General features: G+C 36.3%; 1 protein-coding gene across 1 annotated transcript; it reads left to right on the plus strand.

Annotated features, from left to right (window-relative positions):
* The first annotated feature begins 32,298 nt into the window (after positions 1-32,298).
* RFX6 (regulatory factor X6) lies at positions 32,299-98,106 on the plus strand. Its single transcript, XM_043963154.1, has 19 exons — positions 32,299-32,518; positions 32,855-33,014; positions 39,203-39,326; positions 42,265-42,326; positions 56,538-56,615; positions 60,102-60,129; positions 67,480-67,587; positions 73,931-74,008; positions 74,104-74,217; positions 77,776-77,825; positions 80,660-80,819; positions 81,489-81,633; positions 84,824-84,933; positions 86,720-86,837; positions 88,495-88,617; positions 90,057-90,266; positions 92,691-93,203; positions 94,968-95,189; positions 97,931-98,106. The coding sequence occupies exons 1-19, from the start codon at positions 32,299-32,301 to the stop codon at positions 98,104-98,106; spliced, it is 2,799 nt and encodes a 932-aa protein (XP_043819089.1).
* Positions 98,107-144,179: the final 46,073 nt, after the last annotated feature.

Here is a 144,179-nt window from a genome sequence, read left to right on the forward strand (position 1 = left end):
TGTTATGTTAATTTATCAGAATCTGTTTATTCATAAAATATGTTGACTTTGTTTCCAGGTTATTACTAGATTGCTGATTTTTTAGACACACATTTATGACTTTGATGTTTAAGAAGCGCTATATGTTCATTTTAAATTTCATTCTTACACTTACTAACTGGAAAAATGAAATATCCCAGGTATTATTCTATCCATTTTACAAATGAGTAAACAGTCTCAGAGAGGTTATGACTTGCTGAACATTTTTGTTGTTGAATCATTTCAGTCAAGTTTGACTCTGTGACCTATTTTGGATCTTTTTTTTTTCTTTTTTTCCCCAAAGTTACTGGAGTGGTTTGCCATTTTCTTCTCTAGTCCATTTTTATAGATGAGGAAACTGAGGCAAACAGGGTTAAATCAGTGACTTGCTTAGGATCAAACAACTAGTAAATGTCTGAGGCTGGATTTGAACTCATGAAGATGAGTCTTGGTTCCAAGCCAGTGCTCTATCCATGGTGCTGCCTGCTAGTACTTAATAAATCTCTTTTTTATTGACTGACTGGTTGCCCAGGTCCATATAACGAGTATGTGTCAGAGGCAGCAGGATTTGAATTCAGATCTCCCTTGACTCAAACTCCAGAGCTCTTTCTCCAACACCACAAAAAGCCAAGCACAGGCATTTGCCTATTCTTACATCAAATACAGGAAAACCAAGTTCACTCTGGATAGCTCCAGTTCGTCATGCCAGCATAAAGATTTATTTGGAGAATGTCACACAGTTACCTGCTTATCCACCTGGTACTCTCTCCCCACTCACCTTTCCCACTGTGACAAACAAATAAACACCTTGGAGATGATGAATATAACTGACTCTTCATGCCCAATGTGTTTTTTGTTTATAGCCAACATACTCAATAGGAACACAGTTCATGTTATGAGATGTGACAATTGTGTTATAAGGTAAAATACTTTTTTACTTGTTCTACTTATACAGTTTCTAGATTCAGTCAGACAGGTAGGACAGGCAAATTCCAAATAAGTGATAAACAGTTAAGAAATCAGAAATAATTTCACAGGTTATGGTGCAGTTATCATTTGGGAACCTAAAAGGTATCTTTGGAATGGAGGACATATTTTATTAAACAAAATGTGAAATTTTAGGTTATATTTACTTCAAAGTGATCCTTTTAAAAAATATTCTACCCTTCCAGGGACATAATCAACCCTTCCACAGGATTCCAGGTAACCAAAAGATCTAATCTACCTCACACAAAAAGTAGCCAGCTCTGGATAGACATGAATGGTAGGTCATTGATGAGCTGGCTGTCTCTGCCTCTGTCTCTTTCCAGTAATCATTTAAATCTTTCCTTCAAAGACCTACTTGTGGGACAAGATAGCAGAGCTATTGAAAACTCAGTGAAAGGAAAACCTTTCCCTTTGGATGTAAAAGAGACAGTGTATCAAATTAGAAGATTAAAAGAGATGTGAAAATCTGCTATGATTACTTCATGGACTATTGGTTCTTAGCTACTTCAAATGACTGACAGCTTAAGTATTTATCTATTTGTGTCTATCATCTTGTTAAATGTTGTAGTGTAAGAAATGGGACTGGCTCATTTACGTGTTTATATGCATAAAAGAAAACTTAACAATGTACTTAGACTAAGTAAAGGAAAATAATATTCTTAAAACATCTTAGGAATTGATATTATTATTTATTAATAAATACAATAATACCAAAAGGGAAAGTTCAGTTAAAATAGATCTCTTTTAAATCAATCAAAAATATTATATTCTGCTGGAGTGAATAATAAAATACATGATTAATTCTAGTACAATGAGTTGGTCTGCCCCTCCAATTTCTCTTCCACATAGCTGCCAAAATGATATTCCTAAAAAATAAGGCTGACCATATTATTGAATTGCTCAGTAAGCTCCAGTAGTTCCTTATTTTCTCTAGGATAAACTATGAACTCTACTTTCAAATACTTCTACAACCTGGCTCCAAACTACCCTTCCAGGTTTATTACACATTAGTATCCTGCACTTACTCTATGCATCAGCAAAAATGCCTTTATAGAATTGTAGTTGGAAGGGACCTTAGAGGTCATATAGTCCACTTCCCTCAATGTGCAGATGAGGAAACTGAGGTAGAGATGAGTGAAGTGATTTATCCAAGATCTCACAGATATTAAGTGGCAGAGTAGAGATTTGAGTCCAGGTTTTCTGACTCCAGACCCAGTCCTCTTTCTACTATACCTTACTGCTTTAGAGATTCCTTAAGTACAACATTCCATTTTATTTCTCTGTACCTTTGTACCCTCCTCACTATTATTTTTTAAAACAAGTTTTAAAATTAATTTCTTCTATTTCTTACACCATCATAGTAATTCCAAATATCTTTACTCCCCTCTTCCTAGAGGGCCATTGCATTTAATAGAGTATTTTTTAGAAAGGAAAAAAAAGATCATCACAATTGATCAATACATTGAAAAAGTCTGAAAACATGTGCAATGCATAACACTTGTGGGTCTACCATCTCCACTAAGAGGTGGATTGGAGTGTCCACTTATATCTCTTCAATTGATCCCTGTTTGATTTTTATAATTTTGTTGCTTTTTTGGGTATATAGCTGTTCTTTTCATGTACACTATTTTAGTTACTGTGTATGAATGCCACACACACATATTATATATATATATATATATATATATATATATATATATATGTCTCTGCTTACTTCACTCTGGATCAGTTCACATAGATCTTTCCATGTTTATCTGTATATATCACACACATCATTTCTTATAATGCAGTAATATTCCATTGCATTCATGTACCACGATTTGTTTAGCCACCCCCCAGTTGATGGGTGTCTACCTTGTTTCCTCTTATTTATGGCTTTCTTCTTATCTATTAGCATAAGCCTAGTAATGGAGTCTCTAGTTCAAAGGGGATGGACATTTTAGTTACTTTATTTATATATTTTAAAATTGTTTTTCCAAAATGGTTATATCATTTTACAACTTCAACAATAGTGTACTAATGTACCTATCATTTCACAATCCTTCCAACATTGACTATTGACATTTTGGGTCATTTTCTAAATTTGCAGAGTGTGAGGTGAAACCTCAGGGCCCTTTTGGTTCACATTTCTTTTTATTTTGATGACAGCACCCTTTCATGTGGTTGCAAATAACTTGCTATCCTTTTAAGAACTCTTTGTCCATATTCTTTGACCTCTTATCTATTGGGGAATGGCTATTAGTTACATATGTGAGTGTATAAATGTGTGTATAAATGAATAATGTGTATATATGTGTATATGTATATGTGTGTGTTAACTTTAAGACAGTCAGAATATTTAAAAAGATATTCTGTTGCTCTTATTTCAACCATGTAACAATAATGATAACTAACATTAATAATAGATTTCCATTTGTTATTTCATTTGATCCTTCCAATAATCCTTTGAGTTAGGTGTTATTACTATCATCAGCTTGCAGAGTCAGAAACTGAAGCTGAGATAGGTCAAATGATTGGTCCAGGGTACTTGGCTAAGAAGTGTTTGCAGTCTAGTATGTTGTTTACAATGGTTCTAAAAATGTAACTGAGCACATCTTGGCCATACCTTGGAGACATTCGTTACAGAGATAGGAGTGTGTGAATGTAAAAGATTACTCAATTCACAACCCAGGAACATACACACAGACACACACACAGACACACACACACAGACACACACACACACAAATTACCAATCTTAACATTTTTCTTTCTCCCTCTCCTTTTTCCCATCAGTGTTATACTCATAATATTTAAAAAAATCACAAACAATTGTAATGTCTGCTTTCTTCCTTTCCTTGCTTTTTTAAATCAGTGTTACATTCATAGCTATTTACATCTTTGGGGAAAGATCTGTGGAAATTAGAGTATTTTGTTTGTTTCCAGTGGTGGGAAAGAAGAATAATTTATAAGAGTTGTATCCTCTCTCACAAACAAGATATAACTTTAGGATTGTGTGTGCTATTTCCCTAAATGCTTTTATTTTTAAAAATAGACTTTATGTGTCTTTGGTTTATATATATGGGGCAGCTAGGTGACACAGTGGATAAGGTGCCAGGCCTGGAATCAAGAAGACTCATCTTCCTGAGTTCAAATCTGGCCTCATACACTTACTTATGCTTTTTTATATTTTTGTTGATTGGCTGATGAATAGAATGAAATTTGGATAATTATGGTTCTCATCTTTACTCTGAGGTTTTAATTCACCTGGGTTGGCAGCTCACATTCACCAGTTAATCACTTATATCTCCTTTTTCTTTGAATGGAGATGGATATTAGGGCTTCTGGGATCTGAGACACCTTAGATGTTTCTATTAAACAAATGATCCATTCAAATGTAAGGGTATGGGCCACTGAGGCTGGCAATCTTGCTGATTCAAAGTGGCAAAGGCAAAGATAAAAGTGAGACCTATTTTAAAAATAAATAATAGTAAGCTAACAGAGACAATTTACTTACTCACGTCTAAGACTGCCTCTATGTCTTATTTTCCATTTGCATATTACCTTAGCATATGACCATCACAAGAACTTTGACATTAATAACTAGGGAACTCTGAACCCTAAAACTGTTTTGTGATTGTTTTCAAATGTACATTATCTGGTTATGGCTTAGCCTGTAAAGTTGAGAATTTAGTAAGCATATTAATTAATTACCATAAAATAGGATAAAGTCCTTCACTGAGCAGTTCTGAACCAGGAAAGATCTTAGAGCCAGGTGAAGGAGAAAATATGTCTCTCTGAGCAGTGACCTATTTTCTGAGAGGTAGAAATCCCTCAGCGCTCAGCCAAAGGAGCAAAACAAGAGGATCTTTTGCAATTTCCAAGCAAGGGCCTCTGCTATTTCTGAAAAACAAATAAACAAAAACTACAGGACTACCTTGAAGTGAAAAGGCCTGCCTCAGCCAAGGAATAGTCTGGCCCAGTGGCAGACCAACCAGGCCCAGGAGAAAAGTGGCCAGGTCCAATAGAGGAGCAGCCTGGACTTGTAGCAGCAGAGTAGCCTGTCCCTGTATTTAAGCAGTAGTGGAACATCCTAGTGTGTCAGCAGAGCAGTTCAGTTTATCAGAAGAATCATGAGTCTAACCCATATTGACATGCACATCAGTAAACTTTGTGGAAATACTGAGAAATGATATCAGGGTCTAGAGTTACAGTTATGACTTTCCCTAGTTTCATTTGAACCTCATTAATAATTATATCTGGCATTTATATAACTCTTTAAGATTTACAAAATACTTTATAGGTTATCTCTGTAGATCCTTACAAAAATCTTATGAAGCTGCTGCTATCATAATAACAATTTTACAGATGAGGAAAGTGAGGCTGAGAAAACTTAGATATTTTATGCAGGTTGATACTTATTAAGTGTCTGAGGAAGGAATAGAACTCATATCTTCATGACTTTAAGTCAAATACTCTATCCACTCTGTCACGTAGGTCCCTATTTTGTGGTACTCTATGTTTGTGACTCCTTTCCCCACAAACACTATATGCATTTGTGGGAAAGTTATTTCCAGGCTATATGTTAGAATGTTGGGTAATTATTGTTCTTGCTTTGCCTTTTGAGTAAATGCTTTTGTTAAGAGTTGAGTCAGTTGGATGATTTATTAACACAAAGCATATTGGTCGGGGCTCAGGAGCTAGTCTTTTTTTGTTGTTTAATTTTTTATTAAGTATTATATTTTTTCAATGAAAAAGATCTATTTTTCTTCCTTTCACTTCCCCCACTAGAAAAAAAGAAGAAAAACAAAACTCCTGTAGCAAATATGTATCATTAAGCATAACAAATTCCTGAATTGGCCATGTCTCTAAATTTTAGGAGCTAGTCTTAAGAGGAATTGATACCTACAAGGTTACCACTAGAAGTCTCAGAGTAGTTTCAATAGCCATCCCCTATGAGTGCCCAACCTGGTAGCATGGGATCATGTTGGGGAACTGAGAAGAGAGAGAGAGACAGACAGACAGAGAGACAGAGAGAGACAGAGATAGACAGAGAGAGGCAGAGACATAGAGACAGAGACAGAGACAGCCAGGGAGAGACAAATACACACCCACACACCCACACACCCACACACACACACACACGCAGATTACATGAGTAACTGAATCTTGTTAAATTTATATTATAAATCCGCTGTGTAGAGAATGTCTGTTTCAAATTCATATACTGCCAAACACATCATTAGTATTGTGGTGAACACTGGATTTGTTTTGTAAAGAGCTAGATCCAAATCATTCATCTTTTACTTAGCATTTGTGTGGCTTTGGATAAGTCATTTCACCACTCTGAGCCTGTTTACATCATCCAGAAAAAAAAGGGAGTTGGACTAGGTGACCTTTGAAGTACTTTCTAGGTATATTATCTAGGATCCTACCATTCTCTGAATTTAACTTTTCCTCATCTATACAATTAGGGAGTCTTTCAACTCTAAATTCTTATGATTTATAGCAGTCTGCAGTCATACTTTTCAATCTTTTGTCTGTCCTCTTTTGCCCTGTCTTCATCTCCACTCCTGTTTTTCCACATACACACACACCAGGGTAGTCTAAGAGAGAAAAAGAAATCTGAATGCCTCATTTTTAGATATCAGAATTTTGGGCAGTTTTTTAAAAAGCCAATAAAACATTATCCTTCACCTCTTCGGGTCTCTCTGATATTTCTTTCCCAGAATACCCCTTTCTTGCTAGGATATAGGGGAAATATACAAAATGTCAACTCTATTTTCTTTACGCTCTCTTCTATTAACTTTGTAAATAATATTTTAATGATGTGTGGCTGTAACATTTGATTTGAACTTTATGGGGTCCAAGGTTTATTCTTTGTTTACTTATCAGTAAAAATAAATAAATCTAGGGAACCATAAGGGATTAAATTTTTTTTTTCCATTAGCCTTCAAAGAGTGAATGAAGAGTAAAGAAAAAGAAACAAAAGGGGTGTGTATGTATGTTTCTACTCAACAGCTACTGAATCCAGCTTACTAGTTTCTTCCTACTACATTTCTCAATCTTATTACCATGGTTAGCAAAAATCGTCATCATTAATTGACTAGAGCTAGTAAGAAAATACACAAAAAGAATGAAGATGTTTTCTTGTGAGTATGATGTAAGAAAGAGAGATAAGGTTACCTGTTTCTTCTTTATCTTTCAGGGGGTAAGGATATTTAGAAGGATAGCAAATCATTAGCAAGTTAATGCTTCAGTAAACAGTAACAGAGTAACCACAGAGCAGAGCAGGACTAACAATTACACACTAATTTTGGCACAAGAAAAATCTCTGAATCACATAATTTGAGAGCTGGAATGTAGCTTCATGGCTAAGTGAAGGAATTCTCATTAGAACACATCTAATAAGTGACACTGCAAACTTTTCTTGAAGATCTCTTAGAAGGGGACACCCCAAAACTTTTTAAGGCAGCAAGCATCCTCTACTTTTAGACAGCCCTACAACTAAGTTTTTCCTGACATAAGGCCTAAATTGATCTCTTTTCAACTTCCAATCTTTGCTTCAGTTTTTGCCCTCTGGAGCCAAATAGACGAAGTCATATTAGTGCCCTTCAAGTACTTGAGCACACTCATCCTGGCCCACCCATGTTCTCAAAGTACAACTTGTTCAACCAATACTCATATATCATGAATTCAGGATCCTGGTGGTTTTCCTTTGGACTTTCTCCATCTTATCAATATTCACCTTATATTGTAGTATACAGGACTGAATATAATACTGTGGATGAGGTCAAACAAGGCAGAGTAGAGTGGTATAATCACAACTTCACTTATATATCATTGATCATATGAACTAGGAGAGGACAAGAATGGAATAAAATTAATAGCTAGCTTTTTTCTAGTATTTTAAGGTTTGCCCATATACTTTACCAATATTATCCCATACAATCCTCACAACAATGTGAAGTAGGTCCTATTTTTATCCCCATTTTATAGATGAGACTGAAGCTGAGAAAAGTTTAGTGACTTGCTCAGGGTCACATAAGTAGTAAGTGTCTGAGGAAAGATTTGAAGTGATGTCTTCTTGATTCCAGTTCCAACACTCCATTCATATTACCACCCAACTGTCTTGTTTTTGAAGAGGATTAATGATGTCACAATGTGATGGCTGATGTCTTGACTTGAATGTGAATTAGATTTAAGTGAGGGATATTTGTGCAAAGTCCATCACCCTCATTTTTTTGTTTTTTGTTTTTTTTGGTTTTGGGGTGAGGCAATTGGGGTTAAGTGACTTGCCCAGGGTCACACAGGTAGTAAGTGTTAAGTGTCTCAGGCTGGATTTGAACTCAGGTCCTCCTGACTCCAGGGCCAGTGCTCTATCCACTGTGCCACTTAGTTGCCCCTCATCAGCCTCATTCTTTTTGCTAGTCATTGAAGGCCAGTGGCAGGACAAAAAATCAGGATGACTGGTGATGGCCCAGGATGTGGTGGATGACCTTTGCATCTTCAGTGTCTGACCATGCTCTAAATGCTCCACAGCATCTGATTCAGCCCCTTCATGGCTGTTGGAACAAATCATTCTCTTCTCCTCATTCCACTGGGGCAAGTCTTCACATACTTAGGGTAGACACCCCCTTAACTCACTAATGGGTTACCCTCAACCTGCTTTAGTCTGTTTGCCCAGAAGGTATTACCAGGGTGTGGCCACTGTGCATGCTACAGCTTCTTGGAGCCACAGGTGAGAACTGGGTAACAGGTGGACACCAAATGTGAATGAGAAGCCCCGGAAAGGGCTCAACAAGCCCTCATACTAGGGGTGCTAGTTCTCCCTGAGCACCCCATATATGCCAACTGCCTTAATAGATAAACAAAACATTTATTAAGAGCTCAGTATTCGTCATGTATTGTGCTAACTGCCAGGAATCAGTTCCTACCCTCAAGAAGTTTATATTTTCATAAGGGAAGACAACACAAAAGAGAACTGTAAAAAATTGAAAATGGAGAGGGGGGCAGCTAGGTGGTGCAGTGGATAAAGCACGGGCCCTGGATTCAGGAGTACCTGAGTTCAAATCCTGCCTCAGACATTTGATACTTACTAGCTGTGTGACCCTGGGCAAGTCACTTAACCCTCATTGCCCCACAAAGCAAACAAACAAATAAACAAAAAAAAAACCCACTGAAAATGGGGCAAAAAGTGGAGAAGTGGAGAAAGTTAGGATTGGGGCTAAGAGAAGAGTGAATGTGGCTAGCTTAGGCACTGCCTCTAATGGAACTAATTAAGAAGTGAGGACAGAGATTTCATCTAGAATAAGAATGCTGTTAGAATAAACCCAGAGAAGTCCAGAAAGTCAGGAGGAGAGCCAAAAGAGGTGTAAGAATGAATTAAAGTCTCTGTTCAGTTGTTTTTCAGTCATGTCTGACTCTCAGTGACCCTGTTTAGGGTTTTCTTGACAAAAATTCCGGAATTTTTTGCCATTTCCTTCTCTACTTCATTTTACAGATGAGAAAAACTGAGGCAAATAAAGTTAAGTGACTTACCCATGGTCACACACCTAGTAAGGATCTGAGGCTGGATTTGAACTCAGGTCCTCCTGACTCTAGCTTGTGCTCTAAAGTCTCTGGGCAATTCTCTAAAAGTCATGTTAGCCTTCCTTCTCTCTGGCCACTACTCCTCCTTACTTCTCCCCTCCTCCACCCAAAGAAAAACAAATGAATATAAAACATTTTAAAAATAAGAAGCCATGAAGAATACCTGGCAGAAGATTAAATACAGAGTGTAAGATGAACTGAGAATCTCTGTAGATTGCTAGGTCCAACAGATTTTCCCATTTGTAGATTACATTGTGTTGGTTGTATCATATTGCAGTTTTTTTAAATGAGAATCCATAATCATGTTAAGGATCTTGTCACTCTTAATAATGCATTTAATTGACTGATGACTGCTATCTTCAATAGGGATTATTAGCACTTGAAAACAGTGCTTACTAAAGCCACCACAGTGATAATTATGTTTGATTTGCTCTTTCCCCCCCAAAGCTGGTTTTTAAAAACAGCCTTTTGGTGTACAGAAGCTCTTTTCCATCTCGGGGAACATTTATTGAGTGCCTATACATTCGGGGCAGAAGGCATCAATTAAATAAACAGTTTTGTTGAGAAGTAAAAGGAATGCATATTAACTCAGGCACTAACATATTGACCTTTGACAGACTGACTGGATGGACATTAGGTAATCATGACACATGAATGGCTCACAGTGTCTCCCACCTGATGTATATACTTATTCACTACATATTTTAACATCTAATTCCCACAAAAAAGCCCAAGTCTTGAATAATAGATGTTTTGTAATTCTAAGAAGGCATAATAATTTCCTAAAGTACTCCAATTTCCACAGATGGGCACATTCAAATGGTGACTACTGCCCTGAAGAGTATTTAGAAGAATGTGTCATAGAGTTTGCACTTTAGAAGAAGCAAGTCGTTGAAATAGTTTGAAATAGTTGAATTTTGCAACTGATCCCACAACCCACACTGCTGCCTGATTCCTAAAACAAAGCAAAATAAAACAAAACAAAACACCAAGAAGAAGAAGGAAGAGATGCAGTAACAATCATTTTCAGTCAGTTAGTCCTTACTATGTGGTGGGCATTGTGCTAAGCTGGGTATAAAGAAGGGCAAAAGATCTCCAGTCCCTTTCTCCAAGGAGCTCACATTCCAAGGAGGGAGGCAACATGTAAATAAGTATCTATATAGCAGGTATAGCTATATCCCAATTAGTGTAAATAATGAATCCCATGAATTGGTCATATTATTTGAATTCGAACTGCATATTTCTGCTGGGCTGTAGCCAATTACCACATTTTACACAGCTATAACCTCAAATAGTATAAATATGAATGCATGTGGCCACTTTACAGGATTTATTATTCACACTAATCAGGACCTAACAGTGTATAGAATAGACAGAAGTAATCTCAGAGGGAGGCATTAGCACCTGGGGGATTTAGGTGGAGTGGGAAAGGCCTACTGCTGAAGGAGGAATTTGAATATTAAAAGAATCCTGGAATTTCCAGTTGCCCAACCTAAGTCTAAGATAACCAGAACAAAAAAAAAAAAAGAAAATTACACATGAAGGGGAGTGTTGGGGAACTAGGCACTGGGGAGTAAGGAGTGTTCGAACTTCCCCTCCAGGACCTCTGTGTGTTTGTGTTCACACCCATTGTGAATGAAGGTACATATAGTCAGTGCTGGAGAAGATGGTGGCTGGAGTTTAGGTGATCTTTCCTACAGTGTCAATCGGTGGGGAGCCAGGTCTCAGTGAAAGCAAATCCAATTCTCTTTTCTTGCAGACAGTGTCTGTCTGTAAGCTTTTTTTTTTTTTTTGGTGAGGCAATTGGGGTTAAGTGACTTGAACAGGGTCACACAGTTAGTAAGTGTTAAGTGTCTGAGGTCAAATTTGAACTCAGGTCCTCCTGACTTCAGGACCAGTGCTCTATCCACTAAGTCACCTAGCTGCCCCTGTCTGTAAGCTCTTAAATGCTTATTGACTTGATTTAGAGACAAGTACATTGAGGCCCAGGGAGGTGAGGCAACTTGTCATGGTTATGAAACATCCAGTTTTCATATTTTTGTGGTTTAGTTGTTTTTCAGTTGTTTGACCCTTTGTGATCCCATTTGGGGTTTTCTTGGCAAAAATACTGGAGTGGTTTGCCATTTCCTTCTGTGGCCCATTTTACAGATGAGAAAACTGAGGCAAACAAGGTTAAGTGACTTTCCCAGGGTCACATAGCTAGTTAGTGTCCAGGCTGGATTTGAAACTCATTAAGATGAGTCTTCTTGGTTCTAAACCCACCGCTCCACCAATGCACTATCTTTTTATATTTGCATATACTCTAATGAAGCAAATGACAGGGAAAAAAGTTGAAATATATACTGAATTAGAAATCAGACATTTTGACAAGCTTTTTAGTAAGCATCACTTGTTTGTGTACCTTCAATCAAGCTACACACACTGATTAACTGCCTATTGTATGCAGGGTACAAGGCTATGTACAGGGGATATTAAGAGAAAAATCAAATATCTCCTGCCCTCAAGGAACTTAAATTTAATCTGGTAAACAGCGAGTATATAACTAAATGTATATAGAAAATATACAAAATAAAAACAAGATAATTTAACTAACAACCTTCGTCCACACAGGCTCATGTTTGTTCCATCTTAAAAAAACCCACAAACCTCATTTGATAATAAAATTTCCTTCAGCTATCAATCTAGATCTTTTCTTACTTTCAAAGTCTAACACCTAGCAAAAGTTCTCTATATTTCTTAGCCCTGACTCCCTCATTACACACTCTTTTCTCTGGTAGATAACTTCTATTTTCTGTGCAAAGTAGGAGGTAAGGTCTTTTGCAGAGAGGAAAAGGTTGAGCAGCATAGGGATTAGAAATCCCTGCAACATGACATATTTTAGTCCACAGATCAAGTGTTCACTCTTCTGGCCAGAATAGAACTGGTCTTCCTAAGAAAATAGACTGCGCAAATCAGGAAAATTTTTATTCAACATCACCATCTACTGGTGACTCAGTATGGCTAATATCAAGATACTGAAGGCAGCCAAAGTTCCTAGTTTGCAAGATGCATTTATGATATCATGAAATGGTGAAGTGGTTGGGTTCAACTTCCAAGGCAGAACTATTTCCAGCAGCTTCAATGAGCCAAAAACCAGTTAAGAGGATACATGAGGCATGATTTTATATCTTTGTAACCTCAGTTTTAGATTACTCCATGGGATCTTCAACTGTTCTCTTTCTTCATGACCTACTATCAAGTTAATTTTCCAAAAATGTTGATTCTTATCACACTAATTTCTGCTTGTTGTTCAGTTGTGCCTGACCCTCTGTGACCCCTATTTGGGGTTTTCTTGGCAAAGCTACTGTAGTGTTTTACCATTTCCTTCTCCAGTTCATTTTACAAATGAGGAAACTGAGACAATCAGGGTTAAGTGGCTTGTCCAGGATTACACAGCTGTTAAGTGTCTGAAACCAGATTTGAACTGAAGTCTTCCTGACTCCAGGCCAGGTGCTCTATCCACTATAACACTTATCTGCCCTTTTGTTTGGAAACCTTTAATTACCCCTGTCTTCCCGATTGATCAAGTTGAGACTCCTTGTGTTGGTATTCAAAGCCCCTTATTAACTAGTATCACCCTTCTACTTTGCTCTGCCCAGTCAGTCAATTAGTAATTTAGTCATGAACATTCATTAAGCACTTACTATGTACCAGTCCTTAAGTGCTGGGGATACAAAGAAAGATAAAAAGACAGTTTCTGCTCTCAAGAAGTTTGTATCTGAATGGGGGAAAAACTTGCAAAAAATTGTACAAATAGTGTGAATGGAAGATAATATCAGGAGAAAACACTAGTGGGGTTACACTATTCTAGAAATAGGCATTATGCTACAGTGGGAAGAGTACAAGCCTTGAAGAAAGAAGAGCTGGATTCAAATTTTGGCTCTGTCATTTATTAACTCTGATTTTTTTGGGGGGTGGGGGTGGGGCAATGAGGGTTAAATGACTTGCCCAGGGTCACACAGCTATTGTGTCAAGTGTCTGAGGTTGAATTTGAACTCAGATCCTCCTGAATCCAGGGCCAGTGCTTTTATCCACTGTGCCACCTTGCTGCCCCCTATTAACTCTAATCTTGAACAAACCAATTCATTTCTTCGAGACTCAATTTCCTTATTTGTAAAATTAGTCTATGTATTATGCCTCATGGTTGCATTAAGATTCCAATGAGTTAATGTATTTAACACATTTTGGAAACCTGAAAACTCTCTTTATAAATTTAATCTTCCTCTCCCCCCCCCCCCACATCTGTAAGAACTAGCATGGTCCTGGGGAAATGAAGGCTGCACCTAGAGGTAGGAAGACCGAGAATCAAACCCTATCCTTTGGCACTTACTAGCTTTGTGACCTTGGAGAAGTCTGGTATTTTTCCCCAAATTGTTTAAATTTTTTTTTTATTAGTTTTCAATATTTGAAAACTTTTCATCCAGTGCAGTTTGGAAATAATGAGCATTCTGTATGTATGTATTTACTCTATGGCACTTTTTTTTTTTTGCGGGGCAATGAGGGTTAAGTGACTTGCCCAAGGTCACACAGCTAGTAAGTGTCAAGTGTATGAGGCTGGATTTGAACTCAGGTCCTTCTGAATCCAAGGCCAGTGCTTTATCCACTGCACCACCTAGCTGTCCCATGGATGTATGTATTTACTAAAAACATTGCTAAAATTCTATGAATCAGTATTAGGTCTCAGTGGTGGGGGGCAGTAGTTCTGTTTTTAATGGTGTTCTGGTTCAGTTTATTTGCTAGATTGTCAAGAATATCTTATGTTCTGCATATTTATAACATGATTATTTATCATATCTTATTTCATAAAGCATAGTGAACTTCTAGTGTATAATTCTAGTCATGTGGGTATGTTCTTCTCTCTGATTTTTCTAGATTTTTCCAACTTGCAGTGATATATTGCACAATCTCTACCACTCCTTTGCATAATCTACATTGATCAATAAATTCAGGCTCCTTGAGGAAAATTTCTGTACCTTCTGATGGTATTGCCTTGATCCTGAATCGCTATCATATGTGCCTCATTTTCTATAAAAATTTACATAATTTAGCCATTTGCTTAATAATATTTGTTGACATATTGTTGGTAAAGTTCATGTGGATAAAATCAATTCATAAACTATTTTATTTCAATTATGGATCTTAACCAGTTTGTGGGTTTGTTCAGAAACAATCCACTTTTTAAAAAAAAAATCCACTTTCAATCACATTTGACAAACCCAGTGACATAGGTATGTTGTTATCTTTTGCTGTTACTTGGTGAAATCAGCTCTGTTTGTTTCAAATATATTTCTATAATTTTTTTGTGTGAGACAATTGGGGTTAAATGACTTGCCTAGGGTCACACAGCTAGTAATTGTTAAGTGTCTGATGCTGGATTTGTACTCAGGTCCTCCTGAATCCAGGGTCGGTGCTCTATCCACTGTGCCACCTAGCTGCCCCTTTATAATTTTTTAACCTGTATATCACATGCTCTGAAAATATCCATCAATATTCTTTCTCCTTTTTGAGAAGGAGGTGTTAACCCTTCTATAGCTGCTTTGGAATGATGAGTTCTCTGTTTTATTAACATTATATGGGGTTTTGTGTACATGCCTAGATCCATTGGCATCCATTTCATCTTTTTTGTGTGTGTGTGTGAGGCAATTGGGGTTAAGTGACTTGACCAGGGTCACACAGCTAGTAAGTGTCAAGTGTCTGAGGCTGGATTTGAACTCAGTTCCTCCTGACTCCAGGGCTGGTGTTCTATCCACTGTGCATCTATTTCATCTTGACCAAAGAATATGTTAAAACACTGATATTGCAAGGCTTTTCCTTGGAAAATGGTATGCTTCATGTGGCTTGACTGGAAAAGAGCAAGGAATTTGTAGGCATCACCTTTATCCATTTATTTGATCTTCAGATTCAAAATCAAAACCTTCACTCTTTCAGAGTTTTACACTTATCAAGTGATATTTTGCCATCACTGAAGAAAGTTTCCATAAGATGGAATAACTGTTTAATGTGTTTTTAACTAAAAACCATATAATGCCACCAATGTCATCCATGTAGCTCAACTGATGAATAGATATTTTATAATATTTTCCTTTTTGACTTGAAGGTCATATTAATTTCAATCCAGTTGTGATGACATTGGATTTATGCATAGAGCAATAACAGACTTAAACTTTTCCACTAGAAAATGTCTTGTTACGTAAACATTTTTCTTCATATTATTTTGGAAGCATGTTTCAAATAAAGAATAGTTTACCATGTAGAAATAAAATACTTTAGCTTTCTTGCTCTACTTGCATGTATTTTATATATATGCAATATATAACTTAGTTATGAGTGTGGAACAGAGTCAAAGGCTTTGCAATAACCAACAAAGGTGATATAAATATTAAAGCACTTTCGGTGGGCTTGTTTAATGACCATCAAACTGATAAGTTGCTCTTCACCCACCTGAAATATTATTTTTTTCTCCTCAGCTAAAATATTGTTTCCTTGTGTTTATAGATATTAGAAGATGGGAATACTTTGTACAATACATGCCAAATGCCTGACAAATTGTGACCAGTCAGTTTCTTCAGCTTTGGCACTGGACCCTGAGGACAAAGGGAGATAGATTTTTATACATTAAAAACAGTTAATCAAATAAGGTCAATTAATTAAAAGGAAACAATCAGAATACAAAATTAGGTAATATAATTCCTAATTGGAGGAATGATTAGGGGCTTTCCAAAGTTGGAGGGAAAAATGCAATTATCTGACATCAGAAAAAGAGGTTCCCATTTCCCCTTAAAGTCAGTGTACAATCAAAGGAACATAGAAACAATAACTGATTGATCAGTACAGGACCAGTTTTCACATAAGACATGTGGTTCTTTGGGATCTGCAGTTTCGAGAAACTCCTTGCATCAATCTTTGCTGGTTGGATTTCTGGTCACCATAATCTATGTCCTTAGTTAAGAGCATGTAGAGGTAATCCAGCTTCCCAGTCACACAGGGTTAGGTTTAAACAAGATAACAAGATGTAGTCAATGTGTTTCACTCAATTCCTTCCACCATTTTCTGCTCCAATCCCCTCAATTTCCCCCTTTTGATTCCTGGGGGTGTGGGCAACCACTCCCATGTATCACTTATGTATAAGCCAAATCTAGAAAGTTTTTTCATATATTCATGATGAGAATTACATAAATCAGGTTATAGGTCAAACTACTTAGAGGGCTCACAATGGACTAATTTTGAGAAGACAGATTTACACGTCACCAAGATAACCAAGAAAACTTAAACATAAACATAAATGCCATGAAATAAAAGGAAAAATCAATATAATAATGATCATCAATATTAGCTAACATTAAGTCTCCTGTATGCTAGTAATCCACTCCCAATGTCCATTTAATAATCATATTTTGTCTTGAGTGTCAAATGTCCCATGTAGTTGTCTGGTCCCTGGACATTCTGGAATAGGCCTCACCCTCAGGGCATTTGGCTGAATTGATATCATATGACTGGTAATAAGTTTTCCTTTGTGTTTTAAATACATGGTATCATGTATGTTATTATAGTATTTCTAAATTTTCATGTTATGATATTTGGAAAACCATTGTATCAAAAAATGCTGATAGAAAGATAACTTTAAAAAAATCTAAATGCTGTTAATCTACCACAAGACTCTACAATAATGGCCAATCTATTAATTATTAGTAGTAGGCTGCACTCTTCTCTATTTCAGTTCTTTTGGTCTGACTATAATAGGAAGGCAAAACTGTTTAATTGAAAACAACTTGGGCCTTTCCCTTCATGTAGTACTGATTCAGCTCCTGGCTGCCACTGTCCCACTGACCATGGTGCTGATATACTATAACTGTAAAGCAGCTTCTAAACAGGTCAGGCTATAATAGAAACATCTCTCTTTTTTTTTTTTTCTGCTTAAAAATTGGTTAAGCTCTGTTCTAAAACTTAGTTTCCAGCAAACTTAGGTAACTTCAAGGAAGTAGTTTTATATTTAATTGAGACTAAAAGCTTCTTGCTGGTAGATATTTTGCCATTTATAGATACAAAGGACTCAGCACCTACTACAGTGCCTTGTATATAATAGACAAATCAATTAAACAATATTTATTAAGTGCTACTATGTGCTAGACACTGTACTAAGTCCTAGATACAAAAAAGCAAAAGTTAGTCCCTGCCCTCTAGCAGCTCACTATCTTTGTAATTAATCTTTGAATTAGACTGTTGATAAAGGGATTTTTGTATAGGCATAAAGGAAATATTGTCAGGGTGTTTTTAGGAATGAAATCTCAAAATTCAAAAGAATAGATAAAGAGAAAATTTCTTTTGCACAGGTAAAAAGACAATGAAAGAGGCAGAGGCTGCTGACCTTGCTGTTGGTCATGAGGCTAGACTTTCATCTTCTTCAGGATATTCCATTATACCCACTGTTTTCAGAAGTTAATTTTTCTTTATTAACTCATTGTACTAGCTTTGACAAATTAAGTGAACTCATACAAAAAAGTGCTAGCTAATTGTAATTCTAATGTATGCCTATTGTTGGCATTATGAAATGACTTTATCTGCACACAGACCTGAAATTATCAACACCACCGGAAGAGGGTCATGATTCATTTCATTCTGATAATAATCCTCTATCTTGTAAAAATCCTTATTTTTAATCAAATCACTTCCTGTCTCCACTATGACCATTTCCATTTTTAATGGTCTTCTTAAGTCCTTCTATTCTAAATTTAAGTGAATACTGAAGGTCAATAGTTAATCCAGGGAGTATTTAATGGAATCTTGATAGAGGAAAATTTTCCATTAGATTAGTCTCCTTATATGACCAATTAGCAAGATATGGTGACCTTGATAATTTTCATAATGTCATCAAAGCTTGCACTTGTCATTTTATATCTCCCTTGAGTCTCTTGAAAATTAACTCATAGTTAGAAAGTTAATCAACTGCCTTTTTAATGTAATTCAATAGATATATGATAGTTTAGCTGGTAACAATGAAATGGAATTCACAAGTTTTCCTTTTTTATATAGGCACCCCCAATTCAGGTGATTTTCATGTCACTTTTTGTATTTAGACAATTTGTCTAATTTGCAAAGGAGATAGACATCTGAAAACGTGCATCAGTAGATTTTAAAGGTTTATGCAAATTATATAAACATGGATAATCTTTTGCTCTGTGTTAATGTGAATGTTAATAGTACCTATTCTTAAGCATTAATTTGGTATTACTTATGTTTCTAAAAGTTAATACATAGTAGTGCCTAGCTCATTGGCCTGCATAGAGTAAGTACACAATAAATATTTGTTGAATTACTATTAAGGGTTAAGTATTGTTTAAAAATTAATATTGTAGGGGCAGCTAGGTGTCGCAGTGGATAGAGCACCAGCCCTGGAGTCAGGAGTACCTGAGTTCAAATCCGGCCTCAGACACTTAACACTTACTAGCTGTGTGACCCTGGGCAAGTCACTTAACCCCAATTGCCTCACTAAAAAAAAATTAATATTGTTTAAAGAAGCCAAGTCACAAAGAAACATCTCATCAAACTGACAGGTTTTTAATACATTTTGACTAGTGAGCAGCTGAAAAGACCCAAGTTTCTAATACTACAATAATTTAATAAAAATCATCAATGAGATAGATAAGTGGTAGAATGAACAGAGTACCAAGTCTGTAGTCAGAAAGTCCTGTGTTCAGAATGAGTCTCAGGAAGTTACTAGCTGTGTGACCCTGGGCAAGTCACTTAACCACTATCTGCTTCAGTTTCCTCAGTGGTAAAATGGGAGAAATAAAAGCACCAAGCTCCAAGGATTGTTGTGAGGATCAAATGAAATATTTGTAAGGTGCTTAGCACAATGCCTTATAGTAGTAGTTAACAAATGTTTATTTCCTTCCTATAAGCTTTCTTAATTCTCATTATTTACAAAGAAATAATTTGTTATTGACACATTTTTCACTGATGTTTTGATTTTGTAGAAAGTAATAGCAGTCACCCCTTGATTTTTTTTCTCTCTCTTTTATCCCTTCATTAGACACCTTTAACATATTACTCTTTTTCAATGTAGAAACAAAAATGAACAGAGGCAGAGGCTGCTGACCTTGCTTCACACACTCACTTCTTTTATAAAAATATTATTAGTTCTCTAATTTCACAGGTAGAACATTTTAATAGATCATATAGTTTTCTGTTTAACATTTCAATGCCCTATCAATCTCCCTGGGTATTGCCATGACTATCAAAAATTAAAACCTTTCTATGACTTAGTAGATAGTTTTCAAGAGTTGTGGCTAAAAAAATTCATCACTTTGGGGCCAACCTGGCAATGATTCTGTCTTAGCTAAGCTAAGCTGGTCTTCATAAGTTATTGTTCAGTCATTTGAGTCATGTCCAACTTTTTGTGACTCCATTTTGGGGTTTTCTTGGCAAAACTACAGGAGTGGTTTGCAATTTTCTTCTCCTCATTTTACAGATGAGGAAACTGAGGCAAATAAGGTTAAGTGACTTGCATGGATTCATGCAGTTAGTGTTTGAGGCAGGTTTGATCTCATGAAGATGAATCTTCCTGATTCCAAGTCCAATGCTGTATCCACTGTGCTACGTATTCCTCATAAGAGGTGTCTCTCCCTGACCCCACACTTGAAGCCATTCCAGGTTGGTAATAGTTGGTAATAGCTTGTGTTTATAAAGCACTTTAATGGCATATAAATTACTTTGCATGTTATCTCATTTGATTCTCACAATATCCCTGTAGAGTAGTTACTACTATTTTTTCCAAGTTACACATGAGAAAAATTGAGGCAAAGAGAGGTAAGTGGCTTGCCTAGGAATACACATTCAGTTAGGATTTGCATTCAGGCTTTTTAACTCCAAGTTCAGCACTATCCCTTACATGACTAGGCTGCCTCTAGCTTCTTGCCAGGGCTTGTGCTCCACTGCCATGACCCTGTAGGTCACTTTCACAACACAGTAAAGCCCAGTAGTAGGACCTCAGTGGAAGTTTCTATTTCACAGGAACTTAATTTGATAATCCCCTTTTTGACCACCATTCTTATGGATGTAAACTTTAAGGAATCATGGTAATTTGGCCTCGTGAAATCCTAATACATAGTCATTTCAAACTCATTTTAAGATGACTAAAATTTTAATACTATATCTGCTCATTTTTGAGCTAAGCAGAATGGAGCACTTGACTCCATGAAAATGGATTTTGAATATGAAGAGATTGACCAACTGGGGGGATAAGAGGCATAGGGAGAGTGAAAACCTCTTTTATTTGTTTTCCCTATCATTTGATATGCTTAAGATTCTGCTTTAACAGAGCTAGGAAACTACTTAGCAGCTACTTGAAGTTATGTTTTATGTTGTACAACCAATTAGTAGTAACTGTGATCTTATCACTCCCTTTAGTAATCTTGTGTAGTCAAGGGTTTTACCCAGAGAAAACTGAGGGAACATACTTATTGACCCTTCCTTTCACCTGCTTGCTCCCAGAATCAAATGGGTATAGTATAGAGGCAAGCTATGATATGATGCCTTTTGATAACCTGGTCCCTTCCTACCTTTGCAATCTTCTTATATTTCACTCCCCTCACCATCTTCTATGATCCAGGTCTCCTTTGAGTTGCTCAAACAGGACACACATTCTCCTATTTCTGTGTCTTTGCGCTGTTTGTTCCCCATGCCTGGAACGCTCTACCTTTTCACTTTAAACAATCTTTTAATTTGTGGAACAAAGACAAGCAATTCCATAACATAGCATAATAAAAAAAGTTGATTGCATATGAAACTGCAAATCCATTATGCACAAATTATCATTCCTTTAAAATATAATCAAAGTATATAAATTTCTTTTTTCCCTTTTGCTTCTCTTTTCCCCTCACCATAGAGATGGCTATCATTAGACGCAAAAAGGTACACACACACACACACACACACAGAGGCATACATACATACATACATATAAATATATGTATACACATATGTATATAAATTTATTCTATACATACTTCTATTGATCAGTTCTTTCTTTAGATGCAGGTCGCATTTTCTTCATATGTCCTTTATAGTTAATTTGGGTATTTGTAATAGTTAAAATGACTTATTCGCTAAAAATAATTCTTAACATGATATTGTTGTTCCTGTGTACAATGTGTTCTCTTAGTTCTGCTCATTTTACTCTTCATTATTTCATGCAAGTCTTTCCGTGTTTTTTCTAAAAATCATTGAGCTCATCATTTCTTATGGCAAAGTAGTATTTCATCACAATTATATACCCCAGCTTGTTCAGCCATTCCCCAATTGAAGGGCATCACTGTAATTTCCACTTCTTTGCCACCACAAAGAAAGCTGCTATAAACATTTTAGAATATATAGGTTCTTTTCTGTTTTCCCTAATCACCTTTGGGAATAGATATAGTAGTGCTATTTCTGGGTTAAATGATACAGGCAGTTTAATAACTCTTTGGGCATAATTCCAGATTGCTCTCCAAAATGGTTGGATCAGTTCACAATTCCACCAACAATGAATTAATGTTTCAATTTTTCCACATTCCCTTCAACATGTGATGTTTAAAATCTAATGGCTATTTCTAAAAAAAATCTAGTGTGTGGTCACCTTAAATTAGAAGCTTTTAGCACCAATCTTTGAGGTATTAAGCATTTATTAAAGTATTTAGAAGTTAGCAAAAGAGAGAAGAGCATGTGTAGTTCAGAAGAAAAGAGCCTAGCTCCCTGCACCTGCTGCTGCTACCACGAGGTCTAACCATAAGGGAGATCCCCCATTCTCCTCAAGTGGAAGCTCCCTGAAGGCTGTCCAGGAAGAGTCCCCACACACTGCTCCAAGCTAATTGGCTGGTAACATTGATTGGCATGACTTACAGGCAGTTCTATGAATAGATGTAATGGTTCTATGAATAGATGTAACTTCTGGATGCTAGTCACATGCTTTCTCCTCAGGGGGCATTGCCCTTGTTCTCACAATGTCTTTCTCAGCAGGGGGTGGGACCCTGACTCTCACACTCATTTGTTGTCATTTTCCCCTTCTATCATTTTAGCCAATCTGAGAGGTGTAAAATGGTACCTCAAAGTTGCTTTAATTTGCAATTATCTAATCAATAATGATTTAGAGAATTGTTTCATACCCTCTCACTTTTATCTTTTAGTTTCCCTGGTTTTCTTCATGACTTAGATCAAATCCTACCTTCTTCAAATGACCTTTCTTGGTCCTATTAGCTGTTAATACTTTCCTGTTTTGGATTACCTTCCATTTACTATAGCTCATATATACTTGGTTATTTAGGTACTGTCTGCATCCCCTGCCCCATTATAATGTACACTTCCTGAGGGATGGAACTGTATATTTTTACATTTTTTGTAAATGCTTAGATAGCATAGTGTTCAGCATATAGTGAGTGCTTAGTAAGTAATTGTTGAATGCTTGCTTGCTTGATTTACTCAAAGGAGAGGATCACACACACCTGAATCTAATAATTGGAAGGGACCAGGGAGACCATCTAGTACTGCCTGTACTTCAACTTTCTTGATGAACTGTTTTCCAGACTGCCTTAAGAGAGCCAGTGATAGGGGTAGCTAGGTGTCGCAGTGGATAGAGCACCAGCCCTGGAGTCAGGAGTACCTGAGTTCAAATCTGGCCTCAGATACTTAACACTTACTAGTTGTGTAACCCTGGGCAAGTCGCTTAACCCCAATTGCCTCAACAACAAAAAAAAAAAAAGCCAGTGATGGAGAACTTCTTTTTCCTCTTCAGAAATCTACTTTCACTAATTCTAAATTAGTATTTTCTAACAAAGCTTAAAAAAATGAAGACAGAAACTTTTGTTTTTGTATCCTCAACACCTAATTCAGTATGTGACACAATAAATGTTTTATGGCTTTTTCACAAGATCTTGGACTTAAAGCTGATAGGGATAAGAGAGTTCAATTCCCTTATTTTATAGATCAGGAAATTGAGTCCTAGAGAAGTGAAGTGAAATGAAGTGACTCATCCAAGGTCACAGGTAGGAAATGGTAACCCAAAGATTTGAATATAGATTCTCTAACTTTTTTCCCAGCATACTTCATCTTTATATCTTGCTGCATTGTGATACTACTCTCAGAGTCATTTCCTTTTCCCCCAACCAGAAAGCACATTTTCCCTGTTCATATTATGGGAAAATTGGCATTGGCAATCTTTAATTAATTAATAAATGAATGAAAAAAAACATTTTTTTTTTTGGTTTTTGCTGGGCAATGGGGGTTAAGTGACTTGCCCAGGGTCACACAGCTAGTAAGTGTCAAATGCCTGAGGCCAGATTTGAACTCAGGTCCTCCTGAATCCAGGGCCGGTGCTTTATCCACTGTGCCACCTAGCTGCCCCTAAAAAAAAACATTTATTAAGCACTTATTATGTGTCAAACATTGTGCTAAGGGCTTGGAATAAACCCCCCCAAAGCTATAAGATGTCTACTTTCCAGCAGTTATCAGCAGTTTTAGTCTAATAAGGGAAGAATATACTCACACACACACACACACATACATATACACATAAACATATGTAGGAAGGCTATTTTGGTTGGAAATGCACAGGAATGCTGAGCAGAATTGATAGACAAATGCTTTGTAAAAACAAAGAAAATATTCATTTTAATTCAAGATCTGGAAGGATGGGAGTGAGGAGCATGGCAACATTAGGCAAGAAGCTGAGCAGGATATAAAATGAAATGTAATGGGACTGGTTAGCTACAGCATGCCACAGGAGATACCAGTTAAGGTAACATAGATCTAAGGATAATGAGTTCTAGAATCGAAAGAGTTCAATTCCTCAGGCATAATCTCTGGTATGGATGATTCAGTTGCAATGTGGCAGGAAAGAATTAATATACCTTAATTTGGGGGGAACATGTGTATGTGTACCTGAGCATGCACGTGCGCGCGCACACGCACGCACACACACACACACACACACACGAGTTTACTAAAATAATTTACCACAATTTCCTATAGCAACATCTTTAGTTTATGATTTATTACTATTGTTATTTACTATTTTTGGCAGGAATATGGACCCATGATTTTAACTGCATTGGGGAACTTCCTTCTCAAATTCAGGTTAGCAATTTGTTGGTAACTAATAGACTCAGAAAGTTTCTTGAGCCCTTGAGATATTAAAATGACTTGCTCATGGTTTCATAGCTTATATATGTCAGAGGGAGTACTTCAGCCTAGGTCTTCCTGATTCCAAGGTCAGGCCTCCATCCACCACTCCAGACTTCTCTAACATTCACGATTTCCAGAAGGTCACCTGATTCACAAAGACAGAGAATCATTGTATGATCTCCTCCTTTTAATAAATTGCTTAGTAAGGATGAGTGATTGGATTTAGGAGCCTTCAGGCAGAGAAGGAAAGATGGCAAATAAATGCATTGCGTACATACTTAGTCATGGAACCATAATCTAGGAATAGATATAGATATTGATCCATCCTACATAGCTTTACAAAACTTTTACATACTTAACAAAAAACAGTATGATTTAAACAAAACTAATGATCTTGTAAGCAGAGGAAAATAATATTAGCTTTGTAAAAAATGTATATTTACATACAGTATTAAAAATTATAGGGGCAGCTAGGTGGCACAGTGGATAAAGCACTGGCCTTGGATTCAGGAGGACTTGAGCTCAAATATGCCTCAAACATTTGACATTCACAAGCTGTGTGACCCTGGGCAAGTCACTGAGCCCTGCAAATATATACACCATGTCAAAAACAACCCATTGTGATTTTTCAATCATGGAATCATACATAGCATTGTGATTTCTGAAGATAAACATACCCCTCACCTCTTGTGGAGAGAGACATATATTTTCAGATATAAAATGTGAGAATTTGTTTAATTGGACCATGCATAAGGATTATCTTTTTTTTCCTTCCCCCATGCCCTTTTTGTTCAATTCAGGGGAGGGGTGGGGGAAGTAGTTTGGAAAGTTTATATAAATTTAAAAAGATTAAATATGCTTTTTTGTTGTTGGTTTTGTGTGTGTGTGTGTGTGTGTGTGTGTGAGGCAGTTAGGGTTAAGTGACTTACCCAGGGTCACACAGCTAGTAAGTGTCAAGTGTCTGAGGCCAGGTTTGAACTCAGGTCCTCCTGACTCCAGGGCAGGTGCTCTATCCACTGTGCCACCTAGCTACCACTAAATATGCCTTTTTTGCAATTATTTCCACTATTGCTCCTTGTTGTGGACTCTGGTGTCAAAAAAAGTCTATTTCCTGTTTCAAGTATTTTTCAAATACTTGAAGACACAGAGGCACATTTATTGATATATTAGATTAAAATATACAGTATCTGATTATCTGTGATAGAATATATACACATCTTGCTCTATATGAAAATAAGTTTTAAAACTAGAGAGTTGTGACTATAATATGAATTATTACTGCACACAATATTATACCAATTCAGGAGACTGTTTAGAGACTAAATAAATAATTGTGGTTTTTAAAAAATATGTTTTGCTTTGTTACTTGCAGTCATAATCTAGTGATGATCTTTTTTTCCCTTAGAAGTAGAGGATATTCTAAAGAAATCCTAACAAAGAGAAAAAGACCTATTTGTACAAAAATATTTATAGCAGCTCTTTTTGTGTTGGTTAACAATTGGAAATCAAAGGAATGCCCATCAGTTGGGGAATGGCTAGACAAGCTGTGGTATATGATGGTGATAGAATACTATTGTGTTATAAGAAATGACAAACAGGACAATTTCAGAAAGGCCTGAAAAGACATATAAACTGATGCATAGTGAAGTGAGCAGAACCAGGAGAATGTTGTGCACAATGACAGCAATATTTTTTTTTTTTAGTGAGGCAATTAGGGTTAAGTGACTTGCCCAGGGTCACCCAGCTAGTAAGTGTAAAGTGTCTGAGGCTGGATTTGAACTCAGGTCCTCCTGACTCCAGGGCTGGTGCTCTATCTACTGTGCCACCTAGCTGCCCCCTTGATTCTGTTTTAAATTCCAAATTAAAATTTCCTCTGCCAAATCAAAGTTTCACTTATCTAGCTGGAGTTGAGTAGTCTCTTTAAGACTTTGAAAATACATTCACACACATAGAAAAAGACAGAACCTATGCATTTATAGAATATGGGATTGTCAGAGGGCAATCATATTCTTCAATTGGGTTTACACAAGACAACTACACTGAATCAATAGTAAATTTTAATTCAACCAGATGAGCCAGATGAGTTCAGGGTGGTTTAGGCATATATTAGATTTTTTTTCACCAGTTATTTCTCAAAAAGCATAACATAACATTTAATTGAAAATTTTATTTATACTAAGGTTGCAACAATTCAGAGAATTCAGGGTCAGATCTAATGAGTCAGAATTTGGGCTCCCATTCACTCTGGGTACTATATAGATAGTATGTTTCTCCTTGTTCACCACCTCCCCCCTCCCCCCATCTCAAATGGGTTTGCTGAGAAATGGTTCAGTCACACAAAGACCCTATTTATTTATGGAAAATGACTGAGTACCTGCAACTCACCTCTGATCTCAATTGTTAAGAGAAATGCAATTAATTTCAAACTTACTTTTGATTAAAGCATTTCATGTTCTTAATGAACATATAATAATCTAGATTTAGGTAATGTAATTTATCCCTGTAACATAGTTGAAATGATTTCCATATATATCTTACATATTTATTATGACTAGACATGTTCATTCAGATTATTATGGCACTGTATGAAAAGGTAGTTCATATGTTATTTACTTTTCTGTGCTGCACGAGTCTGACCATTGTTCTTTATAATTACAAATAGATTTAATTTCACATTAAATATGAGGCACCAATAGACTGTTTTTTACTGGACTTGAATGGAAAAGTAGGTGGTTATTTACATGTGAAGGAAAACCAGTAATCAGTTGTTTAATAAATTCATTATATTAATGAAAAGAACAATATTATATTAATTAAAGGGGAAATTATAAATATGCTCTTCATTTCTCCATTTTTATAGATAACAGCATAATAAGAGCAATATTACATTTTTCACAAATCTTTTAATGTACCATCTGTGCACATATTCACATATCCAGTTGGGCAGTGTTGTACCTTATAAAACCAACATAAACAACATTTCTTCATTTCATGGGTTGAGAAGATAGAGTTGAGTCACAATCTGCCCCACTCATGGGAATACACAGATCAATGAGATCACACTTCTATCAAAGTATGAAAAAAAGGAAAATAAATTGCACTTTGAATATTGTTAATGCTTTTCTAATTAAAATAGCAGACTATTTCAGAGTTTAGAGTATCCTTGGATGTCATACTGTTTAGCCCATTCATTTTGCAAATAAGGAAATTAAAGTTAAAAGAGTCACTTTGGAAGAGTCAGATCTCAAATCCAGCCTTCTGACTTCAATTCCATAGCTATTATGTTATGTACTCTCAAAAGGGAAGTCCCAGAAATAAAGAAACTAGATAAATCCATTCAATAGTATTTGCACCAGGTGGTGGAATAAGTTACAAAAGAAAACATTCACTGTAAGGGCAGGAGTTTACGAGCTAGTTAAGAGACTGGATCCCTGAACTATATCTCAATAAAACACATTTCTTACATAGATACTTGAAGGTTGTTAGTTACTGTAGCTTAGTACTGAGAAGAGACTTGATTCTTTGTTGAAGGTTAAGCTCTAAGAACTCTATGCTTGGTAATAAATGCTTATTGACTTGCTGACTGCAGCTCTTCACTTTACCATATTTCTTGCCTCAAAAGTGATTTAAAGTTGTGTTTTTTAAAAATGTTGAGATTGTCCTTTTAGATCAAATCTAGTATATATATGTATATGTATGTATGTATACACATGTATATGTTTAGATCTGGAAGGGAACCTAGAAATCATCTGATCCAATTCTCTCATTTTATAGATGGCCAGGGTCACATGGATGCCAATAGGCAAAGCTGAGAATCCAAACTAAGTTATCTGATTCTAAATCCAGAAGTATTTCCACTTCCCATTTCCCCTATCCTAAAATGTACTAGAATATATTTTCATTATATGGTGGGTTAGATGAGGGTCTCTTAGACTGATTTTGTGTGTGTGTGTGTGTGTGTGTGTGTGTGTGTGTGTGTGTGTGTGAAAATCAAAGTAGTTACTTGGAATTTTATATAAAATATCTAATTGATTGCTTTGTATATAATTCCCAATGAAATTCTTGTTTTATTTTTATTTTTATTTATTGGCATCTTATAGACAAACTTAGTAAATTCTAATATAGAAACTCTTCAAAGAACTGTCTAGAAGAAGTCACATGGGAAATGGAAGAGATATCAGTATTGTCTCTGTAATACTGAACTTACTTTTTTTTTTCATGATCTCATAGTTAACTTCTAAAATACCATCCCTTGATTTGACATCACGTAAGCAAGACCTGACTTTGGCACATTGTTTATTCAGAGGATATACTTCTCTTTCTCAGAGATACCTGGTTTATTGGTTCATTTTAAAATTTTATTAGTTAATGATAGAGAATAAAATTTGTTACAATAATCACACTTTTCATCTCTTCAGATTTCTTCCATGAAGTAACTAGAATTTCAAATATGACCTGGTTGAATAGCTGAACTCATAGTTTAGGGCAAAATAATCTTAAAGGTTGGAATGATCTCAGTGTTTTTATTATAAATAATTTGGATAATTTCCCATATCTACCTCGAATTGTAAGACACCAGAAGAACCATTTAAAAGACATCTGGAGAACCTCCAATTACTTCAAAAAGAAAAAAAAATCCAATCAACCTGAATATTTGACTGTAGAGAGCCAATGAAAACAACAACCAAACAAAACCTTCTGAATTGCCTCAAATTTTCACTTTTCATCTGATGTTGATATAATAGATATAGTTGACATGTTGTATAGGTACAGTAATAAAAGGGATTTTCTTACTGTGCTTAACATGACCTAGTGAAAGGGCAGATAGGTCAAGAATCAGGAGATTAAATCTATCTAAATCTTATGTGACTTTGGATAATAATAATAACATTTATACAACATCTACTATGTGCCAGGCACTCTGCTAAGTGCTTTCCAAATATTATCTCTTTTGATCCTCACAATCCTGGGAGGCAGGTGCTATTGTTAGCCCCATTTTACAATAGGGGAAACTGAGGCAAACAGAGGTTAAGTGACATACCTGGTGTCACACAAATAATATCAAAGGCAGAATTTGAACTTAGATTTTGCTGACTTCAAGCCCAGAACTCTATCTACTGAGTGAACTAGCTACCTTTAAAAACTATGATTTGTACAAAATAAATCACTTTTTCCAGGTTTCAGTTTCCTCATTTGTAAAGGGAGGGTGTGTTGGAATAGATCATCTCTATAGTTTCTTCCAACTCCAAGTTTCTGTTTCCTTGAAAGAGGAATACATGTTTACAGACAGCAGTGCTAGAATTCACTAAATACAAAAGCATTGAGGGCTTTACGTGAATTTTTAGGAAACATACAGAGTTGCTAAAGCAACCAGGGGATGGTTTGGGGAGATACCAATTGCTAGGCAGAGATTTAGGGAGGCAATTTGAAGAAGAGAAGTGGTAGCTCTGTCCAGAGTCATATCTGGGAATTCTTTCACTTATGGCAAAAGCAGCTGTGGAGGATGGACAAGGTAAGTCACAAGATAGCTCGGTTGTGAGTGCAGTCCTGAAGAGATTCACTCTCCTGCAGAATTCCTAGTCCTTATCATTTTAAAGGTTGGGGTGGAAAGGTGGTCCCTAGGAGAGGAGTACCATGGCCACAAGGGGGAGGTGTATACATAGGGGCATTGTACTGTGGGTCAGCTAGGAACAGTCATTGGAGGAAGGAAAGTGCCCCTATGTATATGCCCCTTTTCCAGTGATGATTGGTCCTTCCAGCAGCTGTTGACATAGTTTGGGGCATCTATGCACACTGTCAGACAAACATGTTTTCCCAATAACTCTTTTTTTGGGGAGGGGTAGGGGGCAGTGAGGGTTAAGTGACTCACACAGCTAGTGTCAAGTGACTGAGGTCACATTTGAACTCAAGGCCTCCTGAATCCAAGGCCGGTGCTTTATCCACTGTGTCACCTAGCTTTCCCCCTCCCCCAATAACTTTTTAATCATGCAAATTGGACTAATCCTCCACGTATCTATGTATTGTGTATATATATATGTATATATATTTGTGTGTGTGTGTGTGTGTATGTGTATACTCATCCATAGAAACACACACAAGCACACTAAGCACACATTCATCTTTCAGGTTTTGTTTATAACATTTTCTCTTCCAAGACGGACCTTGATGTTCATTCTTAATCAGATATCACTCATAAATTTTTGGAGGAATGTTGTTTACGATCCCAACCTTACTTCTGTCACCTTTCTCCACTGTTTGTCCTCTATACACTCTATACACTTTGGTCCTGGGTATATGGCTGTGGTCAGGACAGGACTCTTCTCCAAGAGAAAAGTGAGATGGAATGTCACCCAGGACACCTGTCTAGCACTTCCATTATTTAAAGCTTGTTGAATCAAATTGAGTTGAATTAAACTGAATCGAATTAAAGGAAGAAGTCATTCAGTCCTTTCTCAAATGATTTCTTACCTCATTGCAAGAAGGAAAAACCCGTAGAAAAATAGAAGAGGACGTTGATATCATATACTCACAGGAAATTAGATCAGGAAAAGACTTTACAAATCATCTACTCCCTCCCCCCTCCCCCCCCATTAAGTCAAAGATTAGACAATGATCGCCCCAGGGCAGAATTAGACAGGGAACTTGGAGACCCGAGACACCCACCCCAGCCCACAATCAGAAATAATTGTCTTTCCAAGTTAATCATTAATGTCTCCTGGGGCAGGAGCAGGGTGGATCCCTGCGATGTGAGACTTCACTCAGGGTTTCCCCTGTTCGGTCTGGCTGGCCCCAGTGTGATTAACTCGTGTGTGTGTGTGTGTGTGTGTGTGTGTGTGTGTGTGTGTGTGTTGGGGGGGCAGAGTAAAAGGAGGAGAAGGAGGAAAGAAAGGAAGGAAAGGAAGAGGAGAGAACTGGAGGGAAAGGAGAATAAAAAGGAGCACGGAGAAACCGAAGGGCAGGAAGCGGTTGGACCAGATAAGTCTCCAAGGTTCCTTACAGCTCAAAAATTCTGTCATCTGAGGAAAAGGAAGAGGAGGGAAAAGAACATTAGGGGATGCGAATTTATTGTTCCGGCCTGGATTGGGACTTCTGCACCAACAAAAAGTGTGTACATGTTAGGTCAGGCATCCTTGCCCAGCCAGATAAAGGACTCCTGAAGTGATGTGTAGGTGTAACTTTCTCTTTCCAGCTCCTTGTCCCATCCCGGCTGCAGGGCGCAGACGCCCAGTAGTGGCAGGACTAATTTCTAACTAGTCAGCCCGTACCCCTTTCCCTGGAAGACTAAACTTGATTCATTTGGGACGTCCAGTCTTTAGACAAGCTTCTTTTTCCAGTTTTCCTGGCGGACTCCTTCAAACTGGGTCACCAGTATCAGACTCAGAAACCGCGCTACCCCACCCCGCACCCTATTCCTCCCTCCACCCAGATCCCCGCCCCCTTCCCTGCCCCCGCCCACGGACCCATCTCGTGGGGTCCCAGCTCTGTGGTTGTCTGCATGGGCTCCCGCTGCGCCTCTGGGGAGGAAGAACTATGCCCATGAAGAGGACAGCCAAGGTCTCAGAGCGGGAGGGCGCCTTCCTGCAGGGGCAGCCTTCCCCAAAAGTTTCTCCCGGGCTCCAAGAGGAGGGATGCTACGTAGAGCTGCTGGCCAAGGGCTTGCTCGCCTATCCGGAGGAAGGGCAGCCGGTAAACTCTCGAGGCATCGGGGAGGAAGTAGAGGAGCCGGGGCTGTCCGTGGGAATCAAAGCAGGTGAGCCCCTCAGACTTTCAGGGAATATCACTGGGGTCTCGGTAGTAGACAGTAGTCCTGATGGTGCAGAGGAACTCAGCACGAACATTGTACCTATTTGCATAACGCTGTAAATAGAGGATCAAGTGCATCCAGTTTATGTTTCTTGGTATCTGTGCATGCATACATCTATATACGACAGAAAGATGCTTTTAAACTAGTGAGAGGTGGAACTATAGTTCTTGTCTGAAAATGCTGGTCACGCCAGTTGGGGAAAATAGTCAGTTATAAAACAAATAATTGATGTCATGAAATACTTGTCTTGAATTTTCAAAATATGTTTTTCCTTGCAATCAGAAATGCATCTCAGCAATGATCACCTTTCTTCCTCATCCGAAGAGGATGCGGATACCCAAGACAATAAAGTGAAAGCACCTGAGCCACATCTGTCCCAGAAGAAAACCATCACCCAAATCATGAAAGATAAAAAGAAACAGACTCAGCTCACTCTGCAGTGGTAAGGAGATTATAGAGTACAGGTATACCTTTATGCATCTGTACTACTCAAAAGTCTCATGTCTTCCTTTCTTTTCTGTTATGTTTTCTCCTCAGGAACATTTTGAGAGCACAATTTAAGCAGAATAACTCTAGTTATCTTTAAAAAATCATCACAGATTTTTTTTTGTACAGAGCAGAAGTTGGCAATGAATGCAAAAGTGATTTTCAATATAAACATAAGAAAATTCACTTTTCCACTTTTGAATTCAAGAAAGAATTTTTTCTACTTAATTATGCAAAACATTGTAAAACCTCAAGGAATATAGATATTTATACACACCTATATACATATATAATTATTATAATTAACAAAACCCAGATTTTTCTTTTATCTTGTTTAATCCTGCAACATTTAATCGTTTTACATCTGAAATTACCAAAATATACAGTCTGCATTTATTTTTAAATAATATATGTCATGCTTTGTTTATACACATGACTCATTTAGGTAGCAGGGTTACATTAAGAGAGACTAATCTTATTCAATATTAATTGCATCCCTAGCAAGAAAAATTATAGAAGGCATATGGGATTGAAAGCGAAAGTATTGAAGATTGCATTGAGACTGAGTTAATATGCTGTGGATTTGGAGTCAAAGACCTGGGTTAAAATCCAGGCTCTGCCATTTACGGTCTGTGTAACATTGTAGAAAACAGTCAGGGTCTCTGAACCTTAGGTTCCTCATCTGTAAAAATTATGAGGCTGAACTAGATTATTTCTAAGGTCCTTTCTATCTTTAAATCTAGTATCCTGTTTTGAAGTTCTTCCTATTAATTCAATGGTGAAATGTGTTTAGGTTATCAGAGGAAACTGCTAAACATAGATTCATTTAACTGTAATAATCATACATTAAAAAATGAATGAGGCAACTTTAAAAATTGATCAATACCATGTGTTAGAGGACCATAGAAGTTCATGAAAGTAAGAGGAGAGTAATCTGAAAAGGTCATAGTATGAAATACTTTTATTCTTCTTTTGCATCAGTCTAATTAGAACTTCTTGAGCAAGCTGTCATCATGAATCCCTATTTCAAGCATAAGCTCAATAAACATTTACGGTAAACATGACTGAATGGTTTATTTAGAAAGGAAAAGAAGACTTTATTGCTTAAAGAAAACATTTAAAATAAATTGTAATTTAATTTTATCTTCACATTTTATAGAAAAATCCAAATTGTACATTAAAAAACCCTACATTTTACCCATACTGAAATTGTGTGACTCCATGACTCACATGTTCAACTTTATCAAAATAGAAAAGCTAATTAGAAAATAACCAAAAATACTAACCATCTTGAGTTAATCTAGAGGCAAGAAATGTATGATAGATACATCTTGATGACAATGTTTTAGGTATTAACATATCTATTGATTAGGTCTATATTAGCAAGTTCAAGTAGATATTTGAGCTAATTGTCTGGAAAATTAAGACCAAAGTTACATTCATTTGGGATATTATATTAAGACAGATGGAAAAAGTATTTGCTTTCTTATGAATTCTTTACTTCACATAGAGTGAAGAGGTCTAACTTTAGTTGTTTCATAACTATCTACTTGGGTTAAAGAGGAAATGCCATACCAAAGAATGAAAAAATAAAACCTTGCTATCCGCACATTTAAATTCTTATGAATATGGAAATTATGCTAACAGAACAATAAAAGAAACAAATGACAAGAGAAGAATTCAGCCAAAGAGCTCGGTGTTCCGCTTACACAGTGCCAGGCATTTTAAAGATATATCTGCTTAGTATAACGATCCTTGTTTAGCAAGGCAAAAAAGGTTCCTGTAGTTTAATACTCCACCCCTCCCCCATTTCTTATCATAAGATTCCAGATAAAAGACACATTTTACATCAAAAAGAATTAAAATTACTTTTATTTTTGAGAAATGTTCATAACTTGAAATAAATCATCAACTAATTATACTTTGGATTTTCACAAAACCAGGGTGAAAAGCACTGGTTTGTCATCTTGGCAAAAGAAATCTGGTTGATTGTCTGCCTTCATCACTTTCATCCAAATATTTTGCTGTTATGCAGAAAAACAATCTTTTTTTTTTTTAATCTTTCAACACAGGCACACATGGTTTTTTAAAAGAAGAAAGGGTATTGAATGTTGCAACTGACTTCTCATCAAAGCTAATAAAAAATTTAGATGTGAATTCTTGGGAGATCACACTCAATTTCATGTTGATTAATTCCACAATAGTCATACTTTTACAATTATGAGTATATGTATATGTGTGTATATATATGTATACACACACTCATATATATTAGTTTAGGGAGACAACATAGTATATGGGAAAGAGTGTTGGTTTTGTAGTGGAAAATCTGGGTTCAAATCCTTGCTCAGCCATCTACAAGCTTTGTGAACTTACGCTAGTCACTTAATATCTCCTCTCCTGAAGTGAACAGACTAAGTGATGATCTCTAAGGTCCCTTCCAGCTCTCAAACCATGATCCTATGACCACTCTAAGTTGCTAGCTTAAGTGATTTTTTTTCTGGCCCTCTCTATTGAGTTTTTAGCATAACTGAAAATAGACTTTTAGAGTTTTCCCAGAAGTTCTGTGATTTGCATTTACAATTCTTCTTCAGAGACAATCTAATCCAGTTCCCACATTTTTGTTGTTGCTTCAGTCATGTTAGTCATGTCTGACTCTTCATGGCCCCATTTGGAGTTTTCTTGCCAAAGGTACTGGAGTAGTTTACAATTTCTTTCTCCAGCTCATTTTGCAGATGAGGAAACTGAGGGAAACAGGATTAAGTAATTTGACCAGGGTCACATAACTAGTAAGTGTCTGAGGCCAGATTTTAACTCAGAAAGGAGTTTTCCAGACTCCAAGCCCAGTGCGCTATCCGCTGTATCATCCCTCATTTTACAAATGAGGAAACTGAGATCCAGGGAGGTTAAGTCATACAGCTAGGAAATTAGAGAGGTGAGATTGAAGTCTTGTCTTCTAAATTTAGAGCCGGTTCATTAACCATTGTGTGGCCCCTTGAGTCTGTATGTTCTTCATTTAACTGCTAATATTCAAATGTAGGTAACTCATCTTCAGTTATCAAAATGATCAATTATAGTGTTTACTATATAGGACTGAAGTTAATTTTTTTTTTACATTTGGAGTCCTCTAAAGGACATTTTATTGACCTAGAAAACAAACTATTTATAACAGAAATGTACAGCATTGCTTATAAAGATACATAAGAATTCATCAATATCCTTTCAGAGTAGAAAGTCATGACTATATTTTGATTTTGTTTGTAAATTAATTCATTATTTTCTATTCTGTTATCTTTGAAATATGAGATAACCTCTTCAATGACTTGAAAAGAAAAGTAAGAGATGCAAGTATTGGCCATCTGTAAGTCCAGAAAATCTTTAGAGTTGTTAGGCTCATAGCTAGACCTGGAAAGGGACCTTTAAGATCATGTCTTTCAACACCCTCATTTTACAGATAAGGAAATAGAGGTCCCCAAAGGTTAAGTGACCTGCCCAAGGTCACCCAGCTAGTAAATGGTAGAACCAGGATTTGATCCTTGGCTACAATGACTCTGGAAAATGCCTCTTCTTCAAAATAACTATCTTCAAATACATTCTTCAACTGTGAACAGAGATATAGATGATATTATGGCCTCAATGTAATGATACTTTTACTTCCTTGGAAGATACAAACTGGGCTACTTGCTGCACTTGTCTCATTTGTTTTTATGGCAGCTAGGTGGCACAATGGATATAGTGCTGGACCTGCAGTCAGAAAGATCTGAGTTCAAATTCTACTGCAAGTCACTTATCCTCTTTTTGCTTCAGTTTCCTCATCTAGGGAATAAAAACAGCATCTACTTTACAGAATTGTCTTGAGGAATCAAATGAGATAACATATGTAAAATACTTTGTAACCTTAAAATAATACATAAATGTCATCACCATCATCACCATCATCCTTTTGTGGCATATAAAACCTAAAATGAAAACCATTCTTTTAAAATAGTTTATTATTTTTATTTTTCAAGTCTGTCCCTCCTACTCTTTTCCTCAACTGAGCAAAATTAAAAAAAAAACAAAACCTAAAAAGCAGATTCTTTAAAGTAACACAATCTAGCAAAACTCCGCCCTGCCCCAAGCCATGTCTGAAAATGTAAATTCCTTTCTGCATTTTAAGTCTATCTCCCCTCTGTCAGAAGGACAGAAGCATGTTTCATCTTCAGTCTTCTGGAGTCCTGATTTGTCATTGTGCTAATCAACATTCTAATATATTTTAAAGTTGATTTTCTTTACTATGTTATCACTGATAAATTCTTCTAGTTCTCCTCCCCTCAGCATCAGTTCATAAAAGTCTTTCAAATTTCCTCAGAAACTATTCATTTCATCTTTCTTAAATTGCAATAGCATTTTCATTACAATCATATGCCACAATTTGGTAAACCATTAACTAGCAGGAGGATATATCTTAATTTTTCAATTTTTTGCTTACCATGATAAGAGCTGCTACAAATATTTTTGTATATATAGGAACTTTTCTATTAAAAAAATCCTTTGGAGCTATGTATGTAGTAGGGGTGTATCTGAGTTAAAGGGTATGCACAGCTTGATAACTCTCTGGGCATAGTTCAATTTGCTTTCCAGAATGACAGAACTAGGTGCTAATACCTAAAACAGGAAGAGCAAAAACAGAGAAAGAAAATTATAGACCAATCTCCCTGATGAATATTGATGCAAAAATTCTGAATAGAATATTAGCAAAGAGATTACAGCAATGTATCATCAGGATAATATACTATGACCAGGTGGGATTTATGCCAGGAATGCAGGGCTGGTTTAATATTAGGAAAACTATCAACATAAATGACCACATCAATAACAAAACTAAGCAAAATCATATGATTATCTCAATAGATGCTGAGAAAGCTTTTGACAAAATACAGCACCCATTCCTATGAAAAACACTAGAGACCACAGGAATAAATGGAGCTTTCCTTAAGATGATAAACAGCATCTACCTAAAACCATCAGCAATCATTATATATAATGGGCATAAGTTAGAAGTGTTCCCAGTAAGATCAGGGGTGAAACAAGGATGTCCATTATCACCACTATTGTTCAATATTGTACTAGAAATTTTAGTCTTAGCAATAAGAGAAGAAAAAGCAATTGAAAGGATCAAAATGGCTGGACTAATTCATAGCCTCACCACAAGAAAATAGTGTGCTTGTCTTCCTGAAAGACTTTCAACATTTGTCATTTTCCTCTTTTTGTCATTTTTTCCAATATGATAGATATGGAGCAGAACCTCAAAATTATTTTAATTTGAACTTATATTTCTCTAATTGTGAAGGATTTGGAACATTTTTCTCAGTAATTGTCGATAACTTGGATTTCTTCCACTGAAAACTTCTCATTCATATCCTTTGACCATATCCCTAGATAAGAAAACTGAAGCAGAAAGAGGGTAGTGACTTCAGAATTTGAACTCAGATCTTGACCACAGGTTCAGCACTCTAACCATTGTGGCACCTAGATGCCATAAAAACAAATGAATCCACTGCAAGCACCCTAGTTTATATCTCTCAAGGAAGTAAAAAGTATCATTATTTTTAGACCATAATAATCATCTATATATCTGATCAAGGTTGATGAATGTACTATGAACTTGAAGATGACTATTTTGAAGAAAGGCTTTCTCCAGAGTCATATTGACCAAGGTTCAAATCCTGTCTCTTCCACTCACTAGCTGTGTGGCCTTGAACAGGTCATTTAACTTTTTGAGATGTCTCTTTCCTCATTTGTAAAAAGAGGGGGTGGAATTGTTGAAAACAGAATTCTTCCAAGGTATCTCTAATCTTATATCTTTCTTCTAAGCAAAACTGGAAGTAGACCATAACCACATAATCTTATGATCCAGAGTATATAAAAAAGGAGCAAATAGAAAAAATGGTTAAAAGTAGTTTATTTTTTGGGGCAGCTAGATGGCGCAGTGGATAGAGCACTGGCCCTGGAGTCAGGAGTACCTGAGTTCAAATCCGGCCTTAGACACTTAACATTTACTAGCTGTGTGACCCTGGGCAAGTCACTTAACCCCAATTGCCTCACTAAAAAAACAGAAAAAAAAAAGTAGTTGATTTTTTTCAATATTACTATTCTTTACAGGCTTGAAGAAAATTACATTGTATGCGAAGGTGTGTGTTTACCACGGTGTATCCTTTATGCACACTATTTGGATTTCTGCAGGAAAGAGAAATTGGAGCCTGCCTGTGCAGCCACTTTTGGAAAGGTAAGATACACATTTTGTTCATACTTCTGTAAATCAAATGTCATATCATTTAATGAATTTAGTAGCACTCTGCCTATGAGAATCTTAAAACATCTTGTAAGCATACATGAGGCCTTCTGAGTAGATCTTCTGGAATAGCTGTGCACTGATACTTTACTTTTGGAGATTGGTTAACTTATATTACAGTATAAGGTAGGGGCAGCTAGGTGGTGCCGTGGATAAAGCACTGGTCCTGGATTCAGGAGGACCTGAGTTCAAATCTGGTTTCAGACACTTGACACTTACTAGCTGTGTGACCCTTGGCAAGTCACTTAACCCTCACTGCCTTACAAAAAAAAAGAAAGAAAGAAAAAGAGAAAAATGATAGTATAAGGCAGTAGAAGAAACTCAGGCTATAGAATCTAAAGATCTTTTTCAGATGTCTATGACAGATACGATCTCAGGGAAGTCACTTAAAGTAAGCTTCAGTTGCCTCGTCTATAACATGAGGAAGTTAGACTAAAATGGAATCTGAGATTACTTCTTAATTTAAATTTATGACATACTGAAATGTTGGTGAACTGTTTAAGGCAGCTAAAGAAGTCAGGAAGGACTTTCCCAAGTCCTTTCCCCTGTCCTCTAGTAAGTTTCTTTAAGTATGGTATATTGTTTCTCTTTATGGTTACCATATTTGCATATGTCCACAACTGCAAATCAAAGTGAAGAGTGGACATAGGAACCTAAATTACTCAAACACGAAATATTAACAACTGTCTTGTTCATCTGATTCAGTCGTATTTGACTCTTTGCGACCCCATTTGGTGTTTTCTTGGCAAAGATACTGGAATGGTTTGCCATTTCCCTCTCTGGGTCATTTTATAGAGCAAGAAACTGAGACAAACAGGGTTGTGACTTGCTCAGGGTCACATGGATTGTAAGTGTCTGGATTTGAATTTATGTCTTCCTGACTCCAGTTCCTACATGCTATTCACTGTATGATCTAACTGTCCAGATAAGTTATTACAATTATTTAGATATTTCAAATAATTTTAAATATTATGCTATCTGGATGGTCCCCTCATTTTTTCCTTTAATTTCTTATATATAGACTTACTCTAAAATCTCCTAAACTTTATATGGGATTTTGCTTGATGTTCCTCACATTTTTTTTTCTTTTTTTGGTGGGGCAATGAGGGTTAAGTGACTTGCCCAGGGTCATACAGCTAGTAAGTGTCAAGTGTTTGAGGTTGAATTTGAACTCAGGTCCTCCTGAATCCAAGGTGGTGCTTTATCCACTGTGCCATCTAGCTGCCCCTGATGTTCCTCCCATTTTAAAATAAGATGCTCTCTATGACATTTACAAATTTAGTTATAATGAGAAACACTAAACTATCAGAGTCCTGCTCTTTCATTTCCATTTCTAGAATCAGAAAACAATATAAAACTTCTGGGGAAAATTCATTTTTTAATTAGGTTTCCATTAATATTTTGTAGACTTGAAAATTTTTGACATCCTGAAGATTATGAAAATTTGGATCTCAAATTTTGTATCCCGCATAATCTGAAATCCAAATTCAAATCTGTAGAGGGCATTATTGTTCACACTATGTAAACTATGCACCTTTTTTGGGTGGGTGCATCTACAAAATACATCTGTTGAATATTTTTACTATAGCTAAAAGACACAGTTTCATGTAGTAGAAAGAACTATAAATTGGAAGACCTGGAGTTTAATCCTGGAATCAATAAATAACTAGCTGCTTAGTTTCCTTATCTCTGAAATGATGACTGAATTAGTTGATTTCTAAGGTTTCTTGTAGATATAGGACTCTCTCTTCTGGGGAAGGTAATTTTCTTTCTAAATTTTTAGCAGCAATGGAAAAAAAGTGCTAAAAAGAGAAAGATTTCTGTCTGATCATAAGATTTTTAATAGAAAAGGACCTTAGAAATGATCTAGTTCAACCCTCTCATTTTACAAAGGAGAAGAGTCCAAAGGAGTTGTGACTTGCCCAAAGTATACAAGTAGTCAATTGTAGGGATGTGAACACAAATCATTGGGATCCAAATGCAATGCCTGTTCTAATGTCTTTACAAGAAGCAATTACGGGAAACCAGGAAGGGAACAGCAAGGCTGGGAGTAGCAGTAGTTCATTGAAGTCTGGGGTTTGGGAAGAATCCATTCCAGCTGTACATGACTTCATGCACAGAATGATTCTTAAATAAAACACAAATCTTGCCAGGAGGATAAACAAAGCAAGGATTGTCTCTTTGGCATGAAATAAAGGCACAGAGACTACTGAGAACCTAAATGTTTTATTCTGTCTTTTAAATAGTGGCAGTGGCAGGGAATACATAAATCTATAAAGGTAAACCCCCCTACAGTAAAGATAAAGTAGTTATCTTTATTACCATTATGTACATGGTATTACTTTTTTCAAGACTAAATATTTACTCACTGTTCAACTTTCTTTTATTGAGGTTAATGCTAGAGTGTGGCCACCAAAGAAACCACATTCTCTCTCAAAATAGGCAATTAGGTAGTATTGTGGAAAAGTGCTAGAATTAGTCATGGAGACTTGAATTCGAATCCTACCTCCGATACTTACTAACTCTGTGATACTGGGCTTCTCAGCTTTGGTTTCCTCATCTTTAAAATGGAAATGGTAATACTACTTCTACTACTACTATCTACCTTACAGTGTTGTATGGATCAACTGAAATAATCTCAATCTCTCTCTCTCTCTCTCTCTCTCTCTCTCTCTCTCTCTCTCTTTCTCTCTTCCTGCCCCCGCCCCCCCCCCCCCCCCCCCCCCGTCTGGCTCTCTGGCTCTCTTTATTTCTTTCTCTTTTTTTCCCATCTATCCCTGCTCAATCATCTATATATTTGAAAACTTTAAAGTGCTATGTAAATACTAACCATTATTATTATTGCAATGAAAATAATCTATTTTCTTTTTAGACTATTCGTCAGAAATTTCCCCTACTTACCACACGGCGACTTGGGACCAGAGGCCATTCAAAGTAAGCCACATTGATGCATAAATTTTATATGTGTCAATGTATGTAGAAAAATATACGTACTAAATAATTCTCTTTTTTTGTAAAGGGCAAATCAGCCAGGTAGAACTGTGTGGTCTTTTGTTGACAAGGTCAGATTTTGGCTATTTCTAGAGATAGAGGAAAGGCAAAAACAGATTTTGGAGAAATATTTCATTAAAATAAAAATAATAATTTAAATGAATTTATGTCCTGTAAATTTCGCCTACTTTCCAAATTCCTTAAATATTTCTGTAGAATGTAAGAGTCTTAAAGATAAGAACCAGTTTTGATTTTTATCTTAGAATCCCTTCCCAGTACCTCACCCAGTGCCTTGCTTCTGGTAGGTGATAAAAAAATGATGGTTCAATTGAAACATCATTGGTATATAAACAGCTGACAAAAGTTCCAGTGGAAAAAAAAAAACTAGAGCTGTATTGAGCTTCCTTTTAAAATAGCACAGAAGAATTATTTGCCTTTTTGGACAATCTTAAGTCACTCATTGAAACTGTCTGGTAATGGCTTTCATTGTATGACACTACATCTGTCTTTCAAAAGATAGGTTCTTAGTCATAGAGTAAAGGTCTCAAAGAACAATCACAAAGATTTGCAGAACTGTTCCAGATGGGGATTGGCTTATAAAAAGTGTTCACTGTGCTCTCCATTTCAAAATTTTGTCTTTTTTATTCTGGGATTGGCGTTTTCTTTTTCATAGGATAAATTCATGTCCCTGTCTTTTCTCTTCAGGGGAAAAAATAAATCAATCTTATATCCTTCCTCCTGTTTTCTAAAAATGATCATAGAACTTTCTTGGCTATGTTATTTGGGAAGAGGAAGAAAACTACTAGACAGGAAGAAAATCTGGAGTTTCAAAAATTTTTTTAACCACTTGAGTCTCATTACAAATTTATTCCTGCATGACTGACTGCTATTGGGTTATGTTGGGATTAAAAAGAGAAGGTCTGCAGATTAGAAAGAAAGAAAAACTCAGAGAGATATTGTTCCTTGACTTTCACTATGGATAAGAGGATTGTGATCTGAGAGATTCATAGTTGCATTGAGCTTTCACAGGCAGGCACATATGCAAATCAATTAGTCCTCAGTGGAGCATTTAGGATTAAAGATAAATCATTAACTTGATCCATTGTGGCACAGTGAGCAGTTCACTGTTTAGATTGAAGTAGGCAACATGTCTTGATTTCAGGGAACCCAGCTCTCTAAGTACTAGAGCTTTACTTAAGAATAAAGCATCTGTGATAACCTGGATTCTTTCTGCCTTGATAGTAGAGTACATTTGGCATTTACTTTGATGATGTGAATCAGATAAATCTGACATTTTGACAATGTATGGAAAAACAGATTTGCCAGGATATGAATGACTTTGATATAGATATTAAGGTTGTTTTTTTAAAGTGATACCATGAACTTGGCTATAACTTTACTAAAACATTCTCAGTAAAATAAACATTCCCCTGAATGTCTTTAATATTAAAGCTATCTTGAACATAATTGATTTGAAAAAATAAAAACACTATTTTGATTTTCTAATTTTCTTATCAGCTATATTAGAAAAAGAGAAACCTTTTTATTATTGATATTATTGATTGATGTATTTCACCACATTAACACGGCAACATTTTAAAAGGGAAAAGCTCAAACCAAAGGTACCATCATTAGAGAGATGAGGGAAATAAATAATGAAAATATGTAAGGAAAGGGCATTTTAGAATTAGGTAGAGTGAAGAAATATAAAGATGATGGAAGATGGAAATGAAAAGAACTTTATGCAGATGTATACAGTAGATGCATATTTTTTTTTATCCACAAGGCAAAGCTTGAGTAATATCAGGCAACTTACCTCACTCTATGGTCTTCAGTTACCCACTTTTTTGTTGTTTTTGTTTTTTGTGGGGTAATGGGGGTTAAGTGACTTGCCCTGGGTCACATAGCTAGTAAGTGTCAAGTGTCTGAGGCCGGATTTGAACTCAGGTACTCCTGAATCCAGGGCCGGTGCTTTATCCACTGCGCCACCTAGCCGTCCCCAGTTACCCACTTTTTTTTGAGGCAAAGTTAAATGACTTGTCCAGGGTCACACAGTCAGTAACTGTCTGAGACTGTATTTGAACTCAGGTCCTCCTGACTCCAGAATTGGCACTGTATCCACTGAATCACCTAGCTGCCCCCAGTTACTCACTTCTAAAAAAGGAGAGGTTGCACTAGATCATTTCTCATTTTGCCTTGAAATTGCAAGTTTGATCCTATGTTTTTCAACTTTTGGAGCAGGACAAAAGGAGGCCAAGAACAAGAATATTGATAGGGAGGGAGGAAAAGGGACTACGCATTTATATACTGCTTACTACATGTCAAATACTTTACAAATAATGTCTCATTTAGTCTTTTCAACAATTCTGGAAGGTTGCTGCCTTTGTTACCCCCATTTTACCGTTGAGGAAATTGAGAAAAACAGAGGTTAAGTGACCTGTGCAGGGTCACACAGCTAGTAAGTGACTGAGGTCAGATTTGAATACTCAGGTCCTTCTGATGCCATCCCCAGGGCTCTATCACTGTGTCATGTAGAAAAGGTTATTTATATAAAGTATAAAATAGACAAGCAAAGGATGCAGGTCTCTGCAGTTGAGTTGTAAACAAGTAAGGAATGTTAAGGGAGAAAACTGATATTTGCCATCATTATTTTTTGAATGGTAACACCTACGAATTCAGGATACATATAATTGTTCCATTAACATTTTGCCAACTCACAAAGCCAAAGTAGATCATTTTCTGTTTATGAATGCAGAAATAGGCTGAGTTACGATTAAGAAAATAGAAAGTAAAGACAAGTGGAAGGAAATCTTGCAGGCCAAGCATTCACAGTTTCTTGTGATGAGAGAGAGAGCAGTAAGGAAAGACAAAATCCCGAGAGCTAACGGAACCCCTGTACTTCTTTTCTACTCAATCATTTAGATCAAACAAGTGGGTAAGCTACTCTGAGTTTAAGCTAATGCTATATTAAAACCAAGTCCGTGTGACAGCTGAACAATCAAGTGAAAAGGGAAAAATTCAATGAAAGCATTTACTTAGCCTAACATATTTAAAAAAGAGAAATAAACACATGAGTGCTTTGTTATTTTTATTAAATCTAGTGAAGGTTTTGGGTTTAGGTGTTTCCTTAAATTCAGGCAAACCAGTTTGTGTGTAGACAACAGCCTAACTCAACAAGTAGTATCACATTTAATACTTTATTGACATAATTTGTAAAGACTATTGCTGTAGCCCAAGAGAGAAAATTCATTTAGGATATAGCTTAACCACAAATGTGTGTGTGCACTGTTTGTACACACTAAAATGAAAGTGCAGTGATTAAGCTGGCAAATTTTAAAAAATGAAGTTAAAATATTGTTAATTAAAAGTCTAGGGAAAACATTGTAAATTATTCTTTTTTCTTTCTTTCCTTTTCTATTGTCTACAATTATTTTATTTTTTCCAACATTCATTTTATAAGATTTTGAATTCCAAATTTTTCTCCTCCCCTCCCTAAGACAGCAGGCAATCTGAGATAGGTTATAAATATACAATCATCTTAAACAAATTTCCACATTAGTCAAAAACATTAACCTTTATAACCTGTCAGAAGATACAAGGGAATATTTTCTTTTTGTTTTTGTTTTTTTTTTGCGGGGCAGTGGGGGTTAAGTGACTTGCCCAGGGTTACACAGCTAGTAAGTGTCAAGTGTCTGAGGCCGGATTTGAACTCAGGTACTCCTGAATCCAGGGCCGGTGCTTTATCCACTGCGCCACCTAGCCGCTCCTGGAATATTTTCTTTTAAAGGAGGTAATAGCAAGCAAGAAAGACAAAGGCGTAAATTAAATCTGAATAAATAAGAAAATATTATCATACAAGTTGAATTCACTATTGTTGATATTGTAAATTAATTTACAGCCTTTGTCTTTGAATGATAGCTGTATCTCTGCCATGTCCTCCTGCGGCCCCTCACCCAATCTGGGCATTTTGTTGTTTAGCCACTTTTCTGTTGTGTTTGAGTCTTTGTGACCTTTTTTGGGGGTTTTCTTTTTTGGAAGTGATACTGGAGCAGTTTGATATTTCATTCTGCAGCTCATTTAACAGATGAGGAACTGAGTTAAACAGATTTAAGTGACTTGCACAGGGTCACACAGCTTGTAAGTGTCTAAGGCCAAATTTGAACTCAGGAAGATGAGTCTTTCTGACTCTAGGCCCAGCATTCTATCTTTTGCACTACCTAGCTGCCCCATAGCCATGCTCTAGCTATACATAGTAAAAATATCATTCAAAAAATAATCAGGAAAACATATTGATATCCATGTGGAGACAACCGAACCAATCACATTTATATACTACCTTCAGGTTATTAATCAACAAGGATTTATTGTCTACTATAAGCTAGACGTTGTGCTTTACAATATATAAATGTAAAGATCAATTCATCCAACAAATCATTATTAAGTGCTTTCTACATGCAAGGTAATATACCAGCTGCTGGGGATGCAAAGGCAAATAAGGAATGACCCTTGCCCTCAGGGAGCTTGCATTCTATTGGGGAGGTATAGCAACTAAATATTAGGTAATTTGAAAAAAGAAAGAACATTAGCAGCAGGGGTGAGATGGATTAGGAAAGATATCATGGACACGATGGCCCCTGAATGGAGTCCTTTAAAAGAGGTAAAACTTTTGAGAATAGATGACAATAGAATATATTCCAGGTATAGAGGATGGCTTGTGTACAGAAATGGGAAATAGGATATTGAGTGTAGGAATGGAAATAATATGAAATAAGAGAGGAAATGTAATAAATAACCATATTGTAGAGGTCCAAGAAATTTATATTTTGCCTTTTTAGTTTGACACAAAAGTTCACTTAGTCACTCCATGTCACAGTAGGGCATCAGATTAAAAAATTAATGTAAAGACAATGATGGAAGTCAGCTTTAGTTTGTTATTGTCTCCCCCTGTTACATTTTAAACTCCTTGAGAGCAGGGACTGTCTTTTGCCTCTTTTTGTAACCCCGATTTTTAGCATAGTGCCTAGCATATAGTAGGTATTTAATAAATGTTTGTTTATTGATTGAATGATTGATTGTATGTGAAACTAATTAAGTAACTAATATAAATGGATTTATTTTGGTGTTCCCTTTTGGTTCTCATATTAGCTTCCATGGAAAAGTCACATACTTATTTTGTTCTGCATAGCATTTTATAATGATTATGATGGGCAAATTAATAATAGTAACCAATCAAAACCAGTAAAATATTTATTGAGCCACCTAATATGTGTTAGTCAGGAAGGATATAAGGAAGTCTAAAATGCATTCTGTGATACAAAGAGGCTTGCAATCTTATTATGTTTTAAAAAGTGTGAATTAATTCAATTCCAAAAACTCAGTAAAAAACGAGTTAAATTAGTGGAATGTAGTACAAAGCATGGCAGGGAAGAGTTCATTGCTTTTGATTTATTGATGATAATTTAATCTTCTAGTGAGACAACCTGACAAGTTTTCTAGTGAGTTAGCCTCAGAATCAGGAATATCTGAGTTTCAGTTCCACCTTTAACACATATTGATTGTATGACCCTGGCCAAATGACTTAGTCTCTCAATGCTTTAAGTCAAAGCTTCTTAAACTAAATGTGGGAGTCACAAAAAATTTGGTAACCATAAAAGGTTATGTATGCCTGTTTTATATACCTATATACCTGGGGTCATGTAAAAATTTCTCAGGTGAAAAGGGGTTGCTAGTGGAAAAAGTTTAAGAAGCCCTGCTTTAAGCAACCGTCTAAGGCTATAAAATGCAGAGAATGTGTTAATCTGAATCAGTATTTGAACAGAATCAGAATCTCATTTAACCGTCCTTAAACCAATGAAATTATGGTTCCAGGGCCTATCTGTTGTACATTGTCAGGTACATTTACTACTGGGCATGTGGTCAAATTCTCTCTGCTCAGGGGATCTTCATAGAGGATTGTATCTGACATAGATGTATTATAGCTACTTTGGCCAAATGTCAACTCATAATGTTTTTATCACCTTTTACACCAGGAATATATTTAGGGGTCTTGCATTAATAGCAACCCATATAGTAAAAGGGAATATAGAAATTAAACTCAGTAGAGGTGGAGTATAGAGCTCTCAACTGCAGCTAGATATCTCCATATGCTTCCAATTTCCCCAGTGAGGTGAAGCATTAGGGCATTTATGAATCACAAATTATTTTGGGGAAGAAAGTTTTTAATCTTGTTTTCTCTGGTTGTCCTCCATTCCTGGAATACTTTCCCTCCCCAACTCTACCTATTGGTTTCTCTGGCTTCCTTTAAGTCCCAACTAAAACCTCATCCTGTACAGGAAGCCTTTCCCAACTTCTCTTAATTCTAGTGCCTTCCCTCTTGTTAATTATTTCCTATTTATTCTGAACATAGCTTGTTTGTATATATGTTTGTTTGTTGTCTCCCCAAATAGATTGTGAGCTCCTTGAGGGTGAGGACTGTCTTTTGCCTCTTTTTGTATCCTCAGTGCTTAGCAGAGTGCCTGCCTGGTACATAGTAGATGCTTAATAAGTGTGTATTGACTGATTACATCATATATTTAGAGCTAGAAGGGACCTCAGAGTCATCTAGTTCACCCTAGTCATTTTACTGATGAAATTCAGAGAACTTAAGTATCCTCCTCCACCATACTATGCAACTCATATGGTGATAGTGACACAATAATGAGATCATTGAAAATGGTGGATTTTCCCCTGATTCTGTAAACTGAAAGTGTTATCTCTATTAAAATTTTCATAGATTGCTTTGGATCTATTCTTTATCATCCCCATTTCTCCAACTACACACAACCCACCCCCCACCTCCCACCCCCACCTTTATCTATTGTATCGCTACTATATTCCATCTCTTCTCAGAAGCAGAGTATAAATTCCTTGAGACCAAGAATTTTAATATTTTTGTCTTTGTATCTTATCACCTAGCAAAGTACCTCACACATATTAGTACTTTATAAGTATTTGTTGAATTGAATTAAATAGAATTGGCAAATACCCAACAAAACTGTAGGTGCAGCTCTATTCTTGCTTCCTTGCCTTGAAAATACTCTAGTCAGCAAATTTTGGACCCATTCTACAGATTATAGACAGACCATAGATATTGTTATATTTTAATTTTTTTTCACTTTGGTCAGGCATGATCTAACTTTCTGACACAATGGATAAATGCTATTATCTTATTTATTAGCAGTGATTTAGTGGGTTAATAAAACTGATATGGCAGCTGGCCTTATCATAACAAGTTATTGCAAGTCGCTCGAACAGTGTAATCTCATCATTTCCTTATCAGTTATCATTTGTATAATGCAAACAGAAATCTGGGCCACTAACTCTGTGTGAACATATGTTACAGGAAACCTATGTAATGATTAGAAAGGCACTTCCAAATTCAAGAGAAAATGAAAAAGAACTATCAGGCACCTAAAATATTTTCTTAATAAACAAGAGCAAAATCTGGGTTCAATAATTTATTTATCTTTCTCAAAAAATCCTTGTGTTTTAAAGCTTTAAAAAAATTCAGTCATTCACAATGTCTCATTCTTATCCTGCTTTACCTAAAGTATAGGAAAAAAGTATCCTGTCTTCACTTTTTATGATGAAATGGGGGCCCTTTTTGTTTAATGAGGTGTCAGCATAGTGGGAAAAAGCACTGGACTGGAGCCCATTCCTTGCTTTAGTCCAAATCTAGCCAAATCCTTTACCAATCTGGGCCTTGGTTTCCCCTCTCTAAAAAATGAAGGGGTTGAACTTGCTGTTTTCTGTTTCCCTTCCTGCTCCAACACTGTGAATATAAGACCAATGATTTAGACAATCTAAGCTAATCTAAGTCTTATTTATCCTATCTGAGGCAGACAACCTTTGCAAAATCCAGCTGCCTCTGATTAATTCCAGAACTTTAGAGGCATTTATCATCTCTCTTTTTAGAAATAAAATCTGGTAATACAGGATGAAAGCATTCTCAGACTTGGTAATCTTTACTCAGAAGAGTTGTATTTTTAATTGTACATGCAGGATATAACATGGGCCTAGAGTAATGAGCTAGAAAAGAAATTTATTGGTTTTCAGTAGGGAGGCAAGTTCTACTTCCGGTTTTGATAAGCACCAACTCATTACATGAAAATCAATTTGGCACCTTTATTAGCATGCAATAAATAATAATTGCTATGGAATCATCTTTCCACATTACTTGTGGCTCTCATAAGAAGAGAATGTTTTCTCGTGACTACTTCTGTACTTCAAAGACTGTGACATCTCGTTGACATTCAGACTCCCTCCAAATCTTGCAGATACCAACCCATCCATTCTTCTGGTCCAGTTTCTTCCACAGATCTTCCAAAGAAGATCAACACAATATCTTGAAGGCCAATTTACATTTTTACTACTTCCTAAAAAGAGTCTGAATAGAATAATCTAAGTTTATGTATAGATTGATGAAAAAACTTGCATTTCTGTTAACAGTCTCTAAACCTAAATGATAATATCTCAGTTGCACTTTATTCAAGGTGTCTGATTTGGGGTATGTTTCTGTGCAAAAGCACAGAACTCAAATTCGATCCACACAGATCAATTTTTAGTTTTCGTGATTGATAGATACAGTTGAAGTGATCCATACTCTGTATGGGTAATGTCACTCTTAAGAAGACAGTTTAATCTTCAAATGAAGCATGAGATCCTTGGAGAGTCCTTCTACTTTACAAGAGAGCTTGGGGTTTTTTTTGTTTGTTTTTTTAAGGAAAAGAATCAGGGTGCATTTTATTCAGATGATGATGTAGATGTGGAAGTCTCTAAGATTATCTTTAGCTGGACTCAGCCCCAACAACTGAATTCAATTGAATTCAATAAAAAACACTTTAAGTTCCTGGTCTTAAGTATGGGGCTAGACTCCTAGAGGGATACAGTGATAACTAAGATACAGTCCCTGCCCTCAGGGAGCCTTGCAATATTTAGTTGCATTGACAAGAAGAGAGACAACTGTATTTCAGTGGACTGAGAACCATCCCTTGAACCAATAAGATCAGTGTTCAGGCCATGTCTCTGCATGGCCCTGAGCAAGTTCCCTAACCTCCCAGTTTCCTAGTCAGCATTCTGATATGATATTACAGATAAATTGCCAATCTACATGAAGGAAAGGGACTTCCCACACCAATGGGATCATAGGTTTGGATTAAGACAAAAAGAAAGGTGTCTCCCATCAAGATAAAATTAGCTGCCAACATACTTTTTTTCAGCATCTCATGAAGCTTCTGGATTGAGAAAGTATATATTTTTTTTACTTTTAAATACACCTGTAAAATGAGTAAAGAGTTAACAATTTGAAAATATGATTTAATATCATATTTTCTCAGCAATAAAACCTTAATTGTGATTATTTGAGTTGACTGTGAGAAGTGCTGAAAATGTTTACTTTTAGAGGAATTCTCTCCCTGCCTTCTGTGGCAGAATGAAATAGAAAAGTAGACCAAAACAAAAATAGAATTCAGAATGTAATGTTCCAGACATGGTTTGTCAGGCCTCTCAAGGTGTTTGATTGACCATATTACCTTGTTACTTATAACTAAACTCGATTCTATAACTAAATAAGAATTACATTTGTATCATAGGAGGAATTTATAAGGGTCTCTTCATTTGCTTTTATTGTGAATAATTTATATAATATTGGAGTTAGTTGTTCTTCAAATGTTTGACAGAATTCACTTGACAGAATTCCATCTGGTCCTGGAGTTTTTTATTCAGAAGTTCAGTTATGTCTCATTGTGTTTATTCCTTCAATATTAGATTGTTTTAATGATCTATTTCTTGTTTTGTTAACATGGATATTTTATATTTTTATAAATGCTCATTTCATTTATGTTGTCAGTTTTATTCCTGTATAGTTGGGGAAATAGTTTCTAATAATATTTTCTATTTCTTCTTTATTTGTTGTGAATTCTTTTAATTTTGGATCCTGGTATTTTGAATTTCCTCTTTCAATTTTTTAATCAAATTAATGATTTGTCTATTTTAAGTTCCTAGTTTTATTAGTTCAGTGTTTTTGTTTTGAATTTTGTTAACTTTTAAAATTTTGGGGATTAAAAACATACTTAATTGGAATCTTAAAAAATTCCTTTTATGACAAAGATATGGTCTTGATCAACCAGGGAGAATCAAAACAGAAAAAGAAAACTATAGACCAATTTCCAAAATGAACATTGGTGCAAGCATTTTAATAAAATGTTAGCAAAGTGGATGAAACAACATAACATGGAGATTACACACTATGACCAGGTTGGAGTTATACTATGAATGCAATGTTGACTCAATATAAGGAAAACTATAAACTTAACCATATTAATAACAAATGAACAAAAGCATATATTAACAGCTGCAGAAAAAAAAAACCTAGGACAAAATACAACACCTATTTCTGTTAAAAACAAAACAAAACAATGCACTACAAAATGTAGGAATAAATCAAACTTTCCTTATCTTGATAAATTATTACGTATCTAAAGTCAATAGCTACCATTCTATGCAATAGAAACTTTTCCAGTAAATTAAAGGGTGAAACAAAGATGTCTTCTGTTCCCAGTTCTTGACATAATGTTAGAAATGTTTCACAAAGCAATAAGACAAGAAAAGGAAATTTGAATAACCATTGGTAAAGAAAAAATAAAATTACCACTTTTTTCCAGATGAAAGGAGGGTATACTTAAAGAATATTGGTCAATTAAAAATTACATGAAAATGAAGAACTTCAGCAAACTTATAGGATATAAAATAAATCAACACAAATATTAATATTTCTATATAATACCAATAAAATCCAGAAAGAAGAGATAGAAAGAGAGGTTCCAGTTAAAATAACTACAGAATGTATAAAATACTTGGAACTCTACTTTCCAAGACACATAAAAGAACCATATAAATATAATTACAAACAGTAGTTTACAGAAATAAAAATGGACCTAAATGATTGAAAAATAAAAACAAAGATTAGGGATAAGGGGTGAAAAACAAAGAGAGTACAAAACAATCACAAGCAAAGGAAAATATTCACTTGCTGGGAATAACTTAAAATTCATTTTCTTCAGGATATATCTATTAATGTCTCATGTATACATATACCAATATAGTACACTGAGGAATCTGCAAAGAACTTGAAGTTAGTTGGAATGTAAATTCTATTTTTATTTGCTATTTAGTCTATTTTTTTCCTGCTCAGATATAGCACTATGCTCCTGGTGCATGATTTTTAATTCACAAAAAGGAAAATTAATATATTTTCACTAATTAGTTTTTCTGATAATAATGGCTACTGGAAAAAAAAATCTCTGCAAAGCACTTTGTGACTGTCGAATGCTACATATGAGCAGGTTGTTATTGTTATAAAATCTGCCAATTTGTTTACATTCTCTAGCTTTTCTCTTATTCATATCTATTAATACAACTTCTTTCTGCAAGATTTTCATGATTTAATTATGCCAATTCCTTTCCTTAATATTTTCTGTTATCGATAAACAATTTGTCCAAAAGTTTGGAGTTTTCATAAGTTTGATGTCTCTCACATTTCTCAGTTTTCCTTCTCTATATCCTTGCCATTTTAAAACAAGCCTTCATTTTTTAAAAATAAAAGTCTTCTTTCTATAAACATGGAACAAGTCTGAGCCTCTCCTATTTTTCTATTTGCAGAAGTCATCTTTTCCAGTGGTTGTTTATATCAAGGTCAAGATAATGGAGGCAAAAATACTTTGGCTTTCTCTTGAATTTCACAATGTTTATTTTTAAAATTTAGCCATTTGTTGTATTAATCCTGTTTTTTTATTCCCCTCAGTTTTTCATAATTTCATAATCTGAAAACATTTTTACTAGGATGAATTTGAGTAGGAATTCAGCAAATTTAGTAAGGCAGTATGGTATAGTGAGAAAAGCATTAGGTTTGGGATTCAGATCACTTAACCCATAGTTTTGTCACTTAATAGTTTGTGTGTGACCTTGATCAAGTCACCTGATCCTTATAGACCTCAGTTTCCTTATTCTTAAATTAGACTAACTGAATTAAAAGGTTCCCCATGTAAAATTCTATAATTCAAAATAACTCTTTATGAGTAATACAAAATAATACAATGTTTACATTTTATTCTGATGTTTGAACACACCGCTCCTTTATGTACAAAAATAGGTGACCTACGAATCATTTTTTTTCCAGATTAGATATGAATTATTCTTTACAGAAAACTTTACGAGAGTATAGATAACGAATTTCCATATAGGAGATCACCTGGTATCTCATGAATTTTAGGATTAGCATTTTTATAACTTCTTGGTTCAAGGACATGCTTATCTGTACTTTGTGTGTATTAGGGAAAGTTTCCTAAACTTGTGATTTGGAATGAATTATAGGGATTTTATTGGTCCACAGTTGATCATCAATCATCCTGATTTCCCTTTTTTTCTTCTCCATCCTAATTTAATGGTTTGAATTGAACCAAATCTATGTTTCCTTGGTGAGTACTGAGCATGGACGTAAATGATGGCATTGTCTATTCTGATGTGGTCACCTTTATCAATGCTGTGAACAAAACCTATTCTAACTTTTCTGGTGGAAGGGATGAGCACTGTGATTTTGATGCATTTATTCAACTAGTAAAGGACTTTTGGAACTTGCAGGATGAAACATACTGTGCAAATGCAAGTCATTATAGTTATCATTTTCTGGAGAAGGAAATAACATTGATGTTATTAAAAGGTCATGGTGACACAGATTGCTGCTTTTATTGTTCATGTGTGAAATTTACATTAGGAATGGAAGAACTCATTTTCATAACTCTAGGAGTGATATAGAAGCTAAGAATTTTAAGCTTGGAAAAGAGTCACACATTTTGAGATTGTGGATGCCTATAATTTGGTATCTCTAGGCAGTTTGTTATAGGTCCCATACTTATTTGTATGTGTAGATGTCATTAGGTGTGGCCAAAAGTGAGAAGAGATTAATGAGGGCATGGCTATGATGATTCACCTATCCAGTCACTCATTATCTATCTGATGCTTTTGTTCCAAAAAGCATCACACTTTTTTGGATGGCCACTTCTCTAATTATCTGCTGTTGTTAATTTTCAACAGTTTACAGCACAGAAAGAAGTCTCTTTCACTGTTCTACAAAAAATTGAGTTAAGCTTTACAGCAAAATAAGCTTGTCCTTATTTCCTCATTTAAAACTAAGAGCTTTTATTGCCCAACCCAGTTGACATCTACCCTCCTGAAATGTCAGTGTTTTCCCAAATCATTTTTTCTTCCCTCCTATAGATACCATTTTTCTTTAATTTCATATATACTTTTTTGTGGGGCAATAGGGGTTAAGTGACTTGCCTAGGGTTACACAGCTAGTAAGTGTCAAGTGCCTGAGGTTGGATTTGAACTCAGGTCCTCCTTAATCCAGGGCCAGTGCTTTATCCACTGCACCACCTAGCTGCCCCAATTTCATATATTCTGGAATGAAGCAATTTGCAATTAGCCACATTGTGTACATTTACAATAAGTATTTATGTTATAAAACTTTTCATCCAGGAACCTAAGACTTCTCACTCTCTTCCCGCCTCCTTCTCTCTCTTCCTTCCCTCCCTCCATCCCCCTATCTCTCCTCTTCCCTATCTTTTCCTTCTTCCCACTCTCCCTCCTTCCTTCCTTCCTTCCTTCCTTCCTTCCTTCCTTCCTTCCTTCCTTCCTTCCTTCCTTCCTTCCTTCCTTCCTTCCTTCCTTCCTTCCTTCCTTCCTTCCTTCCTTCCTCCCTCTCTTCTTTCCTTCCTTTCCCCCCTCCCTTTGCTGTCAGGTGTGCAACAAAAGTGTGGATAGAAGTAGAATGTGCTCCACACTTAACCTCTGTGATCTTGGGAAAGCCACAATCTCCCTAGACCTCAATTCCCTCATCTGTAAGATGAGCGGATTGCTCTCTGATGTCTCTTTCAGCTCTAGACCTATGATTCCATATTCCTTTAAAGGAAGAATCTAGCACATTGAGATGCTAATTAATGAAATGATGACAGGAAAACCTGGAAATATGGTAAACATTTTTTGTATTGAGTTTCCTTCTCTTGGTCTTTTGCAAGTTGTTGCTGAACTCATTGTTACTTCTTTTCCCTTCCACACCAGGTATCACTATTATGGGATTGGTATCAAAGAGAGTAGTGCATATTACCACTCTGTCTACTCTGGCAAGGGTCTGACAAGGTATGTATGGTTCAGCGACACTTTCAGCTTGCTTTCATCTTTCTCCAAATGAGCAACGATACCTGCTGGATATGCTTCTTTATCCATCTATACTCACTGAATTTGTTTTCTTGTAAAACTCAGGCGAGATTTCCGATTTTATGTAGACCTTTGTGCTTGTCAAGTTCCCTCTCCTTGGCACTTAAAAAGATGAAAGTATTTAGAAACTAACTGGTTCTCAGAAAGATGAAAAAAAAAGGAGGAGGGGTAACAGGATTCAATTCAAATCAATGTTTGCTGGCTAGTCTGGTTCCTTTTATTTGGAAGATATCAGTGATAAATAAGAGGAGAAATTATATTTGCCTAAAGGATAGCTAAAGCTTTCCATAAGCTGGCTACAACTTTTCTTTCTAGTCTCATTGGCCATTACTCTCCCTCCTGGGCTCTATGAATCAGCCAAACCCATTGAGAGTAAAGATTGTTTTATTCTTCATCTTTGTACCCTAGCAACTAGCACAGTGTCTGGAACATAACAAATACTAATAATTTATAAAATTCTTTTTCATCTTGTTGTTTGAGAGAGGGTTCAGACTTGTGATCTCATTAGTGTGTGCAGCTCCCTTTGACCCATGTAGATCAACAACAATTTCCCAGCTTTGATACTTAGAGAAATGCTTGAGTTACTGAGAGGCAAATGGTCACACAGACAATATGTATGTAAACAAGGAACAACTTAAACTGAAGACTTCTTGACTCCAAGACTCCCCAGTCTGTTATGCTGTGTTGCCTCTCATTATCATATGTATGTGTTGGACATGTAGCCAGAACTTAGTGCTAGCTTATCACAGTTCTAGGGCTAAATAAATGTGTTTTGGGAATTCTAGGGGAGGGAAATAATCAAATGGACATTTTTATTTTGAAAAAAATTTTTTTTGGTTTTCATCATATCCTGAGCTGCCCAATTTTTTGGGGGGTGGGGCAATGAGGGTTAAGTGACTTGCCCAGGGTCGCACAACTAGTAAGTGTCACGTGTCTGTGGCCAGATTTGAATTCAGGTCCTTCTGAGTCCAGGGCCGGTGCTTTATCCACTGAGACACCTAGCTGCCCCCTGAATGAGTAAACTTGAATTTGTCTATAGCTCCTTAAGGTTTTCAAAGCACTTACCTTATAACAGCATGAGGTAAGCAGCAGCATGTTATAGTGAACAGAGAACCATTTTCAAAGCTAGGAAGACCTGGGTTTAAGTCCTATTTGGGAGAGTTGTGTGACCCTAGACAATCAACCTCTTAGTAACCTCCCTAGGCAATTCTGTCAAATTCTACAATTCAGAAATTGATACCCACTGGGATTGGTAAAGGGACTTTCCTCATCAGTAGTTCCATTGTTGTAGTTCCTGAGGTCCAGTCCCTATCTTTATTTTATAATAACCTTATGAGGAAAGTATAAGTATCCTCATTTTGTAGATAAGGAAACTGAGGCTGTGAGAAGTAGCCTGATTTGTCCAGTGTATATCGCATAGTTCATGAATGTGTAAGGTGATATCTGTATTTGGGATTGTGTTATACCACAACTTTCAAGGAGTGAGTTTGACTCTTTTTAGAAGAAAACCCTAAAAAAATCAAATCTCTTGTTCAATTCTTTTTCAGTTAACTAATTGATATATTAAAAAGAGTAGGGGGCAGCTAGGTGGCAGCATAAAGCACTGGCCCTGGATTCAGGAGGACCTGAGTTCAAATCCGGCCTCGGACACTTGACATTTACTAGCTGTGTGACCCTGGGCAAGTCACTTAACACTCATTGCCCCACTAAAAAAAAAAAAAAAGAAAGAAAGAAAGAAAAAAAAGAGTAAGACCTTATATTAGAAGCGGCTAAGTGAAAACATATAAATAATTTATGACTCCTAGGAGCTGCTTTAAAGTAAATGGTTTCATAGTGTCTAGTTACCACAGAGACAGGGATGGACACAATGGATGTAGCACAGTCTTGTGAAAAGGGTCTTAGACTAGAAATTATGAGAACTGGTCTCTGCTAGTGACTATAGTTGGTCATCACCCTTTGTGCTATTTTTGTCTCTATTTTTTAAATGGTGAAAATATATATCTTTCTTGGGGACATCATGAGGATCATTATAAGCTGCTGGAGAGTTGAGGTTGTTTCATTCTTTGTCTTTGGATCCCCAGATCTAACATGGTTCTTGGTACATAGTAGGTGCTTAATAAATGCTTACTGATTAGTTGAACAATAAAACACCTGTAATACATATATGAAAGCCCTTTTAGCTTAAGAGAGAGAAGGTGCAATGGTATTATTATTAACAATGCAAAAAATGATGAAAATGAAAGTAAGTAAGACTAGGCCATGAAAATGAACTTTTGATTTTGTTATTGCTTCTTGTGCCCATTTGTTCATTTTTAATGTTTTATGCACTATAAATAAATTGATAAACATTTATTAAACACTTACTATGTGTTAGACCCTGTGCAAACGCAATGAATAAAACACTCCCTGCCCTCTGGGAGGGTCCATTCTATCCACAGTCAATATATGTACTACAAGTATATACTACATTATACACACACACACACACACACATATGTATATATATATGTATATATATATTATGTAAATATAAGGTAATACAAGATAGCTAGGTGGTACAGTGGATATAGTGTTAGACCCAGCAGTTGTAAAGACCTGAGTTCAAATATAACCTCAATCAATTAATAGCTATGTGACCCTGGGCAAATCTCTGCCTCAGTTTCCATAACTATAAAATGAGAATAAATAAAAGCACCTGCCATACAGGGTTTTTGTGAAGATCACATGAGATAATAATATTTGTAAAATGCTTAGCACAGTGCCTGGTACATAATAGGTATTTAATAAATTCTTGTTCCTATCCTCCATTCCTAATTTTGTGGGAAGCATTAGCAGCTGGGGGAGGGGCAGAAAAGAAGCAGAGTTTGAGCTGAACTTTAATATGTAACATGTTAATATTTGTGTATTACCATTTGACAGATAGTCAAATTTGTTTGTTTCTAGAAACTACTTGGGCCTATGTGAAAAGTTTCAAATGGGATTTCTTTTTTTTTTTTCCAGGGCAATGAGGGTTTAGTGACTTGCCCAGGGTCACACAACTAGTGTCAAGTGTCTGAGTTTGGATTTGAACTCAGGTCCTCTTGAATCCAGGGCTGGTGCTTTATCTACTGTGCCACCTAGCTGCCCCCTAAGATGGGGTATATATACCTGAATCCTTATGCAACTTCTGTTAATTTCATCTCATTTTACTTTTCCCCAAGTTTCTCCTTGAGCTTTGAGTAAGTTAAGGAAAGAGCTTGGTATCCTTGGGGGAGATATTTAAAAAGCTACTTCTGCATGAGCATGTACATTTCCCCAGGTGTGATATGAAGTCACTCTTTTAATAGGCCCCGTGAATATTTCTTTTCCTAATGCTAGAACTGTAATGTTCTTCTGGAACTAATGGAAAATGTATTGATTTTTTTTAAGGTTTTCTGGAAGCAAACTGAAGAATGAGGTAAGCATTGTTTCTTTTTAAAGTATTTCATATATTTTCTGTAACAAAACTTAGTTGCTGAACAACATATAGTAGAATATTTTAGAACCTCGAAACTCCTCCATGTCTTAGACAAGAGACTATCTAAATTTCTACTATGTGGGCAAATTTTGTTTTGTGACGTGGCTCAATCATACAACCTCCTGAAGAGATAATTGTCTAATTATCTGTACCTTAGATCAGGGCTTCTTAACTTGGGATACACCAAGGGCTTTGTGGATAGATTTCCAAGGATCCATGAAATTGAATGGGAAAAAAAATTAAATTTTGATTTTCACTACCTCAAAATGTATGTTTCCTTTCCATCAATTATTAAAAAACAAACAAACAAAAACCACACCATGATTCTGCAAAGGGGTAAGGATCCATGAGTTTCATCTGGCTGCCAAAGGGGTCCATGACACAGAAAAGGTTAAGATCCCTGTCTTAGATCAAATACTTAAAGATTTTTAAACAATGCCTCTGTGTACTTCCACTTAAATAAAGTAAAAGCCTTGAAGCAACAGTGTTGAATATAAGTTGCGCTCATAATATGTCAATCTAAATAAAACCTGAAATCTGAAAGGGTAATTACTGAAAACCACCAATGTTACTTATCTCTGGTATGCTGTACCACTTTTCTTCAGTTAGTATTTTTCCTGCGGAACAACATATCAGCAAACTATCTTTATCTAAACCAGTTAATCTGCCATTAGAGACTGCATGGCTAATTAGGCAGATAATAATGCTCTCATTATCCTGAGGTTAAAGAGCCATTAGAAACAGGTGCTGTAGAACTAGGAGTGGGTGGCAATGTGGTCCATGAACCAATCTAGAACTGAGAATCATGAAACCCCATTAGGACAGTAAAATGATGCCAGTCTGTGTTCTGGAAAAATCAAATCAAATGAAACGAACCCCTAACTCCCTGAAAGGAGCCAATTTCTTTTCACTGAAGCTTTTAAAAAATACATTTAATGGGTAATTACATAATAAAACTCCCTAGATTGCCCCCTCTTTATCAATGAAATAAAGTCTTTGTGTGTTGATAAACAATTGTTAAACTGGAAAGAAATCGCTCAATATGGTGTTTCAGCAGCTTGATGTTTGTGTCAATTCAGAATTTAAATTTAAATAATTTCTTTAGTGCTTTATCTATGTTTAGTGAGAGTGAGATTAATAGTAGAGGGCAATTCAATATTAACCATTCCTTGTGTGTCTAATGAAAAATAAAATTGTTCATTAAGACCCCTCTGATACTCTGTAAGGGGCAGAATGTTATGGTGGATGGCATGTACAGCTTTGGAGTCAGGAAGTCCTGGATTCAAATTCCTGACTCCAGGCTCAGTGTGCCACCGGTTGCCTGATATGGCTGATTATTAAGGTACATCCATGGAAAAGTTTTCCCCTGTGGAAGCTTCCTGCACCAATGAAACCACAGTTTTGGACTACCCAAATATTGTTTTCAGCTCTAAGAGTCCAAAGACTTTGTCTAATTTAATCTTCCTATGTCCTCCTTGTGCCAAGCTCAGTGTTCCACATGTACTAGATAATATGTATTTATTAAATGTAACAGAATTTAAGATCAGATTTGGTTTTCAGTGGGGAAAGTGATGGAGGAAATGGCTATGCTAAACATGTATTCTACAGGGTACTCAATATGTGGGGATAAAGGCAAGGGATTAACAAATTATGTTTGCATAAATTTTTTATGATTTACCAAGTGCTCCTACATGTACTGTCTCCTTTGAATAAAAACATATCATCTGCTTCCATTTGGAGATTGTTCACCTCTTTATGCTTCTCTCTCGAACAGTGAGAGGTCCCCTTACCAGACTGAGTTCATGGCATATTTGGGGAATTCTTAACACTAGGGACTTTGCTTCAAAATGAATAAACAAAGGAATTCCCCAAATGGTCTTTTTTTTGATATTTTGGCTTTGAGACTTAACAGTACTAGGATCATTAAGGCTAATTTGAAAGGAGCTTGTGGTGTTATCAAGTTCAACATTACTAGAATTCATATTGAGGTTAGTCCTGGATGTCACCAGGCTTCATTAACTCTTTTATGTACTTTGGAAAAGCAAGGATTGAAATGTTCGTCTTCTTTCTTCCCTTAAGTGACTAGGAGAGAAGTATTGACTGCTAAAGTATGTACCTAAGGGTTATGTAGAACCTTTTTCTCCACATCCTCTTGATTTTGGGGAAAAATTAGCTAATTCTCATTATTAGCTTGTACTCCAGGATATGGGATATAGTTTTTGATTAGAAACAGAGCAAATGGTGCATAATCAAAGAATTTCCTTAAACTATTAAAAAGCCTTCTAAAGATGATCAACTTTGCTAGCAATATAATGGCTGTTAAATGCAAAGTTTCATTTTTATAAGTGAAGATACTAAGCCAAGCTTTCATTTTTGAGATTTTTAGTCCTTTGATTTTGGTCAAGACAAATTTCATATATAACGAGATTTCGATCTATGAAAACATCTTAAATAAATCTCTCATGAAGGATTTTCTTTTCCCCTGGACCTGAGTTTTTATTTTTTAGGGAATTCTTGGTGAGGAAACTCCCTCTGCTATTGCTCTACAGCTTTGTGGTCTTAGAGAATAGCTGGGGTGGTGGTGGTGGTGTTACTAAGAAGTCAAGGGATTTGCCTATAATCCCATAGCCAGTGTGTGTCACAAGCAGGACTTAAACCTAGGTCTTTCTGACTTTTTGGCTTCACTGTATATCCACTGCTCTGGGTTGACTGTTGTGAAGGATTCTATGGATGAAACAATAGCTGCTGCTGCTGCTACAACTACTACTGCTCCTGCTAAATGAATTAATATAGCATCTTATACACAATACTTCTTTGTGGAGGGAGAGTTTCACCATTTTATAGATGAGGACATTGAGACAGTGACCATGATAATTAAAACTTTCCAAAGAGGCTACCCGAAAATACAGTGTAAAAATATCACTTTCTTTCTTAGAAATTTAGAAAATAGTAGGGGGGAAAGCATAGTAATTCCCTTTGAAGGGTTTTGTTTGACATAAAATATTTGAAACCTCATAAAACATTGGCCAAACTGAAAAAATTCAAGTTCATTGAAAACAGGCCATCAGAAAATAAGATATTACCTCCCCATAATTTTATCTCTTCATAATAAAATACAAGAATAAAAAGTAGAATAAGCAAAATTACAAGTGGACAAAATATAATTGAGGTCAATACAATGTAGTGGATAAAAATGGAACTGTAAGAAAAAAATCTCTAGGATCAATGCAGAAACTGAAGCTTAAAAAAAAAGATAGATCACTCCACAGCCAGCACAAGGTTGCCCATAAACAGGATATTGTCTAGCTCTTGGCTCAGATTTATTTTAAATAGTCCAAATAATGCAGCTGTCATTTGGTTCTGGCAAAACCCTGTGATTTTAGCCTTTTCAGAGTCAGATTTTCCCTCTGAATTTTCCTCTCTTTAACTCGATCCTTTCATGGTCAGCTTAACAACTCTACATCAAGCCAAATAGTGCATCCCCCCTCCTCAGCATGCTTGTCAAATATTTGTAGACTGTTATCACATTCTCTCTTAGTCATCACTTAGTTGAGCTATATAGATTTAACTCCTTTAATCTTCCCTCATAAATCAGCCCCTCCCTCTCTCTAATCATATTTGTTTCTCTTCTCTAGGCTCATTCTGTTTTTTCTTTCCTTACAACTTTTGGTAATGAGATGCTTAAGGCTCAGCACAACAGTCCAAATGTCACTTCACTAGGTAAGCAAGGAGGCACCTCTCTAATCAATGACTTGGTACCTCCTTATATAGAAAACAAAAGAACTACAGCTTTCTGGTCCTTTTAGAAACTCACATTTCTTGCTTCTCAGCTCTGATTTCCTTTTAGCATTGCACACTTTAGGTTTTTCTCATTATTACATTGAGAAAACTTTGTCTACCTTCTAACCTTATTGTGGGAATGTCCCCAAGTGATCTCTCCCATTTGCTTCCTCTTCCCTCACTCAAACTATATTTTTAGGTTTTTTAAAAATTGGTTTTCTTCTCTGCCAATTTTGAATAAATACTCCTCACTTGTGAACAAAGCTGTAATTTACTCACATAAGTATTTAAAATTATAGAACCATTTATTCATTAAAATCAGACATACCATTTCTTAGAAATAATTCACCCAGTCCTATCTTGCTTAATGTTGTTATTAAGAAAAAGGGTTATTAGGGAGGAAAGATGTTTTTCTAAAAATCTAATTTAGCCACAGAGAGTCAGTGTGGTACAATAAAAAGAGCATTAGCTGTGGAGTAAGAAAGATCTGGGTTTGAATTTCAGGTCTAATCCTTATTTATTGTATGACCTTGAGAATGTCACTGGATGGACTTGTGTTGCTTTAAGTTTACTCTTCTGTAAAATAAAGAGATTGAATTAGATGGCTCCTATAGTTCTTTCTAGGTCTAACTAAGGTCCTATGAATCCTATGAATAGTTTCATTAGTAAGTGACAAAAGTTCCTATTCTACCCCACTTTTTCTTGTTCCATGGCACAGTGGATGAAAAGTTGGTTTTGAAGCTATGAAGATTTGGGTTCAATTTCTGCTTCTAACATACTGGGCAAGTTAATTCATCTTTCAATGTCCAAGGCAACTACCTAAGACTGTAAATTTCTGAGAAGGCACCCACCCTGCACTGGTGAAAGGAGTTTCCTCACCCAATAAGTCTAATACCAATGAAATCATAGATCTAGTCCCTATCATTATTCTTTTTTTCTGTTCTGCTTTCAGATATGCTATTAAGCAAACACTTCTATTAACTGACATTTTCATTCATTCTCAGTGTATTGATAACTGATATTCAGACTGATGACCATAGGTTATTGCAAATTCTGAAAGTACCTTCTGAATCAGAAAAAGGGGATAAAATAGCATTAATGGTTGTTTTTGGTATTAAGCACATTTTAGTGCATTCTAAATCTTTCCAAATTTAACATTTGTTAAGGTGACTATGGCAACTCAAATAATGAGAACACTGTTCAACCAGAATATTCTGTTCTTCTCAACTATTCCAGATAATAGAATGTGTCAGAAAGCTGAAAAAAGTATTTATGCCCCTGAAAATGAATCAATTTCATTTTCTTTTTATGAGAAAGATTTAAAAAAATGATTGGACATGTACAAAATCATCAAAAATATTTTCCTGATCTTTATGAGATAAGTATTTTCAAGCTATGACATTTTAGGGCTATTACCCTACCTGGTATTCAGGCTCTACCTTATCTTTCTTCAAGGAGCAGAGGGTATTGATAAGGCATGGTAGAAATGTCACCTATTGATATGCAATAATAAAGCTTTTGTCTGGATGCATGGGAATGTTATAAATATGGCAGAAAAAAGTCTTAAAACAAATGTGCAAAGATGGGATGGAAGAATTAATGAAATTGTTTTCATAGGAAGCTACTAACTTTGGGCTGTGTAGTACAATGTAAAGCAAGCTGGCTTTAGCTAAGGTTAGAGGATGTGGGTTTGAGTTCTCATTCTGCCCTCTATTACCTGAACGATGATGAACAAGGATTTTACTGTTTCTGAACCTCAGAGGGTCTGGACTATATGACTTCTTTTTTTTTTTCTTTCTTTCTTTTTTTTTTTTTGGTGGCACGATTGGGGTTAAGTGACTTGCCCAGGGTCACACAGCTAGTAAGTGTTAAGTGTCTGAGGCTGGATTTGAACTCAGGTACTCCTGAATCCAGGGTCGGTGCTAGGACTATATGACTTCTATGGACTCTTTCATATTAAAATCTGCGATCCTATGATTGTTCTTGCCAAAAATAATTTCTGGATGATATAATTATGACTTGGACTATGACTGATGTAGGATGGGATGCCCAGAGAGTTAATTTTGATAGGATTGTTTTCTTGATCAAACATAAATGCAGTGCAGACAGATGATCTTTAGGGTTTGTGCTTTTTGTGAATCTAATATCTACGTTGGATTCATAATTTCCCACTATTAATGTATGTGGTGTCACTCCACTTGGCACTCATCTAGCTCAGCCTTCTCATTTTATAAATGAAAAGAACTGAGACCAACAGAAATAAGTGACTTGCCAAAGGTCACATTGATAATGATTCTAGAACAGTCTATGTTTTCCTGAATGTGATTTCCTTATGATTCTGTGTATATATATGTACTTTGCACTCCCATATAATTTTTCACTAGTTATGAACCAGATGTCAGTTTCATTGATTATACCCAAAATGATGTGATATGTATATGCCTAGATATCCATGTCTATAGCTAGATTTCTCTCTCTCTTTCTTTCTGACTCTGTTTCTGAGTCTGTCTTTCTCTGTCTTTCTGTCTCTTTGTCACTCTTAGTCTCTCTCATCTCTGTCTGTGTCTCTTTATAAATTGGAAGAAAATTATATTAAGGAAGTAAAAAACAAAAAGTTCTTAGGACACTAGACTAGGAGTAAGGAAATTTGAATTCAGTGCTGTCACTAACTAACCATATAATCTTGGAAAAGTCTCTTAACATCTCTGGGCTGCATGGGAGATGGGAATGGGAAGACATAATGTCCAAAGTCCTTTCTAGATAAAGTATTCTTTACAGAGGCATAGTGTGGTGGAGTGGATAGAGATCCAGGCTCAAAACCTGGAAGACTGGTTTCAGGTCCTGCCTTTGACAAATGCTGCCTGTGTGAGTCTGGGTTTAACCTCTCTAAGATGATAAATGGCAGGCAAGTTGCCAACTCACATTAGTAGAAGGATTTTTCTCACCTGGGATTCCCCTGTACCAGTCAAATAATAATCTCAATCTCTCTCGCTCCTGCAAATGAAAGACATGGTGAAGCTTTGGTAATATTTTTTAATATTAAGCTAACTGTGAAAGTTCTGAGAACCCAATAAAAGCTATTTGCCATAACCTAAAGCCAGATTTAAAAAAATTTAATAATCTTAGTTTTTTCTTTTTTTGTATTTTCATGGATTTTTGCATTTTGAATGTATATAGATGTATTTCAAAATAAATAGAAGCAACAGATTGTTGACATATATATTTGATGCCCTGGATAAAAAGCAGGTCCAGTCTTCTACCTTCAGAATGTTTGAAGAAAAAAGGGCAAAAACATTTCATATACACACATATATGTATATATATATAATATATATACACACATACATATATATTTCTATTTTATTTAAATGTAACCTTTGAACCAGTTACTTGATAACAGATATTCTCTTCTTATTTCATTCATTCAATGGATATTTATTGAACACATTCTCTGTGAGGGATCTAAAGGCATGCTAACAATATATTTATTTTTTCCCCCCTGAATTGTAGGGTGGTTTCACTCGAAAATATTCACTCAGTTCAAAAACTGGAACACTTCTTCCAGAGTTCCCCAGTGCACAACACCTTGTATACCAAGGATGCATTTCTAAAGATAAGGTATTGATTTGAAATACTTCTTTATCTTCTGACCACTGCCTCTCCCAACCTGCCCTCCCTTCTATTAGTCCCTCCCATTCTCTTTTCCCCTTCCTCTCCTACTTAACTGTAGGTGAAATAGATTTCTATATCCAACTTGATGTGTATGTTATGCTCTCTTTGAGCCAATTCTGATGAGAGTAAGGTTCAAGTGTTGTCTGCCACCCCCACTCCCCACTTTCCATCTCTCCCTCTAGAAATACTTCTTTATTGAGTCACTGATATACATGCTCATGGCTGAGTCCTCAGAGCACTTTCTGAAAGCAGCAATTTGCATACTTAAACTTAATTGACTGATTTATGGAAGGGGCAAGCTATTACTAATGTTGATGAACAACTTTTAGTTTAATTATTTACCTTTTCTTGTTACCTAACCAGGGGGGTGGCATATGTGTGTGTGTGTATGTATGTATACATATACATATGTATATGTATGTATGTATGTATGTATGTAAGTATGTTTAAAAATGAGTTTCCATTTAGATCAACTTGTCAAGTTAAAAGAACTATGAAATGGGGGGGGGTTGGATTTGATTTTCTCAATGGTAATATCCATCTTTAAAATTCCTTAGTAGTCTTATATTCATTATATACATATATATGTATATGTACACACACTTACATTTTAATGAAGAGACCTACATATTTAGAATATACTAATACTTGATTTCCCCATACTTATATAGTGAGTTCTAAGGTCAGCTGCTCATTGTGGGGCCCTTGAAGTCATTTGTCTAGCCAGGCTTTTTATTTATCTAGTAGCCAAAAGGGTTCCCCCATTGATGGCTAAATCTATAAAATCCCCACAGTGTGTCCTTGGGTTGCCTAAGTTGATTTGATTTGATTTTTGTTTTTCTCTTCAACCGAAGTGACTGATTGGGATAATAATAGTTACTACCTCACAGGTTTGTTGTGAGGATTGGTGAGATAATATTTGTAAAATTCTTTGCAAACCTTATGGTGCATACAAATGATAGTTATTATTATTCATTAGCATTTGAGAAAATACCTGAATAACTTTTGCTGGAGTATATTAAACCAATTCAGATGATTTGGTTGTGAGATTGTGCTCAGGTGAATGTAGTTAATACAATTCCAGATAACTTTAGGAAGTATTCCAGGCCATCAAGCGGGGTATATGGAAATAAATAGGATTGAAAGAGAGAATAAATATAGGCACCAGGAACATAAAGGAAAAAATCAGTCACTTCGTAAGGACTTGGCATTTCATTAGAAAATATATATGCATACGTCAGTACAGGATAAGGGATTCGTATCAGAGCTGTGATTTCATTTATATAGGGAACTCCTTGATGAAATTTTTTTTAATCAATGATGGTTTAAACCTTTTTTGTAACTTATAGTGTTAGAGAATGGTCTAAAGCAATGAGAGGTTAAGTGATTTACCCAGGGTCACACAGCCAGTATATGTCAAAAGTAAGATTTAAACTCAGGTGTTCCTGGTTCTGGGGGCTAACTTTCTTTCTATTCTGCCATGCTGTATATGAGTATATACAGGAAAAAAGCACAAATAGATAAGTACAAGTTAATTGAGGGGCTGGGTACTAGCAGTTGGGCAGTTCAGGAAACACTATGTTGAAGGGGGTTCTTTAATGAGTCATGAAAGAATTGAGGGATTCTGTGACATGGATGGGGGTGAATTCTAGGAAAGGGGTACTGCTACTGAAAAGGAAGAGATAGGAAATGAATTGTTATATGTGAAGAAAAGAGAGGTCAGTTTGATTGGGCTGTGGGGCAGCTAGGTGGTGCCAAGACCTGAAGTCAGGAAGACTTTTCTTCCTGGGCTTAAATCTGGCCTCAAACATTTACTAGTTGGGTGACCCTGAGCAAGTTACTTAATCCTGTTTGCCTCAGTTTCCACATCTGTAAAATGAGCTGAGAAGGAAATGGCAAACTACTACAGTATCTTTGCTAAGAAAACCCCAAAGGGGGTCATGAAGAGTTGGACACAACTGAACAACAGAAACACAAATTACGAAAGTAATATATACCAACCTGAAGAGATAGGTTAGAGCTAGGTTGTAAAGGACTTTAAAGGCCTAATAGAGTTTATTTTTCATCCTAGAAGCAATAGAGAGCCACTGGTGTTTGTTGAGTAGGGGAGTGATACACAATTACAGTTAAGGAACATCACTTTGGTAACTGTATGGAGTATGGATTATAGTGGGGAGAGACTTGAGGCAGGGAGACCAATTAGGAAGGATTTGCAATAGTCTAGGTGAGAGATGATGAGGGCTTGAACTAAGGTGGTAGCTACCTGAGTAGGGAGAAGACAGATGGGAGAGGTATCATGGAGGTAGAAATGGCAAGAAAGATGAATAGATGGATGCCCCTTGTAAAAATCATTGTTTATTTCAGTTGGACATGTACTCTATACTTTGAAATTTATTAAGAATTAAAAATAATTTTTACTAAATCAAATAGTCTGTTAGACATAACCTTAGAGACTACCTTGAAAGAAATTAAATTCATAAGTCTATAGTTTGCAGATTCCATTCTCTTCCTTTTTTTTTTTTGAAAACAGGGACAAGTCTTTCAAAAATTACTGAAAGGGTCTTAGTTCATTCAAGCCTATTGATAAAGTCATCAAGGATCAATAGATCACAGATACCTTGGAAAGTATTTAGTGCAACCCTTTAATTTTATAAGTAATAAATTAGGCCAAGAAAGATGAAGCGACTTGTCCAAGTTAATACAGAGAGGGTTGGGATTTGTGCTGTACTCCCAATCCTTTCTATGCTCCTAGTATCTCACTACATATGTTTGGTATCAACTTTCTATTAGTTATTTTTTGTTCTGTCCTTTGTAGTTCAGTGAGTATTTTTCATGCGACAGCAAACAGAAGCAAGATGAAATTTGAGTAATTCTTTCTTCTCTTTACTATACACTATTATTTTCCTATCCATTCCTTGTAGGTTATCCTATGCCTTCTTAGATCCTCCTTTGACCCTCAATTTATGTTGAAAAATGGGTTTCAAATTGTTTCCCAGTCAGTTTTATTGCTAGATTTTTTTTTTGCATTTAGAGCAAATCTCATAAACTGTTCTCTAGATGATTTTATTCTCCTACCACTGTTCCTCTTCATATCCTTCAATTTGGTCACATAATGTATCTTTCATCTTGTGGAAATTTATTTTCATTTGAGGACCCTACCTTTGGTCTAAGATTGGAAAGCCTTAGGCCCTCAGGGTCTCTTCTGTGTGGGAGGTGCTGGTGCCCCTCCCCCTCTGCTTCAGCTGAGCCAGAAAGCCCCGTGGGCTGTGCAAGATGCCAGGTCAGACAGCTGGAGGAAAAAAGCCCCCAGCTCCCTCCGCCCTGAGTGGAGGTATCTGAGAGATGCGGGGCTCTGGCGTGGCCTGTGCTGGGGTGCATGAGGCTCGAGATCAGCGCCCCCCCCCCTGCAGCCCTGGCTGGTGGATTAGCTTGGTCTGTGGGGGCAGGAAGCCCCGAGATTTGAGTGGAGAAAAGAAAGATAGATAGATAGATAGATAGATAGATAGATAGATATAGACCTGGAGGTTAGTCAGACAAGGTGGGACGAGAGAGGCTGAAAAGAGGTTCAGACAAGGGGGGTGGAATGAGAGGAACAGTAATGCAGGACTAGGAGCAAGGAGGAAAGGCCGGCGGACAAGATTAGAGGGGCGACAAAGGCGGCAGAGGGCAGACTGATGGAGCAGACAGACAGAAGGTCGGTGAGAGAGAAACACAGGGGTTCAGCAGTGGCAGTAAGGAGAGGAAAGTTAGAAGCAGGGGGATTTACAAAGTGAAAGGGGCTTGGAGTTAGAATAAAGTACCTGAGTGCTCTAAGGCAAGTAGCAGCTAAGGCCCTTATTGTATTCAAGAAGTTTCAAAGAGATGCAGTGGAAAGAGAAGCATGCAGGTTGTACATTTTATTTCCCTGTATTCTTAATTTTAAATAGTATCTCATAAATAAACTCTGATTTGATTATTTAGTTAAGAGGCTTTTTAATATTTTGCTTATCAATTTTGGAGTGGAGCAGTGTGTTTGAACTTTATAAATGGCCCACATTAAATTAACAGCAGTCAAATAGCCAGCTAGTCAAAAGTCCCCAGATTAAGTACCCCAATCAGATTAGCCCCCCAAATTTTCCCTAGTCATCAAAATATTCTACAATCTGTATGGTCTTGGAGAATAATTTTGTTACCAAAATGTTGCTATATTTCTGGTATTTCTGGTGTGAAAGTGACATTGTAACTTTGGATTTTGTGAGATACTAATAAAATGACAATGTGGTGTTCTCTGGACAAACTTCAGCAATCATAACTAGAAAACCTATGGGGGGAAATTCCTGTTCTTTGAGATTAGCATCTTGGACAAATAGATTTATTTGCTATATTGGAGTTTCCCTTTTAGTTGGCTTTCTTCCATGTATGGAAGTGGTGGTAAGTCATATTTATATATACATATATGTGGAAATATTCATTATGCATCCATATATATATATATATATATTTATGGCAGAGGTCTGGTGGTGTAGTAGAGTAATGCCAATACCCTTGGAGTCAGGAAGACTAGGGTTGCCTCTGATAGATACAAGCTGTGTGGGCAAATTACTTAACATTTCAGTGCCCCAGGCTATAAACTTTCTTAATTTTGTATTATAGGATAAAGTACTGACCTCTATGGTTAGAATTTTCACACCAGCAGTTCACTGGATGGATAAAATCACAGCTTCAGGATGTATACATTACATATAGGTAGAGAGGGACAGGAAGAAGGAAAGAAGTGTGTGTGTGTGTGTGTGTGTGTGTGTGTGTATATGAGAGAGAGAGAGAGATTGATATTTGATCCTTATACCAATTCAGTGAGGCAGATATTACTGAAAAGAGACATCATGCACTAGCAATATATTTTAGCACCTTCATCTATGAGATTGCCATTTCCTAGGAGTTCCGCTCCATTTCCTAGGAGTTCCTTCACTTGTGAACTCAAAAACAGATTGGGAGAATCTACTTCTAGTGTTATTGAATTCATATAAACGCAAATTTCCATTTGTAAGTGGACAGAGCAGAACTGAACCAGCACTGTCATAAACACCCTTATCCCTTAGGCAGCTGGGGACCTGACTCTTATTCTTGAAAACAAGCTAGTTCACTCTCTGTGTAGCCCTATTCCCAGCTGCCTGCTTGTTTTGATGAGAATGGGATTAGGTGGGGCTGAATTTTACGACTTCAGCATTCCCCTTCTCTCCCCACCCCCATACCCTTTTTTAGAGTCGGGGCTAGGATCTATTTAGCTCAAAGGTGGCTCCAATGAAAGGGATTGAACAGAGAAGTTGCTGACTGGTTTTCACATCTAAAATAACAGCACAAGGCAGCTATCTCTCCCAACCTGACCCATCTACATCTTGCTCTCCCTAATTTTAATTTTAAAGTTTTACCGGAGCAATGGTTAGAAAATGATACTGTCCATTCTCAGTCAAATCAAGCAAAATTATGGTAATCATGAAGTTGGCAGTCATTGACCAAGGTCTTTATAAAATTTTAAAATGAATAAATGAGTTATTGATATTGAATCCTTGGCAAAATAATAACAATTCTGATAATTTGTATGTGAAGGAATGAAGCTGAATGCTGAATTTGGAGTCAACCTATCATGAAATCCTAGCCCTGCCATTCATTACCTGTGTTTGTTTGAGCAAGTCACTTTAATTTCCTTGACCCTTGGTTTTCTCATCTGTGAAATGAGGGGCATGGACTAGATCACTTCTAAGGGCCTTTCAAATTCTCTAACTTTTATTAACCTCTAAGCATCAATTATGATAATCTTTTTGAGAAAACCATCAACAAATATTAATTAATGACATGAGAAAAGCTATGCTCTCAGGGGTTAAGAATAGATTAAATGCCTCATATTTGCAACCAACCTCACTCAGTTTGGAGGACTTCGTGGTAAGGTTGGCAGCAAGCTGTTGAATGTTTTAGCCACAACAATTCTTGAGGACCATCTACTAATCAGAGAGGGATGATGAATTGTGTTGGTGAAGGGAATATCTACACCAATGAAATCACAGATGATTGAAGTGATTAAATTGATATATGGGATCAAACTATGAAATTACTGACCTAGAAGTGGAGAGGAAGGCTTTCAGTGTATATGTTTGGAATTTTCCTTTGTTTTATCTTGGGTAAAAAATGTTGAAGAAATTTCACCAACACATTGATGCTATTTATTTTTATTGCCAACTACCCCATTTCATAAGACATTTGATAAAACGGAGTTGAAAATATTCTTTGTTTAAGTTTTAACTTCTTTGAATAGGTAGACACTCTCATTATGATGTACAAAACTCACTGCCAGTGTGTTCTGGATAATGCAATTAATGGAAACTTTGAAGAGGTAAGAGTGATCACAAACATTCATTTGATTATACTATATGTGTGTTCATGTAGAGTGAAGATATTAATTACATGTACCCTTTCCCCCACCAACAGATCCAGCATTTCTTACTACATTTTTGGCAAGGAATGCCTGATCATCTTCTCCCACTGCTTGAAAACCCTGTTATCATTGATATTTTCTGTGTTTGTGACTCAATTCTTTATAAGGTGAGCCTCATCATACCTTGATGCTTTCTATATGCAATGTGCATTAAAAACTCCAATAACTCTTTATTGGGCTTCTTATGAGAAAATATTTTCAAGATGATTTATATTTGAGTATAAAAATAACAATGAAAAATTCCTCAGGCTGAAGAGGTGTCACCAAATGATTTTTAATTGCTTTGCAAACAAGGGGGGTTTATTTTCATTTTTAAACTACTGTTTAAACCATCACTTACCATTAACAATTGAAGAGATACAATGTCTGTTATTATTATTATCATCATAGTTTAAAGAAAAGCATTTAGCTATTTCACTGGATCAGTTTATAATATCAGCAAAAAAGAATTAGATATTGTTATGGAAATTGACTTCAAACATCTTATTTTCTGTTGGCTCCAGATGCAGCTTACAGATACAAGAAAAGACTAGGTAGAATAGACAGGGTCCTTGATTTTAATGTAATGGCTCCTAACATGGTGTCCCAACTGAAAGCAAAGATCCCAGTTCACTACAAAAGGTTCATTCATCATGAGTTCTTAGAGAAAGACAAGAGCCTCAGTCTCCTGGCCAAACACTGATTGAGGTAGCATATATAGAGACTATTTTGGTGAAGAGGAGATGGTTAATATGAGAGACCAGGTCCATTCTCAGCCACAGTAAATAGACGTAAAAGTTGGGGGAGAACCTGCCCACTGTGTATATATTTCTTATAAGATTTTGCTTGGGTATTAGACATATTACAAAAAAGAAAAGTTGAGCTCATTAAAAAATGAATTGTCATCAAAAGAACTTCATGCTAAAACAGTGGGTAAAACCATATTCTAAATGTAAAAACAGTTGATTTTTACAGTAACAGCTACAGATATAGGAAGGAGACATAGTAGAATCACAGTACATTCTTCTATCTTGTGTCCAGCCTCAACTCCCCCCATGAGAGAATGGAACAATCATCATCTAAGAGGAGTGGACAGCTGCAGTGTTCTTTCCCCCTAAGTTCAAGTCATAGCTGAACAGGTATATGTAAAGGAAAAACCATGAATCAAAGATTGAGTACCATCAGTAGAGAAATAAAGGACTATATCACCTGAGTCTCAGGCTTACATTTAAATTTTGTTTTCTGGGGCAATCTGCAAATTCAAGTTACAGCAGTGGGGACCAGACGAAAGATTAGCAGGGCTGTGAACTTCAGAGTGGCTGCTGAGGGATCTCTCAGTCTGAACTGAAAGCAGAGATATAGGCTGATGGGTCTGCATGTCTCTTCTTCCACTCCTGGGTCTCCAAATGGGGAAACCAGTGGCTGGGCAGCAGTTCAAGGAAGCAATCCACTGGGGAGAAGGAGGCAGTTCCAGCAGCTGGTGCTAAAAATGACTTGATGCTTGTAGAACCAGCTCATTCCTAATGTTGCATTTGTGTTGTGCTTTAAAATTTACCAAATATTTTATTCACCATAGCCCTGTGGGGGTAGGTACTACTTTTATTATTATTATTATTATAGGTAGGTATTATTATTATTTCCATGTTACAGATAAGGAAACTGAGACATAGAAGCAAAGTGACTTGCCTACAGTCATACAGCTAGTAAACATTAGAGCTGGGTTGTAAACTTCAGTCTTCTGATTATGAGTTCAGTGCTTTTTCTGCTGTGGAACACAACTTTTCATTAATAGTAGTTAACAGGAAAGCATGAGTTTGTGGAATAAATCATCTGTCTTGAAATTAGAAGACATGGAATTAAATGACAGCTCAGAGGAAGATGAAGTGATGATGATGAAATGGTGGTGGTGATAATAAAGATAGGAATGTGTCAGATTGTGAAGAGTTAAATGCCCAAAATGAGGACTGGAGTTGATCTGGAGTTGATTGAGTAGGTGTGTGACATTGTCAGATTGATGCATTGGGAAAATCACTTTGGCAGCTGAGTAGGTGTGGAGAATTAGTTGTTGCAGGGAGAACAATTTAGACTTATAGTAATTGCCTGGGTGAGGATAATAAGGACTTTAACAAGGTGTTGGCTGTGTGAGAGGAGAGAGGGGAATGTATACAAGAAATATTGAGGTTGAAATGATAAGATTTGGCAATTGATTAGATGTTTGTTAAAGGAAAATGAAGAGTCAAAGAGAAAACCAAAGTTGGGAACCTGATTGAATAGGAAGATACTAGTACCTTTGACAATATTAAGGATGCTCCAAATAGAGGAGGGGAAGAAAGAGGAGGGAAGAAAGACGATGGAATCTTTTTTGGACATGTTGAATTTGAGCTATCTATTGGGCATTTCCAATATGCATAAAGTCCAATAGGTAGTTGATGTTTCAGGACTGGAGTGCTGGAGATTTACCCTGATCAGTTGTGGTGCATCAATGAAATTAGAGTAAATGGCACATATGAAAGAGTTGGAATTGTGATCTTGTAGGTTCTTCTACATCATTTTCTCTCCCTCCCCCATAGTTTGATTACTTTTGGTTTTTTACCCATAAGCCAATATTATATGAAAAAATGTTAAAATATATTGATGTATAGAACATATTAAATAATTGTGAACTATTTTAGCTCTAGGTGTGAGCATATATACACAGAAATACCATTGTGTAGATAGGATCTACAGCCCCCTTACTTATCCACTCAGTTTGTTTTTTTGCTTGTTTTTCTTTTTAAGTATAAACTTTCTCCTTTTATCATAACATTCATTAACAGACATGAACATTTCAGGATACAAAAGAACAAAAATTTGAACTATTCTCTAATTTTTAAGAAAGTATATATCAGATTTGAAACAGTAATAACAAAATAACCCTGTTTGTATTCCCCTTTGAACTTTTTTTTGCTTTCTTCTGTGTGTTATTAAATGTCTTATTGATTCTATTTTTATGCTTTTTGTTGAATCTTTAACACTATCCACTAACTCTCTCCAATAAAAGCCCTCTCTTGTAACAAGTAAGTATAGTCAAAAAAAGACAAATCAATACATTGACTATTTTTTCCACTTTTATTTTGAAATTGCCTTTCTTTCAGATTTTTCTATGCTTTTTCCAAACACATCTAATATAGGTTTCCACTAGTTAGTGGAATGTCTGTATATATTTCCATGATGCCTATTCTTCCTCAAACTCCTTTTACTTATTCCAACCCAGTTAACAGACACCTGCCAATCTTAGCCTATAACCTGGCCACCTCAAGTAGACTGCTAAATATTGTTGCTAGCTGTCCTCTCCTAGTCTACTCAGTTTCTTCAGTGCTACCATGACTTCAGGACTTTTGTTATTTTGGCTTATACTCAGTATTCATAGCAACATTTTTCTCTATCCTTCCGTGGCCTTCCATGGCCTCCTCCCTTCCTTCCATGGCCCCCAAACTGATATATGTGGGATTAACCCATCTCTTTTGTCTGCCTCCAATCCTACACATGTCCCATAAACCCACCTACCCTAGCTTTCCATATAGATTACATTTTAGAGATTATAGAAGTGTAAATACAAGAAAAGAATTGGATGATTACTAATTATTAAGTGACTTTCTGTGAAGTGTTGGTGCTAAAGATTTAAGCTACCTTTCCTTATGTTTAAGGTCCTAACAGATGTCCTCATTCCTGCAACAATGCAAGAAATGCCTGAAAGGTAGGTAAGTCAGGTTAAACATGTTAAACCTGTCAGTACAGAGTTTCATTCTACACATTACAGCAAAGGAGAGGTGTGATGGCACAGTGAAGAGTGAGCTGGTCTTGGTGTCAGGAAGACCTTATCCTGCCTCTCACACATACTGGCTGTGTGACCCTGGGCAAGGTCTTAGCACAGCTAAGGAACTTCCTAGCACTGGAAGTTGCAGAGAAGGTGCCAATCTACCTTGGTTGAGTGAGTTTCCTACTGGTAGATTCATATACCAATGAAATTACAGGTTCAGTTGTCCTCCCCTTCTCCTTTCTCCACCAATTAATCAAATTTTAAAAGAATCACACCAGAAGAAAAGATATCTATTCAGTAAAAATGTATTAAATGCCTACACTTTACATAGGTGATATTAAAAGGGTAAATCAAACATTTGTCTAGTTTATAAATAATGACCTCTGCCCTTAGTAAACTTACAACCTAGTAGAGGATGTAAAATGTGTTTGACTTAGTATAATACAGATTAAATGGGATAAATCTATGTAAGTACCATGGGATCAGATAAGACAGAAATAATTTCTGGTTCAGAGAATCAGGCAAAACTTCAGTGCATTTGAATTGGGCCTTGAAGCATGGATGGAATTTTAATAATCAAAGATTGGTCTGTGATGGAGTAGAAGAGAAGGAATTCAAGGTATGACAAGGTAGGCATGGAAGGAAGTAAAAAAGGAGAGGAAGTATTAGGGAATGGTAAGTTTGGTAATAGGTAGTGCATTTTGTTTCCTATGTTATTTTTATGTTGTCTGCCCAAACCCCTTGTATTTGAGTATCATAGATTGAGAGATGCGGGAACATTATATCTTTGAAATCTGTGTGTAGTCTTAGGCAGAACCCAAATCTACTTGCTTTTCAAGACATTGGGAAATATTCTTCAATGGAAGCTGGTTTGTTTAACAAAAATATACCACTCCAACAGTAAGAATCCTAAAGAAAGACTTTAGTCCATTGAGAAATGCAGCACCTTATATTTGTTAGGAAACAATGACCCTAGATTCAACAGCAAATGTAATAAGAAAGTAATACTGGCATAATGTAGTCTTTTAAAAATAAAGGATTATGATAATTTGATGTAAACTGATTGATGGAGGCCTTTTATAAAACTTTTTTTCCCCACAATCAGAGAAAAACAGAATTAAAAAAAACCCTTTGTTTTTGAATAATTAGTTTAAAACTTGCCTTAACATGTATAATTTATATCTGTTTGCTTACTGTGCTAAGCATACAGAAAGTATACAATAAGTATGTGAGAGAATTAATTGAGAGGCAACCTGGTGTCCTAAAAAAATACTTGATTTGGAGTCATAAGTCCTCACTTCAAATCCTGACTCTTCTACTTCACTGTGTAACCATGGGCAGATTGTATGAATTTTCTGGGCCACAGATTTCTCATCTGTGAAAAGAATGTATTGAAGTCACTAGTCTCTAAGGGCTTTTATAGCTTCAAATTTATGATTCGATGAATTATACTTAACTGAATTACATTTTTCTTGTAGTCTTTTCTTTTACCATTCTTTTCACCAAATTGCTTTGGTCCCATTCTGCTTCTGCATAGTGAAACTGACATTAAGTTAGAGCAATATGAACACTTTAAATATATTGTCTGGGCTCTGCAGTAGATCCAAGTTTCGGCAATATAGAGGTTATGTTTACATATGGCCAATAATCCAGTCAAATGAATTTTTATTAATATATGAATATATTTGTAAATATAGAGGTATTTGGTAGATTGCAGTTAAGACACAGATCACTGATCACTTTTTTTTACCTACCTCTTAGGGTGGTTGTGAGGATAAAAATGAGATAATATTTGCAAAGCACTTTTGCAAAGTGCTATCTATGTCTGTCTGTCTGTCTGTCTATCTATCTATCTATCTATCTATCTATCTATCTATCTATCTATCTATCTATCTATCTATCTACACACACACACAAATATTAGCTATTACTATTGTTTAGCTCCCAAGGATTTACAAAGTACTTTCACTGGGGAGCTCATCAACTTCAATGGGTTCAAATTGTGTGTGTGTGTGTGTGTGTGTGTGTACTTTCTCTGAGATCTTTCAATTTATCCCTTCATCCTTATCCGTCCCTCTCAAGCCTCTTGTCCTTGAAACAACTCTTCTCATTGAGAGTTCCACCACCATCCTTCTAGTCATACTAAGTTGTACCTTCATTCACTCTCAAATTATCTTGTATCTCTTCTCCTCCAAAAGTAGAATGTCAGTTCATCAAGGGCAGAAATTATTTTTTTGTTTTTATATCCCCAACCCCTAGCATATGGCATATAATATATACTTTTATATAGTAGATGAAGGGATGAGTTGAAAGATCTCATTGACTTTCACAACAATCATGGGAGATAATGCAGGGTAATTTTCCTGTTTTGTAGATGAGAAAGTCCACAATGAATTTTCCAAGTTTATAATTAGTAAACAATGAAGGCATTCATTCACAAAAATGTGTCTTCTCATTCTGTTTGTTTTTTCCATCATGTTAAACTGCCTGTGATTAACAGTCATGTTAATTATCATAATGTTACTTAGTTTTACTTCCTTTGAAGAAAATGAAAATTGGTCCACATGTCTGTTGTCAGAAAGTTATCCTTCAGAACTTATTAGCCTTTAAGGCATATTCTTCATTTCATGGGGTCATAGAAATTTAGGTGTGAAAGGGGACTTTCAAAACAACCAAATCAAACCCATGGAATTTTTTGACTTCTAGGTTTTTAATTAATTCTCCCCTCTCCCCCTGAGATCCTGGCATCTAACATATGGGTTTCTTTGTAGTTTATTAGCAGACATAAGAAATTTTGCTAAAAATTGGGAACAGTGGGTTGTTTCATCCTTGGAAAACCTGCCAGAAGCCCTAACTGATAAGAAACTTCCCATCGTACGGAGATTTGTATCTTCCCTAAAAAGGCAAACATCCTTCTTACATCTTGCTCAGGTAAGCCTGGGGTGGGGAAGTGAATCATATCTAAAATTTCTTGGCTATTGCTACATTAAAAAGAAAAATAACCTATTACAACATAATCAAGGGACAAAATCCTTTTTTAGGTACAAAATGATGTTGTCAAGATCAAACAAGATTATATGTAAAGTGCTCTGCACCCCTTAAAGTCTTACATAGTTTCTCAAAAGCACTAAGACTTTTTAATATCTTGTGTAAATGCTATTATGATTGATAAAGAATTATGGTGATGATTTAGTAATATGATGAAATTAATTATTAAAATATTATTGCTTATTATTAGCAATAATCTGTAAAATGAAGGGATGGACTTGATCAGGAGTTCTTAAACCTTTTCTGTGTCCTGGATCCCTTTGTCATTCTGGTGAAGCCTATGCACTCCTCAGAATAATGTTTAAAAACATTTAAATGTTTGAAAACATTTAAAAATGCATGTGAGACAAAATACTTAGGCTTACAGAAGAAAACAAAGGTTAGTCAATAAGTCAGTTAACACTTGTGAAGCACTTCTAAACTCCCTTTAGTCTTAAAATTAGAAGAAGATGTAGATGTAGGATATTTTCTCCTCTAGAAGTCATAAAGATTTTCTTTCTGGGAGAATTGAAATGAAGTTCCTCTTCATATCTCTTTTCTTGACCAATGCAGATTGCCAGACCAGCCCTTTTTGACCAGCACGTTGTGAACTCTATGGTGTCTGACATTGAAAAAGTTGATTTGAATAGCATTGGCTCTCAGGCATTTCTCACTGTTTCTGGAAGCACTGATCCTGAATCAGAAGTTTACACTGAATGTAAGTCTGGTTTCTTTCCTATATTATTAAAGTTAAAACAAACTATTAAAATTTTGACCAATCTTGATCCAATAGCAAATAATGGATTGGGAAAATTTTAGATAATGAAGTAACTGGGCATTTTCCAAATTATTGCTGCTATCTTTTACCTTTAAAAGTACAAAAAGTTCACATTCTTTTGTAAACCATTAGACAGTAGATTGAAGCTTGAGGGTAGCCCAACCCAGATTAATATCTGAAGATAACCCAACCCAGAGTGAGGCTTGAGGGTAGCCCAACCCCAATAAGATACTGTTTCCTAATACAAAGTTACATTAAAATGATACAATTTAGAAAATCAAATTCTAGTTCTAATTACCTTATGAATCTGATGAGATTAATGGAGGCATATGTCTGTGTGTTTATATATGAAATATGTATTTCTGTGTATATATACATGTATGTATGTATGCATGTATAAAACTGTTTTGAGGTGTTTCCTGCCATAGTATTGAATTTGGAACTATACTAAATTAGGAAGGAGTTGGTATTTAGGAAGGAAAAAGGTAAGTAATTTCATTTTTATCTTAGAATGAGCAAACTGTTGAGGTTACATTGAGTTTATTAGCTCTCAGTAATAATTCTCTTCTATTTGTGACAAAATTACTTTAGGATTCAAAAGGCCTATTGAATTTACTCATTTGTAGGGTCTAATCTGCTTTCATAAGAGATGCTTTTTTCCCATGTTTGTAAACTTCAGATACTTGAATTTTCACTTCAAGTACTCAGAATACATAGCCTTAAAGAAGTTTCTGCCATAATAATTATTTGAAAAAACAGCTGATATTCCTTGCTTCTCCACCAATTTTTGAGTTTTCTTATTTTTCTCTGTTTAGTGATTGCTCTATCTCACAATAGTCTAAACAATAGCACTTTAGTACTTAAGGGCAATTTAGCATAATTGATCTCTGCTAATTATTTTGGGTATTTCAATATTTTAACAAAATCTCTCTTCTAAAGTCTATATTTTGGATTTCAATCCTAGAATGTATATTGTGGTATGAGAATATATTTTCGAGTTAGCTTTATTTGTATAATAATAGCAAAATGCAGAGAAGATATTTTATCTACTTTTGGACTTAAATGAAATAGAGACTTTTCCAAGTAGTCATACATTGGCTTGAGTCTTCTGCCTCCTTGATGTATAATCTTATGTTCTTAAGTATACTACTTCTTGTTTTTAGCTGGCTGTGTGATTAGGGCATGGGAATCATTCTGCAAGAGACACTTTTAGGAAAAGATTATTCCATAAGAAATTAGCTAGATACAGTTTATACTTGCTAACTCAGACCCCAATTATAACATTAATTTAGCAAATTAAGCACTTAAGAAATTATCAGTGATTTGAGGAGGAGAGAGTCAGGATTGTTTTCTCATCAATAACATATGATGAGCATCTTTAAATTGAGTATTATCAAATCACAGTGTGGATATTGAGCTTCATAGAATAACAAGGAAATTAAGTGCAAAAGTACATTAATTAAATCAATTAATTAATAATAATTTTTGAAGTATTGTTTACAAACCAGGATGTTGCCACTCCCACATCCCCACCACTTAATGGACAGTATATATTGTGCTTGGCAATGAGAATTACAACAAACTACCTAGTCGAATATGGTTTCCCAAGGGCCTCTATAACCATAGCCTTTCATCACTATCAGAAACTAATAGCTTCAATGAACAGTAAAGCAGAAAATTCATTATAGTAGGCTTTCTCTCAAGCCATCTAACATGCTTTTCAGAGGGCTCTGGGCATGCTTGTGAGCTTCTGCCACTAAGCATAAATGAAAAGTTTACATTTTTTCATTAGGTCACAATGAGGACATCAACTATACTTTATATTAATTTAATTCACATTTACATAACAATTTAATATGTACAAAGTAATCTTCTCACTATGATCCTATGAGGTAAATGTTGTATGTGTTATTATCCCTATTTTATGGATGAGGAAACTGAGGTACAGAAGGTAAAATGCCAACTCTAATTCTTTTTACTCAAGGTTTAGTCTACTTTCCACTACATAATTCTTTTTAATCATACCAGTGTAGGTAGAACATGCTAATTGGGTGAACATTATAGTGGTTTTTTCCATCTCTATTGTATTATGCTAATAGTTAAGTCTCCACACTTCACTGAATACTCAATGGGGGCATTAACTCTAAATATATATATATATATATATATATATATATATATATATATATATATATATATATATATATATATATATATATATATATATATTTTGACTAAACCCTCAATAAATCTGAAAAAATAACACCAGTACTCCTGAATGCTAATCTTCCTTTAAACTTAGAAATGAACATAGGCAAAGAAATGTCTTGCAACCCTAAACAATTTGAATTCATTGACATAATTGAAATTTGCTTTTACAATCTTAGAAAAAGCTTCATTGTGCACTGGAAAGAGTTCAGGCTTTACAAGCAAGAGATATGGGCTTAAGACCCAGTCTAGTACCTGTGTGACCTTGACCTGAACCTCAATTTCTTCATCCTAAAATGAGGATAAGAAGCTTAGCACTTCCTACATCATGGGGCTGTTGGGAAGAAAGCTCATTGTCAGCCATGAAAGAATATATAAATATTAGCTGTTGAATTATTTTAGACCTCTGCAATAAGATAGGAATCTAGTTTAAAAGTTAAGGAAATTTAGAGACAGGAAAAACATAAAATTTCTTCAGAAGAGATTTTTAGAAACTATTATAATAGCTAAATGCATATAACACTGGGGTTTGCAAAGTGCTTTACCAATATGATCTTATTTTTTCCTCAAGGCTATGGGAGGTAGGTACTATTATTATCCTCATTTTACAGATGAGGAAACTGAGGCATGGAGACTTGATGAAGAAGAGAAATCTAGGATAGCTACTCAAGATTTCAGGAACTATAGAGATCTTGGGTGGAGTGAGAACATGCAAAGTGAAAAAATGACCACATTAGCATGTAGGGAACAGGGAGATGGGGGCAAAGATGAAAGTTATGGGATAGGCCTGAGGTCTGGGTCCATTTTTTCTGTTTGAATGTTGTCTTTTCTTTTGCATAGTATAAAATTGTCAGTGGTTCTTGGTGACTGGACTTGGGTTCTGAGTAGAGTGCAACCTTTTGTTCTCCTTTTTACATGGTAGATGACTCTATTACAGTGTTCCAAGAACTGAAGGATTTGCTAAAGAAGAATGCCACCGTGGAGTCATTTATTGAGTGGCTGGATACTGTGGTAGAGCAAAGGGTTATTAAGGTACTGTTCTTTGGCTTTGTCAGATTCATAATAATAAAGTCTTTGTTTTAATAATTAGCTGAAATTTCATGGTAAAGGATGGTTTGGGGTGGGTAGAGAAAAGCAGAGGATGGTTAAAATTATTTTAGAAAACTTCAGTAACATAATATGCAACATTCTCTACCAAACCAAAGTGAAACTGTAGCACATTTTGAGGCACCATTTGTGCTATATGAAATTTACATACACATATAGATATAAGAATCATGGGTTCTAAGCTATAAATGATCACAAGAAAGTTTATTTCGTATTACTATTAAAAAGAGAAATGCAATCAAGATGACTGAGATTTTTTCTAGCATCCAACAAATTGACAAATATACAATCAATGTAAATAGTTAATGTTGGAGAAGCTGTGGAAAGATAGTCACATTAGTATACTTTTGGCAGATCAATAAATTGGTCTTATCATTGGAAAGCAATGTGGAATTAAGCTTAAGAAAGAAAAAAGTAACTAAAATGCTCATATGTTTTTACCAGAGATACCATTGCTAGACATATACCCCAAGAAAATAAATAAGAACTAAGGGAAAAGATAAAAACCTTATTTTTTGATTTGTCAAGTTCTGAATGTATTCTTCCTATTGTAATCATTTGTGCCATGACCAGGTAACATTCTTAGGAAAGGATGGATCATAGAATATAGGTATGAAATGTACAAACTTAAATCCAGCTCAGATTGAAAAAAATAATAAGGACCGATTGCACCAAAAACATCATTTGACTTTCTTGATTCTAAAAACGTTCAATATTTTGCAATGATTTATGGTTTCTTTAAGTTAACCTTCAAGTAATTCATCAATGAAAGCAGACAATCTGAGTGTAGAAATCACTTACTTGTCAGAGTTATGGTGTGGGGACTTGCTTGTATCATTCAGGATCATATGAGTGCAAGTTAATCATTCACGGGACATGTAACCCTTCCCCTGCACTTTGCCGTCTGTTCACTTGTAAAGTGCTGTCACAGGAAAACTCAGAGATAACATAATTTTGTAGACTGTTTCAATTGAGCAAGTGACAACTTCTAATTCTATTATATAACATAACCATATGGGATAAAAAGCCTGTTATCCTAAAATGATAATAGAGGAGAGTTAAGGCTAAAACCTAGTCTAGAAAAATACACTTTCATTTGATGTAGTAATTAGTACATCAAGAACCAGTGTGGCATAGCAGATTGACTTGGAATTAGGAAAACCAGAGGTCAAGTTCTACCTCTGAATAATTAATAATAATAATAGCTAACATTTATAAAGCACTTATATGCCAGGCACTGTGATAAGTAAGCACTTTACAATTATTATTTAATTTGATCCTCACAACTACCCTGGGAGGTAAGTGCTCCCATTTTACAGATGAGGAAACTGAGGTGAAGAGGTTAAATGACTTGTCCAGGGTCACACAGTTAGCAACAGTCTGAGGCTAGATTTAAACTGAAGTCTTCCTGATTCCAGGCTTTGTGTTCCACTCATTATGCTACCTCATTGCCCCATGTACCCTCAGAACACATGATTTCTGACTATATTACCCTAATCAAATCACTTAACTTTTCAGTGCCCAAACAATACTCTAAGACTCGTAAGTTTCAGAGCAGGTGCTTCTCTGTATTGGTAAAGAGAGTTTTGTCACCTAGTTGCCTACACCAATAAAATCAAAGGTCCAGCATTTCTATCTGGTATCTATTTGGTCATAAAAACAATGAGAAAGGAGCAGGACTAAAAGTTTTGGGTTGTTCCTTTAATTTTAGACCAGCAAGCAAAATGGCAGATCCTTAAAGAAGCGGGCTCAAGATTTCCTATTGAAATGGAGCTTCTTTGGTGCTCGAGTTATGCACAACCTGACCTTGAACAACGCCTCCAGCTTTGGTATCCTCTCTGCTTTGGGAAACTCCTCTGAAATGTATTGTCTGTTTAGTGCAACAGCTGCATAGATCACTCATGAGAAAATGATTTTTATTCCTTTTGGGGGCACCATTTGTGCTATATGGACATGTAATGTTGCATCCATTCAGCGTTTGGATTTTTTTTGTATTTGAAAGAAAAGGGAAGAGAGGCTACAGATTTTTCATGCTATCGTGAGTTGCAGTGTGGGAGCCACTGCTTTTGGCTGTGTTTCCAAAATGCTACTCTGCAAGAATCAGAGAATCTTAGAATGTCAGAGTTGGTGGGGACATCAGTAGCTATTTGGTCCAACCCATGTGGGGAAAAAATGCTGTTGGAAATATGTGGGGTGAGACTTCAAGACTCAGAGTCTTTGGAGACCTTTTTGGGGAAGGAATCAGAGAGAGGAACCACACAAACCCATTTCTAGATATTTCTGATTAGATATTAAACCATCTTTTGATATCAGTTTATTTTTCTTCTTGACATAATTTAAATGAAATGAAGATCAGTCTATAACTTATGGGATTAGAGAGCTGTTTAGGGAGCTGAGAGGTCATGACTTGCTTAGCAACACACAGTATGTGGTGGGGGAGGGACTTTAACCCACATCTTCCTGACTGACTGATTCTCTCAACTTCTCTGCACTTAACATCATTCATAAAGTTTCATTGTTGTTATTGTTGATCTGTTTTAAAAAGTCTTATAAGCTCCTCAAGGACAGATATTACTTTAGGTTTTTCTTTCATGTATCTCTGGTACCTAGAATAGTGCCTATCATGTAGGAGGTATGTGATAAATGTTTATGAATATAATTGAATTGAACTGTAACATCTAAAATAGTTTGACTAAGAAAATATTTTTAAAAATTTTTAATGGTTCATTCTGAGCAAAGAAAAGGCCAGCTTCATCTCAATTAAATTTCAAAAGAAGCTAGAGAATTCACATATACAGAAATTAATTAGACATATAACACTTATTGTTTAGAACATCATGCTCTTATTTCATTTTTAGTGATTTCTTATAATGCACTGCACTGATGCTCAGCATTTGTTAATATGAAAAAAGACTTTCCCCCCCTTTCTGTTAGGCAGTTGATGGGTGGTTTAAAGATGAGTCAAAGGTTTTCCAGTATATTGGTTCCCCCAATATGTTTTTTTACCCTTTTTTGAAAAATGAAAGATAAAGTTTTAAATTGGAAAGAAATCTCTTGATGTTTCTTTCCAAAATTATGTTGACAACTGTAATTATTTGGCATAAAGTAAACAGGAATAGTACAGAACTGGTTCCATTCTCCCACTGTTAAAGCTTATCTTACTCCAGTGTGTGCCTCTTCAAGTATAAAGCATGTCTCACTTTCATCGGTATTTCACTTTGATGTAATTAGGGCCCAAAGAGCTTGAGGGACAGTAAACACACTGAACTAGGTGGGCCAGGACAAAGAAAGATTAGAGTTTCAGGTTAGGCATGTTGGTCTTGGCAGGTCATTTAAAGTCCAACGATTATTTGTTTATTTCACTTGCTCCTCGTAAAGTGTTGAAAGATGGTCATGGAGATAACTTTGCTACACTCATTTTTCCCTTTCTCACTCCATTCTATTCTTCCCTTCCTCCTCCCATTTCCACCCTTTTCTTCACACAAGGTTCTTTTCATTTGATCCGGATGCTTTTGGATGAATATATTCTACTAGCCATGGAGACCCAGTTTAACAATGACAAAGAGCAAGAGTTGCAGAATTTATTGGAAAAGTATATGAAGAATTCAGGTAACCTAAGAAATGCATGCGATTTGCATTTTGGTTTTATCTAACTCTACATTTCATATTTTCAAAGTGAATAAACCAATTGAGCTTGAGAAGTAGAATTTTCAAGATACCTCGGAAGGCTTCTTTGCTGAAATATAAAATATTTGTATTCAGGCAAACGTGTTATAGTAGGAAAAATGTGATTTCATAGTTAAAGGATTTGTGTTCAAATCCTGGATTCTGTTGCCAGTTATCTATATTATCTTAGACAAATAGCTTAACCTCTCTGGATCTGCTTCCTGATCTTTTAAAAACTTTGTGTTTAGACTAGATGACTCAAAATCTGTGATTCTGGTTGATTGATTGGTTCATTCAAAAATACTCATGTGCCTATGTGCAAGGTATTGCATTTAGAGAATGGTGATTGGGGCAGGAATGGTGAGAGGAGGGAACAAAGCAATATGAGGCATAGTTTCAGCCCTCAGGGGCAGCTAGATGGTACAGGAAATAGAGCATGAGGCTTAGAATCAGGAATGCTCTTGTTCATGAGTTCAAATACAGCCTCAGACACTTAATGGCTGTGTCACCCTGCACAAATCACTTAACCCTGTTTGCCTCAGTTCCTCATTTGTAAAATGAGCTAGAGAAGGAAATGGCAAACCACTCCAGTACCTTTGCCAAGAAAAACCCAAATGGTGTCACAAAGAGTCAAACATGACTGAAACAAGTGAACAACAAATTGAGCCTTCAATTTCCTTGTATTCTAGTAGGGAAGAAAAGATACAGATAACTTTAACAATGGAAGTATGCATTAACCATCATGTGAGTAGTACATAGCATATGTACATAGCATATGCTGTTGGACATTTAATATTTCAGTAATATATATATATATATATTACCTGGAGACTTTATCAATATTAATTGATGTGAATTAAATCAATACTTAGAAGAATGAGAAACCACTTCTCCTCAGATTGATATATGTTTCATGATACTTATAACTCCAAAATCAATGACTTAAGTGGTAGCCTTGGGAAGAAAGAAATACAGAGTGCTATGGCTGAAAGCCAGCCTTGAAGTCAAGAAGACTTGGGTTTAAGGCTTGCCTCTGATAATTACTCAGATGTGTAAACCATCAGTAAGTCACTTAACTGTTTAGTGTCTTCAAACAATTCTCTAAGATGATAACTTACAGGTGAGTTGCCAATCTTCATTGGTGTGGGGAGTCCTTACACTGGTAGTTCCTTACAATGATGAATTCATAAATATGAAACTCCTACTCCTTTCCTTAAAAAAGTAAAAGGAAAGAAGGACCAGTTAAGCCTGATTTTTAATGGGATATTTCTTCAAAACATTGAACTAAATTATCTAACTTTCAGGTACTTTCCTACTCTTTGACCTGACATTATATGCTGTCTAAGTAAGTGATTGGGACTTTTTTGTCTTAATCTTTCCAGATGCAAGCAAAGCTGCCTTTACTGCATCACCAAGCTCTTGCTTTCTGGCTAACCGGAATAAAGGGGGCACTGTTCCTAGTGATGCTTCAGTCAAGAATGAATGTCTTGCTGAGGCAAATTATGTTTCCCTGCCCTCCAACCAGTCCAATATCTTGCCTTCTGCTTTACACCCATTCTCTCCTGGAGATACGGAGAATATGCCACTTACAGGTACAGTATAAAACAACCAAGAACAATATCTCACTATACTGTAACAAATTATTTTATCTCCTTTCCTATTCTCTTTCCTAAAACTGTTCTACTCCAATGATTCAGAGAATAGGAAAGATTTAACCTAATCCATTTTGGACCCAATAAAGGTTTCTGTTGAATGATAACAGCAATTGCCATTAATGCTCATTATAATGGCTATTACTATCATTTATATAATGACATAATTGTTATTGATAACAGCATAATTATCCCATACTACAAGTGGGTTTTATCTTTATTGTATGGACAAAGAACTCAAGCTTTCATCTCCATAATATAACTCAAACATAGTTCAGAGGTAGGGGGAGGCTGACTCAGTGATTTAGCTGTTATTACAGTGCCTACAAATATTAAATTTCTGTCTCAACTGACTCTAGCAACACTATACAAGTCTTCTTAATAAAATTATTTCTCCAAACTAGTTTTCTGTTTGTTTGTCTTTTGCTGGCCTAGGGTTCTTTGGTTGCTAAAATGGTTAGTGGCTAGAGCTAACAGATAATAACAATAATAATAGTGTCTTGCATTATTATACTTCTTTTTGTTGGGACAATGGGGGTTAAGTGACTTGCCCAGGGTCACACAGCTAGTAAGTGTCAAGTGTCTGAGACTGGATTTGAATTCAGGTCTTCCTGAATCCAAGGCCAGTGCTTTATTCACTGTGTCGCCTAGCTGCCCCCGCATCGTTATACTTTTTTAAAAGTCTTTTTCTTTCACATATATCATTGCCTTTAATCACTTTAACAATGCTTTGAGAAAGAAAGGGACTGTTTATGATTCTCATTTTTAGATGAGAAAACTGAGAGTCAGCAAGTTCAGTGACTTGCTCAAGGTAGTAAATGAGTTAATAGCAGAGATAGAATTAGTTTCTTAAGACAGTGCTGTTTCCATTGACATCGTGCTACCTATATTGGAAGTATTAGACAAACATTATTCTGCTATCACTCTTTGTAAGTGATGGCCTTATGGATAGCATTAGTTTTAAACAATACTCATAGTAGAATCATAGAAATATAAGTAACTCCATTCTGAATGACTTTTATCAAACTTCAATGGCATTCATGTGATATTAGGTCAAAGAATAGGAAAGTACCTGAAAGCTAGATAATTCAATTCAAAGTTTTGAAGCAATGATCCATTAGGTTTAATTAGTCCATCCTTTCATTTTTTAGAGGTATCAGGGATTCCACATTTATGAATCCATTATTGTAAGGAACATCCAATATAGTCTAGATTCCAAGATTACACTGCTGTGACCAACATATCAATGAGTATGACCATTAGCCTACTTAGTAGTTGGTATCAGAGAATCACAGAATTAGAAGCACCTGGGAAGCTATCCAGTCCAACCCCTATCCAAATTATGATCTTTTCTACAATGTAGCTTCCAAAATGCTTACCCAGTCTGTGTTTAAAGAACTTCATCAAGAAGAAATTCATTGCTTTCCAAGTCAACTCATTTCACCCTTGGACAGCTTCAATTACTAGAAAGTACTTCCTAATATCAGATTGTTTATGTCCTCCTAGGGCCATGAAGAACAAGTCCAATGCCTCCTCTCAAGTAATTGAAGATGGCTATAATATCCCCGCCCCCAATTTTCTTACTAGGCGGAACATTCTCAGTTCCTTCAGCTGATCCTTACATGACATGATATTAGGAGCTGTCACCCTCCTGTGTGCCCTTCTCTGGACTGTCTTCAGTTTATCGATCCTAAAATGCAGTCCTTAGAACTGAACACATTACTCCAGGAAAAGCCTGACCAGTGAAAAACATAGCAGACTTATCATCTTCCTAATCCTGGACTCTGCTTTTCAATGTAGCCTAAAATGGCATGAGCTTCCTTGGCTGCTACAGATTTTTGGGAAGAGGTAACAGTCCGATTTGGCTGAAATGTGGAATGTATGAAGTCATGTGACCCCTTCCTTTCTGGCCAAACTATATAAATCCACCCTATACAACCATATCTTCCCAGGCCTGTTTCACTCCTACTTGATTTATACTATATATGACTTTCAAATAAAAACTGATTTTATGAAATAATGTAACTTCTTATATAAGGTTATGGCCACAATAGTTAAGTCAGTCATAACTAGAGGTCAAGATGAAAGATTGAAAGAAGTTCTTCTCTCACTTGGTTGACAATGTAACCTTCAAGCTCCAATTCTTTTTGATCTTAAGGCAATACTTCTTTGTCACACTTCATTCTTGTTCATGGAGATTTCCTTGATAAATGTAGTAATTATGAAATATTACCATTGGCTATTTGTTTTTTCAACTTTGATGCACTGAATTTCCTCAATTCTGAGGACATAGACCTATCTACTTTAGTAATTCCTCCAAATAGAACCTGACATTTATGTTCCTATAATTTTGGCTTCTTCCAGGTCCAGTAGAGCTATCTCAGAGTACAAATCACCTGGTGACACCACCCATTTCTCCAGCCATGGTCAGCAGAGGAAGTGTCATCAACCAAGGGCCAATGGCTGGGAGACCTCCCAGTGTTGGGCAGGTGTTATCTGCTCAGTCTCACTGCTCATCATACTCAGAACCCCTATACCAGACTCTTTCACAAACAAACCAGAACTATTATGGGACCAACCCCAACTACCAAACCATGTTCCGAGCCCAGACCCACCCACCAGCAGGAATCTATCACCACAGGGTTGAACATGGTCGGTTTATGGCCTTGAGTGAACAACAACTTTCTCGAGACTATTTCAGTAACAGCTGTGCTGTGTCTCCATACAATGACAGGTCACCTTCAAACTATGGACCATCCTCAACCATGCAGGATGCACACAGTATGCAGTTTCTAAATAATGGAAGTTTCAATTTCCTGAGTAATACAGGGGCTAATGGCTGCCAAGGATCATCATATCCTCCTAATGCACCTAACGGTATTGGGGAATTTAAAACAATCTTCCTTTATATTCTTATGCTGGTTTCATTCTCTGAGTAAGGTGAAGTATACTATTGTGTTTGTGTAACCAGAATGATTGAGTGTAGCTCTACTTATCACTGAGCCATGCATATTTCTGGTGGCAGTTAATTTGGTTAGCCTCTTTATTTGTCTCCCAGAGAGATGCACTCTAAGTGCTTTGACTGACCTTGTTAGCTTTATAAGTACCACTTGTTTAATCAAAGAAAAAAGTCATGTTAAGACTATGATCAGGGGACTAAACCAGAAAAAGAAACCAAGAAGCAGTTAATCCATTGCTATCCACTGAAAAGTGATTTGCCACTTAAAGCAATTCCTTAATATGTCATTGTTGTAATGTGATTCTTTGGAAATAGTTGGGGAATAGATATTATTCCCTTATTTTCATTTTAGGGAACTATTAGAATCAAATGGGCTGTGTAGGGATTTGAAATAAACTATTGTAGATACTGTTTAGTTCTCTAATTTTCAATGTGGTGTCCCATCCATAGGCCATCATCCTATCTCCCAAGGTTATGCTACCCTTCCCTACTCCACCCCAAAACATATAACCTATGATAAATAATATGGAACCTCTGAAAAGTCAGTGGTATTCTTTGTGGTAATATTTATTGCCATTTCTTGGAATGCTTCTAATCCACCCTCCAGGGACATTAACTTTGTAACATCTTGTGTCACTTGCTTCTATCTCTGACACATGATAGAAACTTTTTAAATCTACTCATTCAATAAACACTAACACCTATTATGTACAAGCACTAGGCTAGATGTTTCAGGGCATATGTAGATACATGAGAGGATTTTAGTCCTTATGGGGCTTATAATCTGGTAAACTTCATTTTGATATTGTTTTAAGAAGTTCTTCTTAATACATATTGTGGTTCCTGTTAATGTTATCTAAGGGCACATCTGTGTATTAAACAGGCATTCTATCTAGGAACTAAAGTTATGAGACTTAGCATTCTTTCTTTATACACCCAAGAATCCTTTTAACTTTGGTGGGTGGTAGGAAAGATATCAGAGGCCAATCTAGTCCCCACCCCCCCTTTTTTTGGTGAGGCAATTGGGGTTAAGCAACTTGCCCAGGGTCACACAGCTAGTAAGTATTAAGTGTCTGAGGTCGGATTTGAACTCAGGTCCTCCTGACTTCAGGGCCAGTGCTCTATCCACTGCACCTCCTAGTTGCCCCAAATCAAATTCTTTTTGTTTTGTTTTGTTTTGTTTTGGCAGGGAAATGAGGGTTAAGTGACTTGCCCAGGGTCACACAACTAGTGTCAAGTGTCTGAGGCTGGATTTGAACTCAGGTACTCCTGAATCCAAGGCCAGTGTGTTATCCACTGCGCCACCTACCTGCCCCCCTTTTTATGTTGAGGAAATAGAAGTACATGAAGATTATGATTTTTGCCAGGTAGCACAGGGAGATTAAGTGATGTGGACAGATGGACAAAGGTAGGATTTGAATGTAGGCCCTCTCAGTCTAGACCCAGGACTACTGCTTCCATACTACCACCCCTCTTGAAGATGAATAGACGAGAGACCAAACATATGGCAAGGCTACATAGTAATAGCAATGTTGAAAAAAAATTAGGGCTCTTTATTCATATAATAAATGAGCTTTCTACAACATATTAAGATTCCCCACCCCTTCCACCTCCATTCAGGACTAAATGAAATTTGGAGCAAATTAATACATTGTCAAACTATCACCCTTTTCTGTTAATAGGATATTATGGAAGCAATGCGAACTACCCAGAATCTCATAGGCTTGGATCAATGGTTGATCAGCATGTGTCTGTTATCAGCAGCGTGAGCAGCATTCGTTCATTGCCCCCATACAATGATATCCACGATCCCTTGAACATCTTAGATGACAGTGGCCGAAAACAAGCAAGCTCCTATTACACAGATACATCCTCTTCAGTTGGCTGTCGGACTCCAACAATAGGTAAATATCTGAACAGATTTTACACCCCCCCCACATTATATATGTAGGTATATATTTGTTGTTCAGTTGTTTTCAGTTGTGTGTGACCCTATTTATGAGATTTCTTGGCAAAGATACTGGAGAGATTTGCCATTTCCTTCTCCAGCTCATTTTACAGATGAGGAAACTGAGGCAAACAGGGTTAAATGACTTGTCCAGGAGCCCAAAGTTAGTAAGTTTCTGAAGCTAAATTTGAACTCAGATCTTCCTGACTCCAGGCCTACCTCTCTATCCAGTGTACCACAGCCTTTAAATTAGAATTGATGTTAGATTTAGGTTATAAATAGACTAGGGCATTTGGAGAACACCATATTTGAGAACATGTAGACAATTTATTGGAAGTCTAGATTTTTTCCTCACTTATCAAGGGAGATACTGGGTAACAGACTAAATACTAGTAATCTTCATTATTGCTCTAGCATTTCCAGAGTAACAGTGCACTCGATATCCTTTGAATACTGTCTAGGACTATCTTGTGCTTTGTCAGCAGGGAGGAGGAGAGCATATGCAATGCCCCCTTTCTGCCTGTGTCCAGCTAAGCTGTCAGTTTGCTCAGAAAGACAGCCAGAAATGATTTAACAATCAATTAAAGCTGTCACTGACTGGTCTAATATGCATTAAGAGCTCAGCTAGCCAGTGAAATAGGTAGAAAGAGGAAGAGGAAGCAACCTTCTCCCATTAGTTCTATATTTTTATGTGTCCCATCACTATTTCTGAGGCCCATTAGCACAAAATTCCTACATTCAGCCCTTCTTCAGACCATCAGAAGGAAGAAGGGTGTTGCCTCACAATCACCGAAGAAGGGAAAATGTCACTAGTCACTCCTACCCCCACCTACTCAATGTGATTTTTCAACAATTTGACAGGAAGCATTTTTTGCTTTCCTGTGGCTGGCACAGATGAGCTTTAAGCAGTGTCTAGCGACTCGTCTACTCTCTGCAAATGGTCATTGCTTCTAGATTACTTTAATGAAGCAGAAAATATCACTCTAGGAAGTTTCCTCATCAAGAGAGACTAAAATGTACAGTGTTGCCATTGTGACTGTTTGTTCTATTTTATATATAGAGATAGTGGTATCTTTGATGGAATGTATGTTAGGGGTACACACAGTTATATATTTTTTAAATTTAAAATATTTATTTATTTAAAATTTTCTCAATTACATGTAAAGATATTTTTTGAGTTCCAAATTGAAGGGAGGGTAGAGCGGGGAAGGGGGCAGTCAGTAGCAAAACACTTTTGAGGAGGATTAGGGCAAAATAAGATAGACAACAGAGTAAAAATCATTGGAAAGGAAGGGGATGGAGGGAAATAGTTACGATGATTGACTACAGTGTCAAAACATATGGTACCTGCTCTGCTGGGCTATTGTGAAGAAAATTCTCTGTCAAGTTTAAGGTACTATATAAAAATTATGATAACAGGATGTTATCAGAAAAACCTGGAAAGACCCACGTGAACTGAAGCAGAGAGAAATGTACTATATACAAAATAACAGCATTAGTGTAAGATGATCTGCTGGGAAGCACGTGGTTATCTTCAACAAGGCAATGTTCCAATATAACTCTGAAGAACTTATGAAAATTGCAGTCCATCTACAGAGAAAGAACTGATGGTATCTGAAAACAGACTGAAACACATTTTTTTTTGACAATTCCTTAATCTGAAGTTTTGTTTTTATCTGTTTTCTCTCACAACCTAGATAATGTAGAATTGTCTTCCATGACTACTCATGTATAATTTATGTTGAATTGTTTGAGTTCTTGGGGTGGGGATGGGAGGGGAGGGAGGAAGAGAAATTGGAACACAAAGTTTAAAAAATTGATGTAAAAATTTGCTTTTACATGTAATTTGGAAAATAAAAGTCTAAAGAAAATGAAAAGGGAATCCCTATAGCTTCTGTCCCCAAATTCTTGCAGTTAATAGCCCAGCCTTGGGAGATGCCAGGCAGGAAGCTAGAACTTGAAGGTTCCCTAGAAACCATACAGACTAGCCCCCCTTTTATCCAGAGAAGTGACCTGAGCTGCCCAAGACTGCGTAAGTAGCACAGCTGAAGTTTAGATTGGGTTCTCTGACTACAAATTTTATACTTACCACTATACCAGAAATGTGATGAAGAAATTCATTTCATGAGACAGTTGATGTTGCAGTGGTTCAAGAAGAAGATACTGGGGGCAGCTAGGTGGCACAGTGGATAAAGCACCAGTCCTGGATTCAGGAGGACCTGAGTTCAAATCTGGCCTCAGACACTTGACACTTACTAGCCGTGTGACCCTGGGCAAGTCACTTAACCCTCATTGTCCCCCCCCCCAAAAAAAAAGGAGATACAGAATTTCCTATGGGAATTTGGGAAGAAATTAAATGTAGAAAATTAATATTAAATATTATTCTATGATTTAAAATACACACATATAAACACACAAATTAGGATGCCTGTGTTTGAGCCACTTACTCCAGTGGTTACTAGCTGTATAACCATGGGCAAATCACCTCATCTCTCCAAGCCTCAGTTTTGCCACATGTAAAATAGGAATTATAATACCTTTACTCCTTACTTCATAGGATTGTTGTAAGTTGAGTCTTTGTAAAATTTAAAATTAGTTCAGAAATATAAATCAGTATTGCAAGGCATGACAGATAAAGATAAAAAAAATGTGAACAGAACCCACAGGCAGTGATTGTTTTTTTTTTTTCTTTTGTAGCCTCCAACATGTCAACAGCAATTCCAGCATCCTCATCTCAGTGTATGTTTGGAACTTCTAGTCAATATCAATCTCAGGAATCTCTGGACTCCCATGGAACGAATAATCGAGAAATAGTGTCATCTTTGCCACCAATCAACACTGTCTTCATGGGAACAGCAGCTGGGGGGACCTAGGCCAGAAAATGTGTTGAGTCCATTTTTGAAAACATTCCCCAAACCACCATTCCAAAGACCACTATTCCCTCAACTTTCCAAGAGAGGAGAGAAAATAGACTCTGCTGTAGCTAGCCACTACTCTTAAAGTCCCTTAATTGAGAAAGAATAATAAAAAAAAGACTGGTTGATCTACCTACTCATCAGAAAACGGACACCTGCGAAGAGTACATTGCACATGAATTATTTGATAATGAGTTCTTATTAATAGTTGTAGCTTCAAGCATCAGCAAACTAATGGAATTAGTAGGGATTTGGAAAAGCATATACTTCCATTATGGAGAATTGACATTTCCCTTTCTAATTTATTGAAAATGTATATGCTGCCACTGTTTTGCCTTTTCTTTCTCTTCCTCCTCTTTCTTCTCCTTTATTTTTTTTTAAGAGGAAAAGTTTATTTAATGCCTGTACACTGTCCTTTATTTATTAGGATCACAGAATCACTGTTTACGACCCCTTATTTGACAAATAGTCAAATGTATATGTTCTACCTCCTATGGAAATGTTTACAAGGTCAAGTCTTGATTCAATTCAGCCTATGCCAAAGTTGCTTGACTTTCAAATCTCTTGTGCTTTAGTAGATTGGTTTCTGTTACATAAGGGTGGCTTTATCTATGTAACTGAATAGAGACCAATGCTTTTTATGTGTTTATAAGAAATAAAAAAGATGATAAATAAGAGGAGAAATGCAAGGAAGTATTTCAAAAGTTAGAATATTTTGACATGCTCTTTCTGTTTGTTCTCATGGATGGTGCCATTTTTAGATGATGTAGCTTTGGGCTATGTTAGCAAAGAGAACATGCTCAATGGCTAAGATCCATTCTGCAATATGTAAAATAGAACATGAGAAGCATTTGAAAAGTTCCACAGAAAATGTAAGGAAAGAAAAACGAAGCCAACCAATCCTTCCTGCCTTACATTACTACCTGTAAATTGCAGTCAACATATATGAAGTAGGTACTATAGAAATTTATGAAATTTGCTAAGATTTGAAAGTAATTTCTAATGGAAAGAGGTATGGGGTGGCATACATGCAAAGGTTAACTTAAAATTTATTAAAAATAACTCATCTCATTATTTATAAATTGCAAACAACTTGACATCATTTACATAATTTAATTTATTTTCCTTTTCCTTATGTCCTGGCAGAAAAGGCAGCTGTGTAATCAGTAGAATCTGTCGGGAAACTCTCATTAACCTTACAGTCTTCTGACCTTTTCTGCCCAATCTTTTTATGGAGCAATGAACCCTGCCTTGTATTAACCATATAAAAAATGGACACAAAACATAAGTTTCTGGCACAAGTTATAAACACGTTTAGTAACTGAAAATGTTCATTTAAAATTAATCTTTAATTTGTGTCAAGCCAAGGTTGTGCCTTTATCTTTTTCTTTTTTTGGTGGGGGAGGAGGGTTTCAGATATGAGATTTCATCAGTGTGATGAAATGTGGAAAACCCATCCACTGATGCAGGCCAGTCTGTAACTAGTCTAAGAGAGTTGACCAAAACATAGAGAGGTTAAATGACATTGTTACTTAAGTGATTATATACATACTGTCAGGACTTGAACTCAGGTCTTCCTTTCTTCAGGATCAAACCTTTATCCCTGAATAACTCTGCCTGAAATTCTATAATCTTGTAATAGATTTGTATTGACCAGAAAGCACTTATTGCTGGTCTACTCTGCTCAGCACTGTACTAGGTACTGTGGGAAATATAGACACATGAGACATGATCCCTTCTCTCCTCCCTTTCCCCTCCAACCCCCAAAGAATTCACAATCTAGATGACAAGACAAGATAAGAAGGCATCTTAATAGTGGAAAGGGCCCTAGATTAGGAGTCTCTCATTCCAAGGCTATATTCTGCCTCTTAGCTGTGTGACCTTGATTCTTTAACTTTCTTGGGTCTCAGCCTCTTTATCTATAAAATAAGGTAATTGAGCTAGATTATGTTTAAAGCTTCAAACTTCTGAGGCTATGAGACTAATACAGGTTAAAAAAATAAAAAATTATTACATTAGGTGGTTAATTCCTGCTTATATAGCGCCTTAAATGCTATTGTTGTTTGCCCTTTGTTCTTGAAAAGGACTGAAGACATCAGTGGTGTCTTGACTTGCAAGTGGACTTAAGTGAGTCAGGGCTGTACAGTCAATCAGCTTCACTCTTTCCTTCCAGAGTCAATGGAGTCTAGTGGTAAGACATGGGATGGAATGACTATGCAGTGGGAGACCTTGGCCTTTTTAAGCTAAGATCTTTCCCAGGTCTCAGTTTGTCTGAGGCAGCACATTAAGTGTATAGGAGTTCAGAAGAAGAGGAGATCGGTGGAGGCAGAACTGGTTTGGGAAAGCTTTCTGGAGCACATCTCCTGAACTGGGTTGAAAGTCAGCCATTCAACACATTAAATGCTAAAATTTTATTGAATGTCTTCTGTGGCAATCATCATGGTTGATACATAGTTGAATAAGACATGGTACCTGTCTTCAAGGAGTTTATAATCTAACAAATTTAAGGGATCATAGAATTTATGTGTTGGGAAATAGAAGGCAATTGAAGTTTTGGGTTTTTTTTTTAGAATATGAGGGTCATTATGTAAATGATATTTTAGAAATATTAGTCTGGCAGTGCTACTCAAGGTTTATTAGAATATGTAGAGTTTGGAATGAGGTAGATAAGCCAGGTTGCTGGTACAGTTTTGATGATGAATTCTATTTTAGGCAAGATGACTTGGAAGTGATGTTGGCAATCAAAAATGCTGTATTTCAAGCAGTCAGTATAAAATGACTAAAGGTTGGGAGAGAGTTTGGGACTGAAGATAGAGTTTTGGGAGCCAGTAGCATAAAGATGATAGATGAGAGCGTGGGAATGGATGAAATAAAGGGAGGGGCCTAGAGAGAAAAGCTAAGGATGAAGGACATAGTTTTGATGGGTACTGGGAAGAAGAGCTAGCGAGGGAATCAAATATGTAATAGTTATTGAGGTAGAACTGTGTAACTTGACCCAACAATTCAACAAGCACTACTGTATGGTAGGCACTAGGAATACATAGATAAAAACAAAACAATTCCTACTTTCCAGGTACTATATGAGGGGAAACAACATGTAAATAAATAGATACGAAATAATTGGATGCTAAAGCACTAATACTAGGGAAATGATTGGAGAGGATGAGGACTAGGAAAGGTCTTGTGTAGGAAGGAGCAGTTGACTGAGCCTTCATTTGAACTAGGAGTTCCAAAGGTCATAAGCAAGTAAGAAAAGAATGATAGACTTGGAGGACAACCTGTTCAAAAGGCATAGAGGTGAGAGATGGAGTGTTAGGAGTATAAAGTACATCAGGGGGAGTAATACAAAATGAGTCTATCAAAATAGGTTGAAGCAAGGTAACAATGGGCTTTTGATGGTAAACAGGAATGTCCTAAAGATAATAGAGAGCTGCTGAGTTGTTTGATTATGGGAGTGACATGGTCAAATCTGTGTTTTAGGAATATCAGTTGGGTAACTTGTGTGGAGGATGGATTTAAGGGAGCAGAGACTGGAGACAGAACAATTAGCAGGTTATGAAAGTAGTCCAGTTGAGAGATAATTAGGGTCTGAATTAGGGAGGTGGCTTTGTTAGTGGACAGAAGACAGTGGATGGGAGAGATATGGAAACAGAATCACTATGATCTGGATACTGATTGGTTATAGGAAGTGAGACAAGGGAAGAACTAAGCATAACTCTGGGCTTTTGCCCCAAACTCTGGGTAACTGCAAGGATGTTGGTATCTTCAATAGGAATTAGGCAATTAGGAAGATGTATTATTTTAGGCTCAGTGGGAATGATTTTTTCTCTTGGCATATTGAATTTAAGATGCCTGGAAAACCCAGGTTGTAATACTTGACTGAATCTAAAGTGAAAGATATTGAAACCATGAGAATTGGTACAATCAGAGGGGGAATGTGTGTGTGTGTGTGTGTGTGTGTGTGTGTGTGTGTGTGTGTGTGTGAGAGAGAGAGAGAGAGAGAGAGAGAGAGAGAGAGAGAGTGAGTCCAGGCCAGAGTTTCAGATGTTGATCTAACAAAGGAGACTGAGAAAAAATTGGTTAGACAAAGAAGACAACCAGAAAGGAGCACTATCATTAAAATCTGAGAGGAGAAGTTATCTGTTAGAGAACTGGAGGGATGATATAGAAAGAGGTCAACAGTGTCCAATGTTGCAAGAAGAATAAATAAAGTAAAGCACTCTACCAAGCCCCAGAGATAGAGAGACAAAATAATGAGTTCCTGTCCTCAAGGAGGTATCATTCTACTGGGGTTTACATTTAGCCATAATAGGTAATATCATGATAGATGACAGATTCATTAGTGCAGCCATATATAAGCCTTTATAATGGTAGCACATTTTCTGTTGTATACATTTAGTATAGAGGCAGCTACTACTGTAGAAAACACATGTAGAAAACTGTCCTTGGGATGTAAAACACTTGGATTCCCTGCCTGTGACACATACTAGTAAGTTTTGTTGTGGTTGAATAATTTTAATTCATGTCCAACTCTTTGTGACCCCATTTGGGGTTTTCTTGGCAACAATACTAAAGTGGTTTGCCATTTCCTTCTCCAGCTCATTTTGCAAATGAGGAAACTGAGTCAAAGAGGGTTAATGATTTGTGTAGGGTCACACAGCTAGTATCTGAGGCCAGATTTGAATTCAGGAAGATGTCTTCCTGACTCCAGGTCTTGTACCTTATCCACTGAACCGCCTAGCTGTCCCAGATATACCAAGTCATTTAACTCTTAAGTGTCCCAGGAAATACTCTAGAACTATAAATTGCAAAGTAGGTGCCAATCTATAACAGTTGAAACAATTCTGCTTTGGTAGAAGGAACCATGGGCAATTCTTTATATCAATTAAATAACAGGTTCAATCCCCTTCTTCCACCCCCCCCCCCAATTATGCCCAGTTTTTAAATGAAGAAAACAGGAACAAAAGAGTTAAGTAACTTTTCTAATGCCATATCAAATTCAAATCAATGTCAGAAATTAAAATAGTTAAATCCTTATCTTATCAATAAATCCCTAGAGTGCACTACTCTCTGAATTATATATTTTGGTGCTTAGTTCAATAAAAATAAATGAACAGATAAGTACATCAATTAGGTGGATCCTTAGAAAAGGTAAGAGACTGCAAGATTGGTAAAAATAGAGGGAAAAAGTCACCTGAATCAATATGATAGAACCATGAGGGTGGATGATGAATCATATGGTTATCTTGTTCATCTCCCTAATTCCATAATGGACCACTTAAGTCATCAGAGGCTGGGAGGTGGGAAAGAGGAAGAAGGGGGAGCAGTATTCTTAATATCATATTGCAGCGTGACTCACAGTCATAAAAATAAAAAAAGTTTTACAAACATTTAACTCCAAGCATCTAACTTGAGTGCCTGCTACATTGTAAAAGGGATTCACTCTTTGATTATCTTCACTGTACATGGATGTGGCTTTCTCACTTACTCACCTCTTTTCCAGATCCCTAATCAATCCATGCTTTAACAAAAAGCTTTTCATATACACTATACAATTTATCAAAGCTTAAAAATGCACTAAGACTTTTGGTACATGTTATATAAAATTAGTGTTACCCTTAAACATTTCCTTTATAAAACTATATAAACCGAATTCCTAGCAGGGCCTAGAATCTAAATAGGTCTTAATTATTTCGATTCACTATCCCAACCTGAAAATGTCCTCAGTCTTTGTATATATCACTTCAACTGTGGTGACTCGAGTTGTAAGAAGCCACCTAGTAATAGCTTGACCAAAGCTTAGAGGGAAAATCCCTTTGGGCTTATCTCCTACTTCCCTATTACCATTTAAAGGTTATATTTATAACTATATCACTGAGGTTTTTCTGCCACCCTTGTGCAAAACTAGTCAGTCCTGACACAGTTTATATTTGTGACATTTATTTTATCTTCTATTATTTCTCTGGATCTTCACAATAACTGGGAGGCAGATATGGCAAGTATTTTCTTCATTTTCATATGAGGAAACTGAAGATCATAAAGTTGAAGGGAGTTGTCCAATATCCTATAGCTATAAAGTAGCAGAACTTAATAAAAAGATAGCTTTCTCTGATTCCTTTGCTGTCCTATTTCCAGTATGCCAATGAACTTGTTCAGGGTTATTCTGAATTTTAGTTGAATTTAGCAATATTCCAGTTATCTCACCCAAAATTACTGAGTATATTTCCTATTCTATTTACCAAATCATTAATAAAAATTTTCAAGTAACTCTTGGCCAAAGACATAGCCTTCTAAAATTCCATTTTTTTCTGGCTTCACATGGCCTTTGGCCTAGTTCAGGCCCTCTGACTCTCACCCAGACTATAGTAATAGGTCCCTAATAGTTCTCCTGGCACCTAGTCTCTCCACTCTCAATGCATCCTCCCCAAAGCTGCCAAAATAATTTCCTTATAGCCCAGGGATAAAAAAAACCCCAAACACCAAAGTCTTCTGTTTAGCTTTTAAAGTCTTCTGTGGTATGGCTCCAACCTATCTCTTCAAAGATTTCCCATGAATTTTCCATTCCAGCCAACCTGATCCACTTGCTATTTCCAGAATCTGCCCCTATATCTTTACACCATCTGTCTCACATGCCTACAATACAATCCCTTCTCTCTTTCACCCCTGGGAATCCCTCATTTCTTTCAAGGCTCAGCTCAGATACCATATTGTATAGAAGGATTTTGCTAATTCCCCTAGTTGTTGGTGCTCTCTTCTCTCTCAGATTGACTTATGTTTACTTATTTATTTACATGTTTAATTCCCCAAGTAGAACATAAACTTCTGCAGAACCAGGTACTGCTGTTCAGCTTGTCAGCATCCCCTGGACTGAACATAGTGATTTGCTTATAAGAAATAGTTAATCTTTCTTAAAGTTTGTACAGCTTTTTGAGGAGAATCTTATAGGATCAGATAACAATAAATAAATTGTTATGTAGCAGTGAGGGAATATTTGAGAAGACAACATAAATATAGAATAGTCAGTCTACATCATAATGACTTCTGCAAGATTCAGCAGATAAGGGAGTAGGAGTAGAGGAAACAGATGGCAACCTGAATTGGAAACTCAGGATTGGGGTGTAGTAAGACAAAAGAAGCAACAGAAGATGGAAATTAAGGGTAAAAGATGGTGTAGAGTTGAAAACCATGGGGGAAGGAAAGCAAAACTAGAGCAGATAGGAACATAGCTAGAAAGGGTAACACATAATAAATGTCTGAGGCAGTTTTTGAATCTGGTCTTCCTGACTCCGGGTATTTTGCCTTGTACACTAAATCATGATGCCTCTTCTGATTAATTAGAAGAACAGGGGCAGCTAGGTGGTACAGTGGATAGAGAACCAGCCCTGGATTCAGAAAGACCTGAGTTCAAATCCGGCATCAGACACTTAACACTTACTAGCTGTGTGACCATGGTCAAGTCACTTAACGCCAATTGCCTCACTAAAAAAAAAAAAAAAAAGAAGAACAGAGATGGGAGGGATAAAGGAGAAAGTGGTGGCCTGGGTATTTACAAATAGATAAATAAATAAATAAATAAAAGTAGATGATTTTGATAAAAGACTTGAATGTTTCCAAGAGTATCACATACATTATCTAAATGAATCTTACAACAATCCATTTTATAGGTAAGGAAATTTAAATTCAGATTGGATAAGACTCATCTGAGGGCACACAACTATTAAGCATCACAAGCAGGATTTGAATCCACCTGGTTGTGGACTATTTTTGCTATATAACACTATCTCTTGATAGCTCTTAAGGTGTCAGTAATTATAATTAGGGCCTTTTCATCTGTGGTTACACAGAGGGAATAAGCCATTCCATATTTTATAGATGAAGGCCATAAAGAAAAGAAGGAAATAAAAGAAGCTACAGGTTCCTTAAAGTTAGTTCAAAGTAATTGGTATCTTGCTCATGGAGAGAGTCTATGTAAAGACTTTGGAATAAGTGAGTTCTAGAGCTGGAAGTGCCTATTCTGCCAATAAGCAGATAGCCAGTAGCAGCAGTTGATTCTGTGTTCTTAGTTGCAAGCCCCATTAAACACTAGGATTGATAATTCTTTCATTTTTATAGAGGAAGGATAAGCATTGGTTTTCATGTAAATGTGACCAGAGCAGCCATGAACACCTACGAGTGTTTGGACTCAAGAACTCTTTGGGGTTTTGAGGGAAAGGGTTAACACATCTATTCATTTGCAAAAATCAAGAGCAGAAAGAAAAGCAAACAACATTTATAGTCATTATGACTGACATCAAGCAGATTTTGTTCTTATGGGGAAGATAAAAAACAATGCATTTATTCACACTGTTTCTATCGTATCTTATTCAATTATTGAATTCTAAATGAAACTCTGTTGTTTGTAAACAGTGGGGGATACCACCATAATGCTCCATAAAATGGACCAGGCAAGTAAAAATAGATTCCCTTTCAAAGGCCATATTTACCTCTTGATTACAAGAACATTCAATTGCCTGGAAGGATTGAGACTTACACTAGAATAATTAGAATTTGAATTTGTTTTTAATCTGGCCACTCATCTTGAGACCCATTCCTTTATAAAATTATGTGTTACTTCTATCCTGTTTATATAAAAGTTTCTCTTTGTCAATAATACCCTTGCTAGAAAATAGCTCCCAGTGTTTATCGCTAGTGCCTTTTAAAATTTTCTCAGTATAAAAAATCCAGTTCTCTTCATTAATCAAATAGACCTGGTCTACATATAATATAATTCTGATTGACAAGTCTTTCATATGTTTTAGAAAATTCTGTTCCACAAATTCTGCTCTTTCTAAAACGTGAATGGCAGGGCTCAACTCTCAACCAGTAGGCTCTAATGTTTTGGGACCATGAAATTGTAGGAATAAAAAAAATCACATACCTCTAAATATGTGTACATTTACTTATTTATATATAATATTCATGTTCTACTACTATGTTAATAAGCATGTGTTATAAAGAGGACAAAATGTACATTTTAGAAAGGATGTTGTAAAGACAAAATAATATTTGGTACTAGAGTCAATAGGTAGCCAGCAGAGTTTACTGATCAGAGGAGTGACATGGTTTATCTATTTTATTATTTTTTGAAAACTCACAGTTTTATATATTGAATCAACTCTCTTTGCTTTTGCTTTTGCTTTTAATTTTAATTTCATCTTTGCTTTTCAGAATTTTTATTTGGAGGTTAAGTTGTTTTCTTTTTGATGTATTGCTTTTCTAGATATTTTTTATCTGTATGCCCAATTCATTAATTAATTTTTTTCCTCTTCTTAGTCAATAAACATGTTTAGAGATACAAAATTTCCCTTAAAAACTGCTTTAGCTACATCTCAAAAGCTTTGTTATATAATCTCATTGTTGTCATTTTATTTGATGAAATTCTCTATTGTTTCTACCAGTTGTTATTTGAATCATCAATTATTTGCAATTACATATTTGGTCTCCAAGTTTGGATCTTTTCTTCAAGGGCTACTTATTAATCAAAATGTTTATTACAGTGATCTGAAAAGTAATGTAATATGAAAGTAATCCTTTTGAGATCATAATGCAATACAATTCTATTCAATAAGGGACCAAGGAAACATATATTAAAACGTAATTGGAGATTAAATAATCTAATCTTAAAGAATAAGGGGGTTAATGAACAAATCATAGAAACAATAATTTATTAAAGAGAATGACAATATTGAGACAACATATCAAAACCTATGGGATAGGGGCAGCTAGGCGGTGCAGTGGATAGAGCACTGGCCCTAGATTCAGGAAGACCTCAGTTCAAATCCGGTCTCAGACACTTGACACTTACTAGCTGTGTGACCCTGGGCAAGTCACTTAACCCCAATTGCCTCACCAAAAAACAAACAAATAAAAAACCTATGGGATATAGCAAAAGCAGTGATTTGAGGAAAATTTATATCTCTAAATGCTTACATCAATAAAAGAGATAGAGCAGACTGATGAATTGTGCATGCAATTTTAAAAACTGGAAAAAACAAATTAAAAATCCCCAATTAAACATTAATTTGGAAATTCTAAAAATTAAAGGTGATATTAATAAAATTGAGAGGAAAATCAGGAATAGGATTTTCCAAGAATATCATCATATTATTTGCAAAAGAGATAGTTTAATTACCTCATCCCCTATTCTGATTCCTATTTTGTACAAATAAAATGAATTAGCCAAGATTAAAAGGAAAGCAGAAAATTGGGAATTTTTTTTTTACCGTTAGTTTAGCAGATAAAGGTCTCATACCTAAAATATATAAAGAACTTTGTCAAATATATAAGAATACAAGTCATTCCCTAGCTGATAAATGGTCAAAGGATATTAATGGGCAGATTTCTAATGAAGAATCAAAACAATTTATAGTCATTTAAAAAGTGCTCTAAATCATTATTGATTAGAGAGATGCAGATTTAAACAACCCTGATATATCATTTTACACCTACCACATTGGCTAAAATGATAGAAGGGGAAAGTGACAAATATTGGAGAAGATATAGAAAAATTAGAATACTAATTCATTGTTGGTGGAATTGTGAAATGATGCAACCATTTTTGAGAGCAATCTGGAATTATGCCCAAAGAGTCATTAAACTACCTATACCCTTTGACTTAGCAATACCACTACTTGGTCTATTTTCAAAGATGATCAGGGAAAAAGGAGAACTTTTATGTTTTAGAATGCTTATAGCAGCAATTTTTGTGGTGGCAAAGAATTGGAAATTATAGGGATGCTCATCAATTTGGGAATGGCTGAACAGGTTGTAGTATATGATTGTGATAGAATACTACTGTGCTATAAGAAATGATAGGCTCAATGATTTTAGACAAACATGGAAAGACTTGCAAGAAATAATGAAGAATGAAGTGAGCAGAACCAAGAGAACATTGTATATAGAAACAGCAAGGTTTTTAAGCAAGATTTTTAAAAGAATGACTTTGAGTGAATAATTATAAATACTCAAATTATCTATAAAGACATGTGAAGAAAGATGCTATCTGCATCCAAAGATATAACTGATAAAGAAAAGAAGGCATAGAATAATTTCGCATATGTGTATATACCAATTTGTGTCTATAGGTAGCCATCTGTAGGCTTGGGGTGGGAGGAGGGAAGGAAAAAATACATTTACACAATAATTTTGTTGTATATTTGAAAGGAATAGCAAGTTGTGCATAGTCAATTTGTAATTTCATGTACAATCATATTTATTGTACTATGTTATAGAAATGCTTATTTTATCCCATAAATTAAAGATAAAATAATTTAAAATCATAGTATAGAAAGTAAAAGGTATATTTAGTATTTCTTCTTTTCTGCATGTTTATGAAATTTTTTATTCTATCACATAGTGGCACAGGAATGGTAGTGACAGGTTACCAGGAGCCCTAAGGTGCTGCTGAAGGACTCCCTATTTATATCCTGGGGCTTAGGGGAGACTCTAGAAGCTCTGGGATATTCAATATTCACCCAAACCCCATGAAATGAGTTCACATTACTGCTGACAAAGAATGTTACTACTGCACTTTGCAATCTCTATTCCTTTGCCTAGCATTTATTGTTTGCATATTCTTAAATGATCATCTTACTGTCACTCTTGCACTTCATATTATTACTCTTGGACTTAAGGCCCTGTAGAACAGTAAATATGTCTCTAATGTACCTTATTACAAATTGCACAATGTATAAACACTGTAGGTAGATGGCTATATGTTTATATCTATATATTATATACCTAAATGTGGTACATATATGAAATATTATACACACACATAGCAAAGGAGAATGCTGTACTTGTAATCAGGAAGACTAGAGGTGGAATCCTATCTTTGAAACTTTAATGACCCTGGGCAAGTCACTTAAGCTCTATCTGCTTCAATTAAGGGCTATGGTATGTAAAATGTTTTGCAAACCTTAAATTCCCATATAAATGGCAGCTATACACATGTAATAAGAATTGGATATAGTATTAACTTGATAAATTATCAACTTGGAATAATAGGAAAAATTGGAGAAAGTTGCTAAAATAAGTAAAATAATGATTGGCAGGTAGATTTTTGGTAACACTGAAAGACCAGGTCATTTCCCTTACGTATAGTTTTAAATATTTTGAATTTGCTCTTTCTGTGACATATCACACAGACAAAAAGAATTCATTCCAGAACATTTTCTTTTAAGGTTGCATACACAAATACCTGAAAGATCTGTGATTTCATCAGCTTCCTCCTTGTGATCAAAATTTGCTACCACCAGTGTTAGTTAGTAAATGTTAGAGAGTTGCCTAAGACAGAGAAGTTAAGTGACTTGTCTAGCTTCTATAGCTAGTAAATGTTACAGGTAGGATTTCAACCTATTTTTCTGATTCCAACCCCCAAACATGATCTACTAGAACACGCTACCTTTTTAATTAGTGCTATATACCGCGTTGAAGTTATTCATTAATTCATTTTATTTATATCTTTTTAAAAGATATTTTAAACAAAATTATTCTCAGTAGATCACAAAACTCTGAGAATCTAACTCCCTGCTTTCTCCAATAGGTAAAAAAGCTTTATTACTTCATAACCTAGTTATATATAGATATATGCATACATTTATTTCTATGTCTATATGTGTGCATATAAAAAAGGCTTTGGAGGAACTGTATATATATATATGTGTGTACATCTACATATCTATCTATATCTACATATATGTCTTCTTTTTCTACTGAAATTATTAATATAGTGTGTGAAATACTTTAAATAAGATTTCCTTATATTGTTGACTTGATTGATTTCATCCCTGAAGTGGAAGAGAGCTGAAGGTGAAGAAAAGGTCAATCTAGGCTTTTTCAGTGTAATGGGAAGACCTACCTTTAAAAAAAGATGTTTTAGAGACTCCAAGAAAGACTTGGGTATAGAGAACATTTTAAAAAGTGAAAAATTAACTACTCAAAATGATACCTGTTCTTAAGTAAAGAGAAACCATTGTTTTGATTAGTTGAAAACAAGGGTGGTGTTCTCACCAATCAATAGTTAGAATGAGGGTCAGAGATTTATAGCCTTCAAGCATCTTTAAACACACAGAGGCAAATACAAGTTTCACCGATAGATTTGTTAATCAGGATTTGTCATTTGGCACTGTGTACTCTAGTTCATTAATGCTTTAGGCATATGACTTTTAAGGGAAAAACCTAACTATATTTCTATATCTAATAAAGCACCACATATTCTTGTATTTGAATTTTAAGTGTATTAAAACTGCAATCTCAGTTTTCTTGTTCTATGCACTACGGACATCTGCCCATCTAGAACATTTGCAATGAAACTTCACCTAAGAAACAGGTTTAAGGGTAGTCTCCTGATGTACTCTTCAGCAGTAAGCTATGTTTTCTGTTGCTTAGGGGATTCTTTTCATTTTGTTGATCATTTCTATAGCTTTTTCAGTTCCCAACTTGTTTTTCCTGTAATTTTTAATATCTTCTCCTTTGTGTTTAAGGAGAAAATGAATATTCAGTTCAATTATTAAACTTCTCTCTTTTTATTTTCTTAGTATGTATTTGTAGGGATATGATTTACCCTATGAGATCTACTTTAGCTACATCCCAAAAATGTGGTGTATTTTTCTTCTTTATAATTTTCTTTAATATGATTGTTATTTGTTTCTATAATTTGTTCTTTGACCCACTCATTATTTAGGATTTCATTGGTAAGTTTCCATTTGGATCTGTGTCTTCTGTTTGTGTTCCTGGAACTGATGATGATTTTTATTGCATTATGATCTGAAAAGGATATGCTTATATTTTTGCCTTTAATATTTGTTTGAAATATCTATTTGCCCTAAAAATGGTCAATTTTTATAAAAGTTCCACAAGTGCTAAGAAAACCATTCATTTTTCTCTGCTTAGCTTATTAGTTTCTTTTTACTTCCTTTTTTTCTGCTTACCTCTTCTCCACTTTTATCCTTTTTAGTAAGAGTCAAGTAATATCCCTCTACCTCACCTCTGCTTCATTTTGCTTTATTTGTTAGTTTTTAAAACTTTATTTTGTGTACTTTTTTCCCCAAAAGGGCTTTCTTTCCCTGACTTTCATCATTATCTTCCTTTTCTGTCCATTCTAGACTTTTGTTCTTTGACTCATCACTATTATACTTATTTAGATCTTCTTTTGTCTTTGTGCTCCTTATGGTTTCCTGTTTTAAATAGTTTTTATGTTAGGCCTTATAGATATTTTTCCTGCCTCCCCACACCCCCCATTTCTGTTATACCTCACTCTTAAAAATATTAATTACTGCATATTACAGAGCTTTTTTCCATAGTAGGAATTTTCCTACCTCCAGATTGTGTAGTTCAATATTAACTGTTGCCATCCTTATGGTTATTCCCACCCTCCCCCATTTGCCATGGAATCTCCACCATTGATTCATGTCCTCCCACTCCTCTATTGTGTTAGTAGCTCCTAGGAGCTCTGTTTGTCCTTCTGAGACATGACCTGGGGTCTCTCTAAGCATCCAATCCCTGCAGATTATACCCATTGTGAGGTATCCATCTTCTTTTTTTTTGGCAGGCCAATGAGGGTTAAGTGACTTGCCCAGGGTCACACAGCTGCTAAGTGTCAAGTGTCTGAAGTCACATTTGAACTCAGGTCCTCCTGAGTCCAGGGCCAGTGCTTTATCCACTGCACTACCTAGCTGCCCCCTCCATCTTCTTTTATAGAATATCTCTCTCCCATTGTAGTAACTGGTATAGTCTCTCATCACTGAAATAAGATTTCCCCCTTTCTTTGCAATTTCAGTCCTCTCCTTTGCCTCCCCACCCATTCTCCCATAAACTCTCTCCTTTTAGAGAAACTACAGCTGTTATTTTACCTTCATTATTAGCCTTTGACTTGATTAGTGTACATCACATATTGTCCTCTATCTTCTTACTTCTCTCTTTTAATGTACCTTCTCATTCTTAATATAGTCCTACAAAAATATTGATTTGCTTATAGGTGGGCTGTTATAAGATTTAGTCCATGATATTTCAGGTCTGTTTTTCCACCATCATTTCCATTTTACTTCTTTTTCCCACCCTGTATCCTTTTATTTTTAGGGTAGGTCAACTTGGGCTGCAGCTTAAGCTCCTCTGTTCTTTGGAACATCTCCAGTCATCCTGATCTATGTATTGCCTCCGGACCTAGATGGCTCCAGAGGAAGAGTGAGGATGGTGACTTTGCACAACACTACCTCACTTAAATCCAATTCACTACAAGTCATGACATCACCTCCTTGATGTCATGGTTCTCTTCAAGAATGAAGGACAAACAACAACAATCTTTGGAATACATTATTCCATTTCCTTATGCAGTTTTCTGACGGGTGCATAATAGACATCTTGTGTTAATCAGTTCTCTTTTCCTTTATATTTGGAAATCTTTCCGGCCACTTGCAGAATGTGTTTTTGTCACAGGAATTATTCAACTTGACACACATGTGTCATAGAGTTTGTACTATAAGGCTTCTACCTCTCCCTACCCTGTGACCTCTTTTGATTGATACTTTGTTTTCTGTGTTCAGAAGGTCTGGGAAGTTTTCTTATATTATTTCTAGAATTATGGTGTTCAAATTTTTTGACTTCTTGTGTTCTGAGAGATCTGTAATACTCAAGTTATGTCTATGCATCCTGCTTTTGAGATCCATATGTTTGGCTTGTATGATGACTATGTTTTCTTTAAATGTTATTGCCTTTATTTCTCTTTTCCAGATTTTTCTTCACTTACATGGATTTGCATTCCCAGTTATCCTCTCTTTTGTTTCTATGGTAAGCCTTGTCACATGAATATAAGTTTTTGTATTCTGCCAATTATTTTTGCTATGCAAGCTATAAATTATATTTACACAATTTTCATTTTTCTTTTAAATTATTCAGGAATATCCTTGCTGTGGTTCTGTGTTCTTTAAGGAATCTACTGAGTCCTGTATTTCATCAGATAATGTCTTTCCTTTGTCTTACAATATTTATTAATAGATGTCTAGACTCTTTCAGCTGATCTCTTAGGTTATTAATATTTTCCTTGTTAGTTTATATTCTTAAGCTCAGGGTCTTTAAATGAGGTTTTTCCCTCCTGAGATGTTTGGTAATTTAAGTATTTTTACTTTATAATCTTCTATTGCTCACTTTCTGACTACTTCCCCTTTGATAGCTGTTTCCCTGGGGGGTTGGACCTTAGAACTGCCAAGCTCCTCCAACATTAGGAAAGGAGGAAACTCAGGAATATCTGAGTTCAAACATAGCCTCAGATACTTCCTTCCTGTGTGATCTTGAGCAAATAACTTAACCTCTGCCTGCCTTACTTTCCTCAGCTATAAAATGGGGATAATGATAGGTCCTACCTCACTAGTTGTTATACAGATCAAATGAGACATTTTTTCTCATTCCTTTTCTTTTCAAATATAGTCATGGTTGTTTAACATTTTCCTGTGTCTTGCAAGATTTGTTTAAAGATGCCTGAACTTCTTTGCCTAATCTCGAGGTCATATTTCTTTCTGTTATTAATATATTTCTGTTGGTTTATTTGCTTATGCTCAAAGTCTTTGAGTTTTTCCTGAAAATTTTTTGAGGTAATTTTAGTTTTTTCATTTAATTTCCCCATATTGTTCTTTTTTCACTCCTTCCTCTTTGATGGTTGTTTCCCTAAGTGCTGGATCTCAAAGTTGTGTCAGGCTGGACAATTTTACATTTCATCAGCCTCAGTCTATGAGCCAAGTGACTTCTAAGGGTAGGGAACTGGCCTCAGCTGAATGGGTACTTTACCCTAGATTTAATACATTGTGTGACTACATAGCCACATATGCCCTGTCCCTATTCTCTAACCCTAAACCTAACCCTAACCCTATTCTCTCTTTTCCCTAGATTTATAGCTCAGCAACAACAGAGGGCCATCATACTTCTCTCCCAGCCTAAGGAAACTTTGGCTGTTTAGAGTTTGGAGGTCTGTAGTATGTGGGTTGGGGTAAGGGGAAGGTTGGGTTCTGTTGCAAGCATACATGTGTCCTTCCCAGTTCCTTCTGTTTCTCCACTTTCTGACTGAGCTTTCTTATGGGAGTGTTAGCAAGTTGCTCTCCAGAAGTCTGAGCAAATTTCTTCCCTTTGGATTTTTGAGGCACTAGGGGTAGGGGAGTTAGAATATGGAGTTAATTTCAGTTGTAAACTTGTGTAGCTTCGCTTCCAAGAATGTGGTGAGTGATAGGAAATGAGGTGTTGAGTGAGACCTTTAGGTTTTAGGGATTATTGTTTTTAGTCTGTTGTTAGTTCATTGTTTTTACCTTCTTTGGGTTCTGATGTTAGAACATAGAGATGCCTGAAATCACATTTTCTCTGGCCCAGAAGTCATATTTTGGAAAAGTTTGAAGGCTCAGGAAGATCAGGGAAAATCTCTAGTTCTCCATCTGGTTGGTCCCATGACACAGAAGTCTAAGATGGGATCACAATAATCACACACAGAAAATAAAACCCTGCCTCTGTTTTCCAATGGCAGCGATGAGAGAAAAGAGATGTTTAGGTTGATGATCTATGGTATCACAGACCTGTAAAATAAGATTGTAAAATGAAACTTCTTCGGTATTGGAAACTATTTGGAAAAAAATGAACGTTATACTTAACTTTTCTTCCATCTTTTCACTGAATTAGTTTGCTGTTTTTCCCATTTAAAAAAATTCCATTTTATGAACATTTTATTTATTTTAATGGTTAATTAGTCCTTTAAAAATTAAATTGGACAGTATTTTAATCTTTCTTAATCCCATAAAAGGCAGCATGCTTTCCTTTGGTCCTCAGTTCATTAGATGTAAATCAAATGTTAAATCATAGCATCATAGTATCAGAGATTAAAAGATGGAAGGGAACTCAGAAGCATGCTAATTCCAACCCTTATATTTTACAAATGAGGAAATATGCTCAGAAATTTAGAGTAACTTGTCCATGGTCACACAAGTAACAAATGTCAGAGCTAGAATTTGAATCCAGGTTCTCTGACCCCAGTCTTTATTATTGTTTTTAGAAACAAATTCAAAACCATCTCTTTCAAATTTGGTTACACAGAAACTACCAAACCCAAAGGCCAGTTACAAAAAGTTTTTAAAAGCCCCAAGACACTAGTGTCAAATAATCATCTCAGGAAGCTCATTTAGTGTGCAAACAATGAAATTATGGGGCTAGAAAGCAGGAGGTATGGGGACAAAATCAAGAGAAATAGGCCTTTCACCCCCCAGCCACTACTACATGTCTCAGAAACATGGCATAATCAAAAGACTGCTGGAGTAAGGAGACCTAAGTTCAAGCTCTGCTTCTGAAACTTGCTATCTATATGAGCATAAGCACACCATTTTCCCTATCTTATTCCCAGGTTCTTCAGCTTTCAAACATTGCTTCCTGTAGTTACCTGGTCTATCTTTTAGGATTATTGAGACAAAAATGATTTGAAAACCTTCAAGTGCTATAGAAATGTGAGATAATTATACATGGTAACAAGAAAGAACTCTATATGAAAGTTGGTAATAGAGGAAGTTGATCCTAGTAGGACTTTCTATGAAATCTGACTCATTTCAAGATGGCAGGAGAAGACCCCTATACTCAGATAAGCAGGACATAGAGAACCTAAAGTGAAAGCACACACACACACACACACACACACACACACACGCACACAAACACAAACAAACCCATGTACACACACATACACACAAAACTCCTGGCCCCAAACTAGTGTCAGAGAGCAACTATGGGAGTTTTTCTACTTGTTATTTATTTAATATTTGTATTTTGAAAATATTTTCAAATGAGAAAGGCTTTTTTAGAGCTGGAGTATATGTGTCAGAGATGCATCCATCTTTGTACACCTAGTAAGAAAAAGATAGCTTAATAGTTTTCTATGTAGAAAACTCCATATTTATATGTATATATAAATATATATGTATATGTAATAATAATTTTAATATTTTCCTCTTGGTTTTTCTGGCTCATGCTATAAATACAAAATACGGTCTATTCTTTCCATGTGATATGAGACAACAGTCACAAAGGAAGATTTACAGGATATTGAAATGGTAACAAATCACTTCACACAGACTGTAACTTCCTTTGTATTTTTTGGTCAAGGTAGGAGTAAGAGGGACATGTTTGATAAATGAGCAAGATTAATGAAAATGTTTATAGAAAAATCATTAGTTTTAATGGCCCTGAAATCACTCAGAGCATTAGCTTTCTACAGAGAGAATGGACCCTGGTTGGAAGAGTGCTGAATCAGTGGAAATTCTTGGCCCAAGTCTACACATTTGCTTTGTGTTCCAACGTGATATTGCAAGGGGGAAGCAAGTAGGTCTTTATGACTGCTGGCCAGAAAGCTTATGAGATGGGAATAAAAAGTAACCATGGAGTGTAAAACATAGACCAATGTATAACAGACTGAGACTAAGGTCTAAAGAGTATACCTGATGAAATGACATAGGAATTCAATGATTATTAATGTAGCAGGGGATTCCTGGACTATTACAAGTTAAGGTGTGAACTATGTTGTTCTTTGGAAGATCTGCCAAATTGACCTAAGATGTAATTATGTCTGATATCCCTTTTTTACAGATGAAGAAATTGAAACCAATAAAGATTAAGTATTTTACCCAAGATTACACAGTAAATAAGTGGCAGAGTAGGGATTCTGGGCCTGGAGTCAGTAAGACTCATCTTCCTGAGTTCAAATATGGCCCCAGATGCTTACTAACTATGTCACTCTGAAGAAGTCACTAAACACTGTTTGCCTCAGTTTTCTCATCTGTAAAATGAGCTGGAGAAGGAAATGGTAAAATCACTCCAGTATCTTCACCAAGAAAACCCCAAATGGAGTCACAAAGAGTCAGACAACTGAAAAAACAACTGAACAATAACTGGGGATTTTTAAACAGCTCCTCTGAACCCAGCACTTAGTCCATTGCGCCATGTTGCTCATTGTTCTGGACTGATAATGAAGTTCATATGCTTGTGTTGGCCCTTGAATTTGCATTTTTAGATATAGAAGCATTTTATTATTCAGGGAAGGCTAGTCACACTGAAGAGAAGGTATCTTTCCCTCTGGGAAACAATGAGTTAAATGTTCAGTGCCAGAATAACCACCTGTGCTTTATAGCCATGTCTCCAACACTGAGACCTCTTTTAAAACATTAAACATAGTTCACATAAAGGTAGTACTTTCCATGCAATAGCATCAAAGGATGAAGGCCTGAGAATATTACTTTTATATATTTATTTTTAAGGTCAACACATATTCAGATAACTTAAATAAGGTTGCAACAGAAATACTCTGCCAAAAGCAACACTGGTCTTGTCATGTGTTCTCTCATTCAGATGCTCACTGGGATATTCCAAATCCTTTGATTTTATAAAGACTTTATTGGTCTACATATTGTTTATCTGCCCTTTGATCTATTATTTCAAGTAGACACATTAAAACTTTTCTACAGCTATGGCAGGAATTTAAAATCCCAATTGATTTTCCGTTGCCATTATAACTTTTACTTGCTCTAAAACAGAGAAGCCCAGGTATTTAATGAAGTGGGAAGATACTGAAAGCATTTCTGGATCAATCTTATCACAGTTTCAAGCTGCAGAAGATCTTGTCCTAAATTCCTTTTATTGTCAGAAGAGGATGAAAGTGACTATAATGGTAGTCCAGGTGTAGTAATGGGCTAGCTAGGTGATGCAGTGGATAGAGGAACAGGCTTAAAGTCAGGAAGACTCATCTTCATGAGTTTAAATCTGGTCTAAGACACTTGCTAGCTGTGTGACCCTGGGGAAGTCATTTAATAATCTTTGCCTTAGTTTGTCATCTATAAAATTAGCTGGAGAAGAAAATAGCAAACCACTCCATTATCTTTGTCAAGAAAACCCCAAATGGAGTCATGAAGAGTTGGACATGACTGAAACAATTGAACAATAAGAAACTATAGCAATATATCTGAAACCTGAGTTGTGCTGGGGCAGAGGCAAAACTGCTGTCACCCTCCTATGACCCACTCCTATGTACAGCCCAGAGTTCAGTTGGCCAGACCAGAACAGTGAGGACTCCAAAGTTGGGCCATGCTGCAAAGGCCACACGTAAGTGGTAGACACAGGCCACAAGAGAATGCTATTCCAGAGTTTTGTCTTTGCTTTTGTTTTTTTGGTGAGGCAATTGGGGTTCAGTGACTTGCCCAGGGTCACACAGCTAGTGTCAAGTGTCTGAGGCCGAATTTGAACTCAGGTCCTCCTGACTCCAGGGCCAATGCTCTATCTACTGTGCCATCTAGCTTCCCCTTTGTCCTTGCTTTTAACAGAAGATAGCACATTCACTGGATGTGTTTTGTTTTTTGACTTAAAAACCTATCCCATATCTAATGTTAGGTACTTTCTTATGGTTATGGTTAAGATTCTAGATTATCCCCTGCCCTAACTCCACCTCTGTTCTCTTTGAACATATTGATACCCCACAAAAACTCTACCTAAAAAAACTGAAAGAGTTGATGAATCATATAATTGTTTAGTTTACATAACTTATATCTTTACATTCAGATACACCCAGATAACATAGAAGGTGAAACTATAGAACTTGAGTTATTATTTCCCAAGAGTATACTGCTTGAATCTAGATCTTGTGATTCCCAGTGAATGTTCATTCCACTATTCCATGTATACTGCCATCATGATGCCTGATGTCAGGTAGACAATGAATGTGTAATCTTGATCTGGTTACTTAAAAAAAATTTAGGTCTAGTTTTCCTGGGTCAATATATGATCTAATTTATGTTGTATTATGGGCACAGCCACATACTCAAAAAGGTTTTTAATGGTCTACCTTTTGAGAGTAATAATACTGTAAAATGTTCAATAAACATCCTGTGAAAAAGATGAATTTCATTTTGTGAAGTTCATAAAAGAATCTCAAGTGAGAGGATTGTGACTGCAGAACTGTGTGGTACCTTAGATAGAGTACAGGACTTAGAACAGGGTGGCATGTGATTGAATCCCAATTCTGACACTGGAGGAAAAAAGTTTGCCTTGGAAACTGTTCTTTCCACCAAAAATATACAATCAGTTTTTATCATCCTTTGTTGCAGTTCTGGGAGCAAAACTGCCAATGCTAGATTTCATTGTTGTGTTGTTTAGTTTACTGAACTTCTTTCTCTTATTTTTTCTTCTTGTTTCTTCTTGTTTTTTTATTATTACAAAGGACACTCCTGAATTAATATGGGGAAAATTATATGTTCAAAAATAATGTTGATGTAGAAACAAAAGAGAAAGGTAAAATTTTTAAATAAAAGATTCTGAAGTTGAAAATATACAGTATACCAAAAAGTCTGCAGTTTTAAGCTTATAAGTGCACTAAAACTTTTGGGACATCTTGTATTATTCATTTATCACTATAGGGTGCAGCACATAGTAGGTACTCTATAAATATTTGTTGGATGAATGAATGAGACATTAAAGCTCTCAAAGATTCTTGGGTATAAAATGCTCTTGGTTTCACTTCTTTCTGAGTATAACCAGCAGCTAAAGACATCAACTCTGATTAGCCAAAGTCCATGTTCTTCTACAGGCAAAAAATCTAATAAAATAATAATCATATTAGAGACAATTGTATCATAAGGAGAGGATTAGATATAGTTCATTTCTAGTGAACTCCCCTTCTCCCATCAATCAAGTTCAGTACCATTTTGGCAAACTCACAGTCCAATACTTAATGGACAGACTTGAGAATATCAATCAAGGGACCCTCATCTCCATTCATACCCTCCCATCTGTGGCCTATTCACGGGCCTACAGTTCCTGTTGCTTCTCTTACCATCACCGTGAAGGGAACTCCTACTCCAGGGTCTGTAGCACAGCACGTGTGCCTCTCAGCTTAGCTCTCCATCTTCAAGCATTCTCTTTTTTAAGCAGAATGATTGAGTTCAGCAGGCCAGCTCCCATGCCCCTGATGACTGCCTGACAGTGTGGTTACTTAGCCCAGGCCAGCTCCTGCTCTTCTGGACCTATGCAAAAGGAGCAGGAGGGAGTGGCTGGAGAGGATGCTTTAAGAACCACCTACTATTTTAATCTTCTAAATTTCTTTGATTTTAATGTAACTAATTAATTACTTCCCATCTACTCTGTATATAGCTTCTATGTCCCTAGTTATTTATATATATTTCCCCCATTAGAATATAAGCTTCTTAAGGGCAGGCAGGCATTGTATTTTTTTCCTCCTATTCCCTAGTACTCTATTAAATGCTTAATAAAACTTGCTAACTGACTGGTGGTAAAATGATTTCTTTTGTGACTCACATGATTTTGACAATGTTTTAACATAGAGCAAACATTATTTTTGAAAATAAGCTAACAAATTGGGTAGCAGCAGTCCTGTTCTATATGAGACAACACTATTAGTTGGTGGGGAGATCAAAAGGTGATGATGAATAACCTACATTAGAGGTGGAATTGATGGCAGAGCTTTTGTGAGTAAAACACATTTGGTTCCAGATATTCTTTGGGGGATAAAGACTTTGGAATCTGAAGACAGGTAGGAGAAGCTAGCTCCTCAACATGTCACTTATTTCTACAGAATCTAGAGAGACAGAATTTCCCCTTGAGTGGAAATGGGGTCTTTCTTGTTTTCAGCTGAGATATTTTTTGACCGGCATTGTGTGGGAAAGAGTTAAGTTTCTGAGTATGATTAATAGGGGCTGGTAACCAGGAAGTGGCTTTTGTTTTGAACTGGATTAAAACCCCTAACCAGCAACATTTCCCTTAGAGGTAGGCAAAAGAGCAAGCAAACACCAAGTCATTTCCCTTTTCTGTCTTTTTTCAGGTGTAAGTCACAGCCTCCCTTGGAGGAGGATGGAGCAGATTCCAGAGATACCTATCTATGCTATCTACCCATGGACACATTTAGGCAACCCTTTTAGGCACACACACATTATACAAAGAACCCAAGAACAAGTAAGGGCAGAGAAAGTATAGGGGAGCAGTAGTGCTGAGGTTGTTATAGGGAAGGGGAGATGGTAGAGCTTATAGCCTTGGTAAACTGCTGATGCTCTAGTTGCTGTGGCAATGATCCTGGACTTTACTTGTGACAGGTTTTCTTGGGCTAAGTGGCTCATTTGGGAGGAAGCTAAAGTGGTGGTGAGCAAGGTTTTCTTGCCGTGCTGGAAAGTCTCTTTAGAGAACTGATGACAATAAGACCCTGGGAAAGGGAGGGCAAGAGGGAAGCAAGCAATAAGGTGGGTAGTGAGGTATTTGGGTCCTAGGAAGAGGCAGGAAGTGCCCCCTCATGTTGATAACTGGGTCACAAGCTGTAGTGCTGCTGTCTGATTCCAGAATTAACATCCTGTGCTCTATATTTTATGATCCATTCTGGTTCTGAAATTCTAACTTTAGGGTCATTATAACTTTCTACCTTCTTTACTCCAAGGTCCATTGCACAATTAACCATCTTGGTTTGTCTCTTGCACCCTCAATTCTAATTCTTTTTTTTTCAATCCTTAGCTCCAACCATTGAGCTTTCCTTTCTTTGAGCTAGTATAAAACACTTAAGAACTCCAGTAAAGCCAGCTGCAGAGAGGAGGTGGGCAGGTGGGATCCCCCTATCTAACCCCAGCCAGCTAACAATTCTGACTTGAATCTTTGAGATAGACCCTGAGGATGAAGGACAAGGGCAGGGTGAGGAGGTTCTCCTTAGGTGGAATGTACTCTCCAAAGGTCATTATAGCCACCTCCCAATATCTTCAATGGTTCCTAATTGCTTCCCAGGTCAGGTGTGTATTCCTTTGTTTGGCATGGTTAGGAGATGGTTAGGAAGTAAGGTAGAGTTCTTCACTACAGTAATATAAATACTCGACTATCAAAGGTCAGGGTATATACAGGGGCAGAGTATAAATTTCTAGTAACAATGATGGCTAGAATGGTTTGGAGATGGCCATCTTGGTGCTGATTTCTTATTAGAGGCCTCTAAGTCCAACAATCTAATTTTCAATATGATGAAACTTTGACACAGAGACTTAAATGAATTACCCATGATCACACAGCTAGTGGGTGTCATAAACAAGAATAGAGCATTGGTCTCCTGACTCCCTAGTCCAATTGTTGTTGTTGTTCGGTTACATCCTTCTCTTTGTGACCCTATTTGGGGTTTTCTTGGCAAAGATAGTGGAGTGGTTTGTCATTTTTTTCCTCCAGGTCATTTTACAGATGAGGAAACTGAGGCAAATGGGGTTAAGCAATTTGTCCAGGGTCACACAGATAGTAAGTATCTGAGGCCAAATTTGAACTCAGGTCTTTCTAACTCCAGGCCCAGTGCTTTATTCACTGTGCCACCTAGCTGACCCTGTTCCAGTAGTTTTCCACTAAACCCCATAACCATGGGACATTTTAATGAGAGAAACAAAATTTGCAGTTGACTTTGTTTTTTTTCGTGAAGGGGTACAAATTCTACTCTAGTATGGCTATTTATTCTTCAATTAAATTTAACCTGTATTAAGAGACTATTATTGCAAGGCAGCATTCTACGTAATAGAAATATAAAGATAGATATAATTTAGAGACTGTCCTCAAGGAGATTACAATTGAATAGAGGAAAAAGTCATACACAAATAATTATGATACAAGAAAAAGTAAAATAATTGCACAGGAAAAGTCCAGAGATAGCACTGTGAGGAATTCTCAATACAAATAATGAATTATTAAAGGCAGAATTTGATCGACTAGTCCCATCAAAACTCATTCTCTAAACTCGAATTAATATCTATGAGGATGTAAACACTGAGCTTCCTGCCTTGGGATTTTTTCTTCATACAAACATACTTCTCAATAGCCTAGCAACTCTTCCGACTTCACTTGCTCTCGTAACTAGATCTGTTAAGCATTCCTTTAACTAAATGGAGCAATCCAGATATATTTTCAACACTTCCCTTTCCTCCTCCCTAAGCTTCCATATTCTTCATTAGTGATAACCCAAAATTCTTCCAGTGATCAGTGTAAAGCACTGTTCAAAATTAGGAAAAATCAAGATGGCTTTTTGGAATTACATTGAGGATACCAACTCTTGTTTTGAATTCTTCTGTTCCCTTATTTGCTATAGTATCCTGAATTCCCCATGGGAAAAAGCCTTCTGGGTCTACTAGAAAAGTTGTTGCAGCCCTGAAACTTCTGAAGTATAATGTGAAAGTTCTCCAACTTTACAACCTTAAAAATAGTCAGTGAGGTGGTACAGTGGTTAGGGTGTGGGACCTAGAGTCAGGAAGACCTGAGGTCAAATCTATCCTTGGACACTTACTAGCTGTATGACTCTGGCCAATTCACTTCCCTTATCTGTGCCTCAGTTTCCTGATCTGAATAAGGGGATCATAATAGCAGCTAATTCTCAGGGTGGTTGTGAGGATCAAATGAGATATTTGTAAAGTTCTTTTAAAATAGTTGAAGTGCTATATAAATGCTAAATATTACTACTACTACTACTACTACTACTACTACTACTACTACTATTACTTCAGCCCTTAAATAGTTTGTTTATAAGCCTAGAGCTAGACCAGAAGATTCCTCTATCTAATGGGCCAGGTACACAGTCAGTCCCTCAGGGTTTCACAATTTGGTATCACCCATTTAAGCTGTGGTGAAATATGCCTTCTACTACTGAGATGCTGTGTGAGTTTATAGTGAGAATTAAAAGAAATTTTCTTCTCAGGAAACACCATTAAGTAAAGGTCAATTTTTCAGTCACTTCTGCACCTCCCTGGGGAATACATCTCCTACAAGTTTTGGGCCTCTTTTGGGACACAGGCAGGCTGAATCCCCTCTTGAATAACCTATATCAGTATTTGCTCTACTTATAGCCCCTTTACAAAACCTCATAGTTTGAAGGGATCTCAGAGACCACTGAGTCAAAACTGTTTAGGGTGCCTCAAAATATTTCATGAATTCTGAACTATTAAAAGGAAGCAGCTAGGTGGTAGCATAGAGTCCTAGCCCTGGAGTCAGGAAGACTCATCTTTTTGAGTTCAAATCTGGCCTCAGACACTTACTAGCTGTCACTTAAACTTGTTTGCTTCCATTTCCTCATCTGTAAAATGAGCTAGAGAAGGAAATGGCAAACCAATACAGTATGTTTGACAAGAGAACCCCAAATGGGATCACAAAGAGTTGGACAGGACTGAACAAAAGCTATTAAAATTGCAGTTGAACAGAACTCATCCCTGTAGCACTCCTGAGAAGGTTTTCAATTGCCTTTGCTTGACCTACAGTGAGGACAAACCCATTATTCCTCTGGGAAGCTTATTTCCCTTTTGAATGGCATGAATTGTTAGATTCCTTACATAGAGGGAACTGCTTCATTGCATTGAAACTTCTGCTCATTTAGGTTCTGCCATCTGAAGATGGCCTTCTTCCTTATGATATCCCATTCAAATCTGAAGACAATGATCAAATCCCTACTGTCTTCCCTCCTGCTCTGCTCCTTAGTGCTTAAGAGAGTAAAGTAAGCAAAACTGACATTTACACCTTTTATATGCTGCAAATAGAAATACAACACATGTGGGCTAGACAGAAAAGGGACCAGCTGGTTTCCTCAAAAGGAATATTTAATGTGATGTCAATTTCAAGAAAAATTAGACCCATTTGACTGCTAGTCCCATGAAAATGTATGCTAACATAGTCCATCTGTGACTGCCATGGGGTGTGGTAAAAGTTTTCCTTTTAATTCCTATTGCACTTAGTCAATACTTTATTCTCTAATAGTTCATTACTGTCATTGCTTCATGGGAGTTACTTTTCCCTTCATATGTAGATTGTGAACTTTGAGAACATAACTTTCACTTCTGTCTCACCTCCCCTCTAGCACCATATACATGGTGTCCCAAAAGTCTTAGTTCACTTTTGAAGCTGCTAAAGCTTTAAAAAGCCTACTAAAACTTTGGGGGGGGGCACCCCTTATAGCATTAGACATGTAGATTATATATTTAGAGTTAGAAGAAGCCTTAGAAATCTTCTAGTCAAACTCTGTTAGTGCATAGACAAGATTAAAACTTAGAAAGGCTGGGTAACTTTACCAAGGTCAGAAAGCTAGTAAATAGTCTTTATTTGAACCTAGATTCTATAACTCTGAATCCAGTGTTCTTCCCATTACACACACCATCCTACCTTCCATGTCACTGTTCAATATTATGGTTGTCTGATTGGTTAGGGGCTTGATTGCCCTTGTGAGGTTTACAGCTGAGGGTCACAAGTCTTTCCTTCTAAACAGGTTAAGGATCAGCAGTGGCTGAATTCCAATGGGATATGTAGAAAACTTGTATCCAGGCAATCACAAGAGCAAGCAATCCTAAAGAGGGGACAGGAAAGGAGGAAAAGGAGGTAGCTACAGATAGATACAAGGAAGAAAATGTGGGCATCTTTGATTGAGGATAAACTCTGGAATCAGAAATAGATAGAAGGAAGCACCAAAGGGTCAGAAAGATACACCTTTATGTTCTTTGTATCATAAGGCTTAAAAGTTGACACATTCCTGGTTAATTAATACCACCCTTACATAAACATGGACAGTGGAGAAGGCCATTGAAAATCTCCACCAAATATAACATTTCCAAAGCATTTCTTTGGGGGCAAGAATGCTTTCACATAGTTCTCCTTTGAGTGGGAAGGGGTTTTACCACCCTCTCTTCTAGCCTTCTTCCCCTTCCTTCCCTTTCCTCCCTCCCTCCCTTCCTTCCTTCCTTCCATCCTTCCTTCCTTTTTTGTAGCCTTCCTATGACAATTCTCTGTCCATAAGTCCTCTGTTCTTTATTAGGCATGAAGGGTAAAAGAATCAAAAGTGGAAGTTATAAGGGATACATCTTGCTGAGTCCTGCAGCAGCTGCTGTGAAGGGAATTGGTTTCAAAGACAGCACAGTGGGAGGCAGGAATCAGGAGGAATGGAAGCAGGATATCATAATATTGAACTTACTTATTGATTGGAGGACCCATCTTTTGGGTCCCCTGGAAAGCATACCAAACTGGTCTTCAGACTGAAAATGGGGCAGCTAGGTTGTACAGTGGATAGAATGCTGGCCCTGAAGTCAGAAGGACCTGAGTTCAAATTTGACCTCACTCACTTAGTAGATTTGTGTCCCTTGGCAAGTCACTTAACCCTGTTTGCCTCAGTTCCTCATCTGTAAAACGAGCTAGAGAAGCAAATGGCAAATCACTCTAATATTCTTGCTAAGAAAACCTCAAATGGGGTCATGAAGAGTTGGACATGACTAAAAAATAGAGACTGAAAATTCCCTTGCCATTTTTGTATGACCTATGGATAAACATTCCAGCAGGAATTTGTTGTTGTTGTTCAGTCATTTTCAGTCATGTATAACTCTTTCTGAACCCATTTGGGCTTTTCTTGGCAAAGATACTGGAGTGGTCTGCCATTTCCTTCTCCAGCTCATTTTACAGATGAGGAAACTGAGGCAAACAGCGTTATGTGACTTGCCATGGGTCACACAATCAGTAAGTGTCTGAGGTCAGATTTGAATTCACAAACATGAGTCTTCCTGACTCCAGGCTTGGCATTCTATCTACTGTACCACAAATCTGCCCCCACCATAGGAATCATACAGTTAATTAATTTATTTATTATCTAAACCTCAAGCTAGAATTTAGAAGCTCCAAATGCTTTGATCCAGATTGTTGTGAGCATCAGGTTCCTATCAGGTTATCTCTCTCTCTCTCTCTTTTTTTTATGGTGAGGCAATTGGGGTTAAGTGACTTGTCCAGGGTCACACAGCTACTAATTGTCAAGTGTCTGATGCCGGATTTGAACTCAGGTCCTCCTGAATCCAGGGCCAGTGCTTTATCCACTGTGCCACCTAGCTGCCCCAAAATTTTTGTTTTGTTTTGTTTTGTTTTTCTGTGGGGGAGTCAGTTGTTATCTCAAAGGTACTCTAAGTGGAATTTTCTGAGGCAGCTGTGCAGAGCAGTGTATTCATCCTAGTTTTGAATATATGTCCATAAGGCATCCCCAAACAAAGCCAGCAAGTCAGGAATGTTGTACTGAGTACATTTGAATGGCCTTGTGGACTATTGATTAACAGTTGACTGACTGACAGATTAGGTGACCTCTAAAGCTCTTTGCAGCAATAAATCTATGATCCCAAGGGACAATTCATGTACTACACCCAAGAAATTTCATAGAAATCCCTAGGATCATAAAATCATTAAATTGGACCTAGAAGGGGCCTCGGATGACATCTCTCCCTATCCTCTCACTTTATAGATTAAGAACACTGAGTCCCAGAGAGGTCAAGGCATTTTCCCAAAGTCACAAAGATAGTAAGTGGCAGAGGCAGGGTGCTGCCCATCATTGAACTCCCTTCACTCCCTTGCAATTCTTCCCCATGAAGAAGGGAGAAATTCTATTTTTAACTAACACACACAATGCCCCATATGCATGCATGTGATTGACTCTTCATAGTGAAGCATGAGATGTGTACTCTTGAACAGCAGCAGTTTAAATCTTCTAGAAATATTTTATTGATGTCTTTTGGTTTTACATCTTGTCATTTCTGAATGTTACTTTTCTCTCCCCTAATTAGCGAAGAAAAAAAACACAACTCAGTCAAACCAACCAACCAATTCATTGACTGCATCTGCCAGAATACATAACTTTCCGCTCAGATAGGGTCCCACATTTCCAATGAAAGGAAGGAGGGAGGTGCATCTCCTCCTCTCTTCTGTAGGGCCAAGCTTTACCATTACAATCACATAGCACTTAGTTTTGATTTCTTATAATTTGTACTTATATCATTGTAGTTTGTATAGCTATTGTTGCTTTGGTTCTGCTTACTTCACCTTATATATTTTTTCCCATCATTCTCTGAATTCCTCATATTCTTAATTTCTTGGGGAGCAGCAATATTCTATAACATTTATGTACCACAATTTATTTAGCCGTTCTCCATTCACTGGTCAACCACACTTTCTAATTCTTTACTACCACAAAAAGTACTACTAGGACTATTTTGCTATACATGTGGCTTTTCTTTTTGTCTTTGGGGTAGTTTCTAGAAAGCTAAAGGGGAAAAATAGGCAGACAGAAAAGGTGAGATCAGTAGAGTTGAGTACTACAAAATAAGCCATCAACCCAGGACTTTAGAAATGGACAAGAAGCACAATTCCACTCAGTAGCTAGCACTTCCGCATATAAATGTAAAGTGATATTTCCCATTTTAAACCTCCAGTTTCTCTCCTATTCATCTGTTTCCTTTGAGGTTTTCCTTGTCACAATGGTAGCACAGATGGATAGACAATTGAAAAGCACATAAAAGATTTAACTAAGCAGGTGAAATAGGAAAACCTACTTACCTTCCTCTTGCTTGGTTGATTATTATCCCCTGATCAAATAAAGGGCCACATGTTCATGCTGCCCTTGTGCCCTGGTTACCACGGCTAAAAAAAGCAAAGTAAAAAAGAAAACGTGTACTCTGAAAATTCTATCTTGAAGGAATACATTCATGGATAGACAGATACTCAGCACATATGTGCCTTTTGCTTTCATATTCCATGTTTTTAAAGAGCATCCTCCTATAAACAGACTAGTAAGAAAGACAAAGTCCAAAATGTTTTCTTTTGTTCCACAATTGTAAAGAAAATCTATTGCAAAAGCTTTAACATTTCTTTTCATGGGCAGTGGGTTATAGCTATGGACTGACTGTGGAAAAAATAATCAAAACACTGGCATGAGGATGGGCAGGGTTTGGAGGATGATGTTAATAGTGGGCCTAGATTATAGGTAAGGACCAGAGAAAGATTAGACCCTGTGTTAATTAGACTTTCATGTTAATCACAGACTAATGATGTGAGCTACAGGTACACTGTATCTATACTGCTCTGTAGGAAGTATAGTCCTTTCCATTAATAGTGGGGAAAGTTACACTCTGGCCTACTTCAATCCAGTTCACTGAGATCTTTAAAGCTCTGGACATGTCCTCAAGTAGATAGGATGAGGCACATCTCCTAAAATTGTGGAATTAAGATTTTTCTTTTGATATTTTTCTACCATGCCTTGTCTCACTTAAACAAATTAAGACTTACTACAACATCTTGGAAATTCACTGAAAAGAATATTTTATAGAATGCGTTTTAAAATACAATATCCTGAATTACCCAGAACAGCTACACAAATCTTTTCATAGGTCCAGGAGCAAGGTAATCATTATAGCATATTCACAATCAGATAACCCTGGAGAACATTTGATATTTTGTCTGATGGCCTAGGGGTTCCTTGAACTCTTTTATCCAATCCTGATGATTGAACTCTGCCTAGTGTGGAAACATCAAATGAACTTTCTGACCTGTTTCATGGACACAATCTAGGTCCAAGTACACAACTCATTACTTCTAAGGAACCTTTGTAATATTTCTACATCATTGGTCCTAGAACAAGACAGACAAAAGACATAATCTAGGAACTAGTAACAGAAAGAAAAACTGCAGGTTTCTGAATAATTCTTGTAATTGCCTATCCTTGGTCAACAACAAATGTGATTACCACTAGAATAAAATGTGAACTCTTCTGTAGAGCATTTAGAACCCTTCACAATATGATTTCCAAGGCAGCTAGATGGCACAGTGGTAAAGCACCGGCCTTGGATTCAGGAGTACCTGAGTTCAAATCCGGCCTCAGACACTTAACACTTACTAGCTGTGTGACCCTGGGCAAGTCACTTAACCCCAATTGCCTCACTAAAAAAAAAACCAAAAAAACCCAAACAAACACAATATGATTTCCATCTACTTTTCCAGTCTTATTTTATCTTATTCCTTTTCACACATTCCCCATTCTAATCAAATTGGCCCAATGGCTTGTTTCCCATTTTGAATACTTCATCTCTCACCTTCATGACTTTGCACAAATGTTTCCTCATGTCTAGAATGTGGTCCCTCCTCACATTGGCCTCATAGAATCCCTAGCCTCCTTCAGTGTACAGCTCAGATAATACACCTCTTACGTGAGGCCTTTCCTGATCTTCCTACTTGTGAGCCTTCTTTCCTTTTTGGAATCACTTTGCATTATTTTGCATATTCTTTACATTTGTTTACTTGTGTACCTGAACTATCTTTCTCCTTCTCTCATATAAGCTTCTTGAAGGTAGGGACTGTTCTATTTATTTATTTATTCATTCATCCACTCATCTATCTATCTATCCATCTATCTATCTATCATCATCATCATTTATCCATTCGTTCATTCATTCATTTGCTTATTTATAAAATAAAGCAAGAATTTCCATGAGTAGAATAAAAGATGATTGCACATGAAACTACAAATCTATTATTTGCAACTTCCTCTTCTTCTTAAATCTATAATAAATTTATTATATAAATTTCTCCCCTCCCCCCCAGCTACCTAAGTGACTAGAACAGTGCCTCCTGTACATAATAGGACTTAACAAATGTTTATTGAATTGAATAATCATTTTTACTGCCTTGTAGTTTCCTAATTTGAGCCAAAGTTAAGGCAATAATTGTGTGTACGTGTGCGTGTGTGTGTGTGTGTGTGTGTGTGTGTGTGTGTATGTGTGTGTTTTGCAGGGCAATGAGAGTTAAGTGACTTGCCCAGGGTCACACAGCTAATAAGTGTCAAGTGTCTGAGGTCAGATTTGAACTCAGGTCCTCCTGAATCCAGGGCTGGTACTTTATTCACTGTGCCACCTAGCTGCCCCCACAATAATTGTTTTCTTATAGAAAAGAATATCTTTTGGGGATAATTTGCTACTTCAAGTAAGTAAGCATTCATTAAATGCCTATAAATTACCAGTCATTGTGAAATATGAAAAGTTCTCAGATATAAACTACAAGGGAAAGTAATTGAATTGTGAGAGGAATAAAAACCATTAGCAATAATACTAAAGTGAAAACTGATTTGTAATACAAGATTACTTTGTTTTAGGGGTAACCCCCCAATATTTCCCAATTTAAAAGGAAGTTAAATTGAGACCATCTTTCTCCTAATACACACACATGTCTTCCCATTAGAATCTTAAAACTATATTTTGAATACCATTATTGATATTGTATGGAAATAAAATCTGGCAATTAATGTTTTCTCAATTATATGCCTCTGGTGCACGTCTTACCTGGAAGACTGAGAAACTAGCTATACACATGATATAGACTAGCAATTTTCCAAAACAAATGTCATTTTATCAATTCAGTCTAACACAAATACAAAATGATATGTTTAATATAAAATATTAAAGGCCATTTTTATTATTCCCATTAGAATAAAAAGAACAGCTAACATTCGTGTTGAATTTTTAGGTTTGCAAAGCACTTTACAAATATTATCTCATTTTATCCTTACAACAGCCCTGTGATATAGGTGCTATTATTATCCACAGATGAGGGAACTGAGGCTAAAAGAGGTTGGGATGTGCCCAGCGAGTCACCCAGCTAATAAATGTCTAGGACTCTAAGTCTAGCATGCTACCTACCACAACACTTCTGTGGCAAACACAAAACAATGGATTGTACTCTCACTCTTCCAGTTTTATCCTCAGAGTTGTTTTCTGGATCCTGACATTTGAATCCTAAACTCAAAGCCAAATGGACACTGATTAACTTTCTGATTCTAAAGTTTATTAATATTTTCAAACTGAACATAACAACCAAATATAGTATTGGCATATCAAATATTTCACCCATGGATTCACTTTAGATAAAATTGGCAAAATAACCATCACATTTGTAAAATTATTTGTCCTAGTGAACCAGAAACATAACTAGACAGCAGGGACACCAAGAGTCAAACTGGGAGTTCAGCATTCACATCATGTCGCTGGAATGTGAATTTTAGCCACAAGATTCTATTATCTGTGTTCATTGTTAGCAGGATAAAGGTGAAAAGGGTTTTGGGGGGAGGTATTATGGGAAGCAGAAAAGGGGAAAGAAGGGATGAATATCTGCCAGAATCCTTCAGCCATCTTCTCAATAATTCCTAAGAAATGGACATCGTCTCTCTTTTTTTTTTTTGGACTCTACTTTCATAAGTAAATCTTGACATAGCTGCAATAGTTAAGTTTGTAAAGTTATTTTTCATTTGGTTGCAGACATTCTGATGACTGTCTGATTCCCTGAGGAAGATGTGTCCCAGCAAATGAACAGATTCTCTTCATTCCACTGTTACTCTGTTTCTGCTATTCCATGAAACAAGCAAATCTCACAATGAGGAGCCAGCCGGCGGCAGCATATGAATGGATAGAAGATATACTTTCTTTGAGGTGGAATTATCTGTAATCTGCTGCATCCCAAGAGACTGTCCAAGACTAGATTAGTCAAACAGAATCAGGCTGAGATCAAAGCCCAGGCCTTCGTGTCCTGGGTGACCAGCAAGAGCAGAGTATGGAACAAGAACAATTGGAGAGCTGATGTACAGGTATACCTGTACCTCTCTTCACATCTGATTTCACCCATTTTATCTATGCTGATAAACCTGAGAAAAGCTTCTGAACTGGATAATACAAAATGATAACCTGCTGTGAATGTACTTGAAACAAGTACATATACCTAGAGAGAGAGATATCGAACTTCTAAGTATATCAGTAGAATCACTGGGTACAGTGTAAGTTTGGGGAAAAAGTGAATGGTAACTACCAAAAGGGCTGGCATCTGAAAGCCCTTACAACAGGCTAGATGCTAGCCAGCTCAGGCAAGTGTCTTTGTCTCACATAAGAAACATTATTGGTAACGAAATATAATAGATAACTTTGGCAGTCAGGGGATTTATTGTCATTCTCTAATTCCTTCTCCCCCTATGCACCCCCTTTTCCAAAAGTCTTATTGATGCCTTCTGTTTTGACATCATACTAATGTCTGGTCACCCTCCCCCTATTCTAGCAAGTATTGTTGAAGTTTTCCTTGTTACAAAGAAAAATACTTAAGCAAAAACAACAAATAGAGTAACTGTCTGTAATTTTTTCTTCTGTACTAAAATTGATTATTATAGCTACTCAGAATCTGGTTTCTTTTTATTTGTAAATCACTCAGTATAGGAGTTGACATATAGTAGATACTTAAATGTTTCCTCCCTCCTTCCTTCCTTCCTTCCTTCCTTCCTTCCTTCCTTCCTTCCTTCCTTCCTTCCTTCCTTCCTTCCTTCCTTCCTTCCTTCCTTCCTTCCTTCCTTCCTTCCTTCCTCCCTCCCTCCTTCCTTCTTTCCTTCTTTCCTCCCTCCCTTCATCCTTCTTTCTTTCCTTTCTTCCTTCCTCCCTCCTTCCTTCTTGCCTTCTTTCCTCCCTCCCTTCGTCCTTCTTTCTTTCCTTTCTTCCTCCCTCCCTTCCTTCCTTCTTTCCTCCCTTTCTCCCTTCCTTTTTTCCTGCCACTTACCAGCTGTATGACCTTGAGAAAATCACTTTATATCTCTGACCCTCAGATTTCCCATCTGTAACACAAGTAGTTAGACTAGATGTTTTGTAAGTTTCCTTCTAGCTATAAGTATATGATACTATCATCCTGGTAGTGTTTTCATTTACATTATTTTTACTGTCATTTATATAGGTTTCCCTTATTCTTCTTAATTCACTACAAATCACTTCTTATGTCTTCTCATTATTTTTTTTGAATCCTTGATAGCAATTTCTTACTACCTATTAATATGGATTATTATTTTTATTGTTTAATAATAAACTAGTGTAACATGGATATACCACAGTTTGTGCAGTCTTTATCCAGTTGCTGGGTTTCTACTTTATTTTCAGGTCCTTGCTACAACAAAAAGTATTAATATAAATATTTTATATATAAGACATCATTCTTTTTGTTTGACCTCTTTGGGTCACCAATGGGGCTAGATACATATCTATATCTGTATCTATACCTATATTTATCTATATATACATACATATATATGACTAGAAACAGCAAAATTACATAAAGAATTTTTAAAAATTAGCAATTTTCCTTGCATAATTCATTTTTTGGTCGAACAAATTCAAAGCTCCACCAACAGTACATCAATATTCCTGTCTTTTCACAGCCCCTCCAACTCTATTTTTATCTTTTATCATCTTTGCTAATTTACTTGATTCTTACATATATTTCTGAGTCCATCAGACACTGTTTTGTTTGTTTGTTTGTTTGTTTTTTTGGTGAGGCAATTGGGGTTAAGTGACTTGCCCAGGGTCACACAGCTAGTAAGTGTTAAGTGACTGAGGCCGGATTTGAACTCAGGTACTCCTGAATCCAGGGCTGGCACTCCATCCATCCACTGTGCCACCTAGCTGCCCCCAGACACTGTTTTTTTAATTCAATTGTTTCAGTTTCTTGGAATCAAAGATGTCTTTTTCCCCTAGTTGATATTTTTTTCTTACCCTACATCAATTGATTTTGCAAGTATACCTGTTTTGTCACTTTCAAATAATCAAAATTATCTATTTTATCTTTTGTGATAATTTCTCTCTTATTTAGGTTAAGAATTCTTCCCCTCACCATAATTGTGAAAGGTGTCTGTTCTACTTTTGTTTTAGCTTTTTATTGTCATAACCTTTTATATTCAAGTCACTTATCCATTTTGAGTTTATTGTAGTATGTTGAAGATGTTGGTCCAAGTAATTTTTTTCTTAATCATTTTAGATTTTTTTCTGCTGTAGCTCTTACTGAATCTTCCCTAAATAAGTTATATGCTTGGGTTTATTGAATTAAATAGTCTAGGAAGATTTTAGGCAGTAGAAGCATTTTTATCACTTTCTTTAGAGGAATCTCTTCTTTCAAATAGCCTAATACTTTCTCCTCTAATGGGGCTTCTGTTTAACCAAGATGTTAGATTTTTTCTATTAGGTCCTCTGAGCAGTGATTTTGTGAAGAATGTTTAACTTTGAGCTTTAAAAATTATGGCTTTCCAAAGATCATTTGGGAAACTCTATAATTAAATATATCCTATGATAGATAATGTTTAATGGCCAGAAGCAGTGACCATCATTACCTATGCCACAACCCTAAGGGATTCAGGAAACATATGGTCCTAAGAGTTTATTGCCAAAGTGGATTTTAGAGATTCAAGAAGGTCCAGCAATCTGTCTATTTGATTCATTATTAGATTTGCAGAAATAAGGAGCATTAAGAAAATGTGAATGTGACTTCTCACAGAAATTTTATTTTAATCCTAATTTTTATATCATGCTAAAGATCATCACTTTCTGGACATGGAAGTTTGAATATCATTGATCATCATTGTTTATTCAGATAAATTAGATTGTACAGTGGGTAGAGTGGCAGACCTGAAATCGGGAAAACTCATCTTCCTGAGTTTAGATTTGGCCTCAGAAATTTACTAGCTGTGTGACCCTGGGAAAGTTACTTAACACATTGCTTCAGTTCTTCCTCTGTAAAATGAACTGGAGAAGGAAATGGCAAGAAAACCCCAAAGGAGGTCATGAATAGTTGAACACAACTGAAACAACTGAACAACAACAACATTTTCTTATAATAGTATAGCCCCTTATTTGAGTATATCATGTTTATCTCCCCTGGGATAGAAATCTCCTTTTGATATAATGGATGTCTAGAAATCTTGCCTTCAGAATTGTCACCAAATGTCAGATCATCTACTCTGTGAACTTTTCAACTATTCTAAATAAAACCGTCTCAGATGCTAAGTTGATTTGCTGGACTTTGAAGTTTCTTAGTTTTAATATTTACTCTAGACCCTCTGTTGATTTTATATGTATATTTTTGTTCTTGCATTTGCTTTTTGTAATTTTTTTATTAAATAGAGCAGTTTTATTATCATTATAAGTTTTTTTTTAAATAGAAAAATACTAGTTATGCTGACTTAGATTTGCATGGTTTCTTGTAATTTTTTCCTTATTCCTAATAAATCTGATGCAAAAAGATGAAAGTGATAGTGATTTTATTTATATTAGGAGAAACATTAATTACTTATTATAATAAATAATATATAATTTTAAAATGCAATGTCTCTAAGTTTTAAAGATGTAAAATAGCCCTTAGTTTTCATCTGCCAGTTCATTAAATTTCTAGTTTCCATATTCTGTAGAAATAATCACTTGTAGTTAATCTGGGAACAATGTATATTATTGAGTTGATTCCATTAAAAAAGTAGGGAGTAAGCATTTATTTTGATATTGATGTTCATTCTTCCCCTTCCTCCTTCTGCTATGCAGGGTAAAATGATCTTGTAATTTTACAGCTCTTTGGCAATTTATATTTTAGCATTATTGTGTTAACATTAAGAATGATAATAGTTGCAACAAATGCTATTAATAATTAGTTATGAGTCATTCTACAAAGGAGAAAACAAGTCATTTGGTTTTGCAGAGGAAAAAGAACATTGTGGTGGCAACATCCATCTTTGTCTAATGCCCCATGACCACTAATGGGAATCCTTCTATCCTGAATTGTACTGTGAGAAGTCCTGTACAAATATTATCTCATTTGATCCTCACAATAATCTTATAGTAGGTGCTATTATTATCTTAATTATATAGATGAGGAAATTGAAGCCAAACAGATGTTAAATGACTGGCCCAGGGCCACATAGCTAGTATCTGGAACCAGATTTGAGCTCAGGTCTTCCTGACTCCAGCCCAGCACTCTTTTCAGTGTACTACCTAGCTTCCCCAAATAGCCTTTCCTGATTCCCTTCATTTTACTTCCCCCTCCAAATAATTTTGTCTTTATTTTATATATATTTATTATACAAAGTATTATGCATTTATTTTATGAAGTATAAACATACTTTGTATTTTTCTTTATTATGATGTATACATGTCACCATTCTCCCTTCCACCTACAACTATTAGAATCTAAATTCCTGAGGAAACGGTCTGTGTGAGTTCTACCTTTGGTCTCCCCAGGACCTAGCACAATGCCTGGCACATAGTAGATATTTAATAAATGCTTGTTGAATTGAATCAAGTAGTCAAAGTGGTGCCTTATTATATATCTGAACATTTCTTCCTCAGACCAGATGGATGTTTTAACTGCTTTGCTCAAGACTCTCAATGTTTCCTATAAGTTAATTATTTATTTAAACAATCAAAAAGAAAAAGAGTATTCCTTTGGGATTCATTCTTTTGATGGCTGAATCGTTTCTCCCAAATTTTTGGCACTGTTTCATTACTGTTTTGATCACAAAACTATGATCTTAGTCTATGTGGTAAGCACCTGTTTGGCTTCAATTTCCTCCCCATTTCTGTAAACTCTGTTCAATATAGCTCAAGATCACATTAGTTTTTTGGCTACCACATAATACTGCTGACTTACATTGAGTTTGTGATTCAATGAAACCCCCAAATCTGTTTCAGAACAATTATTGCCAAAGCATGTCTCTTACCATCTTGTGCTTAGAAAAGTTTTTTTTGTGCCTCAGTGTAAACCTCTCTTTCTCTCTCTGTCTCTGTATCTCTCTCTCTGTCTGCCTTTTTTTTTTTTTTTTTTAGTGAGGCAATTGGGGTTAAGTGACTTGCCCAGGGTCACACAGCTAGTAAGTGTTAAGTGGCTGAGGCCGGATTTGAACTCAGGTCCTCCTGACTCCAGGGCCAGTGCTCTATCCACTGCGCCACCTAGCTGCCCCGTCTGCCTTTCTTTATGTGTGTGTATGATCATTGAGTTTCATCTCATTAAACCAATACTCTCACCTGTCAAGATGCTTTTGAATCCTTACTCCATCATAATATTTGGAAGCTCTGCCTCCTAACTTAGTGTCGTACCCAAATCTGACAAGCATTCCAACAATGCCATCATCCCAATCATTGATTAAAATGTTGGCTTTTCTGCCAGAACTATAAGAATATCCTTTTTATTCTCCTTCATTTACTTTCTTCATTGTTTTTGCAAGCACAGGGTAAGGCCCAAATCCCTGAGATATACCACCTTGACCTTCTGCTGCAATATCGTCGAACCATTAACCACTTCTTTTCCAGTCCTGTCATCCAACTAATGCAGAATCCATCAAGGTTTACTGTTGTTTAATCTGTATCTCTATACTCAGTCCATGAAAATAGTTTTACATACTTTTATCAAAAGTTTCGTTAAAATATAGGTAAACTAAATTCGTAGCGGTGGATAGAGCACTGGACTTGGTATCAGGAAGACTCTTCTTCATGAGTTCAAATATGACCTCAGCACTTCCTAGCTATGTGACCCTGGGCAAGTCACTTAACCCTGTTTAACTCAGTTTCTTATCTGTAAAATGAGCTGGAGAAGGGAACGGTAAACCACACCAGTATCTTTGCCAAGAAAACCCTGAAATGGAGTCACAAAAAGTAATACATGACTGAAACGACTTGGCAACAACCATCTCACTTACTACTTTAGCAAAACTGTCAAAAAAGGGTATGAAATTAGTCTGCCATGACCTGTTCTTAATGAAGCCATGATGGTTCTTTGTAATCACTACTTCTCTTTCTAGATTTTTTTTTGGACTTTTTTTTGGTGAGGCAATTGGGTTTAAGTGACTTGCCCAGGGTCACACAGCTAATAAGTATCAAGTGTCTGAGGCCAGATTTGAACTCAGATCCTCCTGAATCCAGGGCTGGTGCTCTATCCACTGTACCACCTAGCTGCCCCCAAACATATTTTTAAATGCTCCATTCTAGAATAATTTTTTTTCTGGAATCCTCTTCTTGCATGTTGCATTTGCTCCTTAATTATCCTAGGTTATTACTAACTAAAAATGGTGTCACATGGGTGAATGGAACTTAGGGAGGATGGAGCTACTACTTTTTCCCTTTCCCTCCAATTTTGGATTCTTTGCTCTCCCAATCTCCTAGTTCCTTGAGGCTATGTCCATGTAAGAGAGACTAAAGTTTTGAAATTCCCAGGTGAATTATAGGATCTAAAGTTGGAAGGGACCTTAAAGATCATCCAGTTAAACCAGTCCAAGGATATATGCCATCCTCAGATAAGAAACTGACATCCACTGGAAGGAAGTGAATCCCCCAATGGCAAATAGGTCATATGAGTAGGAGAGCTAACATTATTATGCAGGTAACTTGAATTTTAGGGATTATTACCTGTTCTATCTCCCTTCCTAAATTGAACAGTAATACATAATAGATGCCAACCATGCAGAATTCTGAAGCCAACTATCAACTTCCCCAAACACAAATCCAAAACCTTTATTAATCGATAATTGGCTTCCATTTTATAAGAAATATAGCCTTGTGGATTGATATTAGAATAATCCATGGCGTGAAAATTTTTGTATATATTCATTACACTTGGCGTGGGCAAGAAGAAATTTGAAAAGTTCACCCTTCATGAAATTTATTGCTTGTCTTTCCAGGGTAGAGAATGATCACACCTAGTTTTTCAGCATCAGTACATAACCATGGAAGTATTACTTTTGTAGTCTATTTCTTTAATATTTTTCTACCCTTGATCCTGTTGATCTTCAATGAATAATTTGTTACTAATTGAAGTAAGCACCACATTAGACATCTCGTAATATGTAAAATGTGCCTCCGAATCCTAATCCTAAATGGATAATGTGACTAGAAGAGAGACAAAAATGAATGATTTCCAACATTAAACAAAATTAATATGTCTTTAAGTCTGTCAAATTCTCACTCCAATTGATTAATAAAAACTTTACACAATACAAAGAGAAAATAAACAGTCTTTTAAAAAAGCAAAAAGCAATTCATATCCCTAGTCACTATGGGTTCTCCAACATGTTTCCTTTTCTATGTCTCAGAGAGAAAAATCACCACCCTTTCTTCTTCTGACATGTGCGTGTGTTAACAGAAGCACTGAAATCTGGGACTCTGCAATTAAAAATCAGTGGAGATTTCCCCCCTGTACCTTGAGGAAAAAAATAATTCACCTGCACTGCAACAGATGGTTTTAAATGCAATGATTACAAAATTCTGAAGGTAAAATAGTTTAATTACAAAGTCAATACTGCCTCCAAGCCTGGTTGAGTCTTTAGTGTAAAAACAACAGACGGAGCAGGGCAAACCCTAGGCCAATGTTTAACTAGAACTTTGCATTAGCTACTGCAGTACAGCTCTCCATCAGGGCTTCAGTAAACTAATGATCAACTGATTCTCAGCCCTTATTTGCTAACCACCTCTCCTCTAGAATGGGTAGATGGCAGAGAAAGAGTTACTTACATAAAAAATAGGGAGGAGAAGGGTAACACACAAAGCTGGTATAAGCTTGCTGTAACATCATATTCTGGGGACAGAGTGCAGTTCTGGTAAAAATGAGACATTTCTCAGAATCTCACAGTTGCAAGGTATCACAGAAGCAACCTTATATAGCCCTTACTTGAACAGGAATCCTCTCTAATACATTTCATCTTCACTGGGACAAGCTTTTTTCTCTAGTGAAAGAGGACTCACTAATTCAATTCTGTTTATGGAAAACACTAATCGATAGGAAGTTTTGGCTTATATTGTCAGAATTTGATTCTCTGAAACTTTCAATATCCTGTGGCCTTGTTTTCAGTTCACTAACTATTTTGCTCATACTCCTCTGGAACTGTTCAATATCCCTTCTACCATGTCACACCTAAAATTGAGTACCAGTGCTACAGCTGTGGTCTGACCAGGGCGGAGCCAGGCAGGGCTATCCTTCCTTCCTCCCTCCCTCCCTCCCTTCCTTCCTTCTCTCTCTCTCTCTCTCTCTCTCTGTCTGTCTCTGATTCTGGCAGGGAAGCCTAAAATCATATTAACTTTTTCTTTCTTTTAGATTGGCTATGTCACAGTGTTCCCTTATGTTGAATTTTATCCCACTCAAACCCTTAGGGTCTGGAAAGAATTTTGTGATAGGAGAGGATGGGATGTGAAGCTAATTAATAAGAGCACAGAATTTTGAATTTGTGAGAAAGTAAAGCTGATCCACCTAAAATTAAAACTAGGGGTTTCATCTCAAAACAAAAAAGAAAAATCAATTAGTACAATGTTCACTTTCTGCAAAGTTACATATATGCACAATCTAGATTAGTTTGGTAAAGTGTGTTGTTTTAAAAAAAGCTATTTCTCAGGAAACAGAGACAGTTTAAGATTATTCATGGATAAAAACCTTAATCCTAATTCATGCTAATACATAAGAGAAGGTGTTTCTTAATAGAAAGAGTCATAAAGCCCTGAGTTCAAGTCTAGCCTCTGACATATATTGGTAAGTTACTTAAGATCATGTGTTCCAGACAACTCTCAAAGACCACACAAGTTGCAGAACAGTTGCAGATCCTTGTTGGTAGAAAGAATTTTCTCACTGGGAGTTCCCTACATCCATGAAGTTATATGTGAATCAAATGAGAGAATATATATGAGGAACTTTTCAAACCTTAAGGCACAATATAAATGTTGGCTTTTCCCACCTAGGGAACAAAAAAGGAGAGAGAGAGAGAGAGAGAGAGAGAGAGAGAGAGAGAGAGAGAGAGAGAGAGAGAGAGAGAGAGAATCATATAGAATTTTTTCGTAATTTTTCCCCTTATCTTCAGATGTACTGACACAACAATGATGTCCTTCTAGTGAAATTATTCTCACATCAAACTTTAAAAGAAAAATAAGAAATCACACATGAAAATTAAGGTTGGAGAAATCCATATACATTTTCCTTCAAATGTCTATATTTTTGTTCCATGACCACTAATGATACGTATGGTGATTACAAGAGAGGTAGCATCACTGGGATCAACAGGTGTGGGAAGGCCTGAATGGTTAAATAGAATAAACATTTCTGACAGGTCTTATCTCTAAACATTATGATCTTAGTCAACGTCACCCAGGATAACCTGAGAGGACTCTGCAGAGATGCTCTGCATGTAAGAAGTTATGATTTCCCTTTCCCCTTTTTTACTCAGATAACAGATGGAGAAATGTTATACAGCTTCATGAAATATTTCACCAAGGTGTTCCTCTGTTGTCCTTATAGTCTGGACACCATTAAAATAAGGTAGCACACTTGAGCTCTGAGAAAGGAGATCTTCATGAAGCTTTGGAGATGAAACATAAATTCCAAACTGAAAATACTTTTAACTAGGAATATCTCTTTAATGAGTGGTGATTGCATATCTGCTACAGTATTTAACTGTTAAAGATGAGCTCTTGTAAGTAAATTCAGGGAAAGTTAAGTGTAGCTATGACCTTTCACCCCATTCCTTGTCCCCCACAAGTAAAAATAACAAGAATTGGTTGACTGGAGTCACTAGAAATTGGTGTTACTTAAACATATTAACAGTGCATATGCAGTCTTCATCAAGTCTTATATGACTTGGATTATTGGATTAGCCATTGGATTAGCATATTATCACAATTGGGATCACTCATCTAGAATTTTTCAGAAACACTTTGTTCAATCTAATGTTTAAACTGTGCATTTCTTAGGGAAAATGGTAATCTTTCTTTTTATCAAGTAAATTGATGGAAGCATAATGCAGTGGAAAGAATCCTAAATTTGAAGTCTGAAGTTCTGGATTAAAATTTTGATTAGCTACTTACCACCTCTGTTGCTTTGGGTAATTCATTCATTCTCTGGACTTTAGTGCCTCATTTTTAAAATGAGGGGTTTAGGGGCAGCTAGGTGGTGCAGTGAATAAAGCACCAGCTCTGGATTCAGGAGGACCTGAGTTCAAATGCAGCCTCAGACACTTGACACTTACTAGCTGTGTGACCCTGGGCAAGTCACTTAACCCTCATTGCCCAGCAAAAAAAAAAAAAGAAAAGAAAAGAAAGAAAGAATAAAATGAGGTGTTTGACTAGATGAATTCTATATTCCCTTTCAGCTCCAAACCTTTTAATGCAGGACCTGAATATATTATAAAATCCATGAGGGAGGGGAGTCTAAGGGATGTACTGTAACGATTGGAATGACGCCACCTGCTGGATACTTACTGTAGAAGAGTTCTGCCCATGAAGGGAAGGTCTTTGAGGGCAAGACCAGGAGTCAGGAAGTGACGCGGGCTAGTGGGAGGAGGAAGGAGGAGACGGAGGCGCTCTTTCCTGAGGACGCTGGCGGAGAAGGGAGCTAGAAAT

This window comes from Dromiciops gliroides, chromosome 4, assembly GCF_019393635.1.
Source record: "Dromiciops gliroides isolate mDroGli1 chromosome 4, mDroGli1.pri, whole genome shotgun sequence".
Classification (NCBI taxonomy): Eukaryota; Metazoa; Chordata; class Mammalia; order Microbiotheria; family Microbiotheriidae; genus Dromiciops; species Dromiciops gliroides.

What these genes read in the sequence shown, in the direction of transcription:
- RFX6 (XM_043963154.1), top strand. Translation starts at nt 32,299, where the DNA reads ATGCCCATGAAGAGGACAGCCAAGGTCTCAGAGCGGGAGGGCGCCTTC. An exon ending in GTCCGTGGGAATCAAAGCAG is followed by an intron (nt 32,519 to 32,854) that starts GTGAGCCCCTCA and finishes CCTTGCAATCAG; the next exon opens with AAATGCATCTCAGCAATGAT. An exon ending in GTGACTCAATTCTTTATAAG is followed by an intron (nt 74,218 to 77,775) that starts GTGAGCCTCATC and finishes CTTATGTTTAAG; the next exon opens with GTCCTAACAGATGTCCTCAT.